The sequence below is a fragment of the Coregonus clupeaformis genome, chromosome 17 (assembly GCF_020615455.1).
Source record: "Coregonus clupeaformis isolate EN_2021a chromosome 17, ASM2061545v1, whole genome shotgun sequence".
NCBI lineage: Eukaryota > Metazoa > Chordata > Actinopteri > Salmoniformes > Salmonidae > Coregonus > Coregonus clupeaformis.
In genome coordinates, this window is record NC_059208.1 from 51,044,247 (window position 1) to 51,172,385 (window position 128,139).

Sequence of the window (128,139 nt, forward strand, 5' to 3'; positions counted from 1 at the left end):
TTGACACCATCGATCACCACATTCTTTTGGAGAGACTGGAAACCCAAATTGGTCTACACGGACAAGTTCTGGCCTGGTTTAGATCCTACCTGTCGGAAAGATATCAGTTTGTCTCTGTGAATGGTCTGTCCTCCGACAAATCAACTGTACATTTCGGTGTTCCTCAAGGTTCCGTTTTAGGACCACTATTGTTTTCACTATATATTTTACCTCTTGGGGATGTTATTCGAAAACATAATGTTAACTTTCACTGCTATGCGGATGACACACAGCTGTACATTTCAATGAAGCATGGTGAAGCCCCAAAATTGCCCTCGCTAGAAGCCTGTGTTTCAGACATAAGGAAGTGGATGGCTGAAAACTTTTTACTTTTAAACTCGGACAAAACAGAGATGCTTGTACTAGGTCCCAAGAAACAAAGAGATCTTCTGTTAAATCTGACAATTCATCTTGATGGTTGTAAAGTCGTCTCAAATAAAACTGTGAAGGACCTAGGCGTTACTCTTGACCCTGATCTCTCTTTTGACGAACATATCAAGACTGTTTCAAGGACAGCTTTTTTCCATCTACGTAACATTGCAAAAATCAGAAATTTTCTGTCCAAAAATGATGCAGAAAAATTAATCCATGCATTTGTTACTTCTAGATTAGACTACTGCAATGCTCTATTTTCCGGCTACCCGGATAAAGCACTAAATAAACTTCAGTTAGTGCTAAATACGGCTGCTAGAATCCTGACTAGAACCAAGAAATTTGATCATATTACTCCAGTGCTAGCTTCCCTACACTGGCTTCCTGTTAAGGCAAGGGCTGATTTCAAGGTTTTACTGTTAACCTATAAAGCGTTACATGGGCTTGCTCCTACCTATCTTTCCGAGTTGGTCCTGCCGTACATACCAATACGTACGCTACGGTCACAAGACGCAGGCCTCCTAATTGTCCCTAGAATTTCTAAGCAAACAGCGGGAGGCAGGGCTTTCTCCTATAGATCTCCATTTTTATGGAACAGTCTGCCTACCCATGTGAGAGACGCAGACTCGGTCTCAACCTTTAAGTCTTTACTGAAGACTTATCTCTTCAGTAGGTCATATGATTGAGTGTAGTCTGGCCCAGGAGTGTGAAGGTGAACGGAAAGGCTGGAGCAACGAACAGCCCTTGCTGTCTCTGCCGGGCCGGTTCCCCTCTCCACTGGGGTTCTCTGCCTCTAACCCTGTTGCAGGGGCTGAGTCACTGGCTTGCTGGTGCTCTTTCATGCCGTCCCCTGGGAGGGGTGCGTCACTTGAGTGGGGTTGAGTTACTGACGTGATCTTCCTGTCTGGGTTGGCGCCCCCCTTGGTTTGTGCTGTGGTGGAGACCTCTGTGGGCTATACTCGGCCTTGTCTCAGGATTGTAAGTTGGTGGTTGGGGATATCCCTCTAGTGGTGCGGGGGCTGTGCTTTGGCGGAGTGGGTGGGGTTATATCCTTCCTGTTTGGCCCTGTCCGGGGTTTCTTCGGATGGGGCCACAGTGTCTCCGGACCGCTCCTGTCTCAGCCTCCAGTATTTATGCTGCAGTAGTTTATGTGTCGGGGGCTGGGGTTAGTTGGTTATACCTGGAGTACTTCTCCTGTCTTATCCAGTGTCCTGTGTGAATTTAAGTATGCTCTCTCTAATTCTCTCGTTCTCTCTTTCTCTCTGAGAACCTGAGCCCTAGGACCATACGTCAGGACTACCGGGCATGATGACACCTTGCTGTCCCCAGTCCGCCTGGCCTTGCTGCTATTCCAGTTTCAACTGTTCTGCCTGCGGCTACGAAACCCCTACCTGTCCCAGACCTGCTGTTTTCAACTCTAAATGATCGGCTATGAAAAGCCAACTGAGAGACCTGAGCCCTAGGACCATACGTCGGGACTACCGGCCGTGGTGACTCCTTGCTGTCCCCAGTCCGCCTGGCCTTGCTGCTATTCCAGTTTAAACTGTTCTGCCTGCGGTTATGGAACCCCTACCTGTCCCAGACCTGCTGTTTTAAACTCTAATGATCGGCTATGAAAAGCCAACTGAGATTTATTCCTGATTATTATTTGACCATGCTTGTCACTTATGAACATTTTTGAACATCTTGGCATGGTTCTGTTATAACCTCCACCCGGCACAGCCAGAAGAGGACTGGCCACCCCTCATAGCCTGGTTCCTCTCTAGGTTTCTTCCTAGGTTTTGCCTTTCTAGGGAGTTTTTCCTAGCCACCGTGCTTCTACACCTGCATTACTAGCTGTTTGGGGTTTTAGGCTGGGTTTCTGTACAGCACTTCGAGATATTAGCTGATGTAAGAAGGGCTATATAAAATAAAATTGATTGATTGATTGATTGGTGGTGGTGTTGGGGTGCCACTCTATAGGCTTCTCCTGTTGTGGAGCACCAGAGGCTGGTTGGCTGTGTTGTACCTTTCTTACCCCAAATGTGCTAATTCTAAGGAAGGGCAAGAAGAGATAAATATTTAGCCTGATGCCTCCTTTGTTCTAATGAGGGAAATGGTGCCAAATGCGACATGGGACGTTTTACCACTTTTTTAAACAATGTATCAAAATGAATGGTTCACCAAATAATTGGTATACCAAACATTAGGAACACTTTCCTAATATTGAGTTGCACCCCCTTTTAACCTCAATCAACAACCTCAATTCATCAGGTCATGACTCTACAAGGTGGTGAAAGCGTTGCAAAGGGATGCTGGCCCATGTTGACTCCATTGCTTCCCACAGTTGTGTCAAGTTGGCTGGATGTCCTTTGGGTGGTGGACCATTCTTGAAACACATGGGAAACTGTTGAGCGTGAAAAACTCAGCAGCGTTGCAGTTCTTGTCACAAACCGGTGCACCAGGCACCTACTACCATACCCCGTTCAAAGGCACTTCAATTTTGTGTCTTGCCCATTCACCCTCTGAATGGCACACATACACAATCCATGTCTCAATTGTCTCAAGGCTTGAAAATCCTTCTTTAACCTGTCTCCTCCCCTTCATCTACACTGATTGAAGTGGATGTAACAAGTGAAATCAATAAAGGATCGTAGCTTTCAGTCTGTCATGGAAAGAGCAGGTGTTCTTAATGTTTTGTACACTCAGTGTACATTGTGATATTTTCCCTCTGCTTTTCCCATGTTATTAAAAGTGTAATATGTATTTCACTATAACATCAAATGTATATTATTCCAGTCATGTTTAGAATCTATGGGTTGCTTATTTCCTTTTAGGAACTGTGAACTGTTTTTTTTATAAAGGAGAGACTTATTGTGTAGACTCATTAGCAAATCTCAGGCTTTATTCCAATATTGGCATGCCATATGCTAAACTCAGAGGAGTGACTGAGCAGTCTTCGTGACATTTCCTGGCTGAGCCCTCCCACACTATAATTAGTGAGACTTGTACACAGACTTGTTAGACAGATCTTCGTGAGGTGCGGCTGCACCTTAGTGGTTCAATGATCTATCGCCTTGAGAAACCTAACGCAACTCTGACCTTCACCATCCGTGTCAGAGAGAGACAGCCATCTCCTGATAGGAACTTGCTGAACCGTCATTCTGCTCAATTACAATGAACCGCTGAGCTTTTATCTCTCCTAAGGGGACCCGAACCTTCTACTGCACCTTAGTGCCTTAACAAACGTTATCTCTTTGGACTGAACAGAGTTGAGAACAAATTGAGAGAGAACGACGAGCTCCTCTGCATATGAGCTCTGACGAGGAGAACTCCCTTACTGGTTGGTAGGTGATCAAATACTTATGTCATGCAATAAAATGCAAATTCATTACTTAAAAATCAATCAATACAATGTGATTTTCTGGATTTTTGTTTTAGATTCCGTCTCTCACAGTTGAAGTGTACCTATGATAAAAATTACAGACCTCTACATGCTTTGTAAGTAGGAAAACCTGCAAAATCGGCAGTGTATCAAATACTTGTTCTCCCCACTGTATATCTTAACCTGGACTGGTAAAGCTAATAGATCTTATGTCATTTTGACAGATGATGAGTTCATTTGAGTTGGTACATAACCTCACAGCATTCATCACATATCTCAGCCAGCTATACTCCAACTACAATATTCAGTACCATGCTGTAGCCATGCATCTAGGGAAGTATTCTGATATAATTTCTTTAGATGGCAGTAATACATCAAAGAACATAAGATACCATTATTGATTCATGATTATTTGTTTATCTGCATCTTGCTTGAGTCTCATCTCTGTATGGACCAGCCATAACTAATTAGTCCCTGAATGCAAAGTTACGCTGAGGAAGGGTGGAGGAGGATGGGGAAAGGTGGCACGCTGCAGATGTGGAATTCAAAGCATCTAAATTAGGCCTGACATGTGACTACATCCCTGCTGCACCCCAGCTCACAGCACAAAACAGCCAGCCATGAGGGCGGCGTTTGTTTTGGGATATCATTGCTGATATTTGACGACAGGTTTTCTTCCTTAATTGGGACAGAATATAAAGGAGCCATCACACTGTCACTGTTAATTATCACTGTAAATTGTCTCTTTGCCGTGTCTCAACACCGCGCTTCGCCTCAACTCATTTGGAGAGTACAGAGATGACGACAGATTATGTCCCAACATTATTCAGTCGGTTTAGAGACGAGAAGGGTAGCAAATAAGATTTCCAAAGTAATTGTTGTGCGAGACTCTGCCGGCCCGATATCTTGCTTTTCACTTTAATGAATGTTGTTTGAGCACAGGATGAATTGGATGACTTTGTAATGTGGTAATGCAAAGACAAAATAGATTTTTCTCTCTTAAACTCATCCACACACACTCTCTCTCGCTCTCTCTTACTTTACCACTATTCCTCTCTTCAATACCATCTATTCCTATTGTATTCTATCTCTATACCTCTTCCCCTCCCTCTGTTCTCCCTCCCTCCCTCTGCTGATTGAAATTCATTCTAGCTTCAGCCCTAGAGCCTTCAAGAGCCTGGTGTCTGGTGACCACCCTGGCAGGCAGAAAAGGTAGTGGGAGGAGGAGGGAAAAATGTGAAGACGAGTTCAAGACAGGCTATCCTGCCTCTTAAATAAAGACCACACAGGCAGGCAGCTCAGGTAGTGGGATGAAGAGGGGGAGGAGGAGGAGGGGGGAGGAGGAGTAGGATGAGGAGGAGGATGGGGGGAAGATGTGACTACAAGTTCAAGATTCAGGCTATCCTGCCTCTGAAACAAGAGGGTAATAAGGAGTCATCAGCCAGAAGGCCAGTGGTTACGTGGAGTTGCCAAGGGCAGTAAGGGTGGGGGGGTGGGGGGGTGGGGGGGGAACTAGGCTAGATAATGTTAAAACTCCAATACTTCCTCAGGCCTTCTACCTCAGTGGGCAGCAATGGAGTGAGCAAGGCAAAACAATTTACACACGCACACACATACACACACACACAAAACCACTACAAAAGAGACGCCTGGGCAAATATTGTTGATTCAGGGATTGGGGCTTAAGAGGGCAATGTTCAGCAATTCAATCTACACAGTAAACACTCATAATTGGATTGTGTGCTTATGGGCTTTGATGTGTTTCAATACTTGGAGGACAGCATATTATAAGGCCTAATTGAATGTCATACATATGAACATGGGTTTGGGAAAATTAGCCGAAAACAAATCTCTGGTGGAGAGTTGTAATTATGAGTTTAGGGTTTTATTTGGTGCCCTATACAGTCCAGTTACAGTCCTTTCTTTTTTTATTTCTATAATAGATGTGGTTGGTTGTCGACTGGTGGTTAACCAGAGAAGTGTGGGTCTGAGTCTCTTCCAAGGCCAATCCTGTGGAGGTGACATCAAAGACCCCTGGCTAGCCACAAATTGGTCCCCAGGGGCGAGACAGAGGCCAGGGGGGCCAGAGTGAGGGGACCAGCTTCGACCCTCCCACGGCTGACCCTGTACCCCCGACGGGCTCAGCCGAGCTCAGGCAGGAGTGTCGGTGAAATATGCCCCCTCGCTATGCCTCCACTTGGGATATGAATCGTGTTAACACTGTCCACCAATCACAGGCTTGAGGGAAAGAGGGGAAAGCAGTCTGAAGGTGAAACTATTTAACTATTTTACTCCTTCACAAAGATACTTACATTTGATGTTGGTTTTGTCTCTTGGACATACATTTATTTATTTATTTATCCTTTATTTAACCAGGCAAGTCCATTAAGAACCAGGCAAGTCAATTAAAGGGATACTTCGGGATTTTGGCAAGGAAGCCCTTTATCTATCTACTTTCCTAGAGTCAGATGAACTCATGGATACCATTTTTATGTCTCTGCCTCTAGTATGAAGGAAATTAGAGGTCGTTTCGCAAGCCACTTGCTTCAAACTGCACGCAGTGACATAAAAATGGTATCCACAAGTTCATCTGACTCTGGAGAAGTAGATAAAGGGCTTATGTGCCAAAATCCTGAACTATCCCTTTAAGAACATATTCTTATTAACACAGAGCAATGCAGGTACAGCCAAGCTAACCTATGACAATGTAAATATTATTTCTGATTATAAAGGAACAATACTGTAGGCCGTCCTTGGTCCCTCCAAAGGTTGCTCCATTACATTTGGCTACATTACTTCCCCAGTGACACCCCAGCCAGGAGAAAGGTGAGCTCCTTGGCTCAGCAAGCTTCAGATCCTTGGTTTCACATCACCTTCAATTTGAATTCCATTACCTGCAATGCCACTTTTCAAATAATGGTAGGCCCTATTAATTACCAAAGTACGGGTCCAGGGTAAAGGTGAATGTGCAGTTACATTTAGCTTGTCAGTCCTGACAGAAATAACTTGGGTGAATTATTAAATGCCTCTGCTGGTCTCCTTGGTTTTATTGTCAGACATTCCCACACTGCACGAGTCAAAGCAAAATATTTTCTTCCCTTTAATGAAATAAAACTATTAATCATGTTTTTTTTTTCTCGTATTAGATTGATACAGTCTTCCGAAGTCTCTGATGTAACCCCAAAAACAAGGCTTTAACGTGACTACTATTTGAAACAGTTAATTTTTTACTGACATGCTGTTACCAAATATATTTTGCAAGGAGGGGGGGGTCGGTCATCTAATCTGAGGCGATTATGGGTCTTTAAGTCTAATATTTCCAAATTGCAGATTGTTATCATGATTTTCTGTCCATTTAATTGCAAAATGCAATTACTGCATCTACACAAGGTACTACCATAGGAAAGCGATGTCATAGGAAGTTTGTGGAGCTCATCACGTTGCCATGGTAACATAAAACATTGTATATATTTGGGAATTATGAAAGCTTTGCGCACCTATGTTTACTCAGCTTTTTACCTCATTCTTATCAATTTTAATATGAAAGTCAGGGCCGTATTCACACTATTCATTATGAAATAAAAGGCTAAACTGATCCTAGTTCAGCTGAGATGCTTTTACTGCATTTAGACAGGCAGCCCAATTCTGATATTTTGTTCCACTAATTGGTATTTTGACCAATCAGATCAGCTCTGAAAAAGCGCTGATGTGAAAAGAGCTGATGTGATTGGTCAAAAGACCAATTAATGGAACAAATATCAGAATTGGGCTGCCTGTGAAAACGCAGCCATAGTTGCTAATAATGATACTTCTTTTTTTTCTATTAGTTTGATCATTTTTTCCCCTCTACCTAAAGATTGTAACCTTTCACATTCAAAAGACCTGTTCAATTCAATTAATGCTTTACAGCTTACTTGCATGCAACAAAAATGGATGGTTAAACCACATATATAGAACACGGTTTAGTATCGATTGGTTAAACCACCACAATACTGCCGTTAAGCAGACGTTTCTATCTAATCAGCTAGTGTAATGAAGCAATTTGCCTAATGGTTGCGTAAATTCAATGTATGGTCTCCATGACAACCAGCTGTCCGTAATTAGTTAATCAAGACAGGCAAGTTTGAGGCTCAAAGTGGCTGCATATATCAAGAGGTGGTAAGGTGCTTGAATCATTTGGTCATCAGGCAGTTTGTGTCCATACCACTGAAACAATGCATCTAGCTCTGCCCATATATCTAAGGTATTTTAAAACTTCTGGATCTTTAGAAATTGTTTTCTTATTAGATCATGGATTTGTATTAAATTGCTTTGATTTCTCTTGCAGTGTCCTTTTGATTGGCTCTGTCTTTGCTGGAGGTTCCTGGTGTGCCAAAATGGCAAGAGGTACTCTGTGCATGTCCTAAATGTTGTTGCTAAATGTCATATTTCGGCGTAAGATACTTGCACTAACATTTCTGTTTTGTTGCCGTCTTTCCACTTTAGCCCGAGCAGCTGCCATGGGTTTGGACCTCCCTAGGACCCAGTTTGTCCCTTACCATCTTCGACCAACACGCCATGGGAGTTTTGATCCCATAAGAAACCACTATGAAAATAATGATGGCCCCAAAGAGGCTGAGTTTCAGCACAATGGTAAAATCCAAGGGGATGGATATCCAAGTGACTGGGCCTATGAACAAGTCTTCCCCAGAGGCTTTCAACCCAAACCGTCTACACTAAACCACTACGGTTCTGATCCCAGTTTGGCTGACTCCTCTATCAGCCATTCTTCCCACACTCCCAGGGGAGAGTTTATTAGCAGCCACAAGCCCAACTTTGATCAGGTGAAGAATTCTGCGCCTCGACCAAATGTAATGGTAGCCCCTGGTCAGTTTGAGTACTCGGAGAAAGTGGACATTCGAGGTTACTATAAGCCTATTGTAGTTCAGCCTGTCCCCAGCAGACACGGAATAGCCCAGAGTGTGGTTTCACGACCCCAGGATTATGGTGCTGTACCCTATGGAAAAAGTATCCTATGGCCCTGGCCGCAGTAGAGGCTTTTCCTCTAGATCCTCTCCACCATCCCAGAGTGGACTGATCAGCCACTAAACTAAGACAATTCTGTTCCCAGGCCCTGGTGCTGTCCATTCCTTGATCAAAGAGCAGAATATGAAGCAGTTTGTGATGAAGAGTCAGCAAAAACAGGGATCCGGTTGGTTAAGATCCTAATGGACAAACTTTATTTTGGTTTGTAAAGGAAAGTTTGTCCGTCAGGATCTTAACCAACCAGATCCCTGTTTTTGCTGACTCTTCGTCACAAACCTTTGTCTGAGGAGCCAACCATACCAGTGGTGAGCGAATCGGTGACCCTATGCACTTTTAAGGGCAAAACATGTATGCTGTGTTTGTATTAAAGTACATTTACTTATCCATGACTGTGTTCTGAATCACTATTTGGTTATGGCTCTTTCCACACTGACCAGTTAATCCTTCAAACAAAATGTCCATTATGTTTTGAGATTTTTTAAAATTATGATTAGACTAAATTAAACTGATAGACCAAGTAGAGACTAACAATATGCTACATTTATATAATTTTGGTTTAAGACCAGTTATCCAGCAGTACGCATGCACCAGAATGTATCATTCGCTTTGAAGTCTACCGGAGTGTAGGTTAAGATACACTTTGAACAGAAATAAGATGTCCTTTGATAAATTGTTCAGTTTGCTTGTTGACCTACATCAACTTTTGATCACCTCTTTTAAGTGATTGTGTCCCTGTAATCCCACATTTTAATCTAGATATTAAGCAATTGGATAGAAACTACCAGAGGTTGTCTCTAAATAAATGTGACACTTACACCAAAGATGGTGGATGAATTAAGATGGTTCACTCAAGCCGTTTAAAAAAATATGACTAATTGGGCTCTCTCGCATGAGCATGCTTTCCTATGTGAGCTCATGGTTTCTCCATAGTAGAGCCCCATAGGGGATTTTAGAATCACTTAAAGTAAGGACTGTGTTTCGTGTAGGCTTACCCTGGTGTGATGTTTCGATAACCATGTAAATCTCTCTCGGACAAGGTGACTTTAATCAATATGTTTACTCTCAGATTAGAAAATGCTAATTAGTATCAAAGTAGACATCATGCAAAACTGCAAGTTCATGTATGTCATCTCTAGCTGACACCTTTGCTAACAGGTATTGTGTCAATTTAAAACTTGTACAAGACAGTTCACAGAATTGTCCATTTAAAGACAAGTAGCCAATTTATTCATTACTACATTTAGCTAACATTAGATTGTTAATACAGAGATTCTTACCTTTGCCTCGGTTTAGCACTCTCGTCCAGATCATCATGGCATTTATAGTTCTTTATGATGGCTACATTAGCAGCTAATTAGCATTTTATTTTTGGGGAATAACTACAGGTGAATATATTGATAAAAGTCACCTTGTTCTAGAGAGATTTACAATACACTGTTAGGTTTAAACCCCCAACATTTATAAGAATAACCTGCACAAGAAAAGACACAGAGAATTGAGTATATTTTACTTGCAAGGAGAGTGCTCGGAGACTGCTCAGTTACAATCCCCCAAAACCACTCTGAATCAGTCTCCGCTCCTCTTGCATTTTATTAAGTTAGGAACGCCCTAGTTACAGAAGGTTTCAACTGCTAATGGGGAAGGGTGCATAAACAGATCCAGTTGAAACCAGTTCACATATTCCATTATCTGAGTGTGACTTCTTCTATCTTGGTACACTGTCCGAGCGTGCCCACATTCTGAGATTAGTTGTTTTTCTAACTCATGCAGCTGGTTCCTCCTCGCTGGACGCGACCTTGACTGCTTCTATCTTCCTCACATTCACTCGTCCTACTCACACAAGCACACATTATGAAAATAACAATTCAGTACTGAAATGGCATAATGAAATATAGTAAATGAGTAGAATAACTTATGTACAATTTCTCCAACATTTCCCTCCTGTTTATTCACTTTATTTGCTATATTCACCATCATTTGTAGACCTCTTCTTGTCAGATTTTCAGCCACAAATTCATCACATAGTTCAAAGTGTTACACTCAGAGGTTAGTTGCATAATCTCCCGGATCTGGGAATAGATCAGGGAAATGTAATGACGTTTCATCACTCGCCTCCAGCTTCTCATCATCATCATCATCATCATCGTCATCATTGTTAGTCTGAAGGTCCCCGTCCGGGGTGAGGAGTGCATACATTTCTGACATCTCAGTTTTGACAGGTTGTATAGCGGTGGTTATCACTCTAGTGCATAATGCTCTAATGCAGGGAATACAACAACATCCACATAAGGTGAGGATAGCTGTAAACACAGCAATTGAGGTCAAAATAGAGAACACTAATTGTTTATATTTGCCAAACATGTCTCCAAACCCATCCCACATTGACGTGTCAACCCCAGAGTGGTCTTTCATCTTGCTGTTGAGAGATCTAAGCCCCTCCAAGGCCTTAGTTAGACTTCCATCAGCTGCAGTATTATTGGGAATAAATGTACAACATTGGTCACCAAAAATAGAGCAGACTCCTCCTTTTTCTGCTAGAAGCATATCGACAGCAATACGGTTTTGGAAAGCCATAAGGGGAGGTAGCTGACAATTGTTCGTGGATGGCGGAGAACCCTTCTTCAGTTTTATTCCCTAATCTCTGCACGTTATAGTGGATGTAGTTGATTCTGTCTACATTCTTGTTTATTGTACACCACCAACATAATGAGGATTCAAAACCTGCTGCTACTTGGTTTATTAATTTATACTCATCAGGAACTCCTCTTGGAATTCCAATGCTGTCTATGTAGGTGGGATCACCTGTCATTACTGATCTCTTTGGCCTGCTCTTCCAGGTGTGTGGGTAAACAACGTTTACTGTGGTCAACAAATCAGTGACGGTGAGAGGTGTAATGGATACTGGCAATATCAATGACACTGAGGCGCAAAATCCTGTGGTATTGTATGGTAACCTGTCAAATAATCTATCATCTCCACACCACCACCAGATGTCACTGCGAGCCTTAGGTTTAAACGCCATGTTCACTGTTTCTACTGAGTAACATTGGGTGTCGTTTAATTTACCTAGTCTGACCCCAGCACCGGTTCTATTTATGCATGTAAAGTTTCCTACAGCTACCTTCTTTGAAAATAGAGGCTTTTGTTTTTCAGCAGTAGTCAAAGGATAAATTTTATCCCAACTGGAGCAGTTTTCTGACGGAATAGTTTTATTCATTACATCTACTAGACAGTCTAAACCCAGCGCTGAGGGCACCACTTGCAGCAGTGGTCTGGCTCCCATGCACACTACACAGTCTGCTCCTGATGCTTTAGCTGCTTGCTCTACCATTAGGAGCCAGTTGTTGTCAATGCGTGACACTCCTGTAGTTATTTTAAACCAATCATCCACTGGACTGTCTGGATCTATTATTTGGATTTTACTATTTTTCCCTGGTCGTTCCACTGGTTTTATAGTGCCTCCTGTTTTGTTAGACAGTTCAGTACCATTATTTGCCGTGATATTGGGGCAAAGTCCCAGTTCCCAACAGGGATCAGTCCCAGTTGCCCAAGCACAAATCCTAATGTGTGCACATTTTTTTTTGTTTAAAGGCATGGCAGTGGAATTTATTGTGAATTGTACTTTTGTGTTATCTACAGCAACACCAGTGATAATTTTTTTCCATTGTTTTGCTAATTGGGTCCATCCATAAGATGAGGGTTTCCAAGTCTGAGATGTTGTAATAAAGGTATCTCCCCACCAAGAGTCTCTTGTATTTCTGGAATGTGCATCTAAATAAAAATCATATCCTATCCATTGTGTGGGATTTTGTTGTCTGTATTTTGTTTCAAAAGCAGTGCCTGGCATAACCACGGTTTTTAAAATATTGGTTGTGTTATAGCACAGCCAGCGTTGTGGTTCCCATTCAGCCTGTTTATACTGTGTAGAACAGGGATGTTTTGGATCATTATGGTATATTATTGTTCCTGACCCATCTAGACTTCCATCAACTCGTTTGGTCTTTTTAGATATGTTGTTTTTATTTCCTAATAACCAGATGATCATAGTGGCTATTATTAGTATGACTATTCCTAGCCATACCAATCTTTTCCCTTTTGTAGTAAGCATCTTTTTGTAGATTGGAATCCTTCCTAAAAACCCTTCGGCAGAGGTGTGGTCAATCTTCACCGATTTGAGACGATTGTATACTAGAAATACAATCCCCTTTGTACAACGGACTTACTCTGAGGGTCGTTGAAGAATTACAATACTACAAAAGATACCACAAGGCTATAACTAAAGCTATCACTATGAAACATATAAGAATGGTGACTACGAACAGTATGATGGAAATAGTTATTTTAGACATGTCCAATTATTCTTTTACAGTGGGTCAAATGAATCCATGTACTACGTTCTGCAATCTTTACTGCGGTACCTGTGGTTAACAGCACTTGGTAGGGTCCTTCCCACTTAGGTGAGTGCCAATGCTTCTTCTTTATACTTTTTATCAGGACCCAGTCTCCTGGTTCAACTAACTGGTCTTTCTGTAAGGACACAGAGGTTGTACCATCATCAGTTGATTCTGTCAATTGCTTTTGTTGTTGCAGCATTTTTCTCATGTAATCTGCTAGTGTGCTATCGTCATCAGTTTCCCATAAGTTTTTAAAACATGGTAATCTATAAGGTCTGCCAAACAACACTTCATAAGGGGTTAGACCATTTGTGAACTAGTGTTGGCTATCTTTATGCACTGGTACCGAGAAAAATGCATTACTGATATCCACTACGGTGAAATATTTAGCCTTTGGGTTTAATGAATTTAGCAACGTGTGTGGGTCTGCCACACATGGAGATCTTTGGATAACAGCATTGTTTACAGCTTGCAGATCTTGAACCATCCTCCACCCTGTTGATGGAGGTGCCTTTTTTACTGGAAAAATTGGTGTATTGCACGGCGACTCAGCACATTCAATTAGCACACCTGCTTTCTCTAAACCTTCAATCACTGGCTCTATTCCAATCATTGCATCTGGTTTTAGGGGGTATTGTTTTATCCTAGGGCGATGCTCTGTTTTAGGTCTTATTATTACAGGTGCTGCTCCTTTAACTAATCCCACATCTGTAGGTCCCTGGGACCATAGTTCTGATTGTCGTGTGAGGGCCATGCGTTCTTATTGTTGTGTGAGGGATCGTTTTTGCAATCTCTGGCTATGTGTCCCTCTTTCCCACATGACCAACATCCTCTAGGATTGTCATTTGCACGTATTCCCTGTCCTCTCCTTCGTATATATTTAATATTTAATCCAACCATCCCCCTTTTTGACACATGATTTGGCCATGTGTCAATATTACCACCTATCTAAACAATCACTTTAGTTAATATTGGTAATTCATTATCCAATTGCCATTCCTCCACTCTCTCTTCTGTTATTTTATGGTTCAAATCAAATATATTATTACCAAATTATAATCTTCTTCACAATTTTCACAGTACTATAAATTACCCTCAACTTAGTAAAATAAACTATCTTAAAGTCCTCCTCTCATGCCTTTAGAATTTACTAGTGTGGATGATTAAAATAACACCAGAATGTTAAAACAGAGTTCAGAGGCCATTGAAATCATTTAACGAACTGTTTAATCCCATAGTATACTAAACATTACCATTATTCTAAATATTTCATAAATGTTAGCTATCCCAAGTGTTCATTAAATCCTCATGACATTCATTCTCATAAGAAATCATATATACCCCAAACTCAGCCAAAAGCTAAAAAAAAAAAAAAAACTCCATAAAATTCACTGTGTGCTCCTCTAAGACCTATCACCCTTGACCTGCTGAAACCCCCCCAAATTGAAACAACAAGGCTTTATAAACATCATACTAGGTGTGTTGTTTTTTATTTGAAAACCCAATTTGAAAAACAACCACAAATAGCCAGGCCTTAATTTGGTAGTTCACTTTTATGACCTAAATACGGCCTAACTTCACTACTGCTCCCCTAGCCCTTGGCAACATTCCAACGAGATGAGCTAATCTCTTTCTCCTGGTTATCCCCAGTCTTAACCCATCAATAATTGTTTGTATCAATCTAATTCCTCATTACTAATCTATAAAACCACTCAAAATTCCTCGAGTATACAATGATTATTTAATTGATTACCCTAACTCTGCTACATGTGATCTCATCTCAAATGATCCATTATCAATTATCTGTTCAACCCCCTAGGAAAATCTTTCTCCCCTTCTATTGTTCCTGTCCCCCCTGTAAATGTCATATTTGAGTTTTTAGCCAATACAATCACGGTTACATCAAATGTTCCCTCAGCTAAATGGTATTTTCTTCCTAATATAACTTCCCTAAATGAGATTAAATCCCCTGCCTTCCTCTACTATCCTTATATCATTACTGGATCAATGATAATAACTGTAATAACTATCAATAATAATTGTAATAACTATTTCACATTAAATTGTGTCTTTTTTCTGATAATGTTATAATTGTAGCCTATTCCATCACTTTTAGTTTAAAATATAAGTTTATGTAACAAATCCATAACCCACCACAGGCTGGCGCTATTCCCCCATCACAACAGCCAATGTCACTTGCATCCACTTAACCAAAATACATTATCGTTCTAAAATGTACCAAAAAAAAAATATTTCCCAGCTAAACCATTTCAGTTCGCTATTCAATTTATTTAACTGTTCTCTCTGATTATGCCCTAATTAATAAAACAAATACTTGCTATCGTTGATTAGCATACATTTAATTATGTTCCTACCATCTGAACTGTACTGTCTCTCACCCTCCCCTTGCTCCTTCGGAGAGAGCGCATGGTAACCTTATAACATATTTACATAGACTTTTCTAGAATACTTCTATTTAAGCTATCTAATTCAACCTTTCAGGTATATAGCCCCACTGCGTAAGCTTTATCTACTGTCCCTACCTGTGTTCGAACCAGGGACATCGCCAGTCACTCCACACAATCTACGATTCTCACAAAGTAAATACTTTCACGTCGCACATCCATCCACGTCATCACCCCGTGGTGTTCCCAGCCAACTCCCAGTCTTTCCTCGCTCCAAAAGCCACAGTTTCGCTCTCTCCAGCCCCTCCCCTCGCAACTCTCTCTTCAGCTTTTGAGGAGAGCAGGCTTTTTGAAGAGCTGTTTTTCGTTTTAGTGTTCCAAATATTCTGCCGTTATTTAAAGTATTTTAATCTATTTATCTATTCACTGCCTATTTATTTAAAGTACCTCCTATGGGTGTCTTTTGTTAACGTTTGCACAATTTAAACTTTATTCTCAGCCAAAATGGTACACAGTTATTACACAGTTAAACGTAGTATACAGTTATCACACTCACTCACAATACACAGTCATAGTCCTATCACACAGTCAAATATGTCACACAGTCATAAATGACACACTTACAATCGACACACAATCTATTTGGGCACACAGCCTCCTCTGTTTGGGCACACAGCTTCCTCTATTTTGAACTAAATTTGGGCCCAGTGGGTTCTCAACACCTAGAGTGTTCTAACACTGGGTCTTAATCGAACAAGACGGTGATCAACAACCCTTTATGGTAAAACTCACTTCAACCTTTCCAGGTGGAGTTTTCTTGCCTACAAGCATCCACAAAGGTTCACCGTTTACACCTTGTTCGTTTGGTATGAAATACAAATACCTAGTGGTGTTTATATTTCCAGTCACACTCTTACACTTTCATACAACTTTTTATATGATTTTTCGACACAGAGGACTCCGCCGTCCTACATAGAATTTAACTAGTTCAGTGACTAGAGGAGTCTACCCTCCACGGAATTTAACTGTTCGAAAACTACTTTACCTGATAGAGTCTAGAATTGTCAGGGTTTTTCTTTTCAACACAGAGGACTCCGCCGTCCTACGTAGAATTTAACTAGTTTGGTAACTAGAGGAGTCTACCCTCCACGGAATTTAACTGTTTGAAAATTACTTTACTTCATTCACATTCATTCCTCTTTTTTTTATGAATTTTTACTCACAATTCTCTGCGTTCTTGGATCTACCTTCAACCATCGGATCCCAGCCCGCAAGGGAGGGACCAGTCCCGTAAAAGGGTCTTAATGCTGTGGCCACAGACTTGTCTGGATCTCACTCGCCCGCTGGGATCGTCAGGTATCTTGGCATCCGGCTCGAAGGACCATTTAAATGTTAGGTTTAAACCCCCAACATTTATAAGAATAACCTGCACAAGAAAAGACACAGAGAATTGAGTATATTTTACTTGCAAGGAGAGTGCTCGGAGACTGCTCAGTTACAATCCCCCAAAACCACTCTGAATCAGTCTCCGCTCCTCTTGCATTTTATTAAGTTAGGAACGCCCTAGTTACAGAAGGTTTCAACTGCTAATGGGGAAGGGTGCATAAACAGATCCAGTTGAAACCAGTTCACATATTCCATTATCTGAGTGTGACTTCTTCTATCTTGGTACACTGTCCGAGCGTGCCCACATTCTGAGATTAGTTGTTTTTCTAACTCATGCAGCTGGTTCCTCCTCGCTGGACGCGACCTTGACTGCTTCTATCTTCCTCACATTCACTCGTCCTACTCACACAAGCACACATTATGAAAATAACAATTCAGTACTGAAATGGCATAATGAAATATAGTAAATGAGTAGAATAACTTATGTACAATTTCTCCAACATACACGCTTATCAAAACGTCATGCAAGTGTAAGCCTACACGAAACACAGCCCTTATTTTAAGTGTTTCTAAAATCCCCTATGGGAAAAATGAATGGAACCATTTCCCTATTTGACCGCTAGGTACTGTGGTACTCTATATCTGGCATGCTCACACGAGTGAGGGAACAGCTGGCTCTGGTCTACTTATTGTCCCCAAAGTTGCCAGGATGTCATGTGCATCACACTTATATCTGCACACTCGTAACAAGCCAAGCAGAATGAAACTTATATTATATCAAATAAGTGTCACGTATCAAAATAGCAATACATTTTTATCTTGACTAAATTCAACACTCTCATTACCCCCATACAAAAACTCCTCACTAATTAATGATCTGCTTAACGTGGGCAGAGTACATCCTCTCTCTTAGCCTCTTCCTCTCTGCCTACACTTCATTAACCTCAAGTTTATTTGCTGTAGGAATCACATGATCTACTGTCAAATGTGTCCAACTGCTCCTCCTAACCTTACTGATCTCAGAAGGCTTGATGCTACCAGAGTGCCATCTATTGGTGCAAGCAAGCTGGTGTCATATTGGATTGCACTGCTGTCCACACCAGTGTTGCGAATCAAACAAAGTTTGTTTTCTGACTTTTAACATTTGAACAAAGTCATACATTAATTTGCTTTGCAGAGTTCTTCGGAAATATCTTATGGGATTTCAAGATGTTTGGATTCACTCTATAGGCAGTTTACAACATGTTAAAGGGACATGACACTCCAAAATCAAACTTTGCCACCTGTTTTCAGACCTCAAATTTGGTCTTCTGTTGAGATAAGTCCACTTCCCACTGGCCATATGTTTAGTAGATCCAGGACAATATAGTGGCATTAAGGACAATATACAGTATGCACATTGGTTTCTGCGTTTTTGAATGGAGAGCAGGCAAGAGAAACCCAATTGAATGTGCCATTGGTGTGATTAATTAAAGCAAGGCTTCTGTTCCCTTTGCATTCAGTGAAAGGACCTTACATGTCACTCCCAGCTTTCATCTTTCCCTGAAAGGCAGTTTGAGGAGTGCAAAGAGGGTGAGGCGGATAAGGTTACACTGAACGCGCCATAAATCAATCTCAGACGCAAATAGGAAAGTAAGTGACAGAACAAAGTGAAGCAATTAACTGGGTTTTTAAAGAGGGTGTGGGCAGGAGAGTGTGGTCATACATCATGTGTCAAATACGTGGTGTGTGGGCAGGCGTGAAGTGGTGAGGGACCTATCATCCACTAGGTGGGATGACTCAGTGGAATACACCTGGTGAAGATTCACCTGGCTCAGAGTTACATGCTTTATCATCTCTGCACCCAGAGCCAAATATTTTGTGTGCGCTGGCCAGCTACTTCATGTTAAGACTACATTCTTTATTATACCTACAGTATTTTGATGGATCATATTTTATGAATCTTTTAATTGTTGTCACTCACAATATTATTTCATCAAACTTCTGTACCTGTACCTCTCATGTAATCTCAACCTATCATGCATGTGGGTTCATAGACTTCACTTTCTCTAATTGAAGTGTGACAACAGCTAAACTGTCACAGACGGAGAATCCCTGAAACAACACATAAGACACAGCAATGAAAATGAATCATCAACTACTAATTGTCTAATCTCACAGCGATATTAGCACCATTCAGTATCTACTATATGACACCACCGGTATGATTCTGTTTCCTTTAGATCAATGAATTAATGACCCGGTTCCCTCGTACAGCACAGGGAGAGACTACATTGGGGCTGTCGGAGCCAACTTCTGCCTAACCTGAGTGAGGCTAACTAAGCACAGTTGTTTCACAAACACAACAAACACTCTTTGACTAATACTGTGACTCACTCTCACACACCATGTGACTCATGCTTCAGTGGAGCCCTCCGTATGTGTGTGTGTGTATGCGTGCATGTTCATGAGTGCGTGCATGCGTGTGTGCATGCACACTCGTGCTAGTGTGTGTTTGTGTGTATGTATTTCCAGAGAGGTGACAGACTCTCCAAGTCCTCCAGTGGAGCACCTCTCATCCCCATAACTAGGGAAAGGAAAGGACAACATTATAGACAGAGCTTATTATGTAAAGGATGTTGTTTTTTTACTCTGGGCAGGCACACGTGTGGACATGGCCTGAGAGATGGAGGATGCGTCCCAAATGGCACCCTATTCCTTATAGTGCAATAGTTTTGACCAGAGCCTCATGGGCCCTGGTCAAAAGTATTGCATTATAAACAAAATCGGGTGCCATTTAGGAAGGTTGCGGAATTTATATGGGCCATATGCACTGAGTATACCAAACACAAGCAAACCCCCCCACCCACAAACACTCCCCTCTCCCCCTTTTGCCCCCAGAACAGCCTCAATTCGTCGGGGCATGGACTCTACAAGGTGTCGAAAGCATTCCACAGGGATGCTGGGCCATGTTGACTCCAATGCTTACCACCGTTGTGTCAAATTGGCTGGATGTCATTTAGGTGGTTGACCATTCTTGATACACACGTGAAACTGTTGAGCGTGAAAAACCCAGCAGCGTTGCAGTTCTTGACACAAACCGGTGCGCCTGGCACCTACTACTATACCCCGTTCAAAGGCACTTACATGGCACACATACACAATCCATGTCTCAATTGTCTCAAGGCTTAAAAATCCTTCTTTAACCTGTCTCCTCCCCTTCATCTACACTGATTGAAGTGGATTTAACAAGTGACATCAATAAGGGATCATAGCTTTCACCTGGATTCACCTGGTCAGTCTGTCATGGAAAGAGCAGGTGTTCTTAATGTTTTGTACACTCAGTGTATAATTATATTCCGTCTACCCTCTTCATGTTGTTGGTCTCTCCACATTGTTTTGAAGTGAGCGGTCCAGTTTGAAGCTGGGAAAGTGAAGTTCAGGTCTGGCACATTGTCACCATTGGTTTACTCATCTAGGGGTGAAAGGTCAAGTGTGTGTGTGTGTCCATCCGTCCATCCCTGTGTGCGTGCAAGCATTTCTTTACATGTGGTCTATATCAGGCTTTATGTTAACCTATAGGTACAGAACTGGGAGCCAAGGTGAGACTGTGAGATGGAGTACTGCTGAAACAATGAGATGGAGGTGTGACGCAGCCAATATATATCAGGTTCGCCCCTAGTTTCTTCACCCTCATCCTCTATACAACAAAAATACAATCTGGCCTGTTCCATGTTTTTTTATCTGAACATTTCAGTCATTGTTGCTCTGGTTTTGGCCAACATTCTCTAACATATTTGATTTTTTGAATGCGCCTTGTCTTTATTGGATCATGTCGACAAAACCCTCAAACACCTCTTCAAAAGTAATTATCTTGTTAACACGCAATCCCAGGAGGCACAATGTGGTTAATAAGACTGTGGTTATCCCCTCTCTCCCCCCATTCATCCCTCACTCCCTACCTCCCTCGTCCCCTCTCTCCTCCTCTTGTCCTCCCTCCCACAGCAGCCTCTCTCTGTGAGCCCACTAGGCTGCCAGCGCCACTGACCTGTGGTAAGGGGGAAATCAATAGTCAATTCCATTTTGCGGCCAGCGTTTGACAGGTACTAGATAGGAGTGGATTGGGTGCATGTAAGGAGCAGGAGCCTGAGTCTGAGCCTGTCTGACCCTCCCTCCCTCCCTCTCTCTCTCTCTCTCTCTCTCTCTCTCTCTCTCTCTCTCTCTCTCTACCCTCCTCATTTCTATCCCCAAGCTTCTCAGAGACAGCTATGAAGTGCATGCAGCCACAGTCCTATTTTCTCTGACTATTGCCAGATCAAAAACACTAATCCAGCCAAGCAGCAGGGGTCAGGGGGACAAAATATGTGTTGATGTCAAACAAGTGAGTCACATATTGTAAATGTTGTATAGTAAAAATTTATAGCTAAATCCATGAGGGGAGCTTCAAAGGTGTATCGATTTATCCATAATTTGTATCTTGAATACATTATCGGTTCATTACCCTTTGCAGTAAGCGCTTTGATGTACATCTATTACAAATATACACTGAGTGTACAAAACATTAGGAACACCTTCCTAATATTGAGTTTGATCCCCTTTTACCCTCAGAACAGCCTCAATTCGTCGGGGCATGGACTCTACAAGGTGTCGAAAGCATTCAACAGGGATGCCCTGGAAAATATACGGTGCTGAATATTTCCCCTACAATGTCTAATTTTGGGTGAGTCTCTGTTAATTTGCGTAAGAAGCAAAAGGGCAGAGACAGTCAGTGAGCAGTAAAATACAGTTCATACACAGGAATCCCAATCAAGCGAGGACGGTTTATCATCAGCTCGGGTTCGCTCGGGGCCCCGAGCTAATTTTACTGCTCACTGAGATGTAACATGTAATACCCAGTAGATTGAGAGCACTCCTTTCATTAACGCTGATTAAAGAAAATGATCAAGCAAAATATGTCAACTGCACGATAATGAGTTAATGCATTTTTAATTAGTGTCTACTTCTCTTTTCTCTGTTGATTTTCACCCAGTGACTTGGTTATGCATTCCTTTAAATCTCTCTCTGGCGCCCTCTGATTAACAGTTAGGTTTCATTATGGTTTCCAGGAGAGCGGGACAGCGCGGATACAGTAGTTAGATGAAAAGTTGAGTGGGTGAGCCTCGATGTTTGAAATCGAGGCCTCCAACACAAAATCATTTTACAATTTAATAAGCTAATAAACGTGACACAGTGACTGTCTCTGAGTGCCCTTGAGGGTCAAGGCACAGTTTACAATCACATTTAAGAGCTGTTTCTATTACCAAGGCAACAAAAGGTTAGACAGACAGAGAGGGGCCACTACACATTGGAGAAGACAGTGGTGTATATGACACTTAATGTGGGAAACTCAAGAACAGGAGGTCATATTGAACTCTTATGCTGTTCCTAGATAAGGGAACTGTAGATATGCAACATAGTCTCATGCACTATAAGTTCCATTTCAAAGTTTTTGCTAAATAGTTGTACAGTGAGGGAAAAAAGCATTTGATCCCCTGCTGATTTTGTACGTTTGCCAACTGACAAAGAAATTATCAGTCTATAATTTTTAATGGTAGGTTTATTTGAACAGTGAGAGACAGAATAACAACCAAAAAAATCCAGAAAAACGCATGTCAAAAATGTTATAAATTGATTTGCATTTTAATGAGGGAAATAAGTATTTGACCCCCTCTAAATCAGAAAGATTTCTGGCTCCCAGGTGTCTTTTATACAGGTAACGAGCTGAGATTAGCACACTCTTAAAAGGAGTGCTCCTAATCTCAGTTTGTTACCTGTATAAAAGACACCTGTCCACAGAATCAATCAATCAATCAGATTCCAAACTTTCCACCATGGCCAAGACCAAAGAGCTCTCCAAGGATGTCTAGGACAAGATTGTAGACCTACACAAGGCTGGAATAGGCTACAAGACCATCGCCAAGCAGCTTGGTGAGAAGGTGACAACAGTTGGTGCGATTATTCGCAAATGGAAGAAACACAAAAGACCTGTCAATCTCCCTCAGCCTGGGGTTCCATGCCAGATCTCACCTCGTGGAGTTGCAATGATCATGAGAACGGTGAGGAATCAGCCCAGAACTACACGGGAGGATCTTGTCAATGATCTCAAGGCAGCTGGGACCATAGTCACCAAGAAAACAATTGGTAACACACTACGCCGTGAAGGACTGAAATCCTGCAGCGCCTGCAAGGTCCCCCTTCTCAAGAAAGCACATGTACAGGGCCGTCTGAAGTTTGCCAATGAACATCTGAATGATTCAGAGGAGAACTGGGTGAAAGTGTTGTGGTCAGATGAGACCAAAATCGAGCTCTTTGGCATCAACTCAACCTGCCGTGTTTGGAGGAGGGGGAATGCTGCCTATGACCCCAAGAACACCATCCCCACCGTCAAACGTGAAGGTGGAAACATTATGCTTTGGGGGTGTTTTTCTGCTAAGAGGACAGGACAACTTCACCGCATCAAAGGGACGATGGACGGGCCATGTACCGTCAAATCTTGGGTGAGAACCTCCTTCCCTCAGCCAGGGCATTGAAAATGGGTTGTGGATGGGTATTCCAGCATGACAATGACCCAAAACACACGGCCAAGGCAACAAAGGAGTGGCTCAAGAAGAAGCACATTAAAGGTCCTGGAGTGCCCTAGCCAGTCTCCAGACCTTAATCCCATAGAAAATCTGTGGAGGGAGCTGAAGGTTCGAGTTGCCAAACGTCAGCCTCGAAACCTTAATGACTTGGAGAAGATCTGCAAAGAGGAGTAGAACAAAATCCCTCCTGAGCTGTGTGCAAACCTGGTGGCCAACTACAAGAAACGTCTGACCTCTGTGATTGCCAACAAGGGTTTTGCCACCAAGTACTAATTCATGTTTTGCAGAGGGGTCAAATACTTATTTCCCTCATTAAAATGCAAATCAATTTATAACATTTTTGACATGCGTTTTTCTGGATTTTTTTGTTGTTATTCTGTCTCTCACTGTTCAAATAAACCTACCATTAAAATTATAGACTGATCATGTCTTTGTCAGTGGGCAAACATACAAAATCAGCAGGGGATCAAATACTTTTTTCCCTCACTGTATATGAAAGATGTTTCTTTTTTGTTTGCAGTAAATTTGAATATGAAAGGATTTCAAAATGTTTCTGTCAGGGTTGAGATATTGGTGTTCTGTACAACATTACTGGAATCTGAAGCCATTTTTCTATATGAAAAATATTGTCTTAATGTGACAAACAGGAAGAGCGGATGCCTTTACTGGCCAGTCAATAGTTCTAATACCTCATTCCTATTTGTCTTCAGATGTTTCTCATTGGTAGCAAAATTAGCAGCTTTTGTCCAGGCCATACCAGAGAGGAAGAGGCAAAGCGAGAGGATTGACTCTGGAGGCATGCGGGAGGAGGCTTATACTGTAGCGTTAAGAAGACCAAGTGAGGAGTTATTGTATGGGGGGCAATGAGAGAGTGTCAAATTTGGTCAAGATAAAAGTGAAGAATTGGTCTGGTGTGTTAGAAATGCCAGGGAACATTTCTGTTCTCAGTCCGCCACTGCTTTTAATTAAGCACATAGTATTGCAATTGAAATACACAACTGAAAACAATGGGCTAGGAAGTTCAATATGCTGCTTGGAGCCTGAACAACATACTGTATCTCCAAACACACAGAATAGACTGCAAACAAAAATATGTTATTGAAGTGGCATAACTTAATGAAACAAACATTTTGGAATATTGTCAAACTTGATAAACAAACAGTGATACAGATGAACAAACATACCTTCTCAGAACACTCAACCACACCCCAAACATTTCTGACAATTGACACCTGTGATCCTCCAAATGTGAATAATTATAAATGCTCAAACTTAAAATATAATAATAATCTTTATTTCAAATAGTTTGACTAATTTATTAATCTCTCGTAGACAAACGCATGTAACATTGAGCATCTGACTCAATTATGTGAGATTTTTCATCTGGGTTTCCAAGATTACTCATTTATTTATTTCAAGACGTTTAACTTGACTTCCGTATCTCTCCTGTTATGGGCCCCAACACCCCACGTCATGTCATCTTTCCTGTATATGGTGAATTCAAAATAAGGATGTGGCTGTCTGTTAAACTCAAGTGGCCCTGAAACCTGAGCTCCATTCCGCCACTCTGTTCCATCTGATCCTATCTACACCAGAGTCTGATGAAAGTCTTTCCTGGTGCTGGGGCTGTGTGTGGTGAGTGGTGTTGCTCTCTAATGGATTTTCTTTATCTCTGAATCACACTGCCTACCAAGCCTTTTCCTTCTGATTCACTTGAATCTACAGAAGAGAGGGGGGGAATAGAACACAATATCTGTTATTGGTGAGTGAGTGAGTGAGTGAGTGAGTGAGTGAGTGAGTGAGTGAGTGAGTGAGTGAGTGAGTGAGTGAGTGAGTGAGTGAGTGAGTGAGTAAGTGAGTGAGTGAGTGAGTGAGTGAGTGTGTCTGAGAAGCTCAGACTAGGAAATTGAATCTCCCTGTTCAACTGTGTGGATATGTCAAATGATTTACCTATTGGTAATTGAATAGGATTTAGTGACTTGTGTCATCAGTACATGTATCTAACTTGAAATTTTTTGAATCCAACCTGACGTCATGACCTTTTCCGTTTTAATGTGACAATTATACAACAATTCCGGCGTCATTACTAGCTGATCACTCATACTACATATTCTCTTTTGGAATATTAATGGGAAAAAAACAAGTATATCACTCATTCTGGGATAGGTATAATATGTTTGTGTGCAGTCAATATATGCAAAAGAGGATGTGAAAGAGATTGTTTTCCTCTTTCTACTCTTTTGTTTTTATGACAAATTATTACTGATTTAGAAGTCTAGTGTCTCAGGTCAAGTTCCAGCAAAGAAGATACCTCTCATGGAAAATTAAAGGGTAGATTGTCAAATAAGGATTTGTACATATCTCTGATATGTTCACCAAATTAACTGAAAGTACAATTGAAGATTTGCGGAGGAAGAGAAACAAAAGGGAAATAGTCACAGCTTTAACTTTGTTACCCTGTTAGAAGATATTGCCTAATCGAGAAAGAGGGACTGTTGTAACATTTACCACAATGGCTAAGGAGAAGAACAAGTTTAAGGGGAGACAGAGGAACAAGGTATAGAACATGTTGAAATATTGTTCTCGACTCTATTCTCTCTTTGTCACATATGCTGTATTACACAACAAAGGGTGTCAAAATCACTCTGAAACAATAACATGCTTTTGTGAGAATATTGTGCCACTGTAGGTAGTTTGGAAAAACAACCTTTTGGGGCACAAAAGTCCACCCATACTTATAAACTACATTATAAAATCCAACCATTCTATGGAATGCCTATAGACATGGCCTCTGAAGGTACTCAAACATTTTACATAAATTAAGCTTGTTTATTGACCATCCTGACATATTTGTATTACACTGATAGGTTAGCCTATAGAAGGAAAATATATCATAACACTGCTTTCCTTTAATGGAAAATAGGAAATTGGCATTCTCATTAGCGTTCACAAACATACTAAATAATGGTGCTAGAGAGCGACACGCTAGCCGGTGACAAAAGAAATCACTCCAAATGTAATATCTTTCTCTTCTCTCTGTCTCTCTCTGTCTCTCTCTCTCTCTCTGCCCCTTTCTCTCTCTCTCTCTCTATCTCTCTCTCTCCCTCTAAGGCAGCAAGGCACATTTAGGAGCCGTAGCCAATTAGCTCCCTGCAATAATAGTAAGGCAAAACTCAGCAAAGGAGGAAGAGAGAAATGGAGGCCTTTATGCAGACAGCAGTAAATAGAAGAAGACTTCATTGGCCTCGCATCATGCATCCACTACATAGGTTGCGTCCCAAATGTAGGGAATAGGGTGCCATTTTAAAAAGCAGACATATTTTCCGTCCCCTACTCTAGGTCAAAAATATACAGGTCAGGACAAGAGGATTCTAATATCCCATAACTATTTGCATAATTGCCGGAAGAAGTCAATACAATGGGACCAGCAATGCGAGCAAAAATGACTGGAAGTGAATGTTAGCAGTACAGAAAATGTGCCATCAAAGTGAATTTCATCTAACTCTACTCAGCAAACACATGGCATAACTGTTTTACTGTCGTTCTAGTCATTTAAATGTTTTTCAGATTATCTACAGCCACGTTATTACTTGATTTCCTGACCGCTGAAAGGTAACCAAAGGGTAACCAAATTCAGAAACACATTTCAATTTCCGCTGGTCTATCTCAGTTATTTCCCTATTTCAGTGATTTTGAATATTAAGTGATGATAAATAATTTGTCAACGATACAGAACCTGCAGAGCCTTGGTCGACTAGCAGAGAGACAGGCAGGTGAGAGAGAGAGAGAGAGAGAGAGAGAGAGAGAGAGAGAGAGAGAGAGAGAGAGAGAGAGAGAGAGAGAGAGAGAGAGAGATCAAGGATGTACAAACGAGCAATAATCTAATTCCCAACACACACTCTCATTGGTCATGCCATCCTCCATCTTAGCCACGAGGGCCTAGTTACATTTCACCCAGTTGGCGTATGTATTCTAGCCAAATAACAGTAATGGGGGCAAGGCTGTGATTGGTCCATTGCCAGAGGGTGACAAGACGTTTCACAAGGATGTAATGTTCTCAGTGATTTCCCTATTTCAGTGATTTTGAATACTAAGTGATACATTATTTGGCAACGGTTCAGAACATACAGAGCCTTGGTCGACTGGCAGAGAGACGGGCAGGTTTGAGAGGTTTGCAACCAGAGAGAGAGCAAGAGGGCGCGAGAGAGAGAAAGAGAGAGAGAGAAAGAGAGAAATCAAGGATGTACATGTCACCGCCCTCAAACAAGATATAATCTAATTCCCAACACACACTCTCCTTGGTCATGCCATCCTCCATCTTAGCCATGAGGGCCTAGTTACATTTCACAAGAGGTTTCACAAGGATGTGGTTTTCAGTTGCCTGTCACCAGTATGTGCCTTCTCAGGATAGAGATAACACAGAGGTTGTAAAAACAAGAGTCCTATTCATTAGGCACCAAACGGAAGAAAAAGAAGAGAGACAAGCTGATCTTGTCCAATAAGAAGCGCTCAAATTTTGCTACAGTGTACCTGAATACAACCCAGCAGCCCCCAGTCAACTCCCAGAAGGGGACAGTCCCACATGACAGACAGGATATAACCGCCCTCTCTCTTTCCACAAAGACCATACAGAGACACAAGCATGATCTGAGGGCATCGGCAGATGGCAATCTTGCCATTGGTGATTGGTGCACTCTCATCTCTAGACTTTAGAATCAAAGTCTTTAAGTCATTAACACATTTCCTATGACTGTGGAATTGTGAGTATCCCAGTGTTTGTTTGTTATAGACAGTTGTCTAATCTTTTTTTTCCTCGTAGTTTACGTGTGTCAGTTGTGTATGATGCATCTTCACTCATGTCAGCTTGTAGTGTCAAACAGTACAAACAGCTTGCTCATGACAGGTTTGGAAAAAACAGTCATTATCGTCTCCATTGCTATTTATACACTGTTGTCCATCAATAAGAGGCCAGGGATTTCAAATGTTGTTTTGATTCCATTGAATGCAACGTACTTTCACCCTTTCTTCTTCAAAATCACTAATTTCACGTCTTCCCCTCACACAGGTTTGTATCACCATGGCATCAGCCTGGATAGCAATGTTTGCCACGCTGCTGCTGGCATTTGTGAATGGAACAAAAGATGGTGAGTGCTGTCTTTGTAATGAATAACCATTTCTAAATGGCAACACCTTGCCAGCAGTAACAAAGACAGTGGAATAGACACTTCACATCCCATTCTCTTAAAAATGCTGTTTTGAAATGTAAATCTTGAAATGATCAGTGTAATTTCAGTCTCACTGAGACATGGGAATATAGGCAAGAAATATGGAGCTGTATCTTACGATAAGTCATTTATTTGGTGGCTTAAAGAGCCCTTTTTCAACCTTTTCCTCAATGTTGCTGATGCGTTGATCTGCTCTTGGCTCTCTTTCCTTTCCTTCCCTGTCAGAGGTTCACACGTCCCCGTCTGTGGAGGTACATACTTCCACCCCTGTGGTGGCTTTGGGTTCACCGGTGACTGCCTCTTGCGTCATCAGAGATGACTGCCCCCTGATAAAGGGACAAGCCGTTCACATTGTCTGGCACCTCAACCAACGCCTTATTCCCAGCGGTCCTGCAGCAGCCAATGAGAGTGGTGGAAACTCTGCAGCAGCCAATGAAAGTGGCTGGATCTCCACAGTTTTATATTCTGCAGCCAATCAGAGTGGCTGGAACTCAACAGTGTCTATACCTAGCTTCACGGACACCAGGGGATATCTCACGTGCTGTGTCCTCCACACCTTCCCGTGCCAGATTGTAGGAGCAGTGGAGATAAGAGCTGGATGTGAGAGACATTTTTTTCTTTGTTTCTTTGTTTTGTTTGTTTATGCCTGTTAAGTGGTGTGCTGTATGTGTAGTCTACCATAGCTCCATTTTCATTCATAGTAAGGGATATCCCTTACCCCACATAAAAAGATTACAGATGGGACCATGGTAAAGAATGGCATTTCTTTATTTTATTACAATTTTTCAACTGTTGGAATTTTAATATGAAGGTCTTCTAGTGCCGCACCTCCCTGGTTTCCCTCATGTCCAACATCTAGTATTGAACATGCTGTACTTTCATTTCAAGGAGCAGTTCTGAGAAATCTAAGTGTACTGAGCATAAAATAAGAATTAATTGAAATGTTTTTAAAGGTAGACTCAGCGGATATTGAGATGAGCAAGATGCAAGACTTCGCTCTCACACAGTCACACACAGTATCTGTGCATGTGCACGGGTTCGCCTCGCGCTGATAGAGCATGGTAGCCACAGGACCAACACAGCTGTGAAATTGAGCCTTGTGCGTCAACGCTCGTAGTTATTGAAGAAATTGACCCACTATGCTGTTTACTTTCTGCATTTCATATCGCTGAGTCTACCTTTACATGTTTTAAACATACGTTTCACCTCAGATCAAGAATAAAAACCTGAACTGATAATGATCAGTTCTGTAATGCAGTTCTGAAGATTTGATCATTTTCTGTTCCAAAATCTAATCAAAATTTAATCAAATGTAATTATAAAGCTCTTTTTTCTTCAGCAGATGTCACAAAGTGCTTATACAGAAACCCAGCCTAAAACTCCAAACAGTAAGCAATAAAGATGTAGAGGCAGGAACCTAGGAAGTAACCTAGAGAGGAACCAGGCTCTGAGGGGTGAGCGCTAACTAACTTTTACATTGTTTTGCTCACTCAATAATTGTTATTGCCATAGTTCCACCCCCAGCACCACAGAACCTTAGCTGCCTGACTAACCTGACCAAACCGGAAACCCTCTCATGTCAATGGGACCCAGGACAGGACACCCACCTGCCCACACAGTACACTCTCCACACCGAGATCAGGTAACAAGTGGCTATTGTTGGAGAACAAGTGGATCTTTGTTGTATATTTAGATTTACATTTACATGTCGAACGTAAATGTATATTGTAATTACGATTCTATTTTTTAAATGCTTTCTTGGACAATCTAGCTACTTTGCCCCTTAGGGCCACTGTACTATAAATGCCTGCATATGTGTGGTGGTTATCCAAAGAGAACCGGTTTAGATGTTACTTCCAAGTTTCCTTCTGCGCCAACCTAGCTACTTTGCCCGTTATGGCCACTTACAATATCACTATGCATAGGTGTGGTGGTTATCCAAAGAACTTAAAGGGGAAGATGCGTAACTCTGATTTGTTCAAGAAGTTGTATTATTTCTTCATCTTAACAGGGACTTACAAGAGAGCAACACTTACGTGCTGCCGCCAGGGGCACAACACTACAGGATACCACGTACCGGCTTTGTTCTCTTCTCAGAGATAGAAATATATGTCAAGGCGGTGAATGCCTTGGGTCAAGCCACCTCAACACCTTTGCTTCTGGAGCCCATGAAGTCAGGTAAAGAAGTAGTGATTTGGGCTGTGATTTACAGGATATGGTGTCCACATTAGGACAGCCTTAGTCATAAGAACTTGGTGTCACTTGTGACTCTGAAGCTGTCCTAATACAGACACTGTGAAAAGATAGTTATTCTGAAGCTCACTGTATTCTTTAAACCTGAAAGACAGAACCTTATGTACAAGTACTTTGTGGCATGGTATTGAGATTAAGCTATTCGCATCATAGGAGTTCTAATATAACTCTCATATTGCAGCCAAGTTTGACCCTCCAAAAGTTCTGAAGGTCCAAGCAGAGCCAAACAGGTATGGCTGCCTAAGGCTCAGCTGGTGTCTCTCTGAACAGCAAGCATGGGTGACCATCGTGAGCTTGGAGGTGCGACAGAAAACAGCAAACAGCAAGCAGTGGAGTGAAGAACCAGTAAGAGAATGCCCTTTTCCTAAGTGTCCACATACTGCAACCATTTGAACAAAATTATTTAGATTAAACAACATTAAAAATAAATTATCATACCAACTGTACTAGGCAACCATAAAAATAATCACATTACTGTGTGTGTGTGTGTGTGTGTGTGTGTGTGTGTGTGTGTGTGTGTGTGTGCATGTATGTTTGTGTGTGCGTGCGTGCGTACGTGCATGTGTCTTAGGTCCCAGTGCCCCGCTTAGTGCGCCAGAGACCCATGGAGGTGTGTCGTCTGCTCCACGGGACAGAGTACCACATCCAGATACGGGTCAGGTATCACCAGAGTCCATGGAGTGAATGGAGTAACAGCAATACTGCAGTCACGCTTGAGAGGGGTATGTCCTGCATCAATTATATTTAATGTACTGTAATGTATCACTCCCATGGTGAATGAAATGTCCCACATTTTCAATCCCTCTATTTTACAGCTCTGGTAGAATGTATGTATTGACCAGCACTAGGCTCTTTGGCAGTGAATCCATAGCCTACACCTGTTTAGTCTGGAAGAATTCTCCTCTTCTCCTCACACAACTGAGGAGGCACAAACATTTGATGAGTTTCAAAATGGACACTTCTGCTTCTTTTCAGCTCCCACCGGACGACTCGACTATTGGATGACGGTATCTGGGGAGCAGAGGCAAAAGCATCTCAGTGTACACTTGCTTTGGAAGGTAAGAACGACACACAGAACATACTCAAATTTGACACGTCACAAACTTTTATGTTACCTGTGATAGTGGAACACAACTTGCCCTTCAAGTGTCCTCTCTTCCTCACTCCTCTCCTTTCTTCCTTTTGTAGCCATCGAAGCAGTTTCGTGCCAATGGCAAGATCCTGTCCTATGTTGTCTCGCTCCAGAGACAACCCACGAAAAAGCTACAGTTGTGCGTCACATTGGATAGCCACTGTGTTTTCCAGCTTCACAGGGGGGCAAGGAAAGTCTTCCTCAGTGCTGGGAACGCTGCAGGGGCATCCAGCCCTACTGAGGTGGAAGTGTTTCAACATAGAGGTAAAGCTTTATTATTAGTTAGATTGTGTATAAAGGGACATTTTACTCAATATTTTAGTATTTTGTTCATTAGTCCACTTTTAATACAATCGCAATAAATAGTACATGTCAAGTTTTCAACATAGAGCACTTTCAGTACAGAGCAAAAACGAAATATCCCTGTTGCTGAATTCCAAATTAACCCCTACACCCTAGGCACTCCTGTAGATCTGAGGGGATTGCATACAGTTGGAGTCAGATGTTTACATACGCCTTAGCCAAATATATTTAAACTCAGTTTTTCACAACTCCTGACATTTAATCCTAGTAAAAATGCCCTGTCTTAGGTCAGTTAGGATCACCACTTTATTTTAAGAATGTGAAATGTCAGAATAATAGTAGAGAGAATGATTTCTTTCAGCTTTTATTTCTTTCATCACATTCCCAGTGGGTCAGAAGTTTACATACACTCAATTAGTATTTGGTAGCATTGCCTTTACATTGTTTAACTTGGGTCAAACGTTTCGGGTAGCCTTCCACAAGCTTCCCACAATAAGTTGGGGGAATTTTGGCCCATTCCTCCTGACAGAGCTGGTGTAACGGAGTCAAGTTTGTAGGCCTCCTTGCTTGCACACGCTTTTTCAGTTCTGCCCACACATTTTCTATAGGATTGAGGTCAGGGCTTTGTGATGGCCACTCCAATTTTTACATTTCACATTTTAGTCATTCAGCAGACGCTCTTATCCAGAGCGACTTACAATTAGTGAGTGCATACATTTTTCCTACTGGCCCCCCATGGGAATCTGAGGGGGTTGCATACAGTTTTACTGTGGATATATATACTTTTGTACCTGTTTCCTCCAGCATTAACACAAAGTCCTTTGCTGTTGCCAAAACTATAGTTTGTTAACAAGAAATGTGTGGAGTGGTTGAAAAACGAGTTTTAATGACTCCAACCTAAGTGTATGTAAACTTCCGACTTTAACTGTTGTGATGTCACGAGAGGCTACACAGCTTTCAGCGGGATTGCTCAAGTAGTGCAAGGAGACCAGGTTCAATCAAAACAAGGATTTTATTAAAGGTCTTGGGAAACTAACGAAAGTATAACACAATTCTGTTCTCTTGTGGCTCTTTAAGGGTTAACAGTTCAGGGATGTCTCTTCCACATCCAAAATCATAACTCTCACTCGCTCAAATAACTTTTCCCCAGTCTTACTGTATTCCACGTTGCAGCTAGTGGCCAACCCAGCAAAACGTCCTTCCAAATGTCCCACACGTATTTCCACAGGTGCATATATCCAAAGGTGAGTATTTCCCAAAGGTAAGTATCCCCAAATCCTTAGATTCCTCATGGAAGTGGACGTGCAGCACTCTTGTCCTCCAGAGAGCCCAGGTTGGAGACTGTGTCTCTTCACCCCCCACACACACCCTCCGTGTGTCTCTTCCCTTCCCAAACCTTCAGCTCATCAGCTCCTCATTTGTTTCAGCTGCGTGGGAAGATTGGCCATAGAGGGGTGGAGTTCCCGACCATACCAGCAGATGGAGCCATAGCTGTCTGGGTTTGCAGCCACCTCAGGGGGATGTAACGTCCCTCCAGGACACAGCCTCTCGTGACATCACACTGTATATCAGCATTATGGCAATAGCTTCATCTGATTGGCTGGGTGGAAATGTCACCATATTGCTTCCACCTATGCAATCCTCTGATCTAGGCTAGGGGTCGATTTAGAATTCAGAATATATGCATAAGCAGAAGGTGTTATGTGTGTTATATCAGCGTCCCAAACACCCTATTACCCATATAGTGTCCTACTTTTGAGTCCTATGTGCACTATACAGGGAATAGGGTGTCATTTGGGACTGAATCTATGTGTGTTTAAGCTTACCTGTGACATATTGTGTGGTAAATATCTGTATCTGTCCCCAGCTCTGGCAGCAGTCTCTGACGTCAATGTCCTTCCTCATGATGAGCGATCACTACTGGTCCAGTGGACAAGCATACATTCATCCAGTGTCACAGGCTATGTGGTGGAGTGGAGGCCATTGTGGAAAATGGACCCTTCCCTCATCTTGTTTGACCATATTGACAGGAATCAATCCAGCACTCTAATATCAGGTATGGTTTATGTCAGTTATAAGGTATACATTCACGTTGTACATACTGTAGTTTCATTCACCTGTCATGTGTCTCTAGTTCTGTGTTAGAAGTTTGTTGGAGGACTATGTACTTCTTTTATATACAATTCTCCTGGCTGCACAATTAATTTATCTGCAGGGACAATAACGTTTTAATTCAATTTCAATTTCAATCAATCAATTTTATTTTATATAGCCCTTCTTACATCAGCTAATATCTCGAAGTGCTGTACAGAAACCCAGCCTAAAACCCCAAACAGCTAGTAATGCAGGTGTAGAAGCACGGTGGCTAGGAAAAACTCCCTAGAAAGGCGAAAACCTAGGAAGAAACCTAGAGAGGAACCAGGCTATGAGGGGTGGCCAGTCCTCTTCTGGCTGTGCCGGGTGAAGATTATAACAGAACCATGCCAAGATGTTCAAAAATGTTCATAAGTGACAAGCATGGTCAAAAATTGAATTGCATCTACAGTATCAGCTTGTGAGTGAGAGTGTGTTGTCCACTTTGTTGTTTGAGTTGATTTGTGCAGACTTTTTCTTTGCAGGATTTGTCCACATACTATAAGCTTATGAACTTGGATCCATTGTTATCTCTTTCTCTTTGTCTACAGAGAGCATCGAGCCGTACAAGCCCTATGGGATCTCTGTGTATCCTAGGTATAAGGAAGGGATTGGCCTTCCTCAAACCATCGAGGCGTACTCTAGACAAAAGGGTAAGTCGGTAAAGACTAACCCTTACACCTTGGACTTTGTAAGATCTTTACAAGATCAAGGGAGGTGTTGCAGGCTTCTTTTGAGTCAGTGAGGTTCGAATCAGCTGCAAAACATACTGATGAAAGGTGGTACAATGCTTCCCTCTATTGGAGACATATAGCAAATCACACCTCCGGATACTGCTATTACCATTACTATAAGCTTATTCTATTCCTATTTATATCAAACACCGACATTATAGCACTTTGTCAGCATGACAATACCAACAAATCAGAACACTATTAGGTTTATGACATTATATAATTGATATGGTAATCACCACTACTTTTATTGCCATTTAATCCATATATTCCTTAATGTTCTCTTTTGTTTATGGCAGCCCCATCTGCCGCCCCAAATCTGAGGGTGAGGGAGACGTTATATTCTCGTATTGAGCTTACCTGGGAGGAGATTCCACTATGCCAGAGAAATGGGATCGTGCAGAGCTACCAGATCTTCTACTGGGATGAGCAGGGAAACACCAAAGGTAGAAAGATGCTTGTTGTGATGCTGTTGATGATCCACTGTTGATGATACAACTATAGATTACTGAAAGTTCATACACAAGCCTTATTTTGCCAGGCTGTCATTGTAAATAAGTATTTAGGTCACACTTTATTTGGACAGTCTAGATCTACAGATGGTTATACTATCAACAAACTATCTGTTGATCAGCAACTGCTTGCTACGGTTATGGTTAGGTTTAGAATAAGGGTTAAGGTAATGGTTAAGGTTAGGGTTAGGGTAATGGTTAAGGTTAGGGTTAGAGCTAGGGTTAGTAGACAGTTAGCGGAGCATCTACAGATGGACTATCCAAATAAAGTGTTACCAGTATTTATTCCCAACTGACTCGCCTGGTTAAATAAAGAAATAAACATGTAAACTCATACTGCAGTTGCTGTGTCCCTCTTTTACAGTAGTGACTGCTGAGCTGGAAAAGAGGAGGGTGGTTCTAGAAGAGCTCAATCCTTCGTCCTCATACAAAGCCTTTATCATGGTTAGCACAGGTGGCGGGAGTCTGAACGGATCAGAGGTTACCCTCAAAACTGAACCAATGGGTTGGTATTAGAATTTTGTCAATAAGAGTAAAGTGCTTTTAAATAAAAGTAATGTACAGTGTTATTTGAGGACTAGTCTCGCTTGCCAGACACATGGCGCTCCACCCTATGTGAGGTCAGATACTGTATCTGGAAATTGTCAAAAACATATATCCTAAATCTAAATACATGTATTTTCAGATGTCTTGGCTATCATCATGATAGTTATTTCCTCTGGTGTTGGGCTGTCATTGCTCGTCATTATCTCAGTTCTGGCCTGCTTCTCAACACATGAACGGTGAGGACTCAACAGACTTCATGTCAGTAAATACGGGTGTGTTTGTGCTATTTAAAAACAATATAAGTTTCTGTTCCTATCTGAAGGTTGAAGATGTGCTTTTGGCCCATGATCCCCGACCCTGCCAACAGCAGCATCAAGAGGTGGAGCACATCGGATTCAATGCAGGTGCAGTATTAGGATTATCATGACAAACCATGTAATCAGTGTCTGTTGGTAATTACTAAGCACAAGGTTTACTAATCTTTTAGGCATTTATGCATCTATTCTATTCTATTTAATGTTTCTGTGGTTTGACCAAGGAGATACATGTTTCTTTTTCTCTTTGAAGGATATCCCCCCTGTCCAGGACATGCAGGAATCCAGTCTGGTCTATCTCTCCCATCTCAGCCTCCTGGACCTGCCCAAGAAGGGTCTCGAGAAGAGGGGTGGCCAGATCACTGATGACCCCTGGTGCCGCTGCAGTGACACCAGTGACCTGGGGGAGTCCATATGTGGCTCCCCCCATGCACTCAGCCCTAGCTACTTAGGGTCACACCAACACTCTGTTCCGTATGCCACTGTGGTCTTTGATAGCCCGTACTCAAGTCAGCCACCAAGCCAGTCCCATGCCTACCTGCGCTCAGAGTCCACACAGCCACTCCTGGAGGACGAGCTCGAGGAGCCCTCAAGCCCAAAGGAGTACCAGAATGTTCCCGTCCGTGGGGCATCTGGGGAGCAAGTTTCCTTTAGAGAATGCCAGGATGACGGCCCAGGAAAGGGAGAGTTATGCACTCTTTGGGATGACTTTCCCTTGCTTAGGGCTTTGGCAATGAATGATGTTCAAAGTGAAACCTAACCTCAGTGGTATTGAGATTTTGAAATGTATGCAAGATATATGAGATGTATGTCATAGAATGGCAGATACATTTTCAACACCAATTATGTTTTCAAGACAGGGACAACATGATTGCCCAGTTTGTGGATGTTAGTGCTAAAAGAAGTGTAATTAATCAAGTTTAATAAAGTTTTATTTTTCATGAGTGTTCAATATTTTGCTCTTCTGGCCTATTGTAAATGATCAAATAAATGTCTGATCAATACATACAACTTTGAACATATTGTCATTTATAATGCTAATACAGAGGCACCAATAAATTGTCCAGTACAGTTATTGTATGCTGTTTTCATGTACATTCCCTTATGTCTAAGCTTCTAAGGCAGGGATCCCCAACTGGCGGCCCGTGGGCCGAATTTGGGCCACGGTTGGTTTTATTTGGCCCCCCAAGTTGTCTGAGCAAATAATATATAGATATATATTTATATTTATCTCTTTTTTTCGTAAAGTTTCATTGTTGGACATAAGACTGTAAAACACCAGAAAATCCCCTCCATGTTCTGAAATATTATTTTGGTCCCCCCCAGTTCTATCATTGCAATGTGATACAAAAAACTTCCAGAAGCCTGGATTTAGGACCACACGGACACCACAGAGCGGGCTGACAGGCTATGTGAAGGCAAAGCTTCTGGAAGGCTGGCTGGACCAGCACGGGAGAGTTCAACATAGTTCAGTGTGTATGTGTTGCACTCTTTCACCAAGTTGTAAAAGCAAGCAGAGCAGAAACTGGCTACTATTTAGTTGATTGATGTAGCTGGCAAGTTCACTGCTTCTTAAATGAACAGAAAAAAACTAAACTAGTGTTTATTCGCTGAGCTAGTATTGTAACTGACATGCAATGTTAGCTAATGTTTCATCCCCTCTTGACTGAGGTGAATGAATAAGCTACACTAGCTAGTAGCTACCACAGCCAGGTCAGCTCTAGCCTCTAGTTATCTGTCAGATAGCAATATGAGGTGGCTATTATTACTGACTAACAGCTGTTGTTTGTATGGAAATCTTTTCTAGCATTTGTTTTGTCTCATTTCAGAAGTAAATGAACTTGGCTAGCTTTTCGCCAGCTGATGTACAGTTAGAGAGCTGGCCAAAAGTTGGCTTATGTTAGCTTTTCTTTTTGCCTCAATCACACTAGACCTGAATCAAACGATGAAACCATCGGCCAACAATTGAATATTGATATTCTGACATTTTTTCAGTGCAATGTGAGTTTTATTAGTCAGTATGGCAATTAGACGTTATTGATCTGTCAGTTTCCCTAGCTAATTATCTACTTTTCACACTGACACAGTAATAAACAGCTCTAATGTTACAGGCTTCACTGTCATGGCGCACAGTAGAGTCTGCGCGGGACCGATCTCATCATCCCGCTCCCGCCTGCACCCGCTGGCTTTCTGTCCAACTCCCATTCCCTACCACAAGAACTAGTCCCAAACCCAGCCATGGTCCCAGCAATTTTGCGCCCTATTGGCAATATCAAATGTGGAAAAATAACTTAAGAAATGGGATAAGTTACCAGAGGTTCTCACATGGCCCTTATATTGTATTACTGGACTATATCAGCCAATATGCTAGATGTTGTTTGAAGAGAGCAGAGTTGGAGAGACTTGCACTTTCTCTTGAGCTATTTTTATAGCCTACCTTTTAGGAGTGGGAAGATTTTCAGATGGAGAAATATGGGCGATCAATATTTAGGCCTATTTCTAGGCAATGTAGTAAACTATGGCCTAATCATAGGACTATTTAGGAAGTACATTTCCTTGGAAAGATAACTGCCCCGTGCTTCTCCGCCCATGCATAGGCTATAGCCTACTCTATTTAATTGAGACCACACAAGCACCTAATTTTGAAGGTATGGCTACTGAACTGAAAGCAGCAAGAATGCTGACAGCTACATTTTCTACGTTTTGCATAGGTCTATTGGATATTGCCTATAGTAGCCTAACCTATGTGCACATTGTGCCCTTTCCTTTTCAGTGATGATTAAATGTTTTTATTGTACTTCAACTCACATTGGTTGAGCGCCCTCCAATTATTATTTCCATTATCAATATTTATTTACAGACACTGTACTAAACTACAGTCTAATCATATTTAAGTTAATTTCATATTCAAGTTAACTGCCACGTGATTCTCAGCCCATGTAGGCAGCCTACACTATTTCAATGAGACCACACATACTAGGCACACTTGAACTCTCACGCCCAACTAGGAGAGGTAGGCTACTGAAGTTGAAGCAGCGAATTCTGTGTGTGAATAATGTAAAAAATATGTCATTTTAATACAATACGTAGGCTAACGCATACAAAGCAGAAAGAGGACCGTTTTGAATTGATGGGTAGACATACAGTAGCTACAGGACAGAAGCTTAAAGCTACAGTCTTGGATCTGGGAATAGTGGTCATTTCAATTATTGAACCATTGATTTTATTCTTGAATAATGTAATGTATAAATGTACACTACCAGTCAAAAGTTTTAGAACACCTACACATTCAAGGGTTTTTCTTAATTTTTACTATTTTCTACATTGTAGAATAATAGTGAAGACATCAAAACTATGAAAGAACATATATGGAATCATGCAGTAATCAAGAAAGTGTTAAACAAATCAAAATATAGTTTATATTTGAGATTCTTCAAATAGCCACCCTTTGCCTTGATGACAGCGTTGCACACTCTTGGCATTCTCTCAACCAGCTTCACCTGGAATGCTTTTCCAACAGCCTTGACCTGGAATGCTTTTCCAACAGTCAATTTGGTTGAGGTCGGGGGATTGTGGAGCCCAGGTCATCTGATGCAGCACTCCATCACTCTCCTTCTAGGTAAAATAGCCCTTACACAGCCTGGAGGTGTGTTGGGTCATTGTGCTGTTGAAAAACAAATGATAGTCCAACTAAGCCCAAACCAGATGGGATAGCATTTCGCTGCATAATGCTGTGGTAGCCATGCTGGTTAAGTGTGCCTTGAATTCTAAATAAATCACAGACAGTGTCACCAGCAAAGCACCCCCACACCATAACACCTCCTCCTCCATGTTTTACGGTGGGAAATACACATGCAGAGATCATCCGTTCACCCACACCACGTCTCACAAAGACACAGCGGTTGGAACCAAAAATCTCCAATCTCCAAATCACAAATTTCCACCGGTCTAATGTCCATTGCTCGTGTTTCTTTGCCCAAGCAAGTCTCTTCTTATTATTGGTGTCCTTTAGTAGTGGTTTCTTTGCAGCAATTCAACCATGAAGGCCTGATTTACACAGTCTCCTCTGAACAGTTGATGTTGAGATGTGTCTGTTACTTGAACTCTGTGAAGCATTTATTCGGGCTGGTAACGCTAATGAACTTATCCTCTGCAGCAGAGGTAACTCTGGGTCTTCCACTCCTGTGGCGGTCCTCATGAGAGCCAGTTTCATCATAGCGCTTGATGGTTTTTGCGACTGCACTTGAAGAAATGTAAAAGTTCTTGAAATTTTCCGGATTGACTGACCTTCATGTATTAAAGTAATGATGGACTGTCGTTTCTCTTTGCTTATTTGAGCTGTTCTTGTCATAATATGTACTTGGTCTTTTACCAAATAGGGCTATCTTCTGTATACCCCCCTACCTTGTCACAACACAACTGATTGGCTCAAACACATTAAGAAGGATTAACTTTTAAGAAGGAACACCTGTTAATTGAAATGAATTCCAGGTGACTACCTCATGAAGCTGGTTGAGAGAATGCCAAGAGTGTGCAAAGCTGTCATCAAGGCAAAGGGTGGCTATTTGAAGAATCTCAAATATAAACTATATTTTGATTTGTTTAACACTTTTTTGGTTGTCTAGTTTTGATGTCTTCACTATTATTTTACAATGTAGAAAATAGTAAAAATTAAGAAAAACCCTTGAATCAGTAGGTATTCTAAAACGTTTGACCGGTAGTGTACACCAAGGTCATTCTTTGTCATGCCTCATTTTAGGAGGATCAGATGGTGACAGGGGTCTCAGCAGGGTCAGACAGCCAGGGAAGACCAGTCTGTGACAGAGGTGAGGTGAATTTTTACAGATACAACACTTTATTCTCTCTATGCAGCAAACACTGGACAAGCCAGATGCTATTTTAAGGCAGTCTAACAAACCTCCAAAGTTGATTTCCAAACTGTATCAAGGTTTGATAGAGGCTTTTCCTGATGACACAAAACATGTAAAACAAAAATGTGAGGAAGACCTGGAAGAAGCTATTGATGATGATGAATGGATACAGATATGTTTGAATGCCCAGTCATGTTCATATCATCTTAGACATAAATTGCTGCAGTTTAAGACCATCCATAGAACATACTGAATTACATGCACTCAAAAATGTCATTCCTCTGCTGGAGGTGTAAAACACAAAAGGGGACATATTTGCATATGTTATGGTCTTGAGAAGGCTGGTTGAATTTTGTCAAAGAGTATGTTCTTTTATCTCAGCATGTCTACAGATTCTCCCTTCTCCCTGTTTTTGTTTGCTTGGAAATGTTGATACTGCAAACTGTTATCTGAAGAAACTGTGTAACCAAGCATTTATAGCGGCTAAGAAACACATTGCCATTAATTGGAAGGTTGGTTATCCTCCCACAATGTCAAGTTATGTATCACTAGAATAGATTTATTACAAGATTAAGGTTATACTGGGCAACTTTCATAAGGTCTGGATGCCTTCTATTGAATACAGTACGACTAAAGGAGTCTGCATTGAAAACATGCCCACGTCAGGGGAGATACCTATTTAGGCAATCCTTAGCTGCTGGGCTGCTCAATCGTGGCCCTGGGGGTCTGCTGTCCTGTGGGTTTTCACTCTGGCCTTGGCCTAACACACCCAAAACTAAGATCCTAAAGCTGAGTGGGGTGTGTTGGGTTGGGGCGCTGCAGGGTGGTGGACCCCTAGGGACAGGACGGGGCGACCCAGCTATATTGTGTGGAAGTAAAAAGAGCTCTACAGTATTATTAGTCCTATGAGATTAATTAAATGGAGGATTTGCTGATTCTGTGTTTTAATGTATATTTGAGGTATGTGTTTTTTGTTTTCTGTTTCCAAACCTTTCCCCTGTGAATGAAAAAAATGAAAGTTGTGAACTGGGAAGAAAATTGTGTTGGGAGAGAGTTGAGTTATTGACTAGACTGGTGGGGGTACGGTGTGCAGGAGGCTCGGGCTGGCTGGTCGGTCTGGCTGAGATTTGATATAGAGGATGCTTAATAAAGACAATCAAAAGTCTTTGTATTTTTTAAAGAGTTGTTCACTTGTTAGGCTATTGGTTAAAGATGCATCACAATATGTATCATTGAATTACATTTGATCTAATTCAGTCTTATTGATCACATAACCTTTTCACTTTGAGTTCCAAATGTCTCTAACGGTCGCCTCAGCAAGAGTTGTTTTATGCACGTGAGGCCAAGCACATCCCCAGTGTTTCCACAGATCAAGTATGCAGACATTTGCACAGTCTTGCACTAACTTTTTCCCCGTGGCACATTTTCTGGCTGGCGCTTGCATTGCCTTCATTGTTGTTTTCCTTACAAATAATAACTTTGGACATGTGTTTGTTCCTATCTGTCACAAGTGTAGAGAGGAGTAGGCAGGAGGCAGTCGCAGGTTTAGAACTACTGAATTTGTTAAAGCACCATAGCTTAAAGTGGGACGAAACCCACAGTGCAAAATATAAAGTACTCAGGAAATAGTAGGAGAGCTTCCTCTCTGGAAAACAAGCAACATACAATGACGACAAAGACAAATGACAGAGGAAGTACATATACAGTGATAGAGTGGGATTTGGAACCAGGTGTGTGTAATGATTAGTCCGGGGTTGATGAGTGAAGGGCGTCTGCCAGCAGCAGGTTCGGCAGCAGCTCGAAGGCTGGCGACGCCAAGCACCTGAGCTGGACAGGAGGGGGAGCCAAAACGAAGGCTGGTGTGACACTATCAAAGTAAGTGCCTTATTTTCTTTATATTGTTGTCACGACTGTCTGTGAGATGCGGTAAACGAAGTCAGGCGCAGGACACAGAACTCTCGGATACGTACTTTTAATACGAAAAGGATCCAAAAGGACACAGAAAATAACTCCACGCAGGGAGGATACAACCCGCTCACAAAATAGACAACCGTGAAGGGGAAAACAATCACACACAAAGTACAGATGAGAGACAGGGGTAATTATAAGGGAAACAATTAACATACTGACGAACAGGTGTAAACAATACAGACAAAACTAAACAAACACCGATAACATCGAACGGCAGTAGCTAGTACTCCGGGGACGACGAACACCGAAGCCTGCCCGAGCCTCGGCAGAATCCGTGACAGTACCCCCCCCCCCTTGACGCGCGGCTCCAGCTGTGCGCCGACCCCGGCCTCGGGGACGGCCTGGAGGACGCGGAGCAGGGCGAGTTGGGTGACTCCGGTGGAACTCTGTCAACAGGGAAGGATCTAGGATGTCCCTCCTAGGGACCCAGCACCGTTCCTCCGGAACCGTACCCCTCCCACTCCACGAGATACTGCAGACCCCCCATCAGATGCCTCGAATCCACGATGGAACGGACTGAGTACGCCGGAGCCCCTTCGATGTCTAGTGGGGGCGGAGGGGCCTCTCGTACCTCATTCTCCTGGAGTGGACCAGCTACCACCGGCCTGAGGAGAGACACATGGAACGAGGGGTTAATGTGATAATTAACAGGCAGCTGTAACCTATAACATACCTCGTTCAATCTCATCAGGACTTTAAATGGCCCCACAAACTGCCGGCCCAGCTTCCGGCAGGGCAGGTGAAGGGGCAGGTTTCTGGTCGAGAGCCAGACCCGATCTCCCGGTGCATAAACCGGACCCTCACTGCGGTGGCGATTGGCGCTCGCCTTTTGCCGTCTGATGGCCCGCTGCAGATGGACGTGCGCAGCGTTCCATGTCTCCTCCGAGCGCCGAAACCATTCATCCACCGCAGGAGCCTCGATCTGGCTCTGATGCCAGGGTGCCAGAACCGGCTGATAGCCCAACACACACTGGAAAGGAGTGAGATTAGTGGAGGAGTGGCGGAGTGAGTTTTGGGCTATCTCAGCCCAGGGAATATACCCCGACCACTCCTCCTGCCAGTCCTGGCAGTAGGACCTCAGAAACCTACCCACATCTTGGTTTACTCTCTCCACCTGCCCATTACTCTCAGGGTGAAAACCTGAGGTAAGGCTGATCGAGACCCCCAAACGTTCCATAAACGCCCTCCACACTCTAGAGGTGAACTGGGGACCCCGATCAGACACTATATCCTCAGGCACCCCGTAGTGCCGGAAAACGTGAGTTAACAGGGCTTCGGCTGTTTGTAGGGCTGTAGGAAGACCTGGCATAGGGATGAGACGGCAGGCCTTAGAAAACCGATCGACAACGACCAAGATCGTGGTATTCCCCTGGGAGGGGGGAAGGTCCGTGACAAAATCCACCGACAGGTGAGACCACGGCCGTTGTGGAACGGGGAGAGGTTGTAACTTCCCCCTGGGCAGGTGTCTAGGCGCCTTACACTGGGCGCACACCGAGCAGGAAGAAACGTAAACTCTCACGTCCTTAGCTAAGGTGGGCCACCAGTACTTCCCGCTAAGACAGTGCACCGTCCGACCAATACCAGGATGACCAGAGGAGGGTGACGTGTGAGCCCAATAAATCAGTCAGTCACGGACCTCGAGCGGCACGTACCTCCGTCCCTCTGGACACTCTGGGGGAGAAGGGTCGGTACGTAATGCCCACTCGATTTCCGTGTCGACTTCCCACACCACCGGTGCCACGAGACAAGACTCCGGTAGTATGGGAGTGGGCTCAATGGACCTCTCCTCTGTGTCATATCGTCGGGACAGGGCGTCTGCCTTAACGTTCTGTGACCCGGAGATATACGTGATCTTAAAGACAAACCGGGCCAGAAACATGGCCCACCTAGCCTGACGAGGGTTCAGTCTCTTCGCTGCCCGGATGTACTCCAGGTTACAGTCAGAATGAGAAAAGGGTGGTTAGCCCCCTCAAGCCAATGTCTCCACACCTTCAGGGCCTGGACCACAGCTAGCAGCTCCCTGTCCCCCACGTCATAATTGCGCTCCGCCGGACTGAGCTTCTTAGAATAGAAAGCACAGGGGCGGAGTTTTGGAGGCGTGCCCGAGCGCTGAGACAGTATAGCACCGATCCCCGCCTCGGACGCATCCACCTCGACTTGGAACGCCAAAGAGGGATCCGGATGTGCCAGCACCGGAGCTGAGGTGAACAGGTCCTTCAAATGACTAAACGCCCTGTCCGCCTCAGCTGACCACTGCAACGCACCGGGCCCCCTTTAGCAGGGGAGGTAATGGGAGCCGCTACCTGTCCAAAACCCCGGATAAACCTCCGGTAGTAATTGGCAAAACCCAAAAAACGCTGCACCTCCTTTACTGTAGTTGGAGTCTGCCAATTACGCACGGCTGAAACGCGGTCAATCTCCATCTCCACCCCTGACGCAGACAACCGGTGTCCCAGGAAGGAGATGGATTCCTGGAAAAACAGACATTTCTCTGCCTTCACATACAGATCATGCTCCAACAGTCTACCCAGCACCCGACGTACCAGGGACACATGCTCGGTACGTGTAGCGGAGTATATCAGAATGTCATCAATATACACCACTACCCCCTGTCCATGCAAATCCCGGAAAATCTCATCTACAAATGATTGGAAGACTGAAGGAGCATTCATTAGACCATATGGCATGACGAGGTACTCATAGTGAGTACCTCGTCAGGCTGTTTTCCACTCATCTCCCTCCCGAATGCGCACCAGGTTGTAAGCGCTCCTGAGATCCAATTTTGTGAAGAAGCGCGCCCCGTGTAATGACTCCGTCATACTAGCAATCAGAGGGAGAGGATAGCTGTATTTAATAGTGATCTGATTAAGCTCCTGAGTGCCGCAGTGGTCTAAGGCACTGCATCGCAGTGCTAACTGTGCCACTAGAGATCCTGGTTCGAATCCAGGCTCTGTCACAGCCGGCCGCGACCGGGAGACTCATGGGCGGCGCACAATTGGCCCAGCGTCGTCCAGGGTAGGGGAGGGAATGGCCGGAAGGGATGTAGCTCAGTTGATAGAGCATGGCGTTTGCAACGCCAGGGTTGTGGGTTCGATTCCCATGGGGGGCCAGTATAAAATAAAAATAAAATAAAAAAGGTATTCACTAACTGTAAGTCGCTCTGGATAAGAGCGTCTGCTAAATCACTAAAATGTAAATGATTGAGACCACGGTAATCAATACACGGGCGTAAACCCCCATCCTTCTTCTTCACAAAAAAGAAACTTGAGGACGCAGGAGAAGTGGAAGGCTGTATGTATCCCTGTCTCAAGGATTCGGTGACGTATGTCTCCATAGCAGCCGTCTCCTCCTGAGACAGAGGATACACATGGCTGCGAGGGAGCGCCGTGCCAACCTGGAGGTCTATCGCACAATCCCCCTGTCGATGAGGTGGTAATTGAGTCGCCTTCTTCTTACATAAGGCGCTTGCCAAATCGGCATACTCAGGAGGAATGTGCATTGTGGGCATTTGGTTCGGACTCTCCACCGTCGTTGCCCCTACAGAAACACCTACACACCGCCCCACACACTGATCAGACCATCCCTTGAGAGCCCTCTGTTGCCATGAAATGTTGGGGTCATGAGATATTAACCAGGGAAGTCCCAACACCACTGGAAACGCAGGAGAGTCAATTAAATACAACTGTATAGTCTCCTCATGACCCTTCTGCGTTTTCATCTTCAGTGGCGCTGTGACCTCCCTAATCAATCCCGACCCCAAAGGCCGGCTATCTAGGGCATGGATAGGGAAGGGCACATCGACTGGTAATATAGGGATCCCTAACTTATATGAGAAATGGCGATCGATAAAATTCCCAGCTGCGCCTGAATCGACTAGCGCCTTATGCTGGGAGTAAGAAGAAACTTCTGGAAACATCACTTGGATACACATATGAACAGCAGAGAGCTCTGGGTGAGTTGGGACCTTACTCACCGGGAATGACTCATCAGTGCGCTGCCTGCTGCCTCGAATCCGAGGAGACCCTCCCCAGCACCGAACTGCCGTGTGTCCTCAGCGGCCACAGTTGGTGCAGGGGACAGCCTCCTTCCTGGCCTCCCTACTACCAGCACCCCCGAGCTCCATAGGGCTCGGGTCGGAGGTGCTGGGGGATGGAATGGACGTCCCCAGCGCTGGACGTCCGCGGGTAGCCAACAGGGTATCCAAGCGATTCGACGTGTCCACCAGCAGATCGAAGCTTAGGTTGGTGTCCCTGCAGGCCAGCTCTCAACGAACGTCCTCCCTCAGGCTGCATCTGTAGTGGTCGATGAGGGCCCTCTCATTCCATCCCGAATTGGCAGCCAGAGTCCGGAAGTCCAGTGCGAATTCCTGTGCGCTCCTCCTCCCCTGTCTGAGGTGGAATAGACGCTCACCCGCCGCCTTCCCCTCCGGGGGATGATCGAACACTGCCCTGAAGCGGCGGGTGAACTCCGCATAGTTCACAGTAGCGGCGTCTATCCCTCCCCACTCGGCGTTGGCCCACTCCAGTGCCTTGCCGGACAGACAGGAGATGAGGGCGGACACGCTCTCGTATCCCGAGGGTGCCGGGTGAATGGTTGCCAGGTAAAGTTCCACCTGGAGCAGGAAACCCTGACACCCGGCTGCGGTGCCATCATAAGCCCTCGGGAGCGAGAGCCGAATCCCACTGGACTCCGGATGTGAGACGATAGGAGTAGCCGATGGTGGTGGTATCGTTGGAGGAGGTGTGGGCAAACCTCCTCTCTCCCATCGTCCCAAAGTGTTCATAACGTTATCCATAGCGGCACCAAGATTTTGGAGCATCGCTGCCTGTTGTAGGACGCGCTCCTCGAGTGACCCAGTCGGTGCCGTCGCTCCTGCTGACTCCATGGTAAGGTGTGTGATTCTGTCATGACTGTCTGTGAGATGCGGTAAACAAAGTCAGGCGCAGGACACAGAACTCTCGGATACGTACTTTTAATACGAAAAGGATCCAAAAGGACACAGAAAATAACTCCACGCAGGGAGGAAATAACCCGCTCACAAAATAGACAACCGTGAAGGGGAAAACAATCACACACAAAGTACAGATGAGAGACAGGGGTAATTATAAGGGAAATAATTAACATAAGGACGAACAGGTGTAAACAATACAGACAAAACTAAACAAACACCGATAACATCGAACGGCAGTAGCTAGTACTCCGGGGACGACGAACGCCGATGCCTGCCCGAGCAAGGAGGAGGAGCAGCCTCGGCAGAATCCGTGACAATCGTGTTGTTGTTCCACTCTAGAATACAGTATATATATGTATGGATTATAATGTATTTACAGTTGTATTCACATGTTTTCAAGTACTGGTGTCACGATCGTCAGGGTAAGGAGTAGACCAAGGCGCAGCGTGTGAAACAAACATGACTTTATTTAATTAAAGTAACAAACAAAACACGATTCGTGAAGTCCACGGTTAAACATACCGACACGGAACAAAAACCCACAAACACAAAGTGAAACACAGACAGTTAAGTATGGCTCCCAATCAGAGACAACCAGCAAACAGCTGACACTCGTTGCCTCTGATTGGGAGTCACTTAGGCCAACACAGAAAACAACAACCTAGAACACCCAACCTAGAAACAACCCACACAGAACGAACACACCCTGGCTCAACATACAGAGTCCCAGAGCCAGAGCGTGACAACTGGTGACAAACAATGTATTCCGATTATTGCATAGATTGTAATGGACACCTATGACATGTGTAAAATAATTTTTTGAAGGTTGTGCTGATTATGATGAGCTAATGTTAAGCTATTTGCCTGCTATGAGTGGCCCCATGTTTGTTGACATTATATAATCCATTCTGGGTGTCACGTAAATGTAACATATATGCTGGGAGTCAGGAAGCAGGTGCAGAAGGTGAGTTTAATAAAGAAACGATACCGATGAACAAACAAGAGAAGCGTAGAGAACGTGAGAGAAAACAATACTACCTAATGACTGATGTCAACTGAGGGCTAAATAAAGGAGGAGTAATCACGTAGAAAATGATGACCAGGTGAGCGTAATGATGGGGAACAGGTGTGAGTAATAATAGTTGCCAGGACCGGTGTTTTTTTGACCGGCGATGTCGAGCGCCGGAGGGAGGGAGCAGGGGTAGGCGTGACAGTAAACGTCTGTCAGACCAAAGATGTTATAATGAAGTGAAGGAATGGTTCACTCATCTTTTGAGTAAACTTCCAGAAGTGAATGAAGGGAAGTGAATGATTGTAGACGACACACCCCCTTCAACATGCATACAGCAAACAGACCAAACTCATCTTGTCTCCTCTTATTAAATAAAATAAAATAACATTTTATTTGCCACATGCACCGAATAGAACACGTATAGACCTTAAGGTGAAATGCTTACTTACAAGCCCTTAACTAACAATGCAGTTTTAAGTAAAAAAGAGCAGCAGTAAAATAAAATAACAGTAGGGAGGCTATATACAGGGGGTACCGGTACAGAGTCAATGTGCGGGGGCACCGGTTAGTCGAGGTAATTGAGGTAATATGTACATGTGGGTAGAGTTAAAGTGACTATGCATAGATAATAACAGAGTAGCAGCAGCGTAAAAGAGGGTGTGGGGTGGAGTGGGGCAGGGGGGGACAATGCAAATAGTCAAGGTAGCCATGATTAGCTGTTCAGGAGTCTTATGGCTTGGGGGTAGAAGCTGTTAAGAAGCATTTGGACCTAGACTTGGTGCTCCGGTACCACTTGTCGTGCGGTAGCAGAGAGAACAGTCTATGACTAGGGTGGCTGGAGTTTTTGACAATTTTTAGCGCATTCCTCAGACACCGCCTGGTATAGAGCTCCTGGATGGCAGGAAGCTTGGCCCCAGTGATGTACTGGGCAGTATGCACTACCCTCTGTAATGCCTTGCGGTCGGAGGCCGAGCAGTTGCCATACCAGGCAGTGATGCAACCAGTCAGGATGCTCTCAATGGTGCAGCTGTATAACTTTTTGAGTATCTGAGGACCCATGCCAAATCTTTTCAGTCTCCTGAGGGGGAATAGGCTTTGTCGTGCCCTCTTCTCGACTATCTTGGTGTGTTTGGACCATGATAGTTTGTTGGTGATGTGAACACCAAGGAACTTGAAGCTCTCAACCTGTTCCACTACAGCCCCGTCGATGTTAATGGGGGCCTGTTTGGCCCTCCTTTTACTGTAGATCACGATCAACTCCTTTGAGGGAGAGGTTGTTGTCCTGGCCTCACACGGCCAGGTCTCTGACCTCCTCCCTATAGGTTGTCTCATCATTGTCGGTGATCAGGCCTACCACTGTCGTCAGCAAACTTAATGATAGTGTTGGAGTCATGCTTGGCTATGCAGTCGTGGAACAGGGAGTACAGAAGGGGACTAAGCACGCACCCCTGAGGGGCGCCAGTGTTGAGGATCAGCATGTCAGATGTGTTGTTGCCTACCCTTACCACCTGGGGGCGGCCCGTCAGGAAGTCCAGGATCCAGTTGCAGAGGGAGGTGTTTAGTCCCAGGGTCCTTAGCTTAGTGATTAGCTTTGTGGGCACTATGGTGTTGAACGCTGAGCTGTAGTCAATGAACAGCATTCTCACATAGGTGTTCCTTTTGTCCAGGTGGGAAAGGGCAGTGTGGAGTGCGATTGAGATTGTGTCATCTGTGGATCAGTTGGGGCGGTATGCGAATTGAAGTGGGTCTAGGGTTTCCGGGATGATGGTGTTGATGTGAGCCATGACCAGCCTTTCAAGCACTTCATGGCTACTGACGTTAGTGCTACGGGGCGGTAGTCGTTTAGGCAGGTTACCTTCCCTTTCTTGGGCACAGGGACTATGGTGGTCTGCTTGAAACATGTAGGTATTACAGACTCGGTCAGGGAGAGGTTGAAAATGTCAGTGAAGACACTTGCCAGTTGGTCCACGCATGCTCTGAGTACATCTCCTGGTAATCTGGCCTTGTGAATGTTGAACTGTTTAAAGGTCTTGCTCACATCGGCTACGGAGAGCGTGATCACACAGTCATCTGGAACAGCTGGTGCTCTCATGCATGCTTCAGTGTTGCTTGCCTCGAGGCGAGCATAAAAGGCATTTAGCTCATCTGGTAGGCTTGCGTTACTGGGCAGCTCGCGGCTGGGTTTCCCTTTGTAGTCCGTAATAGTTTGCAAGCCCTGCCACATCCGACGAGCATCAGAGCCGGTGTAGTACGATTCAATCTTAGTCCTGTATTGACGCTTTGCTTGTTTGATGGTTCGTCTGAGGGCATAGCGGGATATCTTATAAGCGTCCGGATTAGTATCCCGCTCCTTGAAAGCGGCAGCTCTAGCCTTTAGCTCGGTGCGGATGTTGCCTGTAATCCATGGCTTCTGGTTGGGATATGTACGAACGGTCACTGTGGGGACGACGTCATTGATGCACTTATTGATGAAGCCGGTGACTGAGATGGTACACTCCTCAATGCCATTGGATGAATCCCGGAACATATTCCAGAGTGTGCTACAATTTATATGTCCCTGCGTGCAGTTTGAAGGAAGTTGTAGCGCTCGAGCAATTGCTAACTAGCGTTAGTGCAATGACTGTAAGTCTATGGGTATCTGCTAGCATGCTCACTAAACTACCTCTAACTTCCTTCATACTTGACACAGAAACATAAAAATGATATCCAGAAGTTCATTTGACTCTGGGGAAGTAGATAAAGGGCATCATTGGGCATCAGTCAATAAAGGGTATCATAAAGGGTATCCCTTTAATTTGGATCCTCTCTCCTTCTCTCTGGAAATGTTGGATGATTATTTTTGTTTCTCTCCCCTGCTTTGTTGGCTCTAGTAATGATTGGTACACTCTTAGAAAAAAAGGTTCCTTAAAGAACCAAAAGGGTTCTATTGCTTGCTTCATATATGGAAACCCTAAAAGTTCTATATAGAACACTTTTATAGGGTTCTTTGATCAGAACCCCAAGGGTTCTTCTTCACTGAAACAAAATTGGTTCCATATAGAACCCTGTATGGTGACATTTAGGAATTATGGCTACTGCTAATACATTTTCATATTTTTCGCTAAGAATATAATATAAAAAACTATTAAATAATGGACAAAGGAATACCAGCATAGTTTTGAGATGTTATTGTCATTATATGCAAACTTAGTTTGGAAATAAACACTGGTGGCCAGGGAGGCATCTGTTTGTTTGATTGATGGCCCACGTCAATCTTGGTATCAACTCTGGCTGACTTCTTTATGGAACAGTACAGTTTGGGTTGTTGTCTAGGCTGGTTCCTGAGAAGAAGAAAAAAGTGAAGACAAAATCTATGCGCACATATAATTGTTATGATGTAGAAGAACAACTTACATGCAGTTGTTGTCAGCAGCAGCCAAAATAGAGATCCTCTGCCTCTGATAGTTGGTTACTGCCAGACTGAGCAAAACATAGATAGTATGTTAAAAGTCATGCAATGATTAACTAGGCTATTGAATCACAAAGACTTATTATACATAATTTATTATAAATCATTTAGATGCATACCTCCTCTCAGTCAGCCCACTGCCCATAATGTACATTCAACAGAGGTAGGCAACAGTCTTCTAATGGCTTCATGAAACACAGTCCCCTCATCTGACTCCACACTGAAATAATGAAATAAAAGTAACAAGCTAATAGCCTATGTCAGGCTGGGTCTGTAGCCCTATTTGGCATATTCCATAATAAAAAATAATGTTTATTTGTAAGAGTTAGCTAGGTAGCTTGTAAAGTGACTAATTAAAGTAGCCTAGCTTTTTCCTGTGTAGTCAGCTAGCTAGCAAAGTTAGCTAGCTAGCAAAGTTAGCTAGTTAGCTAGCTATGCTAGCGTTAAAACGGTGCTCAAATTCTATAGTTTATCATATGACTTTGGCTGCATATATTTGAATTACATAATCAACTTTGTTTCCCTTAATAGATTGAAAAATAATGTGCTTATAGGTAGGCTATTCGCAACTTCAACCACCATCCTCTTGCATCATCATGCTGGAATGGCAGTGGATTTTTTTTAAAGAATGGCAATTAAAATTTGAATTGACCAAAAGGTTCTATATAGACCCCCTCAGAGTGCACTCTAGGTGTTCATAAATTCAGAGCGTTGTCAGATTGTCTTTTCATAAATTCAGAGCATTTTGCTCTCGGAGCGTTCAGAGCGCACACTGGAAGCTCTGGCCAGGAGTAGGGTTAATCCGAGCGTTCTGACCTCACAACGGCAGTCAAGCACCCAAGCTAACTGGCTAAAGTTAGCTAGCTTTCTAGCTACTTCCATACACAAATGAGAGAACACTGACCATTTTACTCGCCCTAGCAGAGCTGGTTAGGCTGTTTTCATGTTATCTAGAGCGTTGGTGACTAACTGTGCTGCTGGCAACAATTTAATAGTTGTTTTTTTTTACTACGTTTACTGATAATGGTCATATTCAACGGGTGTTGCGTGTTCGTAAATTAATCAGTTATTCTGCACTTTGGCACACTCAGATGAGAATGCTCTGAAATCGGAGTAGATAGCCAAAGTGAATTTACGAACGCACCCTATGAGTGTAAGCTTTTAAACACATTATTTCCTCTTGCTTTTAGCTAACATTTATCTTGCAACAGCACATTAATATAGATATAAATGTCAATGCAAAACAACTAAAACAAATGAAAAATGAGCTAGTTCGCTGTCATTTCAGAGTTTGATGTGACTGTGTTAGCTTTTGTTAGCTGTTGTTTGCTAAAATCCACATTACACTCTGGGGTAGGGATAGAACCCTCAAGGTTATTTGCCTTCACTGGATTTATAGCACCTTTTTAGTAAAGGGTTCTTTAATCTCGTCCAAAGAAGCAAAAGGTTCAATATAGAACCCGAAATAACCATTTTTTCTAAGAGTGTAGGACTGGGGGGCGGTCGGGATACAACGAATGAGGCAAAGAAGAATTATGAGGGAGAAGTATGTAGCGAGCTAGTGTTAGTTAATTAGTTAGTTGTTCTCACATCACTTGTCATGTCTGCCTGCTGCAGCGCTCTCTCAACACCAATGACTGTGCTCAACACACACACACACACACACCTCCGGCCCTCCCCCTCCCTCCCCACCACTCACTGACTCACTCATTCACTCACTCACTCAGCAACAGCCTGCCTCATTGCTTGATAGTCAGCGGTAGCAGTGTGAAATTAATAAAATAAAAATGTAAAGAGATGCCATGGTGGCCGCGGTGCAATTTAGAAGTAGCGCAAAAACCTGCAACCCGTGACCAATACATTTTCACCCGCAGCATAGTGTAATGACCTGACTAGATCATAAAAGAACAACTGTCCAGACAGAGGATTGAGTTTACGAATGGACGGTTTATTAAACCAACTTTACACAGGCTACTGTTTGGCCGTAGCCCACGCCAAATAAATGAAAGATAACCCACAAGCCAATCGTGACCTTCTCTTGTGAAGCCCAGACGTAAAAAGAGAGAGAACAAAAGCTAAACCTGGTCTTAACTTCCAATGCTCCATCCCCCTGCCCAACCCCCCTCCACGCCACTCCGCCAACCGCCAGGATGCCCGGCATCAGAACATTCCAGGCATTCCCGTGATTGGCAGATAGCAGGTTGATTGACATGTCGGACCCCGCGAACACTGGGTACTGGTAGGTACAACACAACCATCTACTAGCCTAACACATAACACACAGCTGTCTGTGCGGGTCGCTACACAGCCCCCCCACCACAAAGTCCCTCGTCCCCGAGGGAACAAACAAAGTCTCTGAAGCGACCCGGAGGTCTCCTTTGCCTGCGTGGCTGTGATGGCCGCAGAGTGCCCCTCTGGGAACCAGGGGATGAAGGCAAGGACATGGGGGACAAGGAAGCGGGAACGGGTAATACAGTCCGTGGCTCTGGGGAACCACGCGGTGACACAGGGGGAGTGGGCTGTCTGGAGCCTTGTCTGCGGCACCTGGGGGTGGGTGCCTGGAGAATGTCATTGCCAGAGAGGGGAATTGTGGGGGTTCCTGGGGTTTGGGGAGAAGAGGCCCCTCTATATGGGGCTAACCTGTCCCGGTGCAGTGTCACCTTTCTCCCCCTGGGAGGAAGCTGCACCCGGTAAACAACCTCCCCTACCCTCTCCAGGACACTGCAGGGTCCCACCCAGTGACTGTCCAACTTGGGGCATCTGCCTTTTTTCCTTAGCGGGCTGTAGACCCAGACCAGCTCCCCCAGCCACAAAGTGCCTTCCCGGGTGTGCACGTCATAGTTCCTCGTCTGCCTCACACCTGCATTCAGCAGCTGCTCTCTGGCGAAGGTGTGGGCTGTCTCCAGGCGGTCCTGGAGTCTCCGGGCATACTCCGGCCCCGGGGAAACATGAGGGCTATCCAGGGGCCGACCAAACGCCATCTCCGCAGGGAGTACGGATCTCTCTCCCCAGCATGAGGAGGGCAGGCGTGCAGGAGGTGGAGTCTTGGACAGCGGAGCGGCATGCCATGAGGACCATAGGCAGGTGCTTGTCCCAGTCACGCTGGTGTTTGGAAGAGACGATGGCCAGCTGCTGTCCAAGCGTTTTGTTGAAGCGCTCCACAAGGCCATCACTTTGAGGATGGAGAGGAGTAGTGCGGGTCTTGTGCATACCCAGCCTCTCACACATGGTGGCGAACACACGGGACTCAAAGTTTCTGCCTTGGTCGCTGTGGATGGACTCTGCAGCTCCAAACCTGCTGAACATCCCCGCTGTCAGGGCGTCGACGATGGTCTCTGCCTCCTGGTCAGGCAGAGCATAGGCCTCGGGCCACTTTGTGAAATAGTCCATGGCCGTGAGCACCCAGCGGTTTCCACTGTCTGTGGTGGGGAACGGCCCAACTACATCCACTCTCACCCTCTCCATGGGAGCCCCCACTGGGAACTGTTGGAGCTGAGCATGAGAGCGGCCTGGGGGGCCCCTTTCTCGCTGTGCAGTTGTCACAGCGGCGGCAAAAGTCTTCCACATCCCTCTTGTGCTGCCCCCAGTAAAAGCCCTGACGGAGGCGGTGCAGTGTTTTTGTGACCCCAAAGTGTCCAGTCCCCACCCCCCATGAGTACTCTGGAGCACAGCCTCCCGCAATGCTTTTGGGACCACCACCTGCCACCTCTCCTCCCCCGTAGCTGACTCCTTCCATGCCCGCTGTAACACGCCATCAGCCAGCCGCAGTCGCTCAAACTTTGACCACAACCCTTTGGTCGCGAGTGAGAGCGCTGTCACCTCTTCCCATGGTGGCCTCACCTGCGCCTCTACCCACTGTAGCACTGGCTGTAGGTCTGTGTCCCGTCCCTGCTGCTGCCCCCATTCAGCCACGTCGACAGTCTGCAGCTCACAGCAGACAGGCCCGCTCGCCCGACACACTGTGGCACAGACCCCCTCCTCTGCACACAGCTCTCTCTCCCGTCCCTCTCTCCGTTCACAGTGGCGGCAGCCGTCAGCAGTACAGGGCCGACGGGACATGGCGTCGGCGTTGGAGTGGCGTGCCCCTGCCCTGTGCACCACCGTGAAGTCATACAGCTGAAGCTCCTCCAACCAGCGTGCCACCTGCCCCTCTGGCTCTCTGAAAGACATGAGCCACTGGAGAGCAGAGTGGTCAGTCCCTTACAGTAAAGGGCAGACCACCCAGGTAGTACTTGAAGTGTTTGACGGAAGCCACAACAGCCAAGAGCTCCCGCCGGGTGACACAGTAGCGGCGCTCATGTTTGTCAAATGTTTTGCTGAAGTACGCCACCGCTCTCTCCCCCTCTGGCCCCACCTGGGCCAGCACCCCACCCATGCCCACATTGCTCGCGTCTGTGTCCAGGATAAAGGGCAATGTGAGGTCAGGGGGGACGAGCACGGGGGCCTCGATCAGTGCACGTTTGAGGGTGTTGAACGCCTCCTCACACTCCACTGTCCAAGTGAAAGCCTTGTCCTTCGGCAGCAGGCGGTTCAGTGGAGCAGCAACGCTTGAGAAGCCCCGTACAAACCTCCTGTAGTACGAGGCCAGGCCCAGGAAGCTCTTCAGCTGACGCTGGTCGGTGGGGGTGGGCCAGTCTCTGACAGCCGCTACCTTGTCCTCCATGGTGCTGATCCCCTCCTTCCCCACTCGGTGGCCCAAGAAGGACACCTCTCTCCTCATGAAGTGGCACTTCTCGGGGTGGAGCTTCAGACCTGCGGCAGCCACCCTCTCCAGCACACACCGTAGCGCCCCCAGGGCTGACTGGAAGGAGCTGCCATGGGCCAGGATGTCATCGAGGTATACCAGACACTGCTGTCGGGGGATGCCATCCAGCACCCTGTCCATCAAACGCTCAAAAGTAGCTGGAGCGTTGCACAGGCCAAAGCACAGGACCTTGAACTGCCAGTGTCCTCTGTTAGTGGAGAACGCAGTTTTGGCTCTGGCCTCTGGGGAGAGGGGCACCTGCCAGTAGCCACTGCGGAGGTCTAGTGAGGAGAACCAGGAGGACCCCCTAACCAGGTCCAGCGACTCATCGATACGTGGTATGGGGTATGAGTCCTTCCTGGTTACCTCATTCAGCCGCCTGTAGTCCGCACAGAACCTCAGCTTGCCCCCCTTCTTCGGAACCATGACGACTGGCGCCGCCCAGGGGCTGTCTGAGGGCTCAATGAAGTCTGCCCGCTGCATCTCCAACACAGCCTTGTCTGCCGCCTCCTGGCGTGCCAGCGGGATACGGCGGGGACGCATCTTGATAGGTCGAGCATCACCTGTGTCGATCTCATGCTGCACCAGATGAGTCTGACCCACCTCTTCCTCACTCAGCGCAAAGCTGTCTCTGAATTCAAACAGCAACTGCCTCAACCGTTCCTGCTGCTCGGGGTCAAGACCAACACAGTTCCTCCCCCATATCTCCCTCACTGCAGACAGTGTCCTCTCCCCTCCCATCTGGGGTAGCTGGGCTGGGGGGCGCGGCCCGGGCTCACAGAGGACTGTGTCGTGGAGGTAGCTGGGGGAATGTAACGCAACGCCGTAGGTGACAGGGGGCTGGGGAAAAGTCACACCCAGATGTGGGGGAGGGGGGCAGCCATGAGTCTCTGCTGCTTTAACTGTTGGAGTAAAGGGTTTGTTGGGTTGAGTGAATGTGACATTAGGGGCCATGGTGACCTCCGGCCCTCCCTGGAAGCTCAGTGTGCCCCTATTTAGGTCTAACTGGCAGCCTGTGCTCCTAAGAAAGTCCAACCCCAGGATACAAGGGTCCTGCACAGCCGCCACCCACACAGGATGACGCAGAGTCCTGCCCCCTACTGTCAGAGTCATTATTCCCTTCCCTTTCATGGGTGCCAGCTCACCTGTGACTGTGCGGAGCTGCACAGTTGTAGGCTCACACTGAGTCCAACCTGGCACAATATCTGGCCTCACCAGGGTTACTGTGGACCCAGTGTCCACCAGGGCGGAGCAGGGCACCCCCTCCACAGTGACAGGGACATGACAAAAGTCCCCAACACAGGTCCGGCCCACCACAACAACAGGCTCCATCCGCTTGCCCTCGTCTGCTTCTGGGGAAGTGGAGCCTTGCTTCCCCGTCTGTGCCGGTGGGCTCCTCCTGAAGAAGATGGTGGTTGGGATAGAAAGCCAGGGGTCCGCACTACCCGGTCTATGCGGACCCCGAGCCGCTTTCCCTGAGCTCTGGGGGACATGGGGCTATCTCGGCGCAGATGGCCTGGCTGGCCACAACCCCAGCAGACCCTGGGACCAGGGCGTGTGTTTCGTGCCGCCTGTAGCGACACAGCACGAATGAGTTCTGTCATTTCAGCCACCCATGCAGGCTTTTCCGGCTCGGGCTGCTCTGCCCCCAGCTCGCACAGAGGGTCTGTCTCCCTGCACCCCCCACCAAAGCCCCAGCTGAAGCCCCAGCCCACACCAGCTCCCTCTCCAAAGCCATCTCCAAGGCTACCTGCAATGACTCAGGATGAGCCAGCTGGGTCTGTATGCGCAGCTCCGTAGGAGAGAGCGCCTGTATGAACTGGTCCCGTGCTAGCTCGCTCTGCACGGAGGGGGGCATGTGAGCATATGCCCGCCGAGAGAGGCTCTCAATGTCATTAGCTAGCACCCGTAGAGGCTCTCCAGGCTGCCTGCGTCTATTACTCAGTTCGGAGCGCAGTAGCCCGGGCTGTACACACTGTCCATTGCGCCTCCTCAGTGCTCCCACTAAAGCACCATAATCACGTCTGTCCTCGGGGCTAATCAATATCAAACAGGCCAGAGCTTCATCCGTGAGGCATAAAGCCAACTGCAGTGCCCTATCTTCATCCGACCACCCCTAAAATGAGCTAACAGTTCAAACTGAGCATGAAAAGCTTCCCAATCCGCCTTACCGGAATACTTCGGGGTCTTAACGGATACGGACGCAGCCGGGAACTGGGCGCTGCCATGTTTGTTTACATCCTGAGCCCCAGATTCCTCGTCCCGCCCGCGTCGACGTCACCCCCTTCGGTCCGCCCACCAGAATCCGCGCAAAACACAGTCGACGAAGCACTCATGCCCGCTTCAGCCGCCATCACTCTAACGTCCTCCCTCAAGCGGCCTCTGGGCTCCGGTGCCCTAGCGATCTCCTCAGCCAGAACCCCCGACGTCCATGCACACGCACCTCCTTGGCCATAATCGTCCCCTACCTCCACCTTCACTTTCGGATTCCCTCGAAGCATCTTCAACCCCCGTTCTCACCTACGGTAGCTAGCCACAGAAGTCAGCTAGCTAGCTGGCTAACTTTTTATCAACGTTTTTACTTCTGACACCAATGTAATGACCTGACTAGATCATAAAAGAACAACTGTCCAGACAGAGGATTGAGTTTACGAATGGACGGTTTATTAAACCAACTTTACACAGGCTACTGTTTGGCCGTAGCCCACGCCAAATAAATGAAAGATAACCCACAAGCCAATCGTGACCTTCTCTTGTGAAGCCCAGACGTAAAAAGAGAGAGAACAAAAGCTAAACCTGGTCTTAACTTCCAATGCTCCATCCCCCTGCCCAACCCCCCTCCACGCCACTCCGCCAAACGCCAGGATGCCCGGCATCAGAACATTCCAGGCATTCCCGTGATTGGCAGATAGCAGGTTGATTGACATGTCGGACCCCGCGAACACTGGGTACTGGTAGGTACAACACAACCATCTACTAGCCTAACACATAACACACAGCTGTCTGTGCGGGTCGCTACAATAGTTTTCAAAGTAGGCCAATTTTACAAAGGCTATTTTTAACTTGGGAAATAGGATGAGTGTGCGGGACCTTTAATGTATTGGTATTGGCCTATACAGTTTACTATTTTTCACTATTTCATAAAAATAAAAAAAGGATTCTGTAAAAATGTCACTCTTTCATGTGAATAAAATAAATACTGTAAATGCCAAGGATAATAATGCTATAGTCTTTTTTGAACATACCGGTACTGTCCGGTGGATAAATGTTATGACGCAGGCTACTACAGCAAAAAAAATAAAAACGCTTGAACGAGTGACACCATAGATTATTCATGCATCCTTCTCATTTCCTGAATCGACTTCTCCGTCTGATTAGTTATGTCTAATCAAAATGGCGATCCTCCTGTAGGGGACGAATGCTGTTCACTCGTTATGTTTTGACCAGTAAAACCTGACATACATATCAAATCATCTCTTAATCAGTATGTTATTAAGCATGGCTTTAAGAAGTGCTCTTAAATCGACATCTGTCGTTCTGCGAGAATGTGGTGTTTTATCCAGGCTGAAAGGAACCTGTGCGTCTCTCCCATTTAAACATGGGGCATGTACCTCTGTCATCACAGGGCCTTCAAACAGCAACAATGAGACTGTATTGACAGGTAAATAAATATATATTTATACTACTAATTTCATAGAGTAGACGTGGGCTTGCGATATTGTAGTTAGCTAAGGAGTCCGTATAAGTCAATGCCACAATGAAACGGCTTGTCAATGTGCGCGCCGATTATTTATTTGTACTTGCTCGCATGCATGTCAACTAGCTAACTGCACACGGCGAGCAAGAATCAATGAACCATTACTGAAAAATAGGGAAAGGTAGATGTTGTGTGAACCCACTTATCATCATCATAACACCTCGTAAAAAGGTGATTTTCCATTAGTCATGTCATGAGTACAATTCTTCCTTGGGTAGGCCAGGAGAGGGCACTGCAGCAATTAGCTAGGATGTCTAGTGCACGGATAGTTAATCACAACAACACATTTATAGACCGGTACACAATAGTTATTATCTTTGTGTACACAGTGACACAGGCTTGCTATTTGTATAGGGACATAAATGCACTACTCCATTGTTGTTATCATCCTGTGTGTACCAACTAGGCTAGCTAAATGGTTTAATTATAAAAATAGATTACATCAAAATAGATCGTGAACATTATTTGATGTCCAAATAGCTGAAATGAAAGGAATCATTTGTAACTAGACTGGTGCGAAGGTAATGCCATTTTAACCCAGACATGCAGTTGTAGTCGGAAGTTTACATACACCTTAGCCAAATACATTTAAACTCAGTTTTACAATTCCTGACATTTAATCCTAGTAAAAATTCCCTGTCTTAGGTCAGTTAGGATCACCACTTTATTTTAAGAATGTGAAATGTCAGAATAATAGTAGAGAGAATGATTTCAGCTTCTATTTCTTTCATCACATTCCCAGTGGGTCAGAAGTTTGCATATACTCAATTAGTATTTGGTAGCATTGCCTTTAAATTGTTTAACTTGGGTCAAATGTTTCGGGTAGCCTTCCACAAGCTTCCCACAATAAATGACAGAGCTGGTGTAACTGGATCAGGTTTGTAGGCCTCCTTGCTCGCAAACGCTTTTTCAGTTCTGCCCACACATTTTCTATAGGATTGAGGTCAGAGCTTTGTGATGGCCACTCCAATACCTTGACTTTGTTGTCCTTAAGCCATTTTGCCACAACTTTAGAAGTATGCTTGGGGTCATTGTCCATTTGGAAGACCCATTTGCGACGAAGCTTTAACTTCCTGACTGATGTCTTGAGATGTTGCTTCAATATATCCACATCATTTTTCTTCCTCATGATGCCATCTATTTTGTGAAGTGCACCTGTCCCTCCTGCAGCAAAGTACCCCCACAGCATGATGCTGCCACCCCCGTGCTTCACGATTGTGATGGTGTTCTTTGGCTTGCAAGCACCCCCTTTTTCCTCCAAACATAACGATGGTCATTATGGCCAAACAGTAATATTTTTGTTTCATCAGACCAGAGGACATTATTCCAAAAAGCACGATCTTTGTCCCCATGTGCAGTTGCAAACCGTAGTCTGTCTTTTTTATGGCGGTTTTGGAGCAGTGGCAGGTTCATCTCTTGGAGACAGAACGCGTCTCCTTTCTGAGCGGTATGAAGGCTGCGTGGTCCCATGGTGTCTCCAATTTTTTTCTGAGGTCTTGGCTGATTTCTTTTGATTTTCCTATGATGTCAAGCAAAGAGGCACGGAGTTTGAAGGGAGGCCTTGAAATACATCCACAGGTACACCTCCAATTGACTCAAAGGATGTCAATTAGCCTATCAGAAGCTTCTAAAGCCATGACATCGTTTTTTGGAATTTTCCAAGCAGTTTAAAGGCACAGTCAACTTAGTGTATGTAAACTTCTGACCCACTGGAATTGTGATACAGTGAATTATAAGTGAAACAATCTGTTTGTAAACAATTGTTGGAAGAATTACTTGTGTCATGCACAAAGTAGATGTCCTAACTGACTTGCCAAAAATATAGTTAACAAGAAATGTGTGGATTGGTTGAAAAACGAGTTTTAATGACTCCAACCTAAGTGTATATAAACTTCTGAGTTCAACTGTTTGACTAATACATTTCTTATCATGCAATCAGTCAGTCTGCTAGTAAGTGGTTTTTATGAAGAGGATGTGGGAAGCAGTTATTTTCCCCACTGGTCCCCTGCAATGTGTATGCAGCAGCTTTTCTCACCGTCACTTCACCACTCTTGATCATGTATGCAGAACATGACACTCCACTCTTGTTTCTATGATCTCTGCACCACAGTTCACAAAATGTAGGCCTACATCAAAACAAGTACTACTATAGTAAGACATCCCAACTCTTACTGCAAACCATGTTGCTGCTGAACATGCTTACAGACGCTTTCTCATTCAGGCACATACACTGAGTGTACAAAACATTAAGAAAACCTTCCTAATATTGAGCTGCCCTCATTAACGGCCTCAATTCGTCGGGGCATGGACTGTGTCGAAAAGCAGAAACGCTGGCCCATGTTGACTCCAATGCTTCCCACAGTTGTGTCAAGTTGTCTGGATGTTCTTTGGGTGGTGGACCGTTCTACACACAGGAAACTGTTTAGCGTGAAAAACCCAGCAACATTGCCGTTCTTGACACAAACCGTTGCACCTGGCACCAACTACCATACAGTTCAAAGGCACTTAAATCACTTGTCTTGCCCATTCACCCTATGAATGGCACACATACACAATCCATGTCTCAAGGCTTACAAATCCTTCTTTAACCTGTCTCCTCCCCTTCATCTACACTGATTTGAAGTTAATTTAATAAGTGACATCAAAAAGGGATCATAGCTTTTACCTGGATTCACCTGGTCAGTCTATGCAATGTTCTTAATGTTTTGTACACTCTGTGGAGTTGCAGGCATAAACCTGGCACAATCCTATGGTTCATAAAGCAATGGACTAAGAGTAATTATGTATTGTTTGATAATTTGTTTAATTCTTACCAGGTATTGGAAGTTTCACCATTCAGCCTGTGAGAAACTATGCCCGTGCCGTAAGAAAGAAGAAGCCAGGTATGGAGGACCAAGGTCAACTATTTGATCTAAGACCACTTGGATATTTGATATTTACTGTCTAAGTTTTTTTTCCCATCAGTGATGCAAAGTCAGCTGAGTGATCTGTCTCCAACAATGCTGAAAATGGAATATGCTGCTGTTCCACTCGCTCAAACGTATGTACATTTAATTTTGTTTAATTTGTTGGTCCTCTGTAGCTCAGCTGGTAGAGCACGGCGCTTGTAACGCCAAGGTAGTGGGTTCGATCCCCGGGACCACCCATACACAAAAAGAAAAAAAATGTATGCCCGCATGACTGTAAGTCGCTTTGGATAAAAGCGTCTGCTAAATGGCATATTATTATTATTATTTTTAAATTACATGTATTTTATGTCATGCAGACATGGCTCATGTATGTTCATCTCTCCCATGTCCAAACAACTACGGCACTGAGATGTTGTTTAAAATAGTTATTCTATGTATTTATTTGTACAATACAGTGCATTTGGAAAGTATTAAGACCCGTTGACTTTTTCCACATTTTTTTTACGTTACAGCCTTATTCTAAAATTGATGAATAATTTTTTCTTTTTACCTCAGTCTATACACAATACCCCATAATGACAAAGCAAAAACAGGTTTATAGAAATGTTTGCAATTTTATTAGATCTAAAACATTTTACATAAGTATTCAAACCCTTTACTCAGTACTTTGTTGAAGCACCTTTGGCAGCAATTACAGCCTTGAGTCTTCTTGGGTATGATGCTACAAGCTTGGCACACCTGTATTTGGGGAGTTTCTCCCATTCTTCTCTGCAGATCGTCTCAAGCTCTGTCAGGTTGGATGGGGAGCGTTGCTGCACAGCTATTTTCAGGTCTCTCCAGAGATGTTCGATCGTGTTCAAGTCCGGGCTCTGGCTGGGCCACTCAAGGACATTCAGAGACTTGTCCCGAAGCCACTCCTGCGTTGTCTCGGCTGTGTGCTTGGGGTCATTGTCCTGTTGGAAGGTGAACCTTTGCCCAAGTCTGAGATCCTGAGCGCTCTGGAGCAGGTTTTCATCAAGGATCTCTCTGTACTTTGCTCCATTCATCTTTCCCTCAATCCTGACCGGTCTCCCAGTCCCTGCCGCTGAAAAACATCCCCACAGCATGATGCTGCCACCACCATGCTTCACCATAGGGATGGTGCCAGGTTTCCTCCAGACATGACGTTTTGCATTCAGGCTAAAGAGTTAAATCTTGGTTTCATCAGACCAGAGAATCTTGTTTCTCATGGTCTGAGAGTCCTTTAGATGCCTTTTGGCAAACTCCAAGTGGGCTGTCATGTGCCTTTTACTGAGGAGTGGCTTCCATCTGGCCACTCCACTATAAAGGCCTGATTGGTGGAGTGCTGCAGAGATGGTTGTCCTTCTGGAAGGATGTTGCTCCCATCTCCACAGAGGAACTCTGGAGCTCTGTCAGAGTGACCATCGGGTTCTTGGTCACCTCCCTGACCAAGGCCCTACTCCCCGGTTGATCAGTTTGACCGGGCGGCCAGCTCTAGGGAAAGTCTTGGTGGTTCCAAACTTCTTCCATTTTAGAATGATGGAGGTCACTGTGTTCTTGGGGACCTTCAATGCTGCAAACCGTAGTCTGTCCCCAGATCTGTGCCTCAGCACAATCCAGTCTCGGAGCTCTATGGAAAATTCCTTCGACCTCATGGCTTGGTTTTTGCTCTGACATGCACTGTCAGATGTGGGACCTTATATAGACAGGTGTGTGCAATCCATGTCCATGTCCAATCAATTTAATTTACCACAGGTGGACTCAAGTTGTAGAAACATCTCAAGGATGAGCAATGGAAACAGGATGCACCTGAGCTCAGTTTTGAGTTTCATAGCAAAGGGTCTGAATACTTATGTAAATAAGGTATTTCTGTTTTCTTCTTTTTCATAAATTTGCTCAAATTTATAAAAACCTGTTTTCGCTTTGTCGTAATGGGTTATTGTGTGTAGATTTAATGAGGAAAAACATGTATTTAATCAATTTTAGAATAAGGCTGTAACATAACAAAATGTGGAAAAAGGGAAGGGGTCTGAATACTTTCAGAATGCACTGTATGTAGGCCTACTCAGCGTTGGTACTATACCTCTACTATACAGTACTTCTCTTCCTAATGCTGATCTGTTATGTGTTTACAGAGCTGATGACCTGGTCAAGAGACTTCTGACACTGGAACTAGCAAGCCACGTATGTTATTTTCACCTTGTTACTACATTCTATTAATCTAGTCTTTCTCTTTGTGCTCATAAGACTATCTACATAAGAGTAACTACAGTTGTTGTATACCTCTGTTAGTTGCTATAGTTTACATTATGGTACAATAGTTTTTCTATACCTATGCTGGATATTGCATAATCAAACTACCATGTTGTGTGTCACCAGAGTGAGAAGTTGCGATTGAAAACGGAGCAGCTGATTGCAAAAGTCCAGAGGGATGAAGCTGACCGCAGCTCTACAGAAGTCAAGGGTAAATTCCTGTTTTGGACCTAGTGAACAATCGTGCTTTTCCTCTGAGGAACCACCTTATTTCAGCAATCGTTTGTTCACTTCTGAACCCCTTTCTTTACCTTTTAGTGGCCATTTTGACCTCCAAAATCCGAAACTACCAGGAGCACCTGCACAAACATACTAAGGTGTGTATGGGCGAAGGGTAAATGCAAGACTGTGTCATTTTAGGTCCCTATAGTAACAGTGACGTGAATGCATATTATTTCCACACGTTTAATTTCCGAACCCCTCCCTATCTGGTGTGAGGTTTGTCAACAGGATTTCCTGTGTAGTGCGTACACCCACCATGACATTTGACAGATTAGTAATGGTGTTGCTGCATGCTGGGAATTTACACTGTCACAACGTATACACGTAACATTGTATCCAACATTTTTGCAGACATATTGCAAAATATAACTGTTTATCTAACCTTTAGCACAGCTAAAATGTTGAAGCCAAGGTTTGGCAGTCTGTCTCTATACAGTATCTCACTTTTAGACAGTTTTGACTGTCTCAAAATAGCTATGCTATTTTTCATAAGAAAAGCAACTCCTCTATTATGTAAAACACACATGTTCCCAGACTAGGGGTTCGATTCAATCTGTAGTCCTGAAGAGCTGCGCTACAGCACGACATAAATTTAAAGGCAATGTTCCTGCGTTCGCGGAGACTCCATTCACGGTGAACGCTGCAATAGTCGGCTCAATGGGAAATTACCTTTACATTTCAATCGCGCTACAGCACTGCTCTTCAGCGCTACGGATTTAATCGAGCCCTAAATATTGTTATCGCTTTAAGCATATTTTTTTCTCCATTTCACCTCTGACTCTGTGTTTTGACCCCATCTTTGTATCAGGACAAAGCGAACAAGCGACGGATGCTCATGGCCATTGACCGCAGGAAGAAGCTGCTCAAGCACCTGAGGGTGACTCGCTACGACGCCTTTGAACATGTCTGCCAGCAGCTGGGAATCACCTACACTTTCCCCCCGGAGTACTACAGACACGCCACCCGACGCTGGCTGGCCAAGAAGGCCCTGTGCATAAAGGTAGACAACCAAACTCCATTCACTTTACTTAGCGCCGTTTTCTAGCTTGGTCCCAGAGTGGTTTGTACTGTATGGTTGGCAAGACAGCACAAACCGATCTGGGACCAGACTTGCAATTTTCTTGTTGTTAATCTTTCTGCTGTATGCAGGCTGTGGAACCATGGCTTTTACCATTTGTCAAATGCATGACTTAATCTAAAAGCCAAAGCAAAGATGGTGTCATTTTTGCTGTTGGTTTATATGACTGTGTCCTTTTCTTAGGTCTTCAAAGAGGTGCAGAAACAGAAACTGGAGCAAAGGAAGAAAATGAAGCAGACCCTCGCCCCCATACTGGCAGAACCAGCCAGGACGACAGCTATAGGAACCCAATAAACTACTACAGTATCGGGGTATATTGCAAGGCACGCTCCAATGTCTGTCTTACTCGATCCATTCAGTCTTGCTCTCAATGGGCGAATTCGTTTTGCATGGCCCCAGGTGGGCGGGGTTTGCTCATTTTCGACCATTCCATTTGTCCTAAGGACAAATCTCCACCCACCCGTGGCACCAGCAATGCAAAAGAAATTGTCCCATGTATTGCTATACTGTAATAAGAAACATGAATAACTTATTGTTTGTAGTACACCAAGTCTTCATTCTTCCTGTCCTCTCTGCAAGTTGATGCATTATCAACCACATTTGGTCCAAATAAACACAGTGATGCAGATATGTGGTTTTGGGGTGGGCAATGTCTATTTGTACTCAGCATATGTGACCTGAGACAATCAAATAAACCCACAATTAATCATTTAATTTAATAAAATGTATTGTTTGCGATCCTTTTTTTTTTTATGCATGTTTCACCTTTATCACTTTTATCACTTATAGTCACTTGTGTATGGTGATGTGTAACTACCCCAATTGAAAGAGATAACACTTCTACTTGATGCTGATTAAAATGCTAATGAAAGATATGTGAAATAAGAACATTATGCCCTATGGTTGAACTGTGGTTGAAACTGAAGTGTAAGATTAATCATATGATGACTTCCCTGAACTTAGCTTGCAATCGTGTTTGCGAAAACTGAAAGAACATCAGATATTGGGTGTTCATCCACCTCATATGTTAAACAGAGGTTATACTCATGATCTGTCACCTGTGAATTGACCTATAAACCTATAATTCTGAGGAATGGTGAGGTCATAAAACAGCTTAACTGTCCTACTGTGAATTTTGGTGTTTGCATTACTGTTGAGAGTTGTCTTGAGAAACATAGGAGTGTGTGATCAGCGCTTGTTCACAGCTTTAGTATCACAACTTCCTGTTAAAGTGTATCGACACAGATCCGGAGAGGCTCAGAGCTGCAGACAACGTAGGTGAGTGACATGCTCTTTCCTCTGCTCTCACATCTGTAGAAAAGCTACAATAGAGTAACTACTTAATAATAAACAACTACCTAAAATGTTCAGGTTTACCGCTTTCTGAGAAACAGTTGAAATTGATGTACATGTCTTGTCCTTGTACAATTTTGATGAAACAGAACAGTTATACAACAGTTATTATTAGTCTTTGTTTAATGAAATGGCAATACAACAATATCCCATTTTACGTATGTAATTATATTAAAACCTATTGCAATACATAAGAGGGTTGCAGTATATGGTGGTTCAAGGTATGAATGGACCCGTGTATAAACTTGAGTACCCAGTGTATGGAACTTTTATGTGAACTTTCTTATGAGCAATGATCTTGAAGGAAGGAAAAAACGACAATGAACATTTCCCATCCCACAACAGTCTACATGCTGCTAGTTTTGTTTTATTGCTGTATTGGGGAAATGATCAAACTTCAACCACTGTGCTAACTGTTCGATGTGGTTAGTTTTTAGGTGTTTGAAGCTGACCCCATTTGATTGACATGTCGAACCCAGTCATCACCCACCAGCCAGGAGCAGGCTCTTATGGGACAAATGTGCAGACGGGCGAGTGGAGCACTGGGCTGTGCTCCTGCTGCAGTGACATCCTAGTCTGTGAGTATTGAGACAAATAAGACCTTAAGTATCATCACTAAGTAGGCCTACCTGGTATCATACCATAGGGTTTAATGGTTGTCAAGTGTTTCAAGTAAAAAGTGTTTCCTATTTTCTGGATTTTACAATAAGGTAAAATGTTGTCATACAGGTGCTTTGGGCTTCATCTGCCCACCAGCATTGAGTTGCTACACAGCTAACAAGTATGGTGAGAACCCATGCCTGGGCTGTGTTCCAGGAGGCATGACAGCCATGAGGACCCACATGAGATTGACCTATGGGATTCAGGTATGTTACACTTAGAAGCCTAAAGTAATTAGGGATGGTGAGGCATTGAGTATGTCATTTTAAAGCACACTAGGGAGAACTGCAACTCATTCCTGTCCCAGCCAGTCTCACCCTTTTATTATGAAAGACAGGAAGGGACCGTTTCATCAGTACACATATTGACAAATTAGCCTACTGGTTTTCCCTAGTTTGAGGACTTGAACTGTCAAATATTTGGTGGATTCATTCTCATCATATTTTATTATCATATTTTTTTTTACAGGGGACGATATGCAATGATGCGTTGATGACCTGTTGCTGTGGATTCTTTGAGATGTGCAGGATGGCCCGTGAAATTCGCATCAGGAATGGGGACGTTTGACTTGTACAGTCAATTGAAGACATTTTCAAGTGGAAGTTAAATTAATCTCATGTCACATATTGTTGATACAAATTGTAATGTACTTTTGTTTTGTTTAAATTTGACCCCCTACCCCCAAACAGTCCTGCTCTAAGAATTCATAGCACCATGTATGAACATAAGATGTGGTCCTCTGTAGCTCAGCTGGTAGAGCACGGCGCTTGAAACGCCAAGGTAGTGGGTTCGATCCCCGGGACCACCCATACACAAAAATGTATGCACGCATGACTGTAAGTCGCTTTGTATAAAAGCGTCTGCTAAATGGCATATTATTATTATTATTATTATGTACAATAAAGTTCTGTTTTTTCTTGTCTCCAATGGCATTTTGTCCTTTTCCAGGATGATTTACAGGCTGCTGTCCCAGGGACGTTCATAACACTGAGGTATATATGAACATGAACAGTCAAGCCTTTACTAAAACGTCTTGATCTCTGATTTGCACAAAACATAAAAAATAAAATTTGCACGATACCGTACGTGCTACCTGATTGGTCCTTTTTCTTCGTGACCTGGCAACCAAGTGGAAGCTTACATACGCTTAAACGAGACAAAAAGGGGACATTTCACTAGCTAGCTATCCAGCACAATACGACAAATATGTCTTCGAGGACGCTACCCCTGCTTTTTATTAATCTCGGTGGAGAAATGCTCTACATCTTGGATCAACGCCTAAGAGCTCAGAATATTCCAGCTGACAAAGCCAAGAAAGGTAACATTATAGCTAGCTAGTTAGCTAACTAGCTTAGCTGTCTGGGTGTATTAGGCTAGAATTCAACTAGCTACCTGACCAACAGGTGAATCACTGACCTTGTCATGTCCACAACCTGGTTGCCAAAAATTGGAGCACATTCATGTGTCTCCCTGCCTGTGTTTTAACCTGCAAATTCTTCATTGTACTTGTAGCTGATTGGATAGAGGATGACAGAAGGAGAGGTATTTTGATGTTTCTCATGCAGTGCATCTCTAGGCCTACATGCTCTGCTTTGAGGCCTTCAAGGAAACCAACAGAGTATTACATTGGTAGAACAATCTGGATGAAATCTTTGCCCAGAGATATTCATTCACTCTGCCCCCAAGATTGTAGAGATTTCAGCCATGGCCTTTATTAAGAAGAGAAATCTGGTTTCTACCTCCCAAATCAAATAACTTTGCACGCTGATAATGCTGCTGATGGTTTAAAAGGCTGTTGCTTTCTCAGGACAATTGGGAATAGGTGGACGTTAAACCTTGCCTATAGAATGCACATCTGCTTGCTTAAAGGTAGACTCCTTTGAGCACGGCACTTCTTGATTTTAAAGGTAGACTCTGCCAGGGGTGTAATCATTACGCCGATTATGTTGCAAAACGTTTTACAACAGAAACCGTTTACTCCTAACAGAAAACGCAAACAAGAGTTTCTATTGGACAAATTCAGGAAGGTCCCTCCCCATTTCTCTCTGTTTGCTCAGTTTGCTTCTGTTTGGTTCTTTAACGGTTTCCTTAATGAATACACCCCAGTTGTCATAATCATAAACAAGGGGGCGACTTCACACCTACAAACATCAACAGTTAAAACCAGGGCTCATATTCATAATACATCTCAGAGTAGGAGTGCTGATCCAGGATCAGTTCAGCCTTTTAGATTATAATGAATGGACAGGGGGACCTGATCCTAGATCAGTACTCTTACTCAGAGACACTTGTTGAATATGGGCCCAGTTCTATCAAGACTGCGTTAGGCCTATATTATGGGCTCCATTAGGAAGAGCCAGTAATAAGTCTTAGCAGATTTGGTTGTTTGTAAAACAAAAAAAATCTAATGTCTTTAAGTCGGAAAGACCTCCCAATGTTTATGTTGATCATGTCATCTTAATGAGTCTAACATTACAGACCAACATTATTCCAGTCCCCTACTTGTGACCTGGCCTCAACCTTGTTCTCCTGTGCCCTCACTCTGCCAGTTATGAATGACATCATCACCACCATGTTCAATAAAAAGTTTTTGGAGGAGCTGTTCAAGCCACAGGAGCTGTACTCCAAGAAGGCCCTCAGGACCGTGTTTGACCGACTGGCCCACGCCTCCATCATGAGACTCAACCAGGCCAGCATGGACAAGGTATGGATGGAATCGTGTCACCTGGGTCATGTTCAGGGCACGCCGTAGCAAAACCAAAATAGGTGTTCTTTATTGGACAAGGATGTGTAGTCCCTCTGTGTTTGTCTGTTTTCTTCCGTTTCGTGCCTGATTAACAGGACCCTTTGTCGTAAGTGAAAGGCAATCAAGTTGGTTAACCCTTTCTGGGATAACCCTTTCTTGGGATAACCCTTTCTGAGAAAGATAGATGTTAAATAAATCCCTATCTAACTATCATTCACCACATTTTGGAGTCAGCTGAGTAGCTGCCATGACGACATTACCATTTTTATCATCACATTCTCAGAATCACATCCTCTGTTCCCAGTGACCCTTTAATAGTCTTAATTCTAGGTACTTGGGGAAATTGTCCAAGTCACTTAAAACCCCATGTAGACCAATATTTTCTAAGCTTTTATCATTTATTGCACCATTATTGCTTGACTATTTTGAAGAGTTCTATCTGTTGTGTTTAAAAAGTGGTTTGATATAGGCTATCAAATAGAATATCATTTTGAAATATTAATCATGGCTGTAAGCTTAAATGTTGTATAAGTCCAACTGCATAGCAGTTTGTTCAAATCTGCTGACGGCTCCCTCTGGTGTACATTATGAACTGGCAGCAGCTATTTTTGAGCATGACAATAACCCATCATCATCCATATGACTATGTTGTTCATGCACACAGCTGTATGACTTGATGACCATGGCCTTCAAGTACCAGGTGCTCCTCTGCCCGCGGCCCAAAGATATCCTCCTTGTGTCCTTCAACCATATGGATGCCATCAAGGATTTTGTGAAGGACACCCCAAGCATTCTCAGCCAGGTTGATGAGACATACAGACAGCTCATAGAGGTATAATGAACTTCCCTTCAATTGCCCAAACCTCAGCTAAGTGTTCAGTATGATCTCTTATTCATTGCATGTTTTGTGCTCTTATTTATAGATGTACACACCCTTGTCTAGTGGTGAATTTCAGCTAATCCGGCAAACACTCCTCATCTTCTTTCAAGACATGCACATAAGGGTGAGTTCATGATCTCCCAGAAGTTTGTCTAACTTTTTCGACAGAAAATGAGTGTGTTGGGAAGGGGGAGTGGGGCATATTTTGATGGGTTTCAGAGATAGAAAATGTTAATAAAGGTACCATGACTTTGTGTCACAAATGCTAAAACGTTAGCATTTGAATGAGTGCCAGGGAAGCTAAACCAAAGCATGAATTGCTGTCATTGTCCATAGACTGCTTACAAGGTAAGGAAACCCAGTATGTAATTTGGGTGAACTATCCATTTACGATGCATTATAACCCCATCATAATGAATTATACAGAGCATAATCTCGGTTAACCCAGAACTAAAGTCTTGCGAGAATTGGTCAGATGCTAACACCTGCGAAATCTAGATTTTTTTTTTCAAAGCTCCGGAACTAATGCTGCTCGTTATCTCACACATGCTGTTGTATCAGGACAGATCTACGGTACCATTTAGGTTTAAGTAGTCTGTCCACGAGAGATTATACAAAGTGTTACACAATTATCACTACATTTTGCTCATCTGTATTTGCAGGTGTCCATCTTCCTCAAAGACAAAGTGCAGAATTCCAACGGGCGTTTTGTCCTCCCGATCTCAGGTCCTGTGCCCAACGGAACACATATCCCAGGACTTATCAGGTACCACAGCCATACAGCTATAATTTTCCACACCCAAATAACATGGAATCCCACCAATCCAACCAAGCCAAGTTTGTTGCAATAGAGCAAAATCTCTATTTTATTAGATGCATTGAAAATGGCTATCCATTGTTTGTTTTGTGCTGTTAGATGGCATCTATTTGCTTTCCTTTCACAGACACTGTCGGCTTAATTTAGACGGGCATATCTGCAGCTAATTGCATTACTGAGGGTGTGTTGAACGAGCAGCCGTCTAAATTGAGAAAAGCCTACTTTTAGCACAGCTCTATTTGCCAAGGGATTGAGTGCAGCCGTACTTAAAACTCATTTATTGTGTCTTGGGATCAATGTCCATCCTGAACAGTATCATATTTGCATTGTTTGAAGTGTCTTCTGGGAAACAGGAGAAGTTGCAAAATATCTTTAGGAAATGATCGATTGCCTCATATGATGTATTCTTGCTGAATATTTTGTGTGTGTATTTTTTTGTTATCCTCAGAATGTTCTGCTGCAATGGCGAAGAGGTGAAGAGACTGCAGTTCCGTAACAGTGGGAACTACACCAGCGCTCTCCGCGAGGGTTCTTTTGAGATGTTTGGAGAGAGGGTCATCAAGCTGGGCACTAACATGTAAGTGCTGTGCTGCCCACCTGCTCCACACTGTATTGACAACCATTGACCTTCCTGGACATACCCCCACTGATACTACTAAATTCTCTACTATTTCCTCTACTGTGGTCAATGGTCATATAGGCCTAAATCAACATGGTAACTCAAAGTCACTGCAATTTGTTTAGTGAATAATTTACACAGTGACAGGTTTATTAGCCTCCCCCATGATGCTACATTCTATTTCAGTTTGTCAAGTGCTTGACTTCTGTTTACCCACAGGTACAGTGTGAGCCGTCCGGTAGAAACACACATGTCAGGGACGTCCAAAAACTCTGCACAGCAAAAGTCGGTGAGTTCAAATTATGCTTAACCACTACACTGTATTTTTTATCTTACAGGCATTTATCCCGCAAGGCCTTGCATGTTTGCTCATAAATGTCATTTTACAGCATGTCCTACGATATTATATTTTTGACAAAGGGTCGAAATAGTATTGATATCTGTGTTATTTCTTCATTGATTAGGCTATAGTAAGGACACGTTTCCCAGACAAAGAATAAGCCTAGTCCAAGACCAAAATTGTTTAATGACTATTCTTCATTGAAGTGCTTTTTTGTCCAAGTCAGACTAAGCTACATCTGTAATTAAGCCTTAAATGTAATGGACAATGCCCTAGACAGCTAAATCATGCATTATGTTAATGATTATGCGCACATTCACTGTGTATGCAGGTCAACACCGCTCCAAACCCCCTGGCCAAAGAGGAGCTGAACATGTTGGCCAGGTTAATGGGGGGTCTGGAAGTCCAGAAACCAGGAAATGCAGACAGTGGCTTCCGAGTCAACCTCTTTGCCACAGATGAGGAAGAAGAGTAAGTCCCCTTATGTTATGAGCATTGTTTTGTTGTATTTTGTGTCATTGTGGATCAATTAAAGGTGGAATTACAACAGTACTTCTCACAACTTGATGAAATGGACTGAACCTGAATTTTGAATTATGTTCAGTGTTAAGTTAAACTAGTGTTAAAAATTACTGTCAGAGTTAAGAATCACTATCAGTGTTATAGGTCCAATGTAGCCGTTTTTATCTCAATATCAAATCGTTTCTGGCTAACGATTTAAGTAACTTACTGTGATTGTTTCCAATAAAAATTGTCAAAAAGAAACAGAACTAGCTTCTTAGCAGAGCAAATTCTCAACCAATAATTTTGCTAGGACTGTCTGGGGGTGGTCTGAGTGGGGAGGGGAAACTGAAAACTAGCTATTATTGGCAGAGAGGTTTTGAACTGTCTTTCTTATTGGTCTATTAACTAATTTACCGCTTGGTGATGTCACCAGGCAAGCCAAAACTCCATTCCTCCTAAACAGGCTGATATTTCAGGCAGTCTTTTCAAATGGCTCTTACACTAAAAGGGCATTATCGTAATTTTCACAATTTCACACTATTATTCCAACCTCATTGTGTGAAAATATATACACTATATATGCAAAAGCATATGGACACCCTTCAAATTAGTGGATTCAGCTATTTCAGCCACACCTGTTGCTGACAGGTGTATAAAATCGAGCACACAGCCATGCAATCTCCATAGACAAAAATTGGCAGTAGAATGGCCTTACTGAAGAGCTCAGTGACTTTCAATGTGGCACCGTCATAGGGTGCCACCTTTCCAAAAAGTCAGTTAGTCTAATTTCTGCCCTGCTAGAGCTGCCCCGGTCAACTGTAAGTGCTGTTATTGTGAAGTGGAAACGTCTAGGAGCAACAACGGCTCAGCCACGAAGTAGTAGGCCACACAATCTCACAGAATGGGACCGCCGAGTGCTGAAACGCGTAGCGTGTAAAAATCGTCTGTCCTCGGTTGCAGCACTCACTACCGAGATCCAAACTGCTTCTGGAAGCAACGTCAGCACAATAACAGTTCGTCTGGAGCTTGATGAAATGGGTTTCCATGGTCGAGCAGCCGCACACAAGCCTAAGATCACCATGCACAGTGCCAACCATCTGGCAGTCTTACAGACAAATTTTAGTTTGGCGGATGCCAGGAGAACGCTACCTGCCCCAATGCATGCCAACTGTAGAGTTTGGTGGAGGAGGAATAATGATCTGGGGCTGTTTTCCATGGTTCAGGCTAGGCCCCTTAGTTCCAGTGAAGGGAAATCTTAACGCTACAACATACAATAAAATTCTAGACGATTCTGTGCTTCCAACTTTGTGGCAACAGTTTAGGGAAGGTCCTTTCCTGTTTCAGCCTGACAATGCCCCCCTGCACAAAGCGAGGTCCATACAGAAATGGTTTGTCGAGATCGGTGTGGAAGAACTTGACTGGCCTGCACAGAGCCCTGATCTCAACCCCATTGAACACCTTTGGGATGAATTGGAACGCCGACTGCGAGCCAGGACTAATCGCCCAACATCAGTGCCCGACCTCACTAATGCTCTTGTGGCTGAATAGAAGCAAGTCCCCGCAGCAATGTTCCAACATCTAGTGGAAAGCCTTCCCAGAAGAGTGGAGGCTGTTATAGCAGCAAATGGGGGACCAACTCCATATTAATGCTCATGATTTTGGAATGAGATGTTCGATTAGCAGGTGTCCACTTACTTTTTGGTCATGTGGTGTGTAAAACACAGGAAAATCACGTTTTTGACTGCACTGGGCCTTTTAACAATAATGTGGATTTGTCTTCCTCACAGGGAGGCCTTGATATCGAGACCAGACGAGTTTTCATATGACGTCATAAAAATCCAAGCGACTATGGTAAAGTTAATTTTAACCTATATTCTTTCTGTCACAGAGGCTAGATAAATATTCAACCATGTAACATGCTTTTATGTAACTTAAAGGGATGAGATGGAAGCATTTCATAGATCGAGACCGTCCTACTGTACATCCATTTTTATTTGTCACGTACAAGTGTTTAGCAGATGTTATTGCAGGTGTACCGAAATGCTTGCTGTGGTGTAACCATCAAAAAGGTCCCCATGAAACCTGTCACAGGAGACTTACTGCACCCATGCAGTCATCTCTTAGCACTTACGAACAACTCATGATCAGACATGCTGCCAAAACGGAATTGCATGTCTAATTGACAGGCTAAGGTTTGTAGGTTATCCGAGAGGCATTAGGATCAGGATGGGCCAGTCTAACAAGATGTACCGTAATCAATCATAAGCCCATCCCCTCCTTGTCTTTCAGAATAAGCAAGCCAATGCGGAGCTGGCCAAGATCATGGGGGACTTCACGGAGGAGGCTGGCGAGCCGTGCCCATCGAGTGCCAGCAGTAAAGGGGATGACCTTCTGGCCATGATGGACGGGCTGTGACAGTGTTACCATGGTGACCAGAATCCGAGGGCGGGGCTCAAAGCTGAGTTGGTTAGGAACGGTGTGTTCTACTGTAGGACAGTGTCTTGTCTGCTCTGCTGTGCTGTGCCGTCTTTCTCACTCAGCAAATATGGCAACTGTCTAACAAACGCACACACAACACAAACCTCATCTTCGTGTGTCTGTAGAGCTTTTCGATGCTGATGTGACCTGAGCAGGTCAATTAATTTGTTCAGCAAGGACCAACTGTAAACTGTCTGCAAGACTGTGCATTTTGCAAAAGAGAGTGGGGGAACTTTGTAAGCAGTTTATTAGGTACACCCATCTAGTACCGGGTCGGACCCCCCTGTAGCCATGAAGGGATGCACCTGTTCAGCAACAATGTTCAGATACGCTGTGTCTTTCAAACGTTGATCAACTGGTATCAAGTGACCTAACGTGTGCCAGGAAAACATTCCCCACACCATTACAACACCGCCACCACCCTGTGCTGTTGACACCAGGCAGGATGGGGCCATGGACCGGGATTCGTCGGACCAGGCGACGTTGTTCCACTCCTCAAATGTCCAGTGTTGGTGATCGCATGCCCACTGGAGCCGCTTCTTCTTGTTTTTAGCTTATAGGAGTGGAACCCGGTGTGGTCGTCTGCTGCAATAGCCCATCCGTGACAAGGATCGATGAGTTGTGCATTCCGAGATGCCGTTTGGCACACCACTGTTGTACTGCTCCGTTATTTGTCTGTTTGTGGCCTCCTGTTACCTTGCACGATTCTTGCCATTCTCCTTCGACCTCTCTCATCACCCACAGGACGGCCGCTGACTGGATTTTTTTAGTTTGTCGCACCATTCTCGGTAAACCCTAGTCGTGTGTGAAAAGCCCAGGAGGGCGGCCGTTTCTGAGATATTGGATACGGCACGCCTGGCACCGATGATCATACCACGCTCAAAGTCAATTAGGTCACTCGTTTTGCCCATTCTAACGTTCAATTGAACAGTAACTGAATGCCTTGATGCCTGTCTGCCTGCTTTATATAGCAGGCCACGTGACTCACTGTCTGTAGGAGTGATCAATTTTCGTGAACCGGGTGTTCCTAATAAACTGGCTGCTGATTGTATTTTGTGCTATTGTGGTAATCTCAATAGTTTTTTTTTTTTTTTAAGTTACAGATACAACAGCTCTGTACTAGAGGTCACACTGAAATTTGTTCCAATCAATGATTTCTGCTCTGCTGATCCCGCTTCAATCAATATTTTGAGAAAGTTCTACTGTACCTTGATTTTTTGGGGTATGGGATAAATATAAAAATATATAAAGTATGTTTAGGGCTTAGGCCTTTAGTGTCTTCAAATAAATGAAGACAAATAATTTGTAAATAAATTGTGAATTATTGCAAAATGTCATCATCAAATGGGATGCTATTTGATTAAGTGGGACACAACACTAATGAAACCACAATGTATTGAAGTAGCTGATTCTTTGATGCAATATGACAGATGGTCTAAGATGTATTTATTTATTTATCATGAGGTGTACATGTTTTCAGTGTATGTCTTTTTCTGTTTTTTGGGGGGGGTGAAATATTAAAGATTGTAAAACATTTTTTTATAGAAAAGTCAATTTCGTAATGTATAGATTGGAAAGTAAATAAATATGAAACTCTCATTAGCTTTGTTTAATTTATGTACTGTATTCATTTCTATTTAAAGGGTCAATCTGCAGTTGCTACATCCATTTTTGGATTTATAAATTAATGATATATACCCATTGATTCTTGAAGAATATAACTTAAATTACTCATGAGCTTGGTTCAATTGTCACACCCCTTCAGATTCCAAAATATAATATTGTTTTACTCCTCAAAACATGGTTAAAATGATCATTTTGACATGGATGGTCAGTCCTTGCACCCGTAGCTCTGTCTATGAATTTGAAAGGGGTTACATTTCTCCTGGCCCATTCCTCAACTTTTTACCAAAACAGACGGGGTCCCTGCTTTGTTATTGTTTCAATAGCAGATTGGCCATTTTAAGTGCCCTTGATGATGCAATAGAGTGCTAATCTAGAGCTGTTTTGTTACAGTCTCCTTTTTGTTGTTGTTGTAGAGGAGTCCTGTCACTAGAGGGAGCTGTTGCTTTATAACTTTGTATATAGTCATGTCTAGACTGCTTGACAGCAGTATGAGAGTGCAGAAAGAGTATTTTTTTTCAAGAGTTTTCGTTACATTCAGAGTACAAACACTTTGCCTGTGGCAAAATCATTTTCAAGGCGAGAGAGAGGGGAGAATATTGCTCCTAATTTCTTGTAATCTGGTTTATTCTCGCCGACACTATCACCCCCTTGCCCACACACTGCCGAGACATTTCGTGTTTACTGAGTTTTTCAATTGAGCAATAATGAAAAAGTTGTATTGTCATTACAGGGGTGACGAGTCTACTCCCACTCCCTGGGTTGTGACTTTAGCACTCATTTACCTTTCCATAAAGACACCCACATTGCCCATCTAAAGTCAGTCAACTCATAATATCGGCACCCAGAAACAAATCTTTCACAAAATAATATAGTCAACTCATCTCTATAAAAACAACATCACAGCATTATATGGAACATGGGATTAGCCATCATAACATACAAACCTAATATCCGACACAAACACTATGTCCAAGTAAATCTCACCCTTCCCAAATTTGGCCTCAACTCCCTGCTTGTCTGCATAGGCCGGCCTACAATTAAGATTGCAATGTAAACAGCACAATGCTGTACCTGCATGTGTTTGGGCTATTTGAGTGCCTCCTCAAATCAAGTCAAAGAGAAACTGATAGTCTGGGCATGTCTCTGAAGAACCCTCTCCCCCAGTCAACCACACACCCAGACATTCTCTCTTTCACTCACACACACACACACATACACAAGATCAGTGCATACCAAGCAGTCAAAACATGCTGAGACATGACTGTGCTGAATGGACCTGTGGGTGGGGGATTCAGGTGAGGCCTTCCTAACAGTCTGCTGGGGAGAGAGAGAGAGATGTCAGACCAGAGCCTTACACAAGGGCATGGTTTCTTTGGAAAACAAACAGTCACTGGAGCACACCCCCTCCTCTCTGCTACTCATCTCCAGGTTGTTCCCGTAAATGAGAATGTGTTATCAGTTAGCTTATTTTCTTAAACAAGGGTTAAAAAAACAAACAAACCAATAAAAATATGCATTATATTCCTACACCAATCATCCACTATTTTTCATGTTTTAATTGAAGCATGTAAAGAGAGAATGGGCCATATGCAAATGGCAGACTCTTACAAGGCCGGGTCGCTTCCCACATAATTAAATAGAACACTTTAGAAATATAGTGTATGTCCCTCTCTACCTCTAAGCTCTCTTAAGGTATGATTCATAGTTTCCTCATCAAAAGCTGTGGGCTGGACACTGTTAACCACACAGGCTGACAAGTGTTTAATGTGGCCAGGGGCATCCACTGTGCTGAGTCAACACAGGAAGACTAGTGCAGCCCAAATCACTTTGTGCCCTTTACATCCCCCCTATTACCTACCCACTGGATCGAAACTAGTAAGTGGGGGAGAGATTATTGTTCCATAAGAGGGATGCTACATTTGGATCAGCATGGGAGGGTCTGCTTGTAGAAGGATTCATTTTTTGGACCAAAGGAAATGTTAGTCAGCATAACAGGTCAGGGAGGAAAAAGACTATTATTTTTTCAGAGTGGTTCTGCACCTTTCATTATTGCTTAAAAGATTGCTAATCAATCAAATACATGTACTGTAAATGTCTGTATAACTGTATAATACTCAAGTTATCTCGTACAATATGTACGATAGTCGCATTATAATGAAGGTGTAGATATGTTTGGGAGTCAAACCAAAATCCTCTTATCCATCTGAGTAGAGATGAGGATAATGATAGGAATATAAAGTTATTGTAGCCTATTTCATTCTCAAGGGACATTCTCTTGCTAGATCCTTTCTCATGAATGGAGGAATTGTTTGCAATTAAGGATATAGAATTTCACTAAGGCACAAAGCTATCACAGCATGTGAATGGAGAATTGAGTGTAATGCTGGACTTTTTGCTGCCACTGATTAGTTATGAATGGATACAATATTTGCCTCCAAGCTCACAATTTACTTATTAATTTTTGTATAACAGTGTTGTAAAACCATGTATGCATTTTGAAACTATATTGAATTGAATTTGACACATAGTTTGACACTGAACCTCTGCTCAACGTTATGTCATCGCTAGTACTCCTGTCGAACACATTTCATCAAACGCTCTATCAATCAACTGCATCTGCGAGACAAAACCAAATTATGTTTGTTTTTTTATTGGCTGAGCAAGTCTGTCAGTCATGCAATTTGCGTCATTTCCGTTGTCAGGTGGCGCTGCTATGGAAAGATGCGATCAGAAAGCTGACGAATGGCAGCTTTTCCTGAGTGGTCATTTCGGTAATAGTGGCTAAAACAAACATAGCGCGATATCAACCCTCCATATACGGTGTCCTTTGGTTGGGGGAACCAACTGCGTATGCACGGAACAATACTTTTAAAGAAATGCCCATTCTGTAGCAATACAACGTAGACTTTCCTCGGCGTTTTCAGCTCGAGGTAAGTTGTTGATAAAGAAAAAAGACCTGAGTGAGCGAGGTGGCGAACGAGCTTGCTCGAGCGGTAGTAACGTTAGTAGTAGCTAGCTAGCATGTACTTTGTTTAAATGGCCTCCCCGTTCTGCGCAATGTGTATTGTGTAGCAGACAATGGGTAAATTGGAAACGGCACAAATTAATTGCCACAAATACCATGCACATTTGTCATTGGGTCGTTCCGATGTGTGAACGGTGTTGTAGTTCGCGCTAGCTTTGGGTTGCTCGTGCCGAATGGACTTAGCACATTTAGCTAACCTTAGTTAGGCTACCTAGCATAGCTTCGCTGACGCCGATTATCGTACATTGTTTTGTAATTAACGTACCCACTTTTCCCATACACCGTATATGCGCTGTGTTTTACTAATTCCTGTTCGTTTACAAACTTATTTTGCTACAACATTGCGTTCGGGCGTGGGGCTTGTTTGTGAACGCTCGTGGGTTGTCGGTCAGTCGGTACTATAAATGGTACCTAGTTAGACTTTACTCATGTCATGACATAAGATCAGGGTGGCTCAATGGCTTGAGGACAAATTGTGATTGTTCGTGTCGGTTGTAAGAGTCAAAAGAGGTCGTGTACTTGAGGGATTGCATAGCTGCGATGCGTGCTAATTTCTCAAATGATAGCATGATCCAATGTTGCAACGGACACCCCCTTGCAACATTCTGTCGTCATTCCTATGTCTCTAGTTAATTTTTTTGTGACCTTGTTTGGCCAAGGGCGTTCAAAATGTAACAATAGGCAGCCAGCTGCAAGATGGTAGGTCAGGAGCGCTGAAGGCTGTTAAGGTTTCACCGATGTACATCAAACAGATAAGCCCATTACGAGCTAGCTAGGTATCTTTACCATGATGTCCAATATAGTTAGGGTGATTGACAGGTGCAAGCTCAAGTCAAGAAATCCTTTGTTCAACTTCGATCACACGTGATTTGTGTGAATCAAATCCTCTGACAACATTGTGATAGCTTGGACTATTCTTTTTCAATTAATTATCAGGTTATAGCATAGGTTCCAGGTATGAATGTGTAAAAATTATAGTTGTTTCTATTTTTTTTTTTTTCGGGTTGGCTCCTTTAGCAATGCTTTTAGCAAATTATTTTGTTTTGCAACAGAACACGGTGTGGAATGCATGATTCATGCCGCTATAATAGGCCGTGGGTGGATCTCCAGTCACCTATGGTGGCCGTGTGTGTGTGCGCTCTCTCTAGCTATTTAAAGAGTGCATGTTCTCGTGGATGGTGTGGGAGATTCTCTCTCTGGTGCCTTTTGTCTGATATGATTCAGTGGGCTATGTTCCTACTCTCTCAGTACAGTCAGCAGCAGATAAGACTGCATCTTAGCATGCCATTGCACTGAAGTTATTCTTGCCAATCATTGTGCTTTCCTTGGTTGGCTTACATTAATCAAACGTCAAACTAATCTGAAGTCAAGTTGTGAGCAGCCCATTTCAGGCAAGCCTAAGGTGCATGCATTACAGAAAGGTAATTGTTTTGTCAGATGGTTTTAGGGCAGTACAGTGCTCTTGTAGAAATGCACATCTGAATGAGAGCCGGCAGGTGCTGTTTGTAATAGTTACCTTGTTGGACAGTCATTTTAGCAGCATACCCTGTGTACTATTCAATCTTTGCAAATTGCAATGTCTAACATGTATTTAGTTTAGATGACTTGTGTAAATAGTATAGTAATTGATTGATATAATATACTGCTCTCCTACAGTTGCACATGTGACTGGGAGTCATATGAAAAGCACTGTTTATATGCCTCCCTGGGTGATTGATGACTGCTTGAGATGGCGACAGACAGGCGAGAGACATGATTATGACACTGTCTGCTGTCTGGGATCTGAAAAAATTCTCATAGAAGTGAGAATTTGTGTAGGCCCACTGTGACTGCTGCAAACTGTCCTGTCCTTACCAGAGCCAAGCCGTGTGGCCCATGGCGGAACAGTTTCAAAGTGGAAAGATGTCTAATTTTTCGTGGGTTAATTCAAATGTTTGCTGTGTTGACTAATGTGTGAGCATTTTGACTAGTGTTGCCTGTAATGCATACTTTGAGTTTTTTGGGTGTGTCAGTTTCCAATGTCTACTCTCATGCAGGTAATTCAAATGCAATGTTATTGCCCTCTATGCTTCCACTTTATCAGCCCGATTCATCTCACCCTGGAACATCTCTAGTAGGGTTGAAATTGTACTGGCATGTGTCCACTAAAGATCTACGGTCACCACAATGCTGTCTTTAGGCACATTGACCTACCATCTTTGTGCTGCATTTTCACAACAGAAATTCTCATTGTTTTCACTCTGAAACGATGCCCCCTTTTTACACTCTGGGACATGTTTCAGTTCACGCTCTTATTGGTGTGATCCCTCTGACATTTTAGTATTTCTGACAAATCCTAGTCCATGGTAACCCTGGGGGCAACTGAACCGAGTGATTCACTCCCCTCCAGTTGGTTCTGGGCATTACTTCCCTGTTACGGGAACCAGAGCACATTTCATCACTTAGGAACTCATTATCAGCAGGCAGCAAGCAAAGCAAATACCGCTCAAAGATAGAATACCATAGGTCTTATAAAGGTAGGCAGGTTACTCTACATAGATGTCACAATGTGTCACAAACAGGTTCCCCTGGCATGTGCCTTCAGTTCCTTATCAGAAATGGTAGCGTTGTTATTTATTTTTCTGTCATGAAAAAAGCCATGAACCTAACCTTTTATGGGAAACTGTCGTCTGAGAGGAAGTCGTGCCCTTTTACTGTCAATGGTTGAAACTCACCACATAGCCTAGGCCACAGATTGAGAGAACCACGAACCAGTGCAGATTAAGTTTCAAGTTTTAATGTAATGTGCACAAGTACTGTGAAATGCCTTTCTTCCTAGCTCCAAACCCAACAATCCAGTAATCAATATCAATGTAGCACTAAAAATAACATAAGATCGAAATAAGAAGAATACAAGAAAGTAAGAAGCTATATACAGGGTCAGTTCCAATACCATATTTACAATGTGCAGGGATACTGGAGTGATAGTTAGATATGTATAGGAGTAAGGTGATTAGGCATACAGATATAGGATTAACAGACTAGCAGCAGCATAAATGATGATTGTATGTGAGTGCATGTGTGTAGAGTCAGTATAAATGTATGTGTTGGAGTGTCAGTGAGTGTGTAGAGTCCTGTGAGTGTGCATAAACAGTGCAAAAATAAAATACAAGGGTCAACTCAGTCAGTCCGTGTAGCCATTCTGTTAGCTATTTAGCAGTCTTATGGCTTGGGCGTAGAAGCTGTTCAGGAGCCTGTTGGTGTCAGACTTGATGCACCGGTACAGCTTGCTGTATGGAAGTAGAGAGAACAGTCTATGGCTTGGGTGGCTGGAGTCTTCAACGATTTTCCGGGCTTTCCTTTCACACTGCCTGATATAGAGGTCCTAAGAGCTGCAGCAGGATTTTCAGAAAGTAATTGTAAAGGATCAAATGAAACCAGCATGAAAAAGCATGTATGCACAAAAAAAGCATTCAGCCTAGCCCTATTACATTTTTTGCCATCTTTAGCATTTTCACCAGAATTCCACCCTTGCAGGAGCTGATGTTGCAGTAATCCTACTGCATTCTGCATCAAGGCATTTGTCATTCAGTGGGAGTACATGGATGTTTCGTTTGCATGCCACATTGTGGGGATTAAAGCTGAGGTGTCATCGCTCTCACCAGAGACATCATCTGAATGAACCTATAATGGCTAGCTATTCACACTGTGTTGGTAAACTTGTGGGAGGGGTTTAGTAAAGTGGTTGGGAGGGGTTAAACCCTCTCCTCTCTCATTTACATTTTAGTCATTTAGCAGACGCTCTTATCCAGAGCGACTTACAGTTAGTGAGTGCATACATTATTAGAATTTTTTTAAATACTGGAATCGAACCCACAACCCTGGCGTTGCAAATGCCATGCTCTACCAACTGAGCTACATCCCTGCCGGCCATTATCATTACGGTCATACCACAAGACAGACAGTCTGCTGCATTAGTCAATAGTCATTAAAGAACTTCTGGAGAGACCCAGGTATAGTCATGCAGTTTCATTGATAATTGAGAACTAATGTATTTTCTACTGTATGACACATTGATAGAATTTTGATCAGAATCGTAGCGGTTTAATTATGCAGCTCAAGATGGATATTTTGCTAGTGGCCTGGAAGAACATCAAGACCGTATCAGCTAGTTTGAGAGAGTTGCTTCTTGTGGTCACATTTCTGTCCTACACCATTTAACGTGCCTATCTTGATCTGATGTTATCTGATTAGCTTTTTGTCGCTGTGTTCTTCCTGCAGAGCTCCAGCATGTCTAAGCGGCGCTCTTTGGAGAGGGGGGCCGGAGAGACCTCAGGCAGGGCCAGCAAACTCCTGTGTCCTGGAATAGCTGGAAGCAACGCCAAGAGGGCAGGTCCCTTCGTCCTGGGTAAGAGATGGGGTTTACTCAGGGGGAAAGGTTGGCCTCTTACAACTGTGTGTGCGCAGGAAAGAAGGAAAAGGTGGGGGGATTCAGTTTGCCTGAGACAAGAATGCGAGGAATTTTTGACATGGGGTAGACGGCTCAGAATCTATTCTGCAGAGTTGTTGTTTCTGCAGTCTTTTCAGGAAATGTATGCTGTTAACTTTATTGTGAAACCTTAGCACAATACTTCTGCTGTCTGCTAGATGACGTGTAACAAAACGTTATGTTAGGGGTGTTGAAATGTGAATGCCTCCTAATGGTTTGCATTAGGGCACACACACTCCTTACCTTTTGGTCATGCAGCTGTTGCCACTTCTTCTTTACAGGGCCTCGTTTGGGGAACTCGCCCGTGCCAAGCATAGTGCAGTGTCTGGCCAGGAAGGATGGGACGGATGACTTCTACCAGCTAAAGGTGAGTGAACGCACAGACTCACACTCAATATCTGTTTCTTTTGAATTATTTATTTTCATTGTTCGATGGAGATTAATTAGTATCTTCAAACAATAGCTAGTTAGTTACAGTGTCCCAATAGACATTTGAACCTTTGACCTTCCTAAACAGACATCTTTGTTGGTGTTCAGTTATTCCTTTACGGCCCTATTTGAGAGCAGCAGCCTGCGCTTGCTTAGGCGGAAGGCAAACTGTAGAGGCAATTTGTTTATTGGGGCAATCCAATAATCTGTTTTACACACGAGGTGTTTTAGGAAGAGTGAAAAGGTGGCTCCCCACCCTGCTTTGGCTCCAGTGCTAAGTCTATGGTATGACCCCTCCTCACCCCCTCCTTCAGTGTCTCCTGAGTGTGTTGACCGTAGCATTTAGGGACATGTGCCAAACATGCAGGCCTGTATTGTGTCCCCTCTGGCTCGCAACCCCCTCTTCATAAGTGCTTTCCCGAGGCCTAGATCACCTGTCTGGGGTCAGCTGTTATGGTACATCTTTAGGCATTGTTGTGGGGAGACGACTGCATGTGGTTCATTGTTTAGGGATTTCTCCCCAGTCCCAGAGCGTCTGGGCTCGTGACCTCGGGGTCGAATTCATTAGGCGACACAGTAGCAAGATGTTTTGCAATGGGAAACAAAAACAAGTCTTTCTTATTGGACAAATCTAGGTGGGTCCTCACTGTTTCAGTCAGTTTTCTTCCTTTTGGTGCCTAATGAACACGACCCTGCTGCTGCTTTCTGTTGTAGATTCTGACGCTGGAGGAGCGGGCAGACGCGGCCGGGGAGACCCAGGAAGAGAGGCAGGGGAAGATGCTGCTGCACACCGAGTACTCCCTCCTCTCTCTGCTACATAACCAGGACGGAGTGGTGCACCACCATGGCCTGTTCCAGGTAAATAGCAAGAGTTTACTTGGAGTGTCACAAACTTTCAGGTACATCGCTAGGCGCTGCTGCCCATTGCAATGTCTTTCAATGATGAGAACTTCACAGACCTGTACTGAATTACTGTGATTGTATATTATTCATTCTGATGAGACTTGCATAGTTTTCTGCCAGCCTCCCAAAGTTATAATCAAACCCCCTACCTACCAACCACAAGGAGCTCTCACAAGTTAGCACATTGCGAGTAACCACACTGCACAATCCCAGTCCAGTTGAGCTTAGAGATACTTCCGTAGAGATATTGAAGCACCTTTTTTTTCTCAAGCCATCACTTTCCCAGCCGACCACTCACGTAGAGTGTCTCAGCCCTACCGCCCTTCCCATTTCTTTAGATCTTTGTTATTGTTCCATCTGCCGCCTCTCTCTCTTTCACAACCCTATTCCTGATCCTCAACGCGCTCTTCCTAGAATAGCTACATTGAGCTGTGCGGCTGCGGCGTGATTCATTCAAGGCTACAGTGGTATTGATCGGTTTATTATAGTTCCGTCACCAAGAGGACCAGTTAATAATGATTTTTCGCAGAAAGCCTTTAGAGGCCCAGCCATCTCTCAACCTGGACAAACCAATACCAATGGGGAGCAGTTGGGGACGATGGCTCGCTCTGAGGTGAATAGAGAAGAATGACCATTGTTATTCATCTCAACCCCCCCCCAGGCTCAGTAGAGAGGTGAATGTGTCCTATTCACATTGGAGATGGGATGATTGTGCACAGATCACTGAGCCCTGTCATCTCCTCCACTGTTCTCTCTCTCATAGCTGGTTGAAGCCAGACTGCAACTTCACTCTGCTATGGAAGAGGTGGTCCATGTGATGCCATTTGGCACGTACAATTTGGAAGCTGTTCAATTGTCATGACTTTTGTCAGAATGTATATTCTTTCTTACATGCTTCTAAAGAGATGCCCCAGAGTTGTATTTTTTAGGGCACACCGTAGCAAAATGTTTTGCAATGGAAAACCAACGTTTTATTGGACAAGCCTTTTGTTTTGTGTTTACTGAACACTACCCATATCAACAGATCGTAACACGCACAGATAAAGAATACGGTCTCCTCTCTCATCACCCTAACCAACCCGCTCTCCCTCCCTGTCCACTTTAGGACCGGGCGTACGAGATTGTTGAGGACCCGGAGGCCAACAATGGCAAGGTGCGCCGGATGAAGAAGCGGATCTGCCTGGTGCTGGACTGCCTCTGTGCGCACGACTTCAGCGACAAGACTGCTGACCTCATCAACCTGCAGCACTACGTCATCAAGGAGAAGCGGCTGAGCGAGCGCGAGGCCATCGTCGTCTTCTATGACGTGGTGCGCGTGGTGGAGGCCCTGCACAAGGTGAGACCGACCAACAAAATGCGTACAGCACATTTGAGGTGATCAGTTTGAGGAAGATGAGGTGCTAATCTTGATCACATAATGCGTGTGCCTGATTATTTGGTATGCGAGGTGATTTGTAGATCAGTGATTCAACTCAGTCCGACTACAATGTAGCTGTTGGACGTGTTCGAAACAGTCTAAAGCCATCTGCTTCTTGACTAAGGTTCAGTCTGCTATGTGCTTTGCAGATTTACCAGACTTTTCATTATCTAATAATAATAATAATTATTATTATTAATAATAATTATTATTATTATCTGTTGATGGCCAGTTGTTTGGAAGTTAGTGATTTGTAGATCAGATTATCTGGTCAGTGCCAACTGCCTTGACAGGCTGACCTTCATGATCAAGTAATTGGTCACTGACTTGACTATATAGTTATCTATAGCCGAGATGACGCATAGCTTTGACAATTTGTTTTTGAATGAAAAATGTATTATGTAAGTGTATTTTCTTTACCGTCTCCAACTTACACTACCGGTCAAAAGTTTTAGAACACCTACTCATTCAAGGGTTTTTCTTTGTTTACTATTTTCTACATTGTAGAATAAAAAAAAAACTATGAAATAACACACTGAATCATGTAGTAACCAAAAAAGTGTTTAACAAATCAAAATGTGAGATTCTTCAAATAGCCACCCTTTGCTTTTATGACAGCTTTGCACACTCTTGGCATTCTCTCAACCAGCTTCACCTGGAGTGCTATTCCAACAGTCTTGAAGGAGTTCCCACATATGCTGAGCACATGTTGGCTGCTTTTCCTTCACTCAAGCTGTCAAGGCAAAGGGGTGGCTATTTGAAGAATCTCAAATTTAAAATATATTCTGATTTGTTCAACACTTTTTTTGATTGCTACATGATTCCATATGTGTTATTTCATAGTTTTCATGTCTTCACTATTATTCTACAATGTAGAAAATAAAGAAAAACCCTTGAATGAGTAGGTGTTCTAAAACATTTGTCTCGTCTTTGGCGAGTTCAGAAAAATCAGAATGTTACATTTTTGTTATGTAGCCCCTCCGATGAGTCATCGTCCAAGATAAACCGCTCCTATAGAGCAGAAACAGCATTGACTTGAGTTGCTTTTGTTCCAGTGCTTCATTCATCAACAGTCTGACGGTGATACATCTGATCCATCTCTACCTCTTTCCCCCTGCAGAAAAACATAGTGCACCGAGACCTGAAGCTTGGAAACATGGTGCTGAACAAACGGTAAGGGCTCAGGTTCACGCTTTCATATTTGGTTCAGCCATGCGAGAGGCCCCATCTAGCGTGTATCCGGTGTGCAACTGGCCTTCAACCCGAGCAGGGTCAAGTCCTTGCAACCTCAAGGCAGAGACTGATATCCCAACCCAGTCCCCCTTCACCCCTCCCTCTTTCTTTCGCTCTCCCTCGTTCTCTACATCTCTCTCTGTCTCGTACGAGTCAGTGAATCATTCCCTGCGTTCGGGTTTGGAAGGCAGTGATGGGAACCTAGCGAGGAAAAATAAAGAGAGCGAAGAACGTGCCCTCTTGCTTTGTTCTCTCTGGGAGTGAGGGGGTTGGAACCGCACATGGTTTGAACTCTGACTCGGGTGCACATCAGGTCACAGTGCTGTGCAGGTCACAGTGCCTATAGGCCCTACAGAATGCAGCCAGCTCCTCATCCGTAAAGCCCCCTTTCCAAACACCCCCCATCTCTTTTCGGTCTTATGTTCCAAAAATTTTTATGGTGTTTTTTACGTTGGATAAAATTACAGACTCAGAGCTTCAAAATGGTACATCATAAACTGCAGTTGGAGAACATGGGGAAGTAATGCTGGTTTAAAAGTTAATACATTTATAATCCCATTTAGGAAAAAAGGGCATTCAAACATTTTGATATGATTTCACGCTTGCTCTACATTAATCCTTAGGAAACGTATATTTAGAAAAGGAATACTTTCACCAAATTGCCAAAATGGATTCTCTGAACATTATCTCACCAAGTTCCCCCATTAGGCAAACCATTAACAGTATCAAATTGCCTATTGTTGTATAATAAAGAACCTTTCACATTGAACAGCTACGTGTTGCTCATTGTTTACGCCCGTTTAGCATTATTCACACCCTCTTAAGCCTTAGACCCAACCATCTCTTAAATAATTCACATGTGAACACGTGACTGTGGCCATGTGCTAAAGCAGTAAGGTAGTGCTTGAAAGACAACATAAGTTAATCAAGTATTTTAATCTTGAAAGGTAGTAGCCTACAATTAGAAAAAACATAACACATAAAGGTAAACACTATCTAGACCTAGGCCTATATTATGAGATCCTTTGAGTGACTTTGGTTCAGGTTATGAAATGAACAAAGGAATCTAGCCTGAGAACATATTTTTGTCTTGCCCTTTGGAACAGGGCATGTAATGTCCATGGCCTTTTCATTGCAAAAGTCCTTATCTTATAAAAATATGTTTGCCGGGTTGTCTCTACAAGTCAGAATGTTGAATAAAATGATATTTACACTTTACCGGTTGTACATGCTGTCGGTAGGAGGTGGAGATAGGGTATCCACAGGAAAGTGTTTACCCGACTTTTTGCGGTGCCAGTAGTTTCTGTCGCTTGTAATTTCAATTTCTTGACGCATTACACTTGATACACTATGTAAACAAGAGCCGAATGTAACCTAACGTAGTCATCTGACGCACGTTTCCTCACAATCAGTCGGTCTGTGGTTTGGTTATACTCTGCCATATTGTGCAAGTGTTTGTCACGTGCAAATTGCATCCGTGTTGAAAATAACAACTGGAAATACAAACCGATATACAGACCAGCGTACAAAAGGTCGGGTTGATAACACTTCCCTGTGGATATTTTGAATCAGATTACCTCCGACATGGGGACGAAATTGGCGGACAACCGGTAAAGTATGTTGAAATGACGTTTGTTCAACATTCTGACTTGTAATGGGTCTGTTCGGGAACGCTGAGCCTACATGTTAGAGATGAGTGTGTAACTATTTCACTCTCGGATTCTAAAAGAGGCTAGTATTCATCTTGCTAGCCAGCTAGTTGAACATGCAAAAAACTACCTCAGTGTAGATGGCTAGCTATTTAGCCATCATTTTATGTGTCCCTGTCACTTAACCACAGTGGCTATTTTCGGTTGATGACGAACATTATCGTCATGGCTTTGCACATCAGCAATCAACATTAACTTCAGAATGCAACTGGCCAGCTCAGCTAGCTAGCTGGCTATAACGTTACCTGTATGCAACTGTCTAACAATAAAAATGACCTTTTGATACAGTTGAGCCAATAACGTATGCACATGTAGCTATCTCACCATTTTAACTGTAAGCTTTTACCTGTGTATGGATTATGATTCACGGCAGACAAACACTTTCAAAAGAATCCTTCTCGCTATGCTTCAAACAGACTGCTATTGCCACAGAAGACATAGCTGTGTCGATACCAGCAGCTGTATTCAGGACAACGCTGTTATTGAAAGCTGTAGCTACACTTTGCATGTTGTCCATGATGAAAATGAGTCCATCCTATTAAGTTTACAAATATCTGTGGTAGCAGAGATCAGGACGTGCCATTTGACAGGGAAGCCTTGAGTGACATAATTGAGACTCTTTCTCGTGAATGTCCCAACCCCCTCATTATCTCAACCAATCATGGCTAGGCAATGTTCTGTATTTTCTCCATGGCTAAACAGCTTCGTGATTTCACATTTTATATATATTTACAGATTACATACGAGGTTGTTATTAAGGCACATGAAAGTTCACATTTCCAAAAAGGCATTTCTGCAAAAAAAGCAGGAAACTGCATCATACACCCAGCTTCAAGAATTGGGGCACATGTGCGGTGTGTGTGAACGGAGTGCGTGTTAGTGAGGGCGGAGGGGGGTTGTGCACTAGTGATCTGGGAACAAATCGATAGTTGCATATCAGGATATTGTTTTTGACGATATATCGTTTTGACAATATCGCAATATTGTTTTTGCGCTAGTTGGCTGTACCTGCACCCAAAACTCCAGTATTTTTCCTTCATAGCTAGTTTTCCATCTTTTTAAATAGGCAGCCAATTTGTTTTCAGCACTTATTTCCATGGCTGATCAAAACTTGTTTTCTCATCCTCTCTTGTCCCTCTGTAGCAGATATATGGTGAGCAATATGTTTGGAACATCGAATCGCAATAAAATCACAGTATTGAATCGCAATACATATAGAATTGTAAGAATCGCAATACATATTGTATCGGCACCTAAGTATCGTGGTAATATCATATCGTGAGGTCCCTGGCAATTGCCAGCCCTATTGTGCACCCAGAGCCTCTCAAAAACCCTGATGGATTTCTTCATTTTTAAAGACACACAGGTTATATATACTTTTTTTTTTTTTTTTTACAGTGAATTGATCTAAATTCACAGTTTGTCTTGAGCCCATGAAATGTAGGAGTATGCTAGTGACTGTTTTGTAATAGATCAACAGTGCAGGCTTTTGCTATTCCTCCCCTTGCTCATATAGTATTTCTGCATGTGTATGCTGCATGTGTATGCTATTAAACAATGGGAAAGTGGCATATTCATGTGTCTGAATGAGTTTCATTCATGCATACACATTCATATCTAAATATTAATATGATATATACATCATATAAGTGTGCGTATAATCATGGATTTACATAATCCCACTCACACATACAAGTGGCCATACACCACCTAAATGTGAGTCTATGCACATAAAGCATTTTAGCCACTGCCAGGAAGTGTTTACTACCTCAATTCCTTCTCCCCACCCCCTCTCCACTACACACTAACATACTGTGCAGCAGTGTTTCCCGATCCTGGTCAACTAAAGACTTGTTGATAAGCTGATTTTAGTTGAATTAAGCAAAAACAAAAGTGTGCACCCCTTTGGATCCTCAGGACCAGGATTGGGAAACACTGCTATGCACACACTGGGAACGGAGACGGCCGGTGCCCGTAATGGTGAGCGCTAGGGCTGCAAAAAACAGAATTGTGATTTTACTAGTGAATATCGATCAAAACACTTGGGTAAACTGATGGCATCCTAGAAATGGAATGGCCATTCAAATTTTATGGTTGGAATACAGTGGGCACTTGGAATGCAGTTTTTTCTAATGACAACAAATGGAAAAAGTAAGGGAGGGGTTGGATGTGACAGTAGGAACCAAAGTGTTAGTCAGTGTTTCCCATGGGACCCTAATTAGATTTAAATAGGTACATTCAGACAGATTTGAGAATATTATTTATTTTCCTCTCTGATTTAAGAACAAGCTATTGCATAAACAATGCTGATATACTCCACCGCTGGTACCAGCCTGTATTAGAGCAAAAGTCTGCTAGCAAGATCTGTGGTTTAGTGAGATTTAGCAGCTTGCTAAGACCAACAAGCTAGCGTTTTGCAGAGAGCAAGTTACACAAATGAGTAGTATAATGTAGAAAATGTGGATTTATATTAAGAAGCAAAGTGAAAAGCTGTCTTGTTTGGACATCTGTTGAGAGCATGCTGTTTGGTCAATGCATGCATAGATTGGTTGGTTGTTTAGCAACAAAACCGAGGCGTGCGCAACTATGGGGGGAAAATAGACTGGGTTGCCTTAGTGATGACAACATGTAAGCTATATTTAATCTCTGTTTATTGAAAACATACATTTGCACACTGAGCACTTGTCTCTCAAATACATCATTTACAGTTGTTGGTTAGCTAGCTAGCAAATTTTTGCCATATTAGCATTGACCTAAAATCAGTCAAAACAACACATGGTATCGATAACAAGATGAAACAAGCCACTTTCAATTCCCCACATGGAAGTTTCTTGTCATTCTTCCTAGCAATCTGGCCATCCAGAATCTCAACAACACGCTGACTTCTGCACCATGGGAGCACACATCGTTTTCGTGACGTTGTCCGCTAACCCATCTATAGTGAATCTAGCATGAGGAAGTGCCTGCTTGAGGGGTGGGGCTTGGTGTTTGGGTAGTGGCCAAAAGAGGAGACACTGAGAGAACTCTGAACTACAAGCAATAAATCAAAAGTAAAAAAAAGTGTGCGTTACAGATGGCTAAGTGGCATTTCAAAATATAGCAGCCTCTTGCGATATAGATATTGTGGATGTCAATTTCGCAATTTAAATTAAAATTCGATTAATTGTGCAGCCCTAGTGAGCGCCATGCGGCAGCCGTAGTGGTGATGAAACAAAATGTTTTGTTTTGGCCGTTGGGGCTGCTTCACAGAACAGAGCAGACGAGCAGAACACTCTGTCCCAGCTGGAGACAAAAGGAGAGGCCTGCCAAAGGCCCTCCATAGCTCAGGGCTGACTCACCACGGACACACATGTCTTACACTCAGCCCTCTATTTACTTTCTCTCCCTCTGCTCTGTCTGTCATAAGGCTTTCTTTTTTTACTCACAAACTGTCTTTGCTCGTTACTCCTTTTTCTGTTTTTTTCTTTCTCATGATTCCCTTCTTCCATTCCCTCGTCTTCCTTTTTTGTCTTTCGCCTTTGCTCTCATTTTGTGTTTCATGTGTCCTCGCTAGGTGTGCATGCATATAGTGTGGGGGATGGTTGGAGAGATGTAGGGAGGAAGGCCTCTCCCAGATTTATTTTGTAGTGCTTTTCATATCACTCATCACATGGCCTGATGCGACGTCTGTTTCAAACCAATTGATGACAGATTTTCATGCAAATATAAAATAATCTGCATAGAACATTGTGCACGTTTTCCCACCGGAGATGTTTTTCCAATGGAATTATTGCGGATAAAAGGCTGTGCGTGATGACTTAGTGCAAATAAAAATAACTTTTAATAAAAAATTATAACTTAAATGGTTTTCCATAACATTTTGAACTCTACTGATGGTTTTATCACAAAAACTGTTGCGTTATATAGCAAATGTATCCACTCTGGTCTTGGCACGTGTGCTCTAGCCAACAGCTCGCACATACAGTGTGGGTAGGGTAGCCTACATGAAGACATTATCATGGATAAGAGCGAGATTATTTTGATTTGTCAAATGGCAGCCAAGCATCGATCACCATGTCACCAGAATAAGACCCTCGATATTTATTGGAAAGGAGCATCAAGCTAATTAGCGTTGGGCCAGTAACCAAAAGATTGCTAGTTTGAATCCCCGAGCTGACTTTGTGAAAAATGTCGTTCTGCCCTTGAGCAAGGTACTTAACCCTAATTGCTCCAGAGTCGCCAACAATAATGGCTGATCCCTGACTGTGACCCCACTCACTAACTTATTTCATCTGTTGCCTAATAAACGGCATGCTTTCCCGAGTCCTAGTGGGAGGACCACACAACATAGCCTATCATCGCGTGAATCGAAGTTTACTTAGATTTTTTTTATTTAACTAGGCAAGTCAGTTAAGAACAAATTCTTATTTACAATGAATAATTAATAAAATAATGTATGCACTCACTAACTGTAAGTCGCTCTGGATAAGAGCATCTGCTAAATGACTAAAATGTTAAATGTTGAGGGTGTACTTCAGGGTTGTAAGATGTTGGGTTGATCGCAAACTAGACACTTGTCAGGTCATCCCTCTCGTCCGTCTAGGCACAGTCTTTTAGATGGTGAGGTGCGACATCAACCTCTGATGCATTTATTCCCACTGACTGTGCTGAAGATTAGTTTACACCTTTGACAATCTTACCTTCCTCCCCTCACCAACTTCTCCCCGTCTTGCAAAGCTCAGTGTGCTGTCAGGAGTTTGCTTATGCAGAAAATAAACATTTGCAAATCAAACTTAAAAAAAGGTTTGGCTGGCAGTACCGGGTTGACAAATAAGTAAAAATAGGAGCAGCTTTTAGTAGCATTTCATAGTGAATCTTTGTATTATTATTTTGTATGTATTGGAAAGCCAAGTTGGCCTTTTTTAATACTGTAAATTGTGTTGGATGGGACACCAGTCACAAACAGGTAAATCCCAAAATGTTTGAGAAGTCCTTAACCTCACCACACTGTTCTAATGTTGTTTTTCTGAAGATAAAATCTCAATTAAATGTAGCTTCAATTGAGGGACTCCTGCTGAACTATTGGTAGTCTTAGTTTATTTTTGAGTGCAATTTGTTGAACTTCATGCAGAGCCAGAGGATGCCATGTTCAACCCCTTTCCCATCAGTCGGGTTATTTTGGGCAGGACGGGGGGAGTCACAAGGGATGTTGAGGTTTCTGGTTTCCTGTCTCCTGGGGTCACATGACCAGAAAGCGGAGACGGTGTGGTTCTTTTGGTCGACCCAGTCCTAAGGGTCCCTCTCACGAGGCGAACACGCCATCTCATTCATGGAGAGGATACGGAGTAAGAATAGCAACCGCAGTTGTGTGATGAGTGCCAGCAAAAGAAAGGCCCCCTTCATAAAGCAGCTTTTTATCTAGAGAGCCCTGCAAGCGCAGCCTCCTGTCATTGTGAAGTTCAAAAGGCAACTGTATTATAGACTACTCATGTTCACAAATCATTTTGAACAGCTTACTCCAATGGTAGACTATCTAGACATAATTATTTCATCTTCAAAAATGTTTTTACAATGTGGCATATTTAGCGAGCATGTGTTTTCACAGGAATTAACCTTAGCCTGAATGTGGCCTTCTGTCTGTGTGAGCAGAATGTGAACTACATACAGTGTGAAAGTGAGAGAGAATAGGGGAAGCTGCATTGACCTCATTCCTTTGAGAAGGGGATGTGGGTGAGAACGTGATCTTGAGTGGACTCGGGCGCTAAATTGCAGTTGTGATTGTGTAGCCTGTGCGTGTGTCGTGCATGCATGCGTGTGTGTGTGTGTGTGTGTGCTTGTGCGTGTGGGTGGACTTAAGCTTGTGTGTGCACTTTTCCTTATGTGCTTTGCATACACATTCGCCAACCCAATGCCATGCAGGATTAGTCATCAAGACAATTATCCCAAACCACAGGTTGACTCACATGTTTGTCAGTGCAGCTTTTTTATTTCCTCTTTCTCTCTACATGTTCTGGAAAGGACAGGGGGATACTGTATGAAAGTCTACCATTAAACCCTGCATGGCACCCCTCCCCCCACACACACTGTTTTATCTACGATGACTCAGGCAAACATCTGATAGGCCTATGATGTTTCCACAGAAACCAATATGGTACCTAGCAACGGTGCTTGAGCACCACACTGTCTGGAGTTTACCCTGTCTCTAGATATCACTGTCCTCCTGGTTTGGAGTTGTCCCTTCAACTGGTGGTCGTGATGATCGTATAGTCTTGTGTTTCTTTGAAACTTCCTCTGGTTTCTTTTAAGATGATGCTAAGGAGTCAATAATGCTATGTTCAGTTAACTGTGATTGTAAAATTAAGCAGTGAGTGAATTACACCTCCCTGAAAAAACACTTTAACGTCAGCCTGCATCTATTTCGTTGTTTCATGAAGCATCGTGTGTCTCACAGGCCTACCTTCCGTTTTGTGTCTACTGAATATGACCCTGGTGTGTTGGTGTCTCTCTGTGTACCCTAGGATTCACCGGATCTCCATCACCAACTTCTGCCTGGGCAAGCACCTGGTGAGTGAGGACGACCTGCTGAAGGACCAGCGAGGAAGTCCAGCCTACATCAGCCCTGACGTTCTGAGTGGTGAGATGACACACACACACACACACACAGATGGAATGAGCGGGGAAAGGAGAGGGAAGTTCTCTATCAGTCTGTCACAAATGCTACTGTTTGATGCCAAACACAATCACATAACAGTTAAATTGAAACTTGGATTCAAATCATGTAGGCCTATTGATTTCCAAGGGTAATTCACATGTTATTTGTGAAATGTATTGGTGGTGGTTTGACTAAGCTCCTGTTATCGTTTACTGTTCTGTTGAAAGGAAGGGTCAGCCTAGTTAATCTGGGTCGACCTGCGAGTCAGTCAGGAGGCTTGCTTAATGTTTGTTTTCCGGTTATTAGGCAACACAGATAGCCTATTTTGCAAACTTGGAACATTGGTTAAGGCTGAAAATATCTCAAGGCATTTTTTTCATTTATTGACTTGATCATCTTAGAGTTGCATGATGTTCTCTCGTGCTAAGCTATGTGTTAGGGTATGTGGTGTTGATTTTGTTTGGTTTTACTGCAAACACGTTACTGCGCTACACTTTGCTATTATTTGAATTGCTTGCTGCAAGAGACGGTACACTATTCCATCACTCAGCAGTTTGTGCCTGCACTTCGTGCATACACTGAGGTTCTAACCATGAGAATTACTTTTCAAAGCTCTTCAGTCTAGACACGATTGGCAGGAAATATGTGAAAAGAGCAGGTTGGGCTGGTGTTTGCTTGCCTCTTCCCCTCTCTCCATTAAAACACAGATAGAACCCAGGCATATATGAGCGGAACATGACAAGTTGAAAACAGAACAATGAAATGAAGCTCCAGTGAGTCACTCCGATGACTCACCGAGAGGGAAACTACTCCCAACCCCTCCCCCCTGTGTGTGTCAAAGGCATTACCATAATTGCACCATGGGTGAAGGGAGGGAAGCAACTGCTGCCACCGCTTTATAACAACACTTGCCTCTGGTCCTAAAGCAGAACACCATGCTCATTGCTCCACCATTACAATCACTGGCTTCTGACTCATCATGCCTTTTTAGGTTTAAGCATAATGGAGGTATGGTATTGCCAAATGTAATTGTGGTTGGACATTTCTTGGAAAGATGAGTCTAGATCTGCAGTTGGATAGTGTAGAGTCACATGGTCTTCTGTTTGTGTCCAATTGGTTATTCTTTCATTCTGTGGTTGATAATTAGATATTCTGTATGGTTCTAGAGGCGAAGAGCAGTGGGTTGAGGATTAACGACAAACAATTTCATTTGTAGTTGAATTAATATTTGAGTGTCGTTGTACTGGTGCATGGACATGCATGATAAATGCTGTTACATGATATGTAAGCCTATATGCAAAACATGTTTTTAAAGAAGAGTCATTTCTCAGTCGCAAAATGTTAACCAGGTTTCCATCCAAACATGTTGGATAATAAATGTCATTATGGAAATGGTAAACATTCCAAATGTCGAAAAATGTTTTTTGGTAAACTTTCCAAATGTTGACAAAACAAAAAATACGCTGGAGCTGATCTTTTTTTTTTGTCTGTAAAATTAATTACGCAAGAAATGTCGGTGGAAATGATTTTTCTGCTCAAATTGATATAATAACATCATATCGAAGTAAACTTGGAGTCACGCGATGTCATGTGTGGTCCTCCCACTACGACTTGTCGAGAAAGCATGCAGTTTATTAGGCTACAGATGAAATAAATGATGAGCTTCACAAGATGGTGGAAGTGCATGGTGATGAGCTTGATGCTCCTTTCCAATATATATCGAGGGTCTTATTCTGGTGACATGAAAGTTGACGCTTGGCTGCTGTTTGACATAAAAAATGATTCTGCTTTTCTGTCCATAACAATAGTCTAATGTAGGCTATATGTGCTCTCTAGCCAACAGCGTGCAGATTGGACTGTTGGCTAGAGAGCACGTGCCAGTATCTTTCTATCAGTACGTGGGAATTTAACAACAAAGTATTTTTATGTGCACTACGTCATCACGCACAGACTTTTATCTGTAACAAGTACATTTGATGGAAACATCACTTGTGGGGAAAATGCTCATAGTTTTTTATGCTGAATTTTTTACGATTCGCATGAAAATCTGTCGCAAATTGGATAGAAACCTAGCTAGTGAAACATTGAAATGAATCTATTTAATGTCTCCTTTTGAAGGTCGGCCGTACCACGGTAAGCCCAGTGACATGTGGGCCCTTGGCGTGGTGCTGTTCACCATGCTCTATGGCCAGTTCCCCTTCTACGACAGCATACCTCAGGAGCTATTCCGCAAGATCAAGGCTGCAGAGTACTCCATCCCAGAGTAGGTCAACATACAACACGCCACACAGTCCCACACATCCCATACAAAACCACAAGCATTATTACACCATGCACCCCATACAGAGTGCATGCTACATGTCACACAACACCTTCCATCCCATACAGCGGCAAATAGGCATTTTTCAAGGCCATTTTTATACTGCGTTGGTGTAAATTGGAAGACGCTACAATTATGCATATCATGACAGTTGGGCTACTCAAGGACTTTGTGCAAGTCTGCCAATATCAATTAAGTTCTGAGCCACACACTATTATAACTAATAGTAATATGCCATTTAGCAGATGCTTTTATCCAAAGTGACTTAGTCATGCATGCATACATTTTACGAACAGGTGGTCCTTGGAATCGAACCCACTATCCTGTCATTGCAAACGCTATGCTATACCAGCTGATCTACAGAGCACCATGCTCTTATTGGTTCCTCCAATTTATTATTCAACAGTTTCTCCTTCTGGTGCTGAAGGCCATAAATATAACCCTTCTTCCCTTTCCTCCCTCTCTCCCCTCAGGGACGGGCGTGTGTCGGAGAACACTGTGTGTCTTATACGGAAGTTGCTGGTGCTGGACCCCCAGCAGAGGCTGACCGCAGCAGAGGTCCTGGAGTCTCTCAGCGGCATTATCGCCTCATGGTGAGTCATGCCCCCTGGTGGACAGGGAGAGAACTGGAAATATTGACAGTAGTGGTTTTGTGGTTGGAAAAGTGCATAACGACAATACAATATGTCTTATCAGGTGTGAGAATATCATCTTTAATGCCATCAAGATGTTTTATATATCAGTCAGCCCTTGCTGTGTCGATAAACTGTATCCTGTGTGTGTGCTTTGCAGGCAGTCAGTATCATCTTTGACCGGTCCTCTTCAGGTTGTACCGGACATCGATGACCAGGTCAGCCACCCAGAGCATCTCCAGGAGGTGAGATCCCTGTGGTCAACAACCCCTTGATCCTCCTTCAGCCTTTAGCGTTAGCACATGGCTAATCATCAGACAGAACTTCAGCTCACCCAAAGCCTGCCGGGGAACAGAGCCAAATGCTCCTCCCTTACTGACTGGTGCCTTGTTCTCACTGCGCCACCATGAGGCTAGCACTTTCATTACATTGCAGTTGAATCCAATGTTCTTTATAAATCTAAAGGTGTTGTAAGAAATACAAAAGTGTGTACAAGTATGGCTTGACAAGAAACATTCTCAGTCATAAAGCTGTAGATTGACATACAGTGAGGGAAAAAAGTATTTGATCCCCTGCTGATTTTGTACGTTTGTCCACTGACAAAGACATGATCAGTCTATAAGTTTAATGGTAGGTTTATTTGAACAGTGAGAGACAGAATAACAACAACAAAAATCCAGAAAAATGCATGTCAAAAATGTTATAAATTGATTTGCATTTTAATGAGGGAAATAAGTATTTGACCCCTCTGCAAAACATGACTTAGTACTTGGTGGCAAAACCCTTGTTGGCAATCACAGAGGTCAGACGTTTCTTGTAGTTGGCCACCAGGTTTGCACACATCTCAGGAGGGATTTTGTCCCACTCCTCTTTGCAGATATTCTCCAAGTCATTAAGGTTTCGAGGCTGACGTTTGGCAACTCAAACCTTCAGCTCCCTCCACAGATGTTCTATGGGATTAAGGTCTGGAGACTGGCTAGGCCACTCCAGGACCTTAATGTGCTTCTTCTTGAGCCACTCCTTTGTTGCCTTGGCCGTGTGTTTTGGGTCATTGTCATGCTGGAATACCCATCCACAACCCATTTTCAATGCCCTAGCTGAGGGAAGGAGGTTCTCACCCAAGATTTGACGGTACATGGCCCCGTCCATCTTCCCTTTGATGCAGTGAAGTTGTCCTGTCCCCTTAGCAGAAAAACACCCCCAAAGCACAATGTTTCCACCTCCATGTTTGACGGTGGGGATGGTGTTCTTGGGGTCATAGGCAGCATTCCTCCTCCTCCAAACACAGCGAGTTGAGTTTATGGCAAAGAGCTAAATTTTTGTCTCATCTGACCACAACACTTTCACCCACTTCTCCTCTGAATCATTCAGATGTTCATTGGCAAACTTCAGACAGGCCTGCATATGTGCTTTCTTGAGCAGGGGGACCTTGCGGGCGTTGCAGGATTTCAGTCCTTCACGGCGTAGTGTGTTACCAATGGTTTTCTTGGTGACTATGGTTCCAGCTGCCTTGAGATCATTGACAAGATCCTCCCGTGTAGTTCTGGGCTGATTCCTCACCATTCCCATTCTTGCATGGAGTCCCAGGCCGAGGGAGATTGACAGTTCTTTTGTGTTTCTTCCATTTGCGAATAATCACACCAACTGTTGTCACCTTCTCACCAAGCTGCTTGGCGATGGTCTTGTAGCCCATTCCAGCCTTGTGTAGGTCTACAATCTTGTCCCTGACATCCTTGGAGAGCTCTTTGGTCTTGGCCATGGTGGAGAGTTTGGAATCTGATTGATTGCTTCTGTGGACAGGTGTCTTTTATACAGGTAACAAGCTGAGATTAGGAGAACTCCCTTTAAGAGTGTGCTCCTAATCTCAGCTTGTTACCTGTATAAAAGACACCTGGGAGCCAGAAATCTTTCTGATTGAGAGGGGGTCAAATACTTATTTCCCTCATTAAAATGCAAATCAATTTATAACATTTTTGACATGCATTTTTCTGGATTTTGTTGTTGTTATTCTGTCTCTCACTGTTCAAATAAACCTACCATTAAATTATAGACTGATCATGTCTTTGTCAGTGGGCAAACGTACAAAGTCAGCAGGGGATCAAATACTATTTTCCCTCACTGTAGGTTAATCAGCTCTGTTTTGACAAGGATGCTGAAGAGATCATTAACCAGACTCTCGAACAACAGTATCCCTATGTGTAACAGCAGGGCTGTGTTCAGTAGGCACCAAACAGAAGAAAACTAACAAACTGGGAAGGGACTACCTTTTGCTCATTTTGTGCCCTAATGCAGGGGTTTCCAAACCTCTCCTCAGGGACCCCCATCCTTCCATGTATTTGAGCAATACCAGATCTAGTACACCTGATTTTAAACTAATCAATAACAAATGTGTAAATATAACAAAATTGTAAAATGTCTGGGGGTCACTGAGAAGTGGTTTGAAAACCACTGCCCTGATGAACACGACCCCAGTGTATAACTAACATCATCTGTCTCTGTATCCCAGGTGAAGGTGACGGAGGAGTCGTCGCAGTACGAGTTTGAGAACTACATGCGTCAGCAGCTGCTACTGGCCGAGGAGAAGAACACTATTCACGAGGCCAAGGCCAGCTTCCTCGCCAAGCGCCAGTTTGGCGCCATCCCGCCCGTGCGGCGCCTGGGCCACGATGCCACGCCCGTCAGCCCTCTGGACGCCGCCATCCTGGCCCAGCGCTTCCTCCGGAAGTAGCCCCTTCGCCCCTCGTCTTGCCCTCTGTGGGACACGTTGGGTGAGGAACACATAAGGGTTGGGTCGGGAAGGGAACCTAAAACTGAGAATGTCGATGGGAGCTTAGCCCCAGCCAGACCCTCCCTTGGGTAGAGGGGCCCCTAGATGTGGTGAGTTAGGTAGGTGGAGTGGGAACAGACATGGGGGAGCACCAGAACTGATCACTCACCTGACAACCTCTCATCGTTTTCACACTTCAAGTCTGGGTGTCGGCGGTGTGCACAGGAATGGGATGGCTGGAGAATCTGAAGATCTGAACCAAAGGCTTCCACCGAACCCCACTGATCTTAAACACACGCTGCTCTCAGCCAGCCAGCTATGGGCACATATGGACTCATACAGGCCAGGGGGATTCCAGACACGCGTGTGTGTTTCCCTCTGCTGAAACCTGGCCATCACCCTCCTACCTACCCCCATTTATTTCAGAAAACCCTGAGCAATACAGGGCCAGAAGAACCATGTAGCAACCTTCCTCTAACCTCCCTCCCTCAACTCTCCAAACTGAGATCACCTGATCATGGACGTCACTCACTCACGCGCCTGCCCGCTCACTCTTTAGTTTCCTCATAACCAAAATGATCTGGACTTGTCCTGTCTGTCTCTAAACTACGACTTCAAATCTACCTCTCTCAATCGCTTTCTAACCATGTGTGCATTTTACGCCATGTCCACCATTCTCAAAAAACAAGGAATTGTAGAGGTAATGTTGTCACCATAGACAGAAAGCATTACTATGTTTTGGTGCATAAAGGTTTGGAATGTGGAATATGAATAAGCTTTTTTCCTTATGAGTAATAAGTAGCATTTTACCCTTCTATCCATTCTACATTGAAGATGCTAACTATCAAAGGGTGGCCAAATCCTATCTTTAAGTCTAGCAGATTGCATTGTTTTCTTGCTTTCGCTCACCCCCTATGGAACCATTACCATTTAGGCATCTAGTGTCAAGTACCTGGAAGTTGTGATGCCAAGAGCTGGATGGGGGGGAAGTTTATTAGACATTTATTAGATGTTTAATGTTGATCCTCTCTCGTTATTGCTGTTCTAAATGGCATCTTTGATTAATAATCGAGACGTGGACACATTTCTTTGGGTGAAAAATCATGGAGCGTCTTAACTGATTGTTAGCCAAGGAAATTATACCTCCCCCTCGTTCACCACTGAACAACTTCCAGGTATTCAACTTCCCACTTATCCTGTGTGACATCATCATTGTGGGACAAGTATTGGGCATGAATGTGAATGAATTGTAATGCCAGTGATTGCCAGTGTGTAGATAAGTCTGATTCCGGCCAGGGGTGTATTAGACAAAGCCAGGGCCTTTTCAGTGGTAGGTGCAGACTAGAGCCACATTATTTAAGCCCAGTGAGTCAGTGCAGACCCTTAAGCTAGCCATCCTCCCAATCTCTTTATCTTGCCTGCCTCCGTTGCTTGCACACACCGAGAACATACAGGCGTTTTCTAAAACTGGCTGGACTGAATGTGTCCACTGAAAGATGGGCATCCCTCATGTTGCCTGTCTTAGTCGTGAATGCTCTAGTGTGTAGCAATGTCTTAAGTTTAAAATCAGACAACAGTAATGCTCATAGTACTCAAGCCCCTTTAGCTGTTGTAAGTTATATTGTAGTAGCTCATCATGAAAGACTTAACTATGATGATCGTGATAATTGAATAGATAGTGTCATATTTCATAGAGAAACTCAACAATGAGGTTGCGTCTCCGTCACTCGGTCGCGTCATTCCATTGTTATGCCTCCCTCTGCTGGCGGCGCCATAGTGGTGCCAAACGTCGTGATAAATCCAATCATTCTGGACGGAGGCTAAAGGCTGGTTCGTCTAAGTTGCACTAGTGTCCTGGAAATACGATGACATTGCTAAAGTAGGTAGATATTTGGTAGGAAACAACTTTGCCATTGATCATGTCGTCAAATTTACTTTAGAAAGATGGCAATGTTGTCGTTAGTTAGCAAAGTTTGTCAAAAGTAGCTAGCGATGCTAACGTTAGCTAGCTAAAATCCGGTGGGCTCCCCTTTAAATTTAGCTAGCTAGCTAACGTTATACTCCATCTAAAGTCAATCTGGCGACATCAAAATGATAATTTTCTTTCCAAGCCACAGTAACGCACTTTTGATTAAATCTTAATCAGCGGTCATTGAGTAGAATGCTCAGTCAGTCATCAGTCCAAAACAAATGTTCAAAACAATATTGTAAAGAAACGTGTAACCCATGATTAGGCTCATTGGTTAGTTGGTGTTGGGGCCTTTAGGTGTTGATGCATTCACATCTTTACCAAAATGTTGCTGAACTACTAACTCGTGAACAATATTAGGCATCTGTTCACATAAGCTTGCCCATCTTTATGGGTATCCGCATTGCTTAGACCTCCACCCTATTTATATCTAAATTGATCACATGAGTAGAAACTCGAGTCAGTCTCCTATGTCATTGTATGTTGTATTTTTCCTTAATTTCATGTATGTTGATTTATTTATTCACTGTCCATTTTCAGGCATCAAATCTTTGTCATTATTGCTTTAAGCAAGAAGTGTTCTGGTTCCATTTGTTTCTTCAGACATTGAAACTTGAGCCACCATTGCAGTTTTTTCTCTCTATCAGCTATCTTCATTAAAGAAGTTCTCTTTATTATAATTTTTTGCCATTGCCACACACTCGTGGTCGATTTAAGCTACACTAATAATGAGACGGACTGTATAGTTCTATTTTTTACACAGAAAATAATCGCACATTATAAATAATGATTTATGGTAGTGATGTACTGTTTATTAGCCTGGTCCCAGATCTGTTTGTGCGGTCTTGCCAACGCCTATTGCCTTGACAATGACCAGCACAAACAGATCTGGGACCAGGCCAACTGTTTATCGCCCCATACCAGACTTATGGTCAGTATGTAAATATAATACCAACATGACAGCGACAACACCATGAGAGCTGCCATCTACATCTAGTGGAATGATACCAGCTCTGATCAGGGGTACATTCAATGTGGGGAAATGTTCCAAATGTTGCAGCTAGATATGTGTTGAATAGAACTGACATGATTCCGAATTCAACATGACAGAAAATCATATCTTCATTTCTATCTGAACGTTTTGTAACATTGCACACTCCTGAACAGCCCTGCTTTAACACAAATGATATATATAGACATGCATTAGAGGCGATGCTAGCCACCACATTTTGAGAAAAAATAATAATTAAATTAGATTTTGAGAAATGTTCGCTTTTTCCCCACCTCAATGTGAATTTCTGGGTATAAAAGCAGTATTGTAGTTGATAGTGTGTCAGTAGTTCATGAGAAAATTGTGTTTTGTGAACACCACAGCCCTTGCTGAAGTTGAAGGCAAATTTGTAATCCCATCTTACTTGAGGGTGACCATAACCCACTATTGGATATAAATATGTAGGTTTATTAGAAAATACCCTTGATAGTAATGTATTATCTGTAGCATTATCAAGATGGTGTTCACATTTTAGCTTTTGGAATTGTTCCATTTGATGTCTAAGAAAGTTGTCCCCTTCATAGATGGTCTGTGGACTGAAAGCACCATACGAAGCATGATGTTGAGCTCTTTGTAAAATGTGATTTTGCATGATTTTTTTTACTTGCAAGGTGGTCCCACAATCTAGTTCCCTGAAATCAACCAACCAGGAAGAATTGGGAATTTGAGTCTTACAGAAAAACCTAATGTTTTTCATAATACAACTGATTTTTTCATTTAATGAATATTCAACATTATTTTTCATTTTTACCATAATTCTAAAATTGGGGAAATGTCTGTCAGTTTAACTATGTATTTGATTTGCTGAATATTTCAACTGGAAAATAGATTATGGTGTATGATGTGGTGGTAAAACTTGTTGAAACCAGCGGGATTTGTGTTGTAAGCTGCTTGGTTGGATATGGGCATCTAATACAAAAACCTGGCTAATTGTACAGAGATTTAGAAAAGTTTGTATAAAAGACATATTTTTGTACTTCATCAAATCTCTACATGCATGTCAGCAATAAACTTTGATATGGAAAAATACACTATTCCTACCATTTATTTAATGTGAAACTTTAAATGTTGACGAAACGTCCCGTCATTGCCAGTAGGTGGAGTACCTTCTCAAAAAATAGAAATGCATTTGCTCTGACTATGTAGAACCAAGAACACCAGATATTGTGTAGTAATGATGATAATGATCCTAAGTGTTGATCCTAAATCATCAATGAAACACTATGTATTCAGTTCACCAATTTGAAAGGAATGGTTATCTTCCTATAGTTTTTAGTCTCTTGGGTCTGTCTCATGCCATTACAGAATGTGTATAGACTCCCTGCAGAGAGTGGCGTGTGTATGTTGAATACTAGATTGAAACAGTGCGTCTCTTTTCTCTCTGAGGGAATTTTGGACCATGGGCCAAGGTTGATCTGCTCCAACAGGAAGGCCCCTGCTGGTTCCCCCTGCACCACGGGCATGTGCCCCTTCTCGGCTGCCTCACCTCAGCCCTTTAAACACACACACCCTCTCCTAGTGGGGGATTCATTTCTTTACACGTCTCTGCATTTGCTATCACACAGAAGCTCCTGATCGGTCCTGTAACATGGATTCCTGTGATATCATTTTGAGTTATGGATGATGTGCCTTTTTTTTGTTACCTTATTCATACAGTGGTGGCTAAGCTGGAAGAGATTGGTCTCTCATGGGACAGGGCACAAGCTGTGGCCAGTGACAAATGATTGTTACTGCCTTATGTCCCACTGAGATGAAGAGGACTCTAAAGTAAATTATTAATACAGTGTGATTGGATAGCTGTTTCGTAGGTTTTTCAGTACCTGTCTGTACAAGAACTCCGCTGCTTTGCTTTCAACTCGCTCTGATGACATTACAGAGAGATTCGAAACCAGAGGTCACCTAAAATTCTGCCAAACAGCGCATCGCTCAGTGACCTAGCTGTCTCTCAGCAACGGCACAAATGTGTGGATGACGAGGGGTTTGACACACTACAGAGCCTTGCCCATCCCTCAGAGACTCCTACAACTAGAGTATGTCATGGTTGGCTGTGCCTTGGCCACTGGAGGCCTGGCTCGCTTGGCTGTACCCCACCCCTTCTCCCCCAGCTAAGGATGAAGACTGGTGGTCTCCACGGGGGTCGGCTCAATAGCTCCGAGCCTCCAACAGTATTAATAGAATTACTAGAATGGTCATCCCCATTCAAGCTGACATTCTGAGGGTGCAGCCAAATTTATGTTGTATGAAGATCTTTTTTCCCTCCATTCTAGTAATGATATTTCTATGGCTGCAAAGTCTGTCATAAGCCTAGAAACAGCTGGAGGTTAAGAGGGTCCATCTAGAATTCCTGTGTGTCTCAAGATGGGATGCTTCGTTAAAGGCAACCCCATGGGCTGTGATGATGTCTTTACTTAATTGCGTTGGAGTATTACACAGTTGTTTTCAATTGAGAAAACAGGACATTTTCTGCATCTGGCCACTCATGAGGACATGGAGATGGAACTAGATCCCCAGATGTGTGTGTGTGTGTTGTACGTTTGTAAAGTTGTGTTTCACTATGCAGATATGTTTAAATTAAAGTGTGTGCGTGTGTTTGAGCTGTGTCCTGTTGGGCTGATGCATTCTCTGGCAGGCTCAGAACAAAAGACAACACTACACTTTGGCTTCACCATTGTCATGATGCCCTGATTAGCTCATAAGGGTTTACCTTTCATGCAACTTCAACGTCAACAAAGAGTAACTCATTTTGCAGAGTCTAAAAAAGATGCCACAACTGATCATGTTGAAGTCTATTGTAAACACTTCATTGTCCAAGGTCGGAAATAAACAGTCAAATAGTTGAGATTAGGGTGATTGACCTAACTGACTGCAGGGTCATTGATTTTGGCACACCGTTGAAAATGAAAACAAGCGTTCCTTATTGGACAAATTCAGGTAGTGCCAACCTGTTTCAGGACATTTTCTTCCGTTTACAACATTTTTAATGTGACCCTGTGTGTCACCCACTCATCTCATAGTCAGTGTTTTGTTGACTTTCCTCTGAGCATCTACTTTGTGTTGCGGAGGGTCTGTTGCTCTTCGAGGCATCTCTTCTTCACTCAGAATGTGCATAAGGTTTCCATATGAGCAGCTAGGGAAAACACTTGGAGAGAAGATTCCTGTCCTTCAGTTGTTGCTCAAACAACCATCCCTCTCTTTTGATATATTGCTTTCATTTTTTTTTCACTCCAGTAAATGCAGGAAATAAACCCAAAGATCCAAGACTGGATTAAGATGCAATAAACTGATGGATTCATTGACCACAGGGCAATTTAGTTGTACAGTCACTGCTGTGACTGAGTGACTATGTATGTCTTTGTTTTCATTTGTTTAGTGATGCAGTTTATAGCCACAGAATGACGTCTTCCTGTTGACTTTAGTTGATTTAATCAGACAGATGGATGGACACAGATCAAGTCATCACTGCTGAACTTGATATCACTAATGGAGTTCTGAATTCCACATTAAATAGGACCTATAAATCCAGCTGGGTCTCTCGTCCAAACCACAAGGGCTTATTTCTGTCCCCACATTAAAGGGGACAGACAAATGCAACGATGGTTACTGACTTTCAACACAGTTGCAAAGCTGGTGCCAGCTAAAATAAATACTTTGTGGTGGCATTGGAGTCAGTTATGTGATGTAGACATGGGGAGTGTCCAATCTAAATGGATTAAGACAACTGCATAGGCCAGTGTTCACGACACGTCACTGCTCTCTGTGGAAGACTTGTTCTGCATAAGACATTACAAGTAGGAGTGGAAACATTTTGACATGTAAAAGTGTGTTTTTCATTGCCTGGCTACCCAAACTCCTTGCTCCTGCCATGTCACACTAGTTTCTTCTCCACAATGGGTCTGGATCTGAGTACCTCCTCTATGATTTCTAGAACGCAAACACAACATTGTAACCATTCTGATTGATTCCAGAAACCGATGGGTTCGGCCAGAGCCAGAACACACGTGGGTTAAGCAGCATTTAGAAAATTCGTCATTGGTTTTGATACTCTGATTGGTTAGAGATTATCCAATCACTGATTACTTAGTTTTGTACAATACCCCTCATTTTGATGTTACCACAACGACTTCAACGATGGCAGTCTCAGACTGAAGTGTGTAGCAAACATAGAGCAGTGGGAGAATTCTGTTTGAGTCGTCAGGCAATGTTTTTCAAGGTGAATTTCTAGGATTTTACATGGTCAGTATCCAGAGTGAGTTTTGACCTATTTCACCCCTGATTACAACTGACTGTCTCAATAACTGTGTAATTGACATAATTTGATACAACAACGGTTTAAGTAGGAGAATGTCCAGAGAATATCCAGTGTAATCAATCCAAATCTGTCATCAATCAATCAAATTTGATTTATAAAGCCCTTTTTACATTAGCAGATGTCACAAAGTGCTATACAGAAACCCAGCAAGCAATAGTCTAATCTAGAAGTGACAAAAGCATGGATTAGCTTTTCTGCATTTTTTGACAAAAAGTTTCTGATTTTTGCAATGTTATGAAGATGGAAGAAAGATGTCATTGAAATATTCTTGATATGTTCGTCAAAAGAGAGATCAGGGTCCAGAGTAACGCAGAGGTCCTTCACAGTTGTTGTTTTTAGACGACTGTACAACCATCAAGATTAATTGTCAGATCCAACAGAAGATCTCTTTGTTTCTTGGCACCTAGAACTAACATCTCTGTTTTGTCCGAGTTTAAAAGTAAAACATCTGTTTTAGCCGCTCATGTCCAATCACAGGCTGATCTTCTCTTCCTGACAAATGATTCCAGCATCATCCGCACCACCCACCCACCTCTGAGTGAGACCAGGATCGTGTTTACTGGGCACGAAACAAAGGAAAATGGTCAGAAACGGAGGGATGTGGCAAGGTACTATTTGAAAATCTGCGTTTTCCGTTGCACAATGTTTTGAAAAGTTTTGCTATAGTGTGCCCTCATGAACTCAAGGGATAATAGAGGCAATTATTACTAAACCTTCACATACTGTACCTGCAACATAACCTCTAAGTCATCATCAGCATCTGAAATACATCAGTAACGGCCTCTTCCCATGGCAGATGATTCCTTTCAGCTGCCCCCTCCTGCTCCCTCCCTCTCGCTCTCTTTCTCTCTCTCATTCCCCTCTCTCTCTCTTTCCCATTGTCTTTTTCTCTGTCTCTGTCAATTCAATTTCAATTTAAGGGCTTTATCTCTGTCTCTCTCTCTCTGTCTCTCTCTCTCTCTCTCTCTCTCTCTCTCTCTCTCTCCACCTCTCTCCCACTCTCTCTCTCTCTCACTCTCTCTCTCTCTCTCTCTCTCTCTCTCTCTCTCTCTCTCTCTCTCTCTCTCTCTCTCTCTCTCTCACACACTCTCTCCCACTCTCTCGCGCTGCAGTGTAGCTCCCGCAGCGGCCTTGTCTTTGGCCAACTTGGCGCTGGTTCTTGTCTGTTTGGAGTGGGCATTAATGATTCTTTCTCATCCCATTTTGTGCAACACAGGCACACAGTGTTCATGTTTGACATGTTGCAGGGCAATGGGGGATGAATGTCCATTCCTTTCATATTTATCTCTGGACTCCACTCCGCTCCACGTGGAGAAATGTACTTCTTACATAACTCTCTGGGGTGAGAGATGAGATTAGCCAGTCCAACTGAACTGGGCCGCTCTATGGATAAACAACATGTTTGATTCTTTAAAGAATGACGCATCTGAGTCTGTTCTCTGTGCAAGATAGGATTGGAATTTAGGCAATAAAGAGACATGTTGAGTCCTCTGAAGGGGAGAAGATTTTCTTAACTGTCGTGCATTACACCAGTCACTCCTCTTTACCATAGAGATTCATAGACGTCAATTCACTTGTCAGCTGCTGCATACAGCCAGGTTCAGATACTTAATACATTCCACTTAGTGAGTGCATACATTTTTTGTATGTCTATGTTATCCCTGTGGGAATTGAACCCTTGACATTGCTAGCGCTACCAACTGAGCCACACAAGACTATCCCATCCATTTTGCATGTCAGGCATGCATGGTTTCTCTTCCCTCTCTCCATCTGTCCATGCCATGTCTCAGGGTATTTGGGATATCTAAAATGGCGCGTGAGCGGATCTGTCATTCTCAAATTGCCCGCTGACTGTGAACATCTGCCAGGGGGGAGGAGAAGAGTGAACTTTTCAATGGGAGTCCTTGTCCGCACTGTCAACACAGGATACCGGCCCACCACAAGGTGAACAAGGAGGTGTGTGTGTGCACGCTCTGGCTGCCTGTGCGTGTGTGTGTGTGTGTGTGTGTGTGTGTGTGTGTGTGTGAGTGTGAGTGCGTGTACATTTGTTTGTGTCCCTGTCCTAACGTGCAAGCATGTGTGCAGAACACATGTGCAAGAGTATGCATGTTTGAGTTTCTGTACATGTATGTGGACACTATGCACTGTGCAGAACAGTATTGAGTATGTTCATGTGTACATTTGTGGAGTGGTCTTTTGTTGGTGTTTGCACTTTTGCTAATAGTATGTCTTAGGAGTGGTAAGGTTAATCATACAGTTGTGGGCATGCTAAAGTTAACCTGCACTGCAGTTCATGTAAAAACATTTGCTTCAAAAAGGGACGCAATTGCACTGTTATATTTCAGAAATCTATTTAACTGCATAGGTTATTGTTAGATGATCGCTGATGGAGATGCTGCTTGGCGTCACCCAGCAAGAGTGTTTGTCACAGTAATAATGTACCGTTGCTGCAACAGACATTTTGAAAATTAACCTTTTTAATGCCCACAACTATACTACATACAGTGGGGAGAAAAAGTATTTAGTCAGCCACCAATTGTGCAAGTTCTCCCACTTAAAAAAATGAAAGAGGCCTGTAATTTTCATCATAGGTACACGTCAACTATGACAGACAAATTGAGGAAAATAAATCCAGAAAATCACATTGTAGGATTTTTTATGAATTTATTTGCAAATTATGGTGGAAAATAAGTATTTGGTCACCTACAAACAAGCAAGATTTCTGGCTCTCACAGACCTGTAACTTCTTCTCTAAGAGGCTCCTCTGTCCTCCACTCATTACCTGTATTAATGGCACCTGTTTGAACTTGTTATCAGTATAAAAGACACCTGTCCACAACCTCAAACAGTCACACTCCAAACTCCACTATGGCCAAGACCAAAGAGCTGTCAAAGGACACCAGAAACAAAATTGTAGACCTGCACCAGGCTGGGAAGACTGAATCTGCAATAGGTAAGCAGCTTGGTTTGAAGAAATCAACTGTGGGAGCAATTATTAGGAAATAGAAGACATACAAGACCACTGATAATCTCCCTCGATCTGGGGCTCCACGCAAGATCTCACCCCGTGGGGTCAAAATGATCACAAGAACGGTGAGCAAAAATTCCAGAACCACACGGGGGGACCTAGTGAATGACCTGCAGAGAGCTGGGACCAAAGTAACAAAGCCTACCATCAGTAACACACTACGCCGCCAGGGACTCAAATCCTGCAGTGAAGACGTGTCCCCCTGCTTAAGCCAGTACATGTCCAGGCCCCTCTGAAGTTTGCTAGAGTGCATTTGGATGATCCAGAAGAGGATTGGGAGAATGTCATTTGGTCAGATGAAACCAAAATATTACTTTTTGGTAAAAACTCAACTCGTCGTGTTTGGAGGACAAAGAATGCTGAGTTGCATCCAAAGAACACCATACCTACTGTGAAGCATGGGGGTGGAAACATCATGCTTTGGGGCTGTTTTTCTGCAAAGGGACCAGGACGACTGATCCGTGTAAAGGAAAGAATGAATGGGGCCATGTATCGTGAGATTTTGAGTGAAAACCTCCTTCCATCAGCAAGGGCATTGAAGATGAAACGTGGCTGGGTCTTTCAGCATGACAATGATCCCAAACACACCGCCCGGGCAACGAAGGAGTGGCTTTGTAAGAAGCATTTCAAGGTCCTGGAGTGGCCTAGCCAGTCTCCAGATCTCAACCCCATAGAAAATCTTTGGAGGGAGTTGAAAGTCCGTGTTGCCCAGCGACAGCCCCAAAACATCACTGCTCTAGAGGAGATCTACATGGAGGAATGGGCAAAAATACCAGCAACAGTGTGTGAAAACCTTGTGAAGACTTACAGAAAACGTTTGACCTGTGTCATTGCCAACAAAGGGTATATAACAAAGTATTGAGAAACTTTTTGTTATTGACCAAATACTTATTTTCCACCATAATTTGCAAATAAATTCATTAAAAATCCTACAATGTGATTTTCTGGAATTTTTTTTCTCAATTTGTCTGTCATAGTTGACGTGTACCTATGATGAAAACTACAGGCCTCTCTCATCTTTTTAAGTGGGAGAACTTGCACAATTGGTGGCTGACTAAATACTTTTTTTTCCCACTGTATCCTTGGTGTCGTCTCACTTTTGCTCCTCCTACCATACTGGGTCATGTTTATTGTGGCACACCGTAGCAAAGCCTTTTGGAACGAGAAACAAAAACGAGTGTTTCTTATTGGACAGGTTCAGGTAGTCCCTCCCTGTTTGGGTCTGTTTTATCCCATTTGCTGCCTACTGAATATGACCCAGTTTTCTGTTCCACTTCAGGAATGTCTATCCTTGCCCTTACAGGAAGCCAGTGTGATGGTTCCCAACTGTAAGTAATGTAATGTATGAAGCCTCACAAATGCAAGCACCATTCAAATCTACTTTTCTTATTACAAACACTCATTCATGGATAGAGTTACCTGTATCCACTCACATATTAACGCTATGCTGAATTCAAACTGAGGCGTATTATGTGATGAATTGAAATAAGTCTTGGATGAAAATTACTTTGCTAGAGTTTTCATTTGGAATGCATAAAGAGACACCCAAGCCGATAGAAAATGAACAAAATTAATTGAGTCTGACATTAAATATAATTGGCTTGAACAAATGGGCCATTGATGTTTTCAAAATACCAAATGTTGAAATATGATGGTATCACGTTCAAGCTTTCAGTCGTTTTGAAAAGGAAAACATTTTTGGTACCATTTAGTTTGATATCCCTCTTACTTAAATACTCTAGCGGTCTCGCTTTCGCTGGATGGTAGCCCAACTTAATGGATATAGACACACATACACACACACCCTCACCTATCCCTCAGAGGTTTAGCGACGTCCAAATGTGGGGGAAGGCTTGGGAAGGCTTGAGAAAAGGCCTCTGAACACTCAGTGATTACGACTCTAACAGCTGTCCTCATTCACACTGTCAGCACACACACACACACACACACACACACTGCTCCCAGGGAATGAGGAAACATCAGGCTGTGCTTCGTTTTGGTTCCAGACAGGAGCATTGGGAATGCTGCAGGAAAGAAACTCAGCTGTCTTTCTTTCCACACTTTCCATTCCTAATGATGTGTAGAAGCATACTCCCTCAACTTCTCACTTCTTGCTCACAAATGAGATGACACAGATAATTCAATTACCGTGTCCGCCAGTGAAATATGTGATGTTTTCATTATGTTGTTGAGCTTCGACATTTAGAATTATGTTGTCAATGGTTGACTACACTTGGTCTAGTCTTGTTTTGGTGATAGCTGTACATGCAACTGACATGAATGATACTGGGCTTGTTCAACAGAAAGGCTGAAACAGTTGACTGCTAAAACAGATGTAAAGTCTTTATTTTGTTATTTTATGCAAGTGCCAAGGGGCTCTCTTTGTCTTGTGGCTCATAGTTTTCCCTTTCATACTAACCAGGGGTGGAATTGGGAGCAACGCTTAAGAACAGAGTTATAAGACATAGAAAACGTGTTTTTTAAAGTGAATTCCTAGTATGTTGCATTGGGGAGTTTCATGGAGTGATGGGAAACAGCCCTTGGACTTCCTCTGTCTCAATCTGCCCCTTCAAAAGGAGGCTTTGGTGTGGGCGGGCGGTGGTAGGAGCACATCTCCCAGTAACATGCAGTAAATAGTCTCTGTAATTAAATCCCCCAAACTTCAGAGGCCAGTTTAATCTGTTAAAGCCCATCACTACAGCTCTCATCAAAGAACAGCATGAGCCAGGCACAGGACTGTGTACGTGAGTTAGTGTGTGTGGCCGACTGGCTGTGTACGTGTATGGTTTAGGAGGTACATTTTACTGCAACTCGGTTGGCCTACATAATGTGACTATTACTAAGTCACATATGGGAATATTGTAATGGGCTTTTCATAAAGAATTCGGACTGCAATTGTGCCGCAGGTCATTCTCCAGCACACTTACAATCCCCTTCACACAATACAAACAGACAGTTCTGATTGCCATTATGCTATTGTGCCTTTTCTCCTCTTGGACAACCTTTGTCCTTTTGAACATGGGAAGAAAGGAGGCGAGAACCAGGGGTGGGAGGGAACAACAACCCATGGAGCTCAGTGGCTGGAAGAGCTACTATTTATATCGAGCTCTCTGTTTCTCTCTCAGCCGTTCCTCTTAGCCACAGAGAGGCCAACACAGCTAGGTGGTCATTATGGGCTTACGTGGGTGACGCTTAACTGACAACTCCCGTCTTAGGCAGTCTGACTCAGGCCCAATCTTAGAGGGTGGTGGTGGTTCTTAGAAGCAGTGGGGCGTCAAACAATCCTGCAGGGTGTAATTCTTGTGGCTCTCCCTTCGGGCCACAATGGGACATGGTTGGAGTGCTGCCTGCAATGCCCGGGGCTAAGTCCTACGTCCTGTCAGCGTGTCCTAAACGGTGCCAGTTTTAGTTACCCATAGTGCTGAATGTAGTCTGGACCAGGCTGGTCCCGACTTGTCCAGTTCACATGCTGGCCCACATGTGGATTCCATGGGTTTGGCTCGGGCCGTCTCTGGCTGGCTGTTGGGTTGTAACTGTGGAACCAAGAAGTGGCTTTGCAGGGGACCAAAACAGTTCTACCCACAAGCTAAGGGAAAAGGAGTGGAGTCTCCTGAGTAGTCTGGTAGCTAGATTATGCCCATGTTTGGAGCCTGTCTGGGCTGTGGGGGTCACCTGGTGCAGTATATGGTCTGTTATGAGGTCAAGCCGTCGCTGTCAATCATTTAAAAGATTTGGCAGAGGAGAATGGGGCTCGGTCTGGTCGACATCATAACAAGCCTCCTCGACAGTGTCATCACCTCTCTAGCCAAAGTAAAGAAGTGTGTTTATGTTTTCATTCCAGCCGTGTGTAAAGGATGGCGTCTCTGTAGCATAAAATATGCTTACTTTGCTGAACTGCACTATACCATTTTTCATATACTCTATATATCAAAGCTTTCCACATAACCTAGGGGGTCTAATTATGGAAACATAAATGAAATCTTCCAAATGTACATACGCAAATAGTTTTCATATAGATAATTAATGTGTAAATGTCCAGTCTATATCCAATAAGGAGTTACAAAGTGATAAATAAAAACCTTGGAGTTTGTCTGATTGAGACATTCTAAGAGCGGTAGAGTTTTATTTTACATTTTAAATAGTTTTTTTAGGCTGTCGCTGTTGAATTCCTGAAAGTCTATCATTTTCCTAAGATAATGTTTGTATTTGAAAAATGTGGTGGAAAGGTCATATCTTTATACTTTCTCTGGGTGGTGACGCAGTCTCAAACAGTTCCATGTTAAGAAGCCCAGAATATTACGCCAATAGCATCTCTTCCTGTGTTGATTGAATTCAGCTACCAAAGAGGGTATTTCAGCTTCAGTAAACATAAAACCCAACATTTCTCTCCCTGAGGTCACTGGCTCTTTGTGGATACAGTAGGTCCTAGTGGGGAAGTTATCTAATGCTAGCAGTGTTAATTTGACCTGGTTGTGAGAGTCAAAAGCCTGGTCCATGGTCTGAGACAGAGAGACAGGCCATAGCAGAGATGGCAATAGAGGCGAGGAATGCGTGGAGTGGGCCTAGGAAAAGGCAGAGAAATCTTTGAATTCATATTCAAAACTACCCACCACACACATTCACCACAGTCTGCAACTCACACAGTCTCGCTTCCTCCCCCTCCTCTCTCTCTCTCTCTCTCTCTCTCTCTCTCTCTCTCTCTCTCTCTCTCTCTCTGTGTTTGGTTTGAATGTGATTGAACTTAATTAAAGCCTTAATTAGACATTTGATCAACCAAAGAATAGTGTAAGACAAGCCATAAACGCAAAACAATTAGTCAACACATTCCCTGAAGAAATGCAAGTAGAGGCCTCACGGCAGACTGAAATTCTGCACCTGAAAGAAAAACTCAAAGCTAGGATTTGAGGCGCTTCACATCTCTCCAAACAGTAATAAAATAAGCCTGTACTCCTGGTGTACGCCAGGACAATATAACTATCTTCCATCTGTGGAAATGCTTTGGAGACTTGGCACTGGGGCGAGATTATATTTTGTGCTGTAGTGCTAGTGTTGAAAAATGAGAGCTTTAAAGGCAGCGCAGGGTGCTTCTGTTATTTATTAGGCTCCTCCACCAATCACCCTCCATCATCCACATGCTCACCTCTGTCCTCCATCACTGAGGTGTGTGTGTGTGTTACGTAGAGGTGTGTGTGTGTTGCGTAAAGTTACGTAGCTGCCCTCATTGAAAAAACCTGGCCCATCCAGACCAAACCAGCTGATAAACATAGCAGTATAGCAGGCCTGCAGACAGTGGACAACGTGGAAGTGTGCGGAGACAGTGGTGAAGGCTCTGCAGGAGAGAGAGGAGAACGATAAACTGTGGTTTATTGCAAGACCTTCAATTCGCCATCAGGCACATACAAGGAGGGTGGAGCACACCAAGAGGGTGAGCTGGAGTTTTTACCCCTTGATGTTGAGAGTGGAATGGTATACCTGTACATGGACTGTGTGTGTGTGTGTGTGTGTGTGTGTGTGTGTGTGTGTGTGTGTGTGTGTGTGTGTGTGTGTGTGTGTGTGTGTGTGTGTGTGTGTGTGTGTGTGTGTGTGTGTGTGTGTGTATGTGTGTGTGTATGTGTGTGTGTGTGTATATGTGTGTGTGTGTGTGTGTGTGTGTGTGTGTGTGTGTATGTGTGTGTGTGTGTGTGTATATGTGTGTGTGTGTGTGTGTGTGTGTGTGTGTGTGTTATGTGTGTGTGTGTGTGTGTGTGTGTATATGTGTGTGTGTGTGTGTGTGTGTGTGTGTGTGTGTGTGTGTGTGTGTGTGTGTGTGTGTGTGTGTGTGTGTGTGTGTTATGTGTGTGTGTGTGTGTGTGTGTGTGTGTGTATATGTGTGTGTGTGTGTGTGTGTGTGTGTGTGTATATGTGTGTGTGTGTGTGTGTGTGTGTGTGTGTGTGTGTGTGTGTGTGTGTGTGTGTGTGTGTGTGTGTGTGTGTGTGTGTGTGTGTGTGTGTGTGTGTGTGTATGTGTGTGTGTGTGTGTGTGTGTGTGTATATGTGTGTGTGTGTGTGTGTGTGTGTGTGTGTGTGTGTGTATATGTGTGTGTGTGTGTGTGTGTGCGCATCCATCCTTGATGATTTTCAGGTTGTTTACAGTGAACCCTGCCAGAGCAGAGGGTGTGCTGGCAGATCGGAGGACGTTTTTTCCCTCTCCCTTGACAAGGTGTCAGCTGTGTTTATGCTCTGACATAAAACTCAGGCAAACCCACCTGGGGAGGAAAGACCTGAAGCTTTACTTATTGCCCCCACACACAACTTTTAGTTTCCAGGGAATTATTTGTGAGGCCGTTTTCTTTTTGTCTGTGTCCTGGAGTGAACTCAGCATGTCCACATTTCCAGATTACAGGTCTGGCCTTACTTACTTTTATTTTTGGTTACAGATAGAACAACAATGAGTCAAAAGTGACCAACAGTTTGAGACACAGTGATACTGTTTTGAATGGTTTGAAGACTGAGAACTGAGGGAGTTTTGTCTGACAACTTCTTAATATGGATGCCGTACATCTAATTTCCACAGAGAATATTGGTGGTTTATCTGAAAATCGAATTTGTTTAAATTCTAGGCCAGATAAAAGGACAGTCAAACACACCTTTAATATTAAGATGAGTAACGCTTTGTTTAAATTGAGGAGACGCGGGAACGACAGTCCCAGACTATCAGGAACGACAGTCCCAGATCTGAGGTCGGACACCTCAGAGTTTTTCCCCACACGGCCTACACGCAATGTATACCAGAGAATTAATGGTCAGATGTGGCGCTTGCAAGTGTAATGATAGCACTTTGGGACACAACTTCCGACAAGATTTTTCAGGAGAATCTGAATAAATGGCATCCGACACGCTCCAAACTTAGAAACAGTAGGGCGGTAGGTAACCCAGTGGCCAAGAGTTGGAAAAAAGGGGGGGTACTGACCTGGAAACTGGAGGGCTGCTAGGCTCATATCCTGACATTGTTGTACTTCGTCATTCCGCATTAGGTGGATATAAATCAGGGATGGGCAACTGGCAGATCAATTTCCCGGAAAGAAATAAAATAATAATAATGTAATAAAACAAAAACATTTTTTGGGGGGGTCTCAATTTACTGTTGAGAGTGAGAATAGTAGAATACACAAGGTGTAATTTCAAAGTGTGGTTGTGCATCAGTAGTTTCTCTTGTTATGTCAGTCACTGACAATAGGTTTTAATATTCAAAAATCTGCATAAAAACAATATGTGCAGTTTCTCACCAGAGATGTTTCCATCTAATTGACTGGTTGAGGATAAAAGGATGTGCATGATGACATATGCATATAAAAATAATTTTTGCAGTTAAATTCCCCATATACCCAATATAAAATACAAGTTAAATGGGTTTCCATCGCATTTTCAACTCTACTAATGGTTTTGTCCAAAATACTTTTAGTTATAGTTATGGTCTTGGTACGTGGACTCTAGCTAACAGCTCACAGATACAGTGCGTGTAGTCTTGCCTGCATGATGAGATTATTATGGACAAAATACATTTTTTTTTGTCAAAAGGCAGCCAAGCTTTGATCCTCATGTCACCAGAATAAGAATTTAAGATCCTCAGTATTTATTGGGAAGGAGCATCAAGCTCATTAACGTGCACATTCACCACCCTGTGAAGCTCATCATCATTCATTTCATCTGCAGACTAATATACTGTATGCTTTCCTGAGTCGTAGTGGGAGGACCACACAACATATCACCGCGTGACACCAAGTTTACTTCGATATGATGGTTATTATATCAATATTTGCTCATAAAGGTTTTTTTCCACCGCCATTTCTCGCATAATTACGTTTACAGACACAAAAAAGATCCCACATTGTGTAGCGTATTTTCTTTTGTCGACATTTGGAAAGTTTACCAACAAATTAGCTGTTTCCATCAGGCCTGTCATAAAATGTTTTACCTGACATGTGCTTAACTTGCATAAAAAGGTTGGATGGAAACCTGGTTAGTAATTAAAAACTGCAAAAAAAGTATCTCCACCCTATGGCAAAATGTGTAGAATTGCAGGAAATTTGCTATGAAATTGCTAAATCTTCTCTCTGCCCCATGGCAAAATGTATAGAATTGCAGCACACTTGCTTTAGAACTGCAACAAAATGTTGCTTAGGGCCCGCAAAAGGCTACGTCCAGCTCTGACTGCATGTGTGGGTATGGATACACATCACAGACAAACTGAAATGGTCCACCCACGCAGACAGTGGTGAAGAAGGCGCAACAGAGCCTCTTCAACCTCAGGACGCCGAAGAAATGTGTCTTGGCACCTTAAACCCTCACAAACTTTTACAGATGCACAATTGAGAGCATCCTGTCGGACTGTATCACCGCCTGGTACGGCAACTGCACCGCCCGCAACCGCAGGGCTCTCCAGAGGGTGGTGCGGTCTACCGAATGCATTAACAGGGGCAAACTATCCGCCCTCCAGGACACCTACAGCACCCGATGTCACAGGAAGGCCAAAAAGATCATCAAGGACATCAACCACCCGAGCCACTGCTATCACCCAGCTATCATCCAGAAGGCGAGGTCAGTACAGGTGCATCAAAGCTGGGACAGAGAATGAAAAACAGCTGCTATCTCAAGGCCATCAGACTGTTAAATAGCCATCACTAGCACACTAGAGGCTGCTGCTGCCTATTGAAATCACTGGCCACTTTTAGAAATGGAACACTAGTCACTTGAATAATGTTTACATATCTTGCATTAGATATTACTTGTTAGATATTACTGCACTGTCGGAGCTAGAAGCACAAGCATTTCGCTACACCCGCAATAGCATCTGCTAAACACGCGTATGTGACAAAATAACATTTGATTTGATTTGATTTGGATGTTGGTACGCAGACCCGCAAGCCACTGCGGTCCCTCATGATCAGTTTAGATTTTTTGTAGTCCCCACCACAATAAAAAAATTGACCATTAGCTGGCCAGGGAATGATCCCCATCTTTACTGATCTCAGACCTGTGAAATAAAAGCTACTGTGACCAGTGACCTGTCTGTAATACTCTGAATTCTATCATGTAATTGCGTGTCTATGGCTGTAGGCTGGCCTTTAAATCAAGAATCAAGATTCCATAGACAAATATAATCCGGGAGTGATGTTTGGTTTGGACTCTGGTTTGCCCCTTAGGGTCACTGTACTACAATACATTCTTAACCTACCAAGCATTAATCCTGGACTAACTCTCAAATCACATCTTGGCATTTCCATCCAATTTTCCATTTGATGGATTAGTTCCAACTTAAAGGTCCAATGCAGACATCTCAATATCAACTCATTTCCGCGGAACAATTAAGTACCTTACTGTGATTGTTTTCAATTAAAATGGTCAACAAGAAGAAAAAAAAAGCTTCTTAGCAAAGAGCAATTTCTCAAGGAAGAATTTTGCTAGGACTGTCTGAGTGGGGAGGGGAAAACTGAGAATGAGTTGTTGTTGACAGAGAGGTTTGGAACTCTTTCTTCTTGGTCTATTAACTAATTTATTTAATGGTGTGTCACGATCGTCGTAATAAGTGGACCAAGGCGCAGCGTGATATGCGTACATCTTTTAATGCGTACTTTGCACACTACAACAAAACAACAAAACGAAACGTGAAGTCCTCGGTCATACAACACAAACCTAAACGGAACAAGATCCCACTAATGACAAGTGCACAACAGGCTGCCTAAGTATGGTTCCCAATCAGAGACAACAAGACACAGCTGCCTCCGATTGGGAACCACCCCGGCCAACACAGAAATACACGATCTAGAAAAGAACACATAGAAAACAAAACATAGACACTACACATAGAAACTAACACCCTGGCTCAACATATAAGAGTCCCCAGAGCCAGGGCGTGACATGGTGATGTGACCATGGAAGGCCAAAACTCCATCCAGCAAAACAGGCTGAAATTTCAGGCAGTCTTTTCAAACAGCTCTTCATTAAAATGGCATGATCATCATTTCCACAATTTCACAGTATTATTACAACCTCATTGTGTGGAAATATATATATTAGCCACCAATTGTGCAAGTTCTCCCACTTAAAAAGATGAGAGAGGCCTGTAATTTTCATCATAGGTACATGTCAACTATGACAGACAAATTGAGGGGAAAAAATCCAGAAAATCACATTGTAGGATTTGTAATTAATTTATTTGCAAATTATGGTGGAAAATAAGTATTTGGTCACCTACAAACAAGCAAGATTTCTGGCTCTCACAGACCTGTAACTTCTTCTTTAAGAGGCTCCTCTGTCCTCCACTCGTTACCTGTATTAATGGCACCTGTTTGAACTTGTTATCAGTATAAAAGACACCTGTCCACAACCTCAAACAGTCACACTCCAAACTCCACTATGGCCAAGACCAAAGAGCTGTCAAACGACACCAGAAACAAAATTGTAGACCTGCACCAGGCTGGGAAGACTAAATCTGCAATAGGTAATCAGCTTGGTTTGAAGAAATCAACTGTGGGAGCAATTATTAGGAAATGGAAGACATACAAGACCACTGATAATCTCCCTCAAACTCGTCGTGTTTGGAGGACAAAGAATGCTGAGTTGCATCCAAAGAACACCATACCTACTGTGAAGCATGGGGGTGGAAATGTCATGCTTTGGGGCTGTTTTTCTGCAAAGGGACCAGGACGACTGATCCGTGTAAAGGAAAGAATGAATGGGGCCATGTATCGTGAGATTTTGAGTGAAAACCTCCTTCCATCAGCAAGGGCATTGAAGATGAAACGATGGCTGGGTCTTTCAGCATGACAATGATCCCAAACACACCGCCCGGGCAATGAAGGAGTGGCTTCGTAAGAAGCATTTCAAGGTCCTGGAGTGGCCTAGCCAGTCTCCAGATCTCAACCCCATAGAAAATCTTTGGAGGGAGTTGAAAGTCTGTGTTGCCCAGCGACAGCCCCAAAACATCACTGCTCTAGAGGAGATCTGCATGGAGGAATGGGCCAAAATACCAGCAACAGTGTGTGAAAACCTTGTGAAGACTTACAGAAAACGTTTGACCTGTGTCATTGCCAACAAAGGGTATATAACAAAGTATTGAGAAACTTTTGTTATTGACCAAATACTTATTTTCCACCATAATTTGCAAATAAATTCATTACAAATCCTACAATGTGATTTTCTGGATTATTTTTTCTCATTTTGTCTGTCATAGTTGACGTGTACCTATGATGAAAATTACAGGCCTCTCTCATCTTTTTAACTGGGAGAACTTGCACAATTGGTGGCTGACTAAATACTTTTTCCCCCCACTGTATAAACACGTGAAAATCATATTTTTGACTGCACTGGGCTTTTAATGACCTATATCCAATAGAATTATCACCCTATAGCACCCTTGAGAAATATGGTGTTAAAGTGATGTGGACATATGGACTTGTGCTACGTGCTGTTTCAGAAGGTGAAACATCTGCGAGCTCATATGTGAGCAGACCTGGGTTAAAAAACGATTCAAAATCATTAAGCGTTTGCTTTGACCTGCCTTGGATGCCAGATGGAAGGGGTTTGCACATTCCATTACTATTCTATTGATTCCATTGGGCCAGGCAAACTCAATCAAGCCCAGCTAAAGTATTTGAAAGAATTTCAAATAGTATTTGAACCCAGGTCTGTTCGTGAGACTGGGGCACATATGCATCACTAAAGGCAGGCCTGCTTTGTAGATGGTGGCCACAGCTGCACGGATGGAATGCATGTGCTGTAACAGGAGATGTTTATTACGTTTCACCCAGTGGAGCAAAATGAGATTTCCATGGATTGTGTGATTGAATGAATGCCATCAGGTTCATTGTACTGTATGCAGAGAGCAGATAAAGCACCCTGGACGTCCTGCATTCTTTAATCATAATGAATCAAGGTGTTTTATAGCCCATGCACAAACCTCTCAAGACTCCATCTCATTTTTGAAAGAACTTTATCGAGATAGAACTATACTGAGCAAAAATGTATACGCAACATGCAACAATTTCAACGATTTTACTGAGTTACATTTCATATACGGAAATCAATCAATTTAAATTTATTTATTAGGCCCTAATCTATGGATTTCACATGACTGGGCAGGGGCGCAGCCATGGATGGGCCTGGGAGGGCATAGGCCCACTAACTGGGGAGCCAGGCCCAGCCAATCATAATGAGTTTTTCCCCACAAAAGGG

At 43.4% G+C, this 128,139-nt stretch overlaps 7 protein-coding genes across 9 annotated transcripts; 6 read left to right on the forward strand and 1 right to left on the reverse strand.

Annotated features, from left to right (window-relative positions):
• Positions 1–7,887: 7,887 nt before the first annotated feature.
• LOC121585670 lies at positions 7,888–9,186 on the forward strand. The gene is made up of 3 exons (XM_041901998.2): positions 7,888–8,018; positions 8,103–8,161; positions 8,261–9,186. Exons 1-3 carry the CDS (start codon positions 7,990–7,992, stop codon positions 8,806–8,808), a joined length of 636 nt encoding a protein of 211 aa, XP_041757932.1. The 5' UTR covers positions 7,888–7,989; the 3' UTR covers positions 8,809–9,186.
• A 1,114-nt stretch (positions 9,187–10,300) lies between these two features.
• Positions 10,301–17,482, reverse strand: LOC123492877. The gene is made up of 2 exons (XM_045226400.1): positions 16,823–17,482; positions 10,301–13,327 (listed from the first exon to the last, which is right to left on the reverse strand). Exon 2 carries the CDS (start codon positions 12,906–12,908, stop codon positions 11,301–11,303), a length of 1,608 nt encoding a protein of 535 aa, XP_045082335.1. The 5' UTR covers positions 12,909–13,327; positions 16,823–17,482; the 3' UTR covers positions 10,301–11,300.
• A 7,634-nt stretch (positions 17,483–25,116) lies between these two features.
• Positions 25,117–37,742, forward strand: LOC121586724 (granulocyte colony-stimulating factor receptor). Of its 2 annotated transcripts, none has more exons than XM_041903662.2 (16): positions 25,117–25,219; positions 28,650–28,728; positions 29,035–29,409; positions 30,322–30,451; positions 30,821–30,987; positions 31,244–31,407; positions 31,634–31,784; positions 32,038–32,120; positions 32,251–32,458; positions 34,365–34,553; positions 35,182–35,283; positions 35,664–35,810; positions 36,241–36,381; positions 36,562–36,658; positions 36,745–36,826; positions 36,990–37,742. In XM_041903662.2, exons 2-16 carry the CDS (start codon positions 28,662–28,664, stop codon positions 37,494–37,496), a joined length of 2,610 nt encoding a protein of 869 aa, XP_041759596.2. In that variant the 5' UTR covers positions 25,117–25,219; positions 28,650–28,661; the 3' UTR covers positions 37,497–37,742. The 2 variants fall into 2 exon arrangements, with proteins under 2 accessions (XP_041759596.2, XP_041759597.2); XM_041903663.2 differs by lacking the exon at positions 25,117–25,219 and adding an exon at positions 25,324–25,346.
• Positions 37,743–61,104: 23,362 nt separating this feature from the next.
• LOC121586726 (28S ribosomal protein S15, mitochondrial-like) lies at positions 61,105–69,379 on the forward strand. The gene is made up of 8 exons (XM_041903666.2): positions 61,105–61,394; positions 64,307–64,372; positions 64,455–64,530; positions 66,535–66,583; positions 66,779–66,863; positions 66,971–67,029; positions 67,743–67,934; positions 68,196–69,379. Exons 1-8 carry the CDS (start codon positions 61,220–61,222, stop codon positions 68,304–68,306), a joined length of 813 nt encoding a protein of 270 aa, XP_041759600.1. The 5' UTR covers positions 61,105–61,219; the 3' UTR covers positions 68,307–69,379.
• Positions 69,207–70,947, forward strand: LOC121586727 (PLAC8-like protein 1). The gene is made up of 4 exons (XM_041903667.1): positions 69,207–69,290; positions 69,796–69,943; positions 70,095–70,231; positions 70,494–70,947. The coding sequence occupies exons 2-4, from the start codon at positions 69,832–69,834 to the stop codon at positions 70,590–70,592; spliced, it is 348 nt and encodes a 115-aa protein (XP_041759601.1). The 5' UTR covers positions 69,207–69,290; positions 69,796–69,831; the 3' UTR covers positions 70,593–70,947.
• A 29-nt stretch (positions 70,948–70,976) lies between these two features.
• LOC121586725 (protein OSCP1-like) lies at positions 70,977–78,984 on the forward strand. 2 transcript variants are annotated; one of them, XM_041903665.1, is made up of 10 exons: positions 70,977–71,017; positions 72,575–72,729; positions 73,436–73,603; positions 73,695–73,775; positions 74,314–74,417; positions 74,917–75,045; positions 75,307–75,376; positions 75,759–75,898; positions 77,719–77,782; positions 78,221–78,984. In XM_041903665.1, exons 2-10 carry the CDS (start codon positions 72,577–72,579, stop codon positions 78,344–78,346), a joined length of 1,035 nt encoding a protein of 344 aa, XP_041759599.1. In that variant the 5' UTR covers positions 70,977–71,017; positions 72,575–72,576; the 3' UTR covers positions 78,347–78,984. The 2 variants fall into 2 exon arrangements, with proteins under 2 accessions (XP_041759599.1, XP_041759598.1); XM_041903664.1 differs by lacking the exon at positions 70,977–71,017 and adding an exon at positions 71,151–71,343.
• Positions 78,985–82,744: 3,760 nt separating this feature from the next.
• LOC121586729 (serine/threonine-protein kinase 40) lies at positions 82,745–109,618 on the forward strand. The gene is made up of 11 exons (XM_041903668.1): positions 82,745–82,965; positions 87,321–87,447; positions 87,810–87,895; positions 88,672–88,815; positions 89,966–90,196; positions 91,398–91,450; positions 99,717–99,832; positions 101,969–102,113; positions 102,644–102,763; positions 102,963–103,047; positions 105,309–109,618. The coding sequence occupies exons 2-11, from the start codon at positions 87,330–87,332 to the stop codon at positions 105,528–105,530; spliced, it is 1,320 nt and encodes a 439-aa protein (XP_041759602.1). The 5' UTR covers positions 82,745–82,965; positions 87,321–87,329; the 3' UTR covers positions 105,531–109,618.
• Positions 109,619–128,139: the final 18,521 nt, after the last annotated feature.

Bases quoted from the DNA above. Each gene is read 5' to 3' on its own strand.
- LOC121585670 (XM_041901998.2), top strand. From the start codon at position 7,990: ATGCATCTAGCTCTGCCCATATATCTAAG. The intron at 8,019-8,102 runs GTATTTTAAAAC...TTTCTCTTGCAG, and splicing joins GCTCTGCCCATATATCTAAG to TGTCCTTTTGATTGGCTCTG. The intron at 8,162-8,260 runs GTACTCTGTGCA...TTTCCACTTTAG, and splicing joins GTGTGCCAAAATGGCAAGAG to CCCGAGCAGCTGCCATGGGT.
- LOC123492877 (XM_045226400.1), bottom strand. From the start codon at position 12,908: ATGCTTACTACAAAAGGGAAAAGATTGGTATGGCTAGGAATAGTCATA.
- LOC121586724 (XM_041903662.2), top strand. From the start codon at position 28,662: ATGGCATCAGCCTGGATAGCAATGTTTGCCACGCTGCTGCTGGCATTT. The intron at 35,284-35,663 runs GTAAGTCGGTAA...TGTTTATGGCAG, and splicing joins GGCGTACTCTAGACAAAAGG to CCCCATCTGCCGCCCCAAAT. The intron at 36,659-36,744 runs GTGAGGACTCAA...TCCTATCTGAAG, and splicing joins TGCTTCTCAACACATGAACG to GTTGAAGATGTGCTTTTGGC.
- LOC121586726 (XM_041903666.2), top strand. From the start codon at position 61,220: ATGTTATTAAGCATGGCTTTAAGAAGTGCTCTTAAATCGACATCTGTC. The intron at 64,531-66,534 runs GTATGTACATTT...ATGTGTTTACAG, and splicing joins GCTGTTCCACTCGCTCAAAC to AGCTGATGACCTGGTCAAGA. The intron at 67,935-68,195 runs GTAGACAACCAA...TCCTTTTCTTAG, and splicing joins AGAAGGCCCTGTGCATAAAG to GTCTTCAAAGAGGTGCAGAA.
- LOC121586727 (XM_041903667.1), top strand. From the start codon at position 69,832: ATGTCGAACCCAGTCATCACCCACCAGCCAGGAGCAGGCTCTTATGGG. The intron at 69,944-70,094 runs GTGAGTATTGAG...GTTGTCATACAG, and splicing joins CTGCAGTGACATCCTAGTCT to GTGCTTTGGGCTTCATCTGC. The intron at 70,232-70,493 runs GTATGTTACACT...TTTTTTTTACAG, and splicing joins GATTGACCTATGGGATTCAG to GGGACGATATGCAATGATGC.
- LOC121586725 (XM_041903664.1), top strand. From the start codon at position 71,232: ATGTCTTCGAGGACGCTACCCCTGCTTTTTATTAATCTCGGTGGAGAA. The intron at 75,899-77,718 runs GTAAGTCCCCTT...TCTTCCTCACAG, and splicing joins GCCACAGATGAGGAAGAAGA to GGAGGCCTTGATATCGAGAC. The intron at 77,783-78,220 runs GTAAAGTTAATT...CTTGTCTTTCAG, and splicing joins TAAAAATCCAAGCGACTATG to AATAAGCAAGCCAATGCGGA.
- LOC121586729 (XM_041903668.1), top strand. From the start codon at position 87,330: ATGTCTAAGCGGCGCTCTTTGGAGAGGGGGGCCGGAGAGACCTCAGGC. The intron at 87,448-87,809 runs GTAAGAGATGGG...TCTTCTTTACAG, and splicing joins GGCAGGTCCCTTCGTCCTGG to GGCCTCGTTTGGGGAACTCG. The intron at 88,816-89,965 runs GTAAATAGCAAG...TGTCCACTTTAG, and splicing joins ACCACCATGGCCTGTTCCAG to GACCGGGCGTACGAGATTGT.